The 138,376-nt window shown below is 42.9% G+C and overlaps 2 protein-coding genes and 1 pseudogene across 19 annotated transcripts; 2 read left to right on the top strand and 1 right to left on the bottom strand.

The window, feature by feature from the left end:
* Nucleotides 1-16,797: 16,797 nt before the first annotated feature.
* Nucleotides 16,798-48,465, top strand: TFRC (transferrin receptor). 3 transcript variants are annotated; one of them, XM_079100340.1, is made up of 19 exons: nucleotides 16,798-16,930; nucleotides 22,680-22,730; nucleotides 24,264-24,465; nucleotides 24,935-25,136; nucleotides 26,191-26,340; nucleotides 26,547-26,652; nucleotides 28,565-28,678; nucleotides 31,124-31,222; nucleotides 31,865-32,004; nucleotides 33,825-33,982; nucleotides 35,606-35,725; nucleotides 37,497-37,582; nucleotides 37,831-37,894; nucleotides 38,892-38,959; nucleotides 40,077-40,135; nucleotides 40,354-40,435; nucleotides 41,942-42,163; nucleotides 43,761-43,901; nucleotides 45,268-48,465. In XM_079100340.1, the coding sequence occupies exons 2-19, from the start codon at nucleotides 22,695-22,697 to the stop codon at nucleotides 45,508-45,510; spliced, it is 2,292 nt and encodes a 763-aa protein (XP_078956466.1). In that variant the 5' UTR covers nucleotides 16,798-16,930; nucleotides 22,680-22,694; the 3' UTR covers nucleotides 45,511-48,465. The 3 variants fall into 3 exon arrangements, with proteins under 3 accessions (XP_078956466.1, XP_078956467.1, XP_078956468.1); XM_079100341.1 differs by lacking the exon at nucleotides 16,798-16,930 and adding an exon at nucleotides 16,960-17,076; XM_079100342.1 differs by lacking the exon at nucleotides 16,798-16,930 and adding an exon at nucleotides 18,048-19,586.
* An 11,696-nt stretch (nucleotides 48,466-60,161) lies between these two features.
* On the top strand, nucleotides 60,162-107,489 carry TNK2 (tyrosine kinase non receptor 2; the record flags this gene model as incomplete). Of its 15 annotated transcripts, none has more annotated exons than XM_079156131.1 (17): nucleotides 60,162-60,962; nucleotides 82,067-82,186; nucleotides 85,419-85,599; nucleotides 87,308-87,378; nucleotides 89,436-89,657; nucleotides 91,024-91,176; nucleotides 92,098-92,375; nucleotides 93,811-93,937; nucleotides 94,333-94,479; nucleotides 94,586-94,680; nucleotides 99,789-99,983; nucleotides 102,068-102,159; nucleotides 102,759-102,803; nucleotides 103,529-104,877; nucleotides 104,971-105,066; nucleotides 105,191-105,318; nucleotides 106,654-107,489. In XM_079156131.1, the coding sequence occupies exons 2-17, from the start codon at nucleotides 82,109-82,111 to the stop codon at nucleotides 106,658-106,660; spliced, it is 3,264 nt and encodes a 1,087-aa protein (XP_079012257.1). In that variant the 5' UTR covers nucleotides 60,162-60,962; nucleotides 82,067-82,108. The 15 variants fall into 15 exon arrangements, with proteins under 15 accessions (XP_079012257.1, XP_079012256.1, XP_079012249.1 ...); XM_079156130.1 differs by having other exon boundaries at nucleotides 102,759-102,881; nucleotides 104,977-105,066; XM_079156123.1 differs by having other exon boundaries at nucleotides 102,759-102,881.
* Nucleotides 107,490-131,638: 24,149 nt separating this feature from the next.
* On the bottom strand, nucleotides 131,639-134,032 carry LOC306670355 (NADH dehydrogenase [ubiquinone] 1 alpha subcomplex subunit 5-like; annotated as a pseudogene). The gene has a single exon. The product of its transcript is annotated as an NADH dehydrogenase [ubiquinone] 1 alpha subcomplex subunit 5-like (transcript).
* Between the last annotated feature and the right edge of the window lie 4,344 nt (nucleotides 134,033-138,376).

Genomic DNA, 138,376 nt, shown 5'->3' with positions numbered 1-138,376 from the left:
ATAAAATGAGATGGGAAGTGTTCTACTGCCTGTTTTTCTTTGTTCATTTTTCTTTTTTTTTGTTGTTTTTGCAGTTCTGGGAATTGAACCCATCAGTGCTTTACCTTTGAGCTACATCTCCAGCCCTTTTTGAGACAGGGTCTCACTAAGTTGCTGAGACTGTCTTCCAACCTGCAAGCTTCCTGTCTCAGCCCCTGAGTCGCTGGTATTGCAGGCATGTGACACCATACTCAACTCCACCACTTTCTGGAAAGCATCTGTAAAGAATTTTTATTGATTCTTCTTTAAATATTTGTTAGAAGTCACCAATGAATCTCTCTGTACCACAGTTTTTCTTCATGAGAAGTTTCAAAATTATGATTCCATATCTTTAATTGCTATTAAGTCTATTCAAATTTTCTCTTTCTTGCATCAGTTTTAGTAATTTATGCCTATCTAGGAATTTTAAAATTTTCATCTAAATTATCTAATTTGTTTACAGATAGTTGTAGTATTCCTTTATCATCTTTTTTATTTATGTAAGGTTGATAGTGATGTTTTTTATTTCTGATTTTCATATATTGAATTTTTTTCTCTTTTTAAATTTGATCCATTTACTTAAAGGTTCATCAGTTTTATTTTTTCAAAAAACCAATTTCAGGGGCTGGGGAGATAGCTCAGTTGGTAGAGTGGTTGCCTCGTAAGCACAAGGCCCTGGGCTCGATCCCTACCACCCCCCCTCCCCCAAAAAAAACAATTTCAGTTTTTTTACTTTCTCTACCATTTTATACATATATTTTAACCTGTGTACACACCCATATTCTTGACTATATATAAGTATAGATAATAGATAAATAGTGTGCCTTGCTGAAGCTGGCCTAGAACTTGAAATCCTCCTGTCCCCAGCCTCCCAAGTCACTGGTATCACAGGCATGAGCCACCATGCCCAGCTAAATACAATATTTATATTAAACTACTCATGAGTTTATACTGATGTCTCCAACTCTGGACATGATTCATTCCAGCTGTCCTCCTTATTTATCTGTAACTTTACACTCCAATAATGAAAAATCTGGCTTCCATAATTTACCAGCCATCTACTTATTTGTTCGATCCCAGTATATATATGTAGAGTGATTCAGAGTTTTTAACCCATATTCTCATGGGAAATGACTTTACCAATTACAGTAAAGTGTTTAATGTACAGTTCCTTTTGTCTTTAGTCTTAGTGTTCACTCACTTCCAGTCACTTAGGTGAGCACTCATACTCTCTTAGGTGAGATTACGTCATATGTTTGTAACATAGATTTTGTCAAACCTGCATTCCATTCTGGGACTCCCTGACCTCCTAATTAATTTTTAAATTAGTATATATTAAGGTTGAACGTGCTATAAAGTACAACTTCCGTTTCTCTGGTTGTATACAAAGTAGAGTCATACTGTTTGCATAATCATACGTGAACATAGGGGAATGATGATTGTCTTATTCTATTATCTTTCCTTCCCCCCACTCCTCAGTTTCCTCTATACAATCCATCCTTCCTCCATTTTTGCCTCCCCCCCAGTATGTAGCCTTTTAAGAAGACTATCTTTTTTCATTTAGCATTTTGCCTATTTTTTTTTTTTGTCCCAGGGATTGAACCCAGGGGCACTTAATCACTGAGCCACATCCACAACCCTATTTTGTATTTTATTTAGAGACAGGGTCTCACTGAGTTGCTTATAGCCTCGCTTTTGCTGAGGCTGGCTTTAAACTCCCGATCCTCCTGTCTCAGCCTTCCAAGTCACTGGGATTATAGGCATGCACCACTGCAAAGGCTCCTAGCATTGTGCCTTTTTATACATTTTTATTAGCAATGCTTCCCATGAGTAGTTCATCCCTTTTTACTGATGAATTCCATTGCATGACTAACTGAAGTTTGTTTATCCTTTCACCTCTTGAAAATGATCTTGGTTGCTTCCAGTTTGGGGAGATTATGAATAAAGCTACTTTAAAATTTGCATTTTTGTATGGAATAAGTTTTCAAATCAGGTGGGTAAATGCCTAGGTACTGATTGCTGGATTGTATGGTAAGATCGACTGTGTTTAGCTTTATATTAAGACACTGCCAACCTCTCTTCCAGAGTGGCTCTACCATTTTGCATTTCCACCAGCAATGAATGAGAATTCCTTACGTTATAACAGATGACTTACCAGCTAAAATTACCAGAGTCTAAATTTAGGGCTCTTTGCTAACTTACTTTTTCCTGAGTTAATGGATCTAAGATCATGGGAAACTGTGGGAAAGCAAGGGTGTGCCTGGAAGGGAGATATGAACCCTTTGATTAATTTTATCAGTCTCCTGGCCAATGGAAAACTGTATAAACACCAGTATTGAAATAAAGTCCAAGAATATCTTATCCTGCCAATGGTTAAGGGTGGCTGTCATAGGAGGAAGTAGTCTCTCCTCACTAAACTCATAATCTCAACTTCCATTTGAGGTTTTCCCCAGGCTATGTATATTTTGCACACCTCCGCAATAATCCAGATGGTACCATGCTATGAACACTGCAGATATTATTTTTCTCAGAAAATGTTTTGGCTGCTGGGTATGGTGGTGCATGTCTATAATCCTAGCGGCTTGGGAAGTTGAAGTAGGAGGATCATGAGTTCAAGCCCAGCCTCAGAAATTAGCAAGGCTCTAAGCAAATTAGTGAGACCCTGTCTCTAAATAGAATACAAAAAAGGACTGGGAATGTGACTCAGCACAAAAAAGAAAGAAAGAAAAGAAAGAAAGAAAGAAAGAAAGAAAGAAAGAAAGAAAGAAAGAAAGAAAGAAAGAAAGAAAGAAAGAAAGAAAGAAAGAAAGAGGAAGGAAGGAAGGAAGGAAGGAAATGCAGCAACTATCTTTTCTGATTTTGTTGTTTATAGTAGGTAAAGTATATATTTAGGTTGAAATGGAAAAGCACACCATGATACCTTTCTTACTAATTCTGAATTCCCATTGGAGATGAATCTCAGATACGCTGGTGACAGGAACAAATATGGCCCTGAGGTTTCTGACTTTAAGGAGACTCAGAGGTGCTGAAAGGTGTTCAGACAAGTATGAGGAAAGGTGATCAGAGAGAATGGAAAGTGAAGGAGAGAGACTGAAAGAAGAACCTATCTAGAGAAGAGAAAAGGAACAGATGGCAAGGAGGGGCGATCCTCATGGTGGAGCTCCCCCATGGGCCTGGATGGAAGAGGTAGAAAAGAGGAAAGATGCAGAGAGATAGGTTAGGAAGCCAGGAGAGGAGGGCACACACAGTCTGATGACAGTTGGGGGTGACAAACTTGGGAGGAAAAAATTGGGGTCCAGGCACAGTGGTGTGTGCCTATAATCTCAGCGACCCAGGAGACTGTGGCAGGAGGATGGTAAATTCAAGACCAGCCACAGCAACTTAGTGAGGCCCTAAGCAATTTTGGAAGACCCTGTCTCAATATAAAAAATACAAAGGGCCGGGGCTTAGCTTAGTGGTAAAATGCCCCTGGGTTCAATTCTCAGCATCAAAAAAAAAAAAAAAAAAAAAAAAAAAAGTCATTCTAAGATGCTGAGCACCATGCATTATCTGACTTTACATGTATTATCTGATTTAATGGCCTTGTTCAAGCCTCAGAGGTAAGCATAGTATTTCAATTTTACAGATAAGAGATAATCAAGTCTTAGCTGAAGACACTTAGAGATCAGTATCTCTAAGGTACTTCACCTTCAACTCATCACAGACTTTCCCTCAGATAACACATGGCAGTTGCACTTCTGATGTCTAGTTTATTTTCACAAAAATTCTTAGAAGTGTAATGATAGGTCCATTTCAGTGGTCTTTCTGTATTGGCCATTTGTCTTTGATATCTAAATATGAAACAAGGATGCTTCTCTTAATATTTCAAAAGTTTTTGATGTTGGACAAATGAAATGACAGGCTTCTAGAAGATCCCTCCCTTGTGGGGCACTTGATGGATAAATCATCAGAGAACCCAAGGGATATCCTGGGACAGCTCTTTATCCACCAGGGCTCAACAAGGTCTGACACACAGTAGACACCTGGTAAATGTTTGTCAGGAACAAGAGAAGAATGGGAACATGAGCTCATTAAGGCTCACTCACAGGTTCAGAGTCTATTCTCTGAACAATGAAAATCAGAGGCTTTCCTCAGACAGGAAGAAGGGGCTTAATGGATGGTCCCAACGGATGATCCCAATGTAAGCTCAGCTTAGAAACAGGATGAGTCAACAGACTTCTCTGGTAGAAGGAGCTAGCGCAGTGCACACAGGATAAGCACTGGACAGGTGCCCTCTGCCACTGTGGTTCAGGTGCAGGTTTTGGGCCATGTGTGACCCAGCCCAGTGACAGGGCTAAGTGGCCAGAGAGAAACAAGTGAAGGCCAAGGGCTGGCCTTCTAAGAGCTGACTATCCAAGAGATGCCAAAAAAGTTTGGAGTAGTGTTTGAAGGCTTTGTCTTTAAGGAGAACCTGGTGTACTGGGGAAGACTCAGGTCAGGGCCACCCATGAAACAATCATCTTGAGAAACCATTCCCAGGTCAGGGATGACAATATCACCTGCACTGTATGAGCACCTACCCCATCAAGTATAAGTGTCATTGCCTGGAACCCACAGCTTCTGCCAACCTAGAGAGGTAAAGAAGAAAGAGCAGGTCAAAAATGGTACTCCATTCATGTAGACCTCAAACCACACTCCAAATTTAGGTTCCCAAATGCACACTCTGTGATCTGTTTGTTTTGTATGTTGTGAATGTATGAGTGGTTGTGAGGAGGGAGGAAAGTAGTGATTTAGTATTTGTTTCCCTTTAGTTTCCCAATAAGAATTTTTGTTGCCATTTGTTTGGGGTGGTGCAGGTTGTCATTTGATTGTTTAGAAAAATCCTACTCTTTTTCCAGTCCATGCCCCTTCTGCAGGAGAGGTTCCAGAGCAGAATGTGTGGGGACTAGTTATTCAGCTGGCTTTCCCAAGGCATTCAGTAAAGTTCACAACAGGTCTGGGCTGTTCCTCTAGTTTATAGCTTCTTTAGAACCTCAGTTTTATCAGTTCACCCAAGGTCATCAGGTAATCTGCTACCCAAGGGCAGAGAACACAGATTGTAATGGCCAATTTATTACTTTGCACGGAGCAAGAGCTGCTGTGTAGGTCAAAACTTCAGTATCTTCTTAGGAAAATCCTCTCAAGAACCAGGATGAGTGGATTGTTTGGCAATTGTGGAGTCCCAACAAAAGCACTAAATGGTCTCAAGGGCTGTTTTACTTAAGCTGTGATAGCCCCAGGAATTGACCTTGTCCACTGAAAAGCTTAGTAGAATAATAGGCCACCATAGCTACACAAAAACAGCTGCCAAGTAGAAACCACTTTCATGCAAGCTGGCTGCACAGTGTGCCCTCTCTGTGGGAAGGGCTGGAGAGACAGTTAATGAAACCTCTCCCTCCTCTAAAATCTATTCAAGTGTACTTTGAAAACCAGCAACCTTGTTATCCACAGGAGCATGTTAGAAATGCAGAACTGTGCCCCACCCACCTGACTTTCTGAATCAGAATCTTCATTTTAACAGGCACCCAGGTGAGTCAGATGTACATTAAAATTTAAGAAGCACTGGGTTAGGAGCTCCAGTGGCTCAATCGGTTAGGACAAGAAGGACTGGGTTAGAATGTATGCTCCCTATGATCTCAAAGCCAATTTCAGTTTAACTCATCCCAACACCTGCAGGGAAACCTACCTGTCCCTTAATGAAGCCAAAGTAGGAACTTGGATCTCTCCCACTGACAAGAATGGCTCCCTGAAATAGAGAGGACAACAGGCTCAGCAGGATCAGCTTCTGTTCCCAGAATTCTTGAGCCCTTTGAGTTCTTTGCTGCCTTTGCCCACGTGTGTGTGTGTGTGTACACTAGGGCTTGAACCCAGAGGCGCTTTAAGACTGAGCTATATATATCCCCAGTCCTTTTATTTTTTACTTTTGAGGCAGGGTCTTGTTTAGTTGCAGAGGGGCTTGCTAAGTTGCTGAGGCTGGCCTTGAACTTATGATTGTCCCGCTTCAACCTCTCAGGTGACTGAGATTACAGGCAGCCTTTGCCCACCTTATGTCCTGGGTTTCGCCTTACTTCAGAAGCTAGTGGTTCTCCTTAGATGCTCCCTATCCTCACTGGAACTCAGTTTCAGAAGCAGTAATCTCATACAAGTTTGAAGACAGTTTATCATGCTTATGTTTTAGGTTGCCTGCTTTCCCATCACCTGGTTGGCAGCTGTTTACAGCCATCTCATTATTTAAGCCAGTTCTAAATCCCATGGTACCGTAGGTTATTTCTAGGAAGCATCTGGGAGAGTTATTCCAGGCACACTGTACTTGTGACCCTGTCATTTTATTTTGGAGTCTTTTAAGTCCCTGGCATAAAATTCAGCACAAATGAACTCAAACCTTCCTAAGATGGGTGTAGTTATAAGGCCCAGTTTGGAGGCTGATACTAAGTCATTCTACCCTGGGCACAGAGATTCAACCCTCTGCTTTATAGGCAGCAGTTCAATATTTCAATATCTGAGAAGTATGAAAAGTGGTTTTTAAGACAGAAGATCTCAAAGACCTGAGATTAGTTTCTGCAACTGAAAAAAGTTGTACCACTTCTAGTCAATTAGTTTGTATCCTTTGCATTTCTACTTTGTCATCTATAAAATAGGTGAGATATCTGTTTCACAGAATTGCCAGGGGTCAAATAAGATGACACAAATATAAGCACCCAGTCTAGTCTCTGGACAAGCTGGGGATTCAGTTTATGTTACTTGACTCTGAGGCCTGGGAACCCCAGCGCTGGGTTAGGACTCTTTCCACATTTGGAAGCCCGTGTGATATGAACCAGGGGAAGTCGGGCCAACTCTTACAGATGTAACCAACCACCATACAGTTGCCTCCTTGACCACATTTCCATGTATGAGAAATAAAAGTTTTGGCAGTATTATTTTCCAAACTGGGGGAAACTGTCTACCATGCATATTAAGCCAAAGAAACCAACAAGTTTTTGACAATTTGGTATTTTTCCTGCACACTGAATTTGCTGACTTGGGAGTTAGGTTTAATCATCTGTTTTCAAGTGTTTTCTTTACACATATGTTCATTTTACATCAGTACAATGTTCCTTTCAAAGTCCTCTTTATTAGTCTTTTTAAAAGTTCTCAACTTAGGCAGTGTTTGGCCATATGGCACATAGTTTATCAAAATTATTAGATGCCAGATTTCAACACTAGAGGAAGGGAAACTCATGTAAGCAGGAGCTGCAAGCTCAGATATCCAAAGAAGGAAGAGAAAATTTTTTTGTAAAACCAAATTGACTCACAAATAGTTTGGAAACAAAGTTAAAATAATTTGTTTGATTTAATAATGTCCTTATTAAAAACAGGTATACATTTTAAAAGATCAACTGTCTTGCAAGGACAATAAGAATGCACTGTACCCAGGCATAGTAGCACATACGTGAAATCCCAGGGACTTGGGAGGCTGAGGCAGGAAGATTGCAAGTTCAAGACTAGTCTCAGCAATTTAGCAAGCCTTTCAGAACTTGTCTCAAAATAAAGAATTTACAAAGGGGATTAGGGCTGGGGATGTGTCTCAGTGGTTGAGCACCCCTGGGTTCAATTTTGAGTATCAAAAAATAAAATAAAATAATAAAAAAAAGAATGCACTGTAATTCTTTCATACGTGTACCTAGATTTCTGGAGAATCAGTAATACTACAAAGTCTGATTTTATCTGGGATTTCCCTCAACACAAAAATAAATCCAAATTTTGAAGTGAAATTAAGTCTGAAGTGAAAAATTAATGAATTCTCCACGTACTGATTTTTTTTCCAAATTGTTCTACATGGATGCCCTGGACCTCTTTAATAGAAATTCTGCCTCGAGCAGGGCATGGTGATACATGCCTATAATTCCAGCTACTCAAGAAGCAGAGGCAGGAGAATTGCAAATTTAAGGCCAGACTATTCATGATTGCATTTGTAAGAAGGCAGTATGTATCATGGAATTGTTTAGGGCCAGGGCCAGGAGCTAGATTACCTAAGTCTGACTTCTAGTATAATACCAATTTCCATGCCTGGAAAATAGGGATAATAATAATTTTCATTTTTAAGGATTGTATGAGGGCTACATGAACTTGCAGGTTTAAAGGTCTTAGAATGGTACCCACACACAGTATATGCTCAGTAAACCTTAGTTATTACTATTCAGCTCTAATGATAAGAAGGTTTTCATTCAAATAGGTTAGATTCTTTTTTCTTTTGGTACCAGGAACTGAACCCAGGGGCACTTAACCACTGAGCCATATCTCCCGTCCTTTTTTTTTTCCTTCTTCTTCTTTTAAGACAGGGTCTCACTAGGTTGCTTACAGCCTCACTTAAGTTGCTGAGGCTGACTTTGAACCTATGATCCTCCTGCCTCAGCCTCCCAAGGCACTGAGATTATTAGATTATTTCTATCTTTAGCTGAAGTAAACTGGTGATAAACTAAGGCGAATATTCTACGTACCAGTATATTAGACTACAACAATATCTGGATATCACATTATCCATGGAAAAGAGGAAACATGAAATACTAATATGCCTAATTGCTAAATGGCAAAACTAGATTTTGAACCCAGGTATCACTGCTTCAAGAACAATCTCTTCCCATGAACCCTGTTGAAAACACCATGAGTTGAGAATGTGCAGTGAATGTGGTGTCAGACACGTGTGGAAGGCCTTCATAAAGTCTGCAGTATCTACAAAGAAATGCCAGCCCTGCTTCTTCTGGAAAGGTTAGTCATACCATGCTTCTAAAAGGGACTAGTGAGTGGGGAGATGTCAAATCATGTCCTGTGGTGGCTCTTAGATTTGGGTATTTAGCCTAAAAAGAAAAGACAGTTGTGGATAGGTGATTAAATTGATTAAACAATAATCAATTTATAGGATTAAAGGCAGAGAGGGTTCAGCTCAGTATGGGTAAAAACCTTCTGACAGTTCAAAATGCCCAAGGTTCTCTGCTTTGGGAAATTATAGATTTCCTTTTATTGGAGAGGAAAAGGAGAAACTAAACAACAGCCACTTGATGGGGTGAAGTAGAGGGATTTTGTTTAATTAACTCAACATACTTTCATTGAATGCTACCTTTACTATAGGCCAGGGTCAGAACTGAGTTAAAGTTCCCTCCAATTTTGAAATTCTATTATGAGGTCAAACCTCATAACCTGTATCCTCATATCACTAGACTAGTTGGCATAACTACCCTTGTAATTAATTAAAAATTAATTACTCTCTTCTCCCTGCCCTAAGTAACCTTTGCCATTTGCTATAAAGTGGGGGCAAAGTCCTCCATATTAACCTTGTGTGAGATTTTTAAGCCCTGGGGAAACAAAAAAACAAATCTAGTGAGCAATTAGGAAAGGATAGGAAACTGAAGGTTTCCATGTATACATTTAAGGTGGGGGTGGGAAGAAATGCAAAATAAAATGGAAAATAATACCAATCTCAAATCTGTAAGTTGACAGTCCAACAGCCATTCTTCTCTAGAATGTATTGCGTCCCAAGGTAGCAGAGTTCCAAATTTTAATTTTATGATTCTGGTCCTGAAGTGATTGCCCTAGGCTTAGGATTCCAAGGTAAAGAAAACTGATATATAGATGGACGTGGTGCTGTAATCTCAGCAGGTGGGGAGGTTGAGGCAGGAGGATCGCCAATTCAAGGCCAGTCTCAGCAACTCAGTGAGGCCATAAGCAACTCAGTGAGACTGTCTCTAACTTAAATTCACAAAAAGGGCTGAGGATGTGGCTCAGTGGTTAAGCGCCCCCGGGTTCAATCCCTGGTACCAAAAAAAAAAAAAAAAAAGAAAAAAAAAAAGAAAATTGATATAGCATGTTCATAGGAGCTCTAGTTAGAGATGAATGTAGTTAGAGTGGTTTCTATTGAGGTTTCTACAGAGACCTGTTGTGTGACTAGTCTGTCTTCACCGGTCAAAATGTGTGACACTATTTAAAAGCATCTTTCCTTACTTGGTCTCTCCACTCATAAAACCTTTATCAATATTTGCTGAAGTGTAGGGTGGTAGAAAGTTTAAAGTCAGTAAAGAAACAGGGAGAAACCTTGAGTTGACTAAACAGATATGTGCCTTGAAAAAGTAGATGATCCCGGGCTACCTTACAAGGTTTTCAAAAACGGTTACACACCCCACTGGGAAATCAATGGAGTGGGTTAAAATCAGCGTTTTTACAATTAAATAAAACAGAAAATTCCAGAGTGCTTTGCACACAGCAAGATTATTATTTCATGAAACTTACTTCAGTTTCATGTGAACAGAGAGACACACACATAAAATGGATGTTCTTCTATGGAGTGTAGTAAAAAACTCTTTGAGAAATGCTGATCCAAAAGACCCCATATACCATTTGGGCCAAAAGTATAGCCCCAGAAAGAGCACATTGGTTTTAGATGATCTATTAATAAAGTGACAGATTAATTAATTATTATTTTTTTATACTAGGGATTGAACCCAGGGGTGTTTTACCACGAGCTACATACCCAGTCCCCCTTTTTTAAAAAATATTTTTTAGTTGCAGATGGACACAATACCTTATTTATTTTTATGTGGTGCTGAGGATGGAACCCAGTGCCTCACACGTGCCAGGTAAGTGCTTTACCACTGAGTCACAACTCCAGCGCCCCCAGTCCCTTTTTAAGCTTTATTTTAAGATAGGGTCTCTCTAAGTTGCTCAGGCTGGCCTTGAATTTGTAATCTTCCTGCCTCAGTCTCAAGTTGCTGCGATCATAGGTGTGTACCACAGTGCCTGGCCAGTGGTATTTTTCTTCCCCCACTTGGGGCAGTTAATTGAGGTGTAAGTATCAGGGTAGGGAGGTCGGCTAGTGGTATTTTTTAAAGTGTGATTAAAATATATACAACATAAGAAGATTAATGTTTTCAAATGTAAAAGACAAAATACTAAATATCTTTGTCTAAAAACTAAAATCCTCTTTCCCTCATCTTAAAAATTTGGTTTTCCAAAGCCTTCCCTATACTGATTATTCCTCCTCAGTTCCTGGTAAGTATCTCAGCTAAGAGGTTTATGTTTGACTTTGCTTCCAGGAGGCAAGTGGCAAGATCCCCTCTTGTATCTGGGACCCAAGAAGAGAATGCATTTCATTCAATTGTATTTTTACATTAAAAAAAAAAAAAAACAAACAACAGATAAACATTAAGATTAACTAGAATCTAGGTAGGCACAACATTTGGCACATAATTTGGAATAAGATTTAAAGAACTGCCATACTTGGTGGTGCACGCCTGTAATCTCAGGGGCTCTGGAGGCTAAGGCAGGAGGATCACAAGTTCAAGGCCAGCATCAACAATTTAGTGATACCCTCAGCAACTTAGGGAGACCCTGTCTCAAAATAAAAAGTAAAAGAGCTGGGGCTGGGGATGTGGCTCAGTGGTTAAGCACCCCTAGATTCAATTCTGGTACAAAAACAAATATATACACACACACACACACACACAAAACATGCAATACACACGCACATAGATGTAGTGTATCTATCTATATAGACATAGATGTATATATATGTATATATATATTCAATGGATTAAATAGATTAAGTTTAAATCAACTTAAATATACCTATCTTCAAACATTTACCATGTCCTTATAAGGAAACATTCAGAATCCTTTCTTCTAACTTTTTGAAACATATCATTATCGATAGTCACCCTACATTGCAATAGCCCACCAGAACTTCTTGGTCCTATCTAATCGTAACTCAGTACTCATTGATCAATCTTTCCCCATCCTACCTGCACCCCAATTTGCTCCAGCCTCTGGTACCCACCATTCTACTCTACGTCCATGAGATCAATTTTTTTAAATTCTGCATTTGAATGAGATTATGTGGTATTTGTCTTTTTGTGCTTACTTATTTCACTTGGAATAATGTCTCCCAGGTTCATCCACATTGTTGCAAATGACACGATTTCATTTTTTAAAGGCTGAATAGCATTCCATTGTGTATATATATCTGCATTCTTGCTATTTATTTTACATATGAATAGTTTCTCCAGTTGTTTGCCTTTTTAGAGGTATTTGTCTGAATATTTCTTTACATGTCTGCCCAGTACACAACTCTACTCAATAAACAACTTAATAAACAACCCTAGTCAATAAGGGATTACCTTTTCATCTTGGCCATTATCAATGACTTAAGTCATTTTTTTTCTGGAATCAAAGCATTCAAAAGTTCTTGAAGATAACTTTCATTTTTCCTTTTCTTTCTTAAGCAATAGCCTTGGGCTAGGGATGTAACTCAATGGTAGCACACTTGCCTAGCATGTGTGAGACCCTGAGTTCAATCCTCTGTACCAAAAAAGAAAAGAAAATTTCTTAAGCAATAGCCTCATTGCTAGAAGCTTAGAATTTTTCAGTTTCCAGGCTTCTGCCCACCACTGTACATGTTCTTACTTACACTGGGCTCTGAATGAGTTAACACTTCACATTTGTTTAACCATATAGTTTAAGAAGCTTTCCCACTTTTAAATTCACGGATGAAGGAACTAAAGGAATGCTATTTCCATGTGGCTAACAAAAAAACTGAGGCACAGAGCCATTAATCACAAGGTTCTGCAGCAGCACAGTTGGTGACAGATCTGGGACTAGATGCTGACTTCTAGGCTGGGGCACTATATAAGTGGCTTCTCTGGTTTGCTTTTCCTGCCATTCTTCCCCCACCAGCTAGCAAGACTCTTCAGGAGTCTTCTTCACTCTCCAAGTGAAGAAAAAGAGGGAGAATTTTGTAGTGGATGATGCTTATACCCTCTTTTTCATCAGTAATCACCCTTCAGTAGCTATTCAGTATGTCCTTAGAGAAAAAATTTTTTGCGGGGAAAGTGGGTTTTGGGGATTGAACCCCAGGGCACTTTTAGCATTGAGCTACCTCCCCAGCCCTTTTTATATTTTTACTTTGAGACAGGGTCTTACTAAGTTGCCCAGGCTGGCCTTGAACTTGGAATCTTCCTGTCTTAGTCTTTGAGTAGCTGGGATCAAGGTCGAGCAGCACCACACCTGGCTAGGGTAGGTTTTTTAACAAACCCTATGCTCATTCTCACTCCAGACCTTTCGCACGAATGGGGCCATTCTGCACTGAAATGTCTTTTCTCTTCCTCTTCATGAACCTAAATTCTATCCCAGTCTGTAGACATCTTCCACATCAAGGTCCTACCGGACCCCAATCCTCCCCACCCAGACTCTGACTAAACCAATGCGGACCAAGAGTCTACTCTGAGCCAGTCATTGTTTTTAGGAATTCCTCACTGCCTTACCTCATTTAAACATAGAAAGGAAAGGCTGAGGAGGCAGGTGTATATATATATATATATTTTTTTTTTTTAATGTTGAATTTTATGGCTTATGAATTTCATCTCAATTATAAAAATTTTAAGTGAGTTCTTATGAAGGAAAGTTAACATTTCCACTTAAACATTTTCCCATATAGTTACATTCCATTCCCAGACGTGTGATTGAATGGCATCTGCTATAAGATCACACCTAAGTGATGACATTTTGCCCCATAGCTCAGAACTCATTATAGTTTTTTTTTTTTTTTTGCATTGTATCTTTCAGGAAAATTACTAGTAAAAGTTGGGAGGCAGGTATTTAAACTTTATTTAAAGTTGATACAACCCAGCACCTTGACTCTCCAGCCTTTGTGCTCTTTTCCCCATAACTCAAGGTGTTATTTTTTTTTCTTTACCACATTTTTTTTTAACCTTGTACATTTCTTGCCAGCCTCCACAAATTTTATGAAAATTCTAGCACCCATGATTTGATTTTTCTGCACTTTTTGGAAGAACTGCAAGAATTTTATTTCCAGAAAGATAAACCTTTTGTTACAGTTTGTGGAAGGTTGGATATTGAAAAATATCCACATTAGCTATACTGGATAGTTTAGATAAAAGTTATTAACACCCATTTAAGCATCCAAGTTACTGGATCTCCACAAGTGGAAGATAATGCTGTGTAATAATGGCAACAACAACAAAAAAAGACAATCAGATTTTAAAAAAGGAAAATATCTGAATGTTTGGAGTTAGAGGCAAAAAAAAAATTGTTTCTCAGTACATATAGTTTTCACAACAAAGTAAGACACATTTATATTAATTTACTTGAAATAGTAGGGGGGGAGATCCTGCAAAGCTTCCAGGGGGAAAGGGTTAGTAAAGGGAATTTGATTACATAGTGTCTGTTATCATTAATAAAAGCACAAAAATAAAGACAATTGACATCCTCTTCAGTGTCTTTTTTTTTTTTTTTTTTTTTTTTTTTTTTTTTTTGTGGTGCTTGGAATCAAACCCAGGGCCTTGTACTTGCAAGGCAAGCACTCTACCGACTGAGCTACCTCTCCAGCCCAGTGTCATCTTTTTTAAAAAATTATTTTTAGTTGTAGATGGATACAATAACTTTATTTTATTTACTTTTTTCATGTGGTGCGGAGGATTGAACCCAGGGCCCAAGTGCACTACCACTGAGCCACAACCCCAGCCCTCCAGTGTCATCTTGTTTCATTTAGTGAATATAAAATTTTATTTGAAATTTCATATCAATGGATGATCCTGACTTTGGTTTTCTAAACCCATTTTCTCCAAGAGGGTAAGAGATTTTTTTACCTGGAAATATTAGCATTGTTAAATATCTTTAACTTCCATTCACTATCTGATAGAGGACCAGGACTTGAGGTCACTCCCCCAACTTTGCCCCTTCTCAGCAACAAATAGCCAGACTAGATGATGCCCAACCACCTTAAAAGCTGTGAGACAGAATGGGTCCTCTCAGAGAGAAGGATGGTGCACCCCTCCTGCCCTCCAGTTTTCTTGGGGATCCCAGGGAAGTTTCAGAGAGTCTTGTCCAGGACTACCTCTTGACTATTGAATCGATTTAAGTCCTTAAGGGATTTGGGGGGTGTGAGTGATGTGAAGTAGCTAGTCAGTCATGAAAGGGTGAGCAGGGAAAGACAATGAAGGGCAACTGAAAACCACAGGGAGCCTTATCTGACGATAAATACCTGGAAGATGCGGGCCTAGTATGTTAATTACATCCCCTTAAGGGAAAAAAAAAATTGTTTCACGATCAGGTCATCCTACCAGGTGGCCTGGACCCTCCCTTATCACCAAAACATAAAGAACCTCCAATCACTGTGGCAACTAAAACATGAAGACCCTCCCAATGGAAGCTTGCTGAAGGCTACTTACAGGGTAATTAACAGATTAAGGGGGCAGTAAATTGAGGCAAAAAGAGGGAAATTCAATTTCCTTAAAATTACCAACTCTGCCAGGACCACACCATCCTCTTTGGGAGGCAGCCCATGCAGTTCCCATTCTGCCATTCAAAAGTCAAGAGGTAGTCCTGGACAAGACTCTCTGAAACTTCCCTGGGATCCCCAAGAAAACTGGAGGGCAGGAGGGGTGCACCATCCTTCTCTCTGAGAGGACCCATTCCATCTCACAGCTAAGGAAAAGCAGTCTACTGTTTAAATTTCAAGGTCACTCCAGTATGATTAATTCTTTACTCCTCTACTAATACAGTGCTCTGGCTTATAAGATTTTTAAATACATATTTTAGGGATGGAGATAGATTTTATACAGGGGTGGGGTGTAAATGGAATGGTCACAAGGCTCTTGGGTGGCACATGCCTGTAATCCCAGCTATTGGGAGGCTGACACAGGAGGATCTGCAAGTTTGACCCCAGCCTGGGTTATATTTATTTATCTAAAAATAAAATTAAGAAAGGGTGGAGATGTAGCGCAGTAGTAGAGCTCTTACTTAGCATGCATCAAGTCCAGGGTTCAATCACCAGGACTGAAGAAACAAGCAAACAAAAAAGGGCTGGGGCAAATCCCAAGTATTTGTCCTTATTTCAGGCGGAATTAGGGGAAAGGCTAGAGCCTGCAGTCCCAGAATAGATTTGCATTTTAAGGACTGTTCCAGGTCCCAAAGGGCTCCACCTGGAAAGTGTGTTGTTGTTGTTGTTGTTATCTGCAGCTCGCTGTTGGTCCAAGTCTAACTGGACCAAATAGCCTTGAAGCTATTTGAAAACTCTCTTTGGTTTTGGTCTGTAAATTACAGGCGGGAGGCAAAATGTGAATGTTTGCAAAGTGTTTAAAAAGTGACAGGTAACCTGTCGTATTTTTTATGCATTGGACTATCCTGTAACAATAATGTTAATGAACGTGAAATTTAATCTACAATTTAACTGCTTTAGTAAATCACTTGTTTCTTCCTTTCTATTCTCTTGTGCATTAAACGTTATGCAAATTCTTTTGTTAGTCTAGGTTCAAGTGCTGCTTGTACACATCCCGAAAACAATTTTGCATTTTGCTTTTATTGTTTCCCCCTTTTTGCTTATATCTGAGGCTGTAAATATATATATTCACAATATGCTTTAGTGGCTACCTACTATTCCATCCTGGTCATACACTCTAAGAAACTACTTCACCGTAAATATTTTGGAGTCAACGCTAACACTTTGACCTTGCACTGCAGGGCCCGAAGGTCGGTCAAGGTTAGGCGGAAGGCTCTGGGCGACAAGGACTGAGTCGGGTGGCTAAAGCCGCGGAGGAGCGCGCCCAGTAGAAAGCCGGTGCGCCAATCGCGCGGCTTCTCCCGGCACCTGCTGTTTTGGCGCCTTTTCTCTAAGACCTCGCCCCACCCGTGCACCCAGAGCAGAGAGCTGGGGTCGGGTGCGCGCGCACACAGCCCCAGGCGATTTCTTTAGAATACCTCGTTAGGTGTACGTGAGGCAGGAAGTGACGCAAGTCTCGGGGGTCGGGGGGCGGGCCCAGCTATAAGCCGCCGGTTGAGGGTGGCCAACCCCTCAAAGGGCGTCGGGATCGCGGGTGGCTGCTGGGCGGCAGCGGACGGAGGAGGCGCCTGAGTAAGTGACGCGCTGCTGTTAGAACTCCTCGGACCCTCTTGTTTCCTCAGGCTGCGGGTCGGGTCGGGTCGGAGCGGTCTCCGGGCCGACCCCACCTTGGTGCTGTCCAGCAGCTGCGGGGAGGTGCGGAGGCTGCGTGGGCTCTGGTGGGACCGGTGGGATGCAGCGGGACCCAGGAGCTGGTGGGCCAAGAGCTGCGGGGGCGCCGAGAGCCGGCTGCAGTGCAGGTGCTTCGGGGTGGGGCCTCTGTGGAGAGAGGAGCGTCCTATTTCTTCTCTGCGGTTTTGCGCCCACCTCGGTCGCGGAGCGGCGAATGGTTTCTCTTGTCAGGGCTGAGGGCAAGATGAAGGATACCCACTGTCGCTCTGCGCCTCTCCATTCTGCTTCCGGCTCCTCAGGCCGGGTGGATCCCAGCTCTTCACTAGCTGGCCCTTCACAGCTGCATGGCCTTTGCAGCTGGCTTTAGGCCGTGTGTTCTCAGGCTCGGGCAGCCACGCTGCGGCATAACTGCTGGGCTTGGAGCACGTGGCTGCTCCAGGAAGTCGCCCCAGCGATGGCTGTCGGGGTTTTTGGGTGACCTTGGGCTTATAACCCTTCTCTGTAGGGCCTGGTCTTCCCGCTAAAAGGGACAACGCTGACCCCGATTCGGTTAGGGAGTGTCAGGGGTATTTAGTTGGCAGTTACTGAGAACCGTACATTTGAGCTCCGGTACCACCTGATCTTTTGCCAGGCTCTGCCTGTTGGCCTTGTGTGTGGACTCTTAAATTTTCCCAAGGCGGAATCCAACAGAACGTCCCAGGTGTTCACATTAAGAATACTGCCAGCAGTCCTTAAAAGATGGGAGACCGTAGGCAGAAGACCTAAATGTGTAAAGGCTATTTGGGAATTAGCAGTGTGATCAAAGGGCTGTAGAGACCCATTGTGTTCATTGTTTCTGTCGGACAGCTCTCCTGAGTGTGTGTGTGGAGAGAGGGTGTGTAAGAATATTAGTGACCCCTCTTTTCAGTTAACCATTTCTCCCTGTCCACTGGTTGTAGTGACCTTGGGGTACATGATTTATGGAGAGGACCTGCATTGTTGCATATCTTCTTCTTCTTTTTTTTTTTTTTTTAATAAGAGGATTGAAATAGGAAATAAATGTCCAGTTACCCAAGTATTTGGGGACTTAACTACGAGTCTGTAATAGTAGATGCTGACTCATTTGTCTCTGGACTGGGAAATTTGACCCATTGAAATTTAAGCTGATTTCCAGAGTTTATCTACTGCGAAAATTAAGTTTAGGCTTTCTAAGGTACTTATGGGTCCTGCAGTGTTTTTCAGTTTTGGATTATAATAAATAATGTGCTTCACAGGAAAAACCCACAGTTGAAAATTTTTATCACTGATATGAAATACTTTCCACGGGGTTATATATAATATAGCGCCCAACAGCCCCCTTTGGGATGCTCTTGTCAAGTAATGGTGGCTGTAAACCTAGCTAGTGTTGAAGATTGTTGGATAGGAGATCAGTTTGGCTAACTCCACCCTAAGGCAGTTATTTGCTTCTGATAATGTGCTTCTCTCTTATAGAGTAAGTTTCCTAGCTAAACCTGAGGCAAACAATGAAACCTAGTTAAAAATGCCCTTGTGGAACTCTTCTGTGTAAGTGCCTTCTTTCTGCCCTCCCAGATGAGCACTACACGCACCGCAATGACTTCAAGTAGTTCTGTAATTCTGACCTTCATGTTGGGTAGTCTCTTTGCAGAAAGCTGTATGGGAAGGAAGCTGCTGCTTATTTTCTGATTCCTCCACTGCCCTTTCATTTCAGGCCCATAAAATTAGACTTTTAAAACCAGAAAGACCTTGACCATCTCTTGTGAATTCATACTAGGTATATAAAGTACATGAGTTCTGAGCATTCTGCACAAGTTTGGCAAATTCATGTAATCATTTCCTGTTAACCTGGCAAATGCATAGTTGTCTAGGAAAATGTTTGCATTGTCTACAACCAGGTGCATTTTACAGTTTTTCTACTTCTATTTATTTAGGTACCTGGGATTATTATTAGATATCTAGGGTTACATAACCACTGAGCCATATTCCCAGCCTTTTTTATTTTTTATTTTTTATTTTAAGACAGGGTCTTGCTAAGTTACAAAAGGTCTCAGTAAGTTAATGAGACTGGCTTGAACTTGGCAATCCTCCTGCTTCAGCTTCCTGACTCTGGGAATAGAGGCAATGTCCCACTGGACCTGGCAGTTTTTCTGCTTTTAAAGAAACTCTTAATACTACCCAAAATTTGCCCAGTGATTTCAGGATAACCAGAATAGTAAAGGATGGGAAAAGATTTTGGTTCCAAGGTTTTCAGTATGTTCTTTTTCATGTCATTTGGAACCTCATGTGCTTGAAGCATGCACCAATACTATTCAAGAAATAAAATCTTTACACCTTATTAATTAACACACAGTCCATCATGAAGTGTTTCAGGATAGGGAAATATGTCAGAAAAGAGTTCATAAAGATGGCCCTTGAGCTGAGTCTGGAAGAAATAAGTAGGACCTCAAGGAACAGGGGAAAAATGTTAGTGGGTAAATGGATTCTGTCTCATTTTGGAGAAAATGGAGGGCGATGAACTTACTAGGCAGTGAAGATCTCTGGAACAGATCCTCAAAAGCAGCAGGTATAAGAATTTCCTTTTACGTGAACTCCAAGGACTTTAAACAGTGGCTGATTTTCTAAATTGAAGTAGGCTTGTTGGCAATAACAAATGGCTTATTCATCACAAAAGAGAGTAGTGGCTTTGGCTGTTATACATAGGTGAGACTATATCTGACCTCATCCACCCCCTCTAGCTCTGTGAAATGTTTACAGATCCTTGGTTTTGAGGCACTCCAGTTAGCTTATGACTTCAAGATAACTAGTGTGTTTTTTAAAACATGGGACAATGTTTTGCTTATCATAATTTTTTTTTTTTTTTTGGTACCAGCGATTGAATTCAGGGGTACTCAACCACTGAGCCACTTCCCCAGCCCTATTTTGTATTTTATTTAGAGACAGGGTCTCACTGAGTTGCTTAGCGCCTCAAGGTTGCTGACACAGGCTTCAAACTGGAGGTCCTCCTGCCTCAGCCTCCTGAGCTGCTGGGATTACAGGCGTGCACCACCTTAGATAGGGCTTTTTAACAGAACTGTTTATAGACAGAATGGTGTTATAACTGGTAGGAAAAGTTTCTCTCCCATGCCTTTTGAGCACATAAATTAGATTTCGCTTGGGTTTTTAATTTTGTTTGGTACCAGGTATTGAACCTAATGGTGCTTAATCATAGAGCCACAACCCCAGTCCTTTTTTTTTTTTTTTTTTTTAATTTTGAGACCGTTTTGCTAGGTTGCTGAGGCTGTCTTTGAACTTATGATCCTCCTGCCTCAGTCTCCCGAGTCACAGGTGTGGGCTGCCATGCTCAGCTCACTTGATTTCTTTTACATTATTAATTTTATGTCTATGGATTGAAATAAAAATAGCATGTTTTATCAGTAACACATGTACTGTTTTAATTATATAAATAATAAATTGTGATAATATCTACCTGTTCTATTAAATTACTCAATCTCATTTATTTATACCATTTATTTAAATATGTTATCACTGTAATTTAAAATTAATTTAGCGACCAAGGGCCAGCAGTAGAGTGCTTGCATAGCATGTGGTGTTTCATCCTGGGTTCCATTGCCAATACTGCAAAATATGTAAATAAACAAAATGAATTTAAAGCTAGAAAAATTAAGGAATGGTTGGTTCAGGCAAGTCTTAGACTTATTTTCTTTGAGGAGGGGTAACTGGGGAGTGAACTCAGGGGTACTCAACCACTGAGTCACCACCCCAACCCTATTATATATTTAGAGACAGGGTCTCATTGAGTTGGTTAGCACCTCCTGGTTGCTGAGGCTGGTTTTTGTTTTAAGATGTTGATATACCCAGTGCCTCACCCTTGGTAGGCAAGTGTTTTACCACTGAGCCACAAGCCCAGCCCCTGAGGTTGGCTTTGGATTTGCTAATCCTCCTGCCTCGGCCTCCCAAGCAAGCAACATCACGCCCAGCTTTAAATTTGTAAGCTGTTTTCTCCTAGAAAAGGAATGATCAAAACTGGCTTAGGGTGGGGCCTTCTAGTTCTGGCCCAAGCGATTGGGGTTATACACTTTTGGTGCAGTGGTACTGATAAACTTTGTACCAGAAGGGGCAAGAGATTGTGCTTCTAAGAATATGATAGATTGCATATAAATTTGCTCTTTAAACTTGGGGATTTAAAAAATTTTTTTGTTTTAGATGGATACAGTACCTTTTATTTATTTATTATGTGGCGCTGAGGATAGAACCCAGTGCCTCACACATGTGTGGCAAGCACTCTTCCACTGGACTACAGCTCCAGCCCTAAAACTTGGGGATTAAAAAAAATTTGTCTAATACTTTTTAGAAAGAAGATTTCTTAGTGGTGGTGTATGCCTGTAATCCCTGGAGGCTGAGGCAAGAGGATCACAAGTTCAAAGCAAGCCTCAGATTTAGTGAGACAGTGTCTCTATAAAACAAAGAAGCAGGTGAAAATACTGGATTAAACAAAAGTACCCGCCCCAAAACAAAACATGCCATAAAAGCACTGGGGATGTGACTGGGTTAATCCCTGGTTTACTCCATGTACAGAGAATCAAAATGTATCCCATTTGTTTACAATAAAAAAAAAAAAAAGGAAAGAAAATCAGCTTGCAGCCTTATGCAAATCACTTAGCTTCTTAGATATTTGATCTCTTCATTTGTAAAATAGCATACATGTGTTTGTTTTGTCTGTTTTTTGTGTCAAAGATCTAACAGATTATTAATACCAACTGTTCCTTTTCTTTTTTTTCATGGTGCTGGCAATTGAACCCAGGGCCTTGTGCATGCAAGGCAAGCACTCTACCAACTGAGCTATATCCCCAGCCATGCCAACTGTTTTAAATGAAGGATTAGGATTCTCATGTGTATTGGAGATGCTTTGTGATCTTGACTTAATTCTACTTCAGTCTCTCCCTCCCCCAGGTGATATAGTCTTTTGTCTTTTTGTTCTTTTTTTTTTTTTTTTTTTTTTTTTTTTTTTCCTTTTACTGAGAATTGAACCCAGGGTCTTGAGCATGCTAGGCAAATGCTCTACCACTGAGCCACATCCCCAGCCCCTTCCCTTTTCTTTCACTACTAAATTTGGTAATTTAAACCTGCTTAGCAGGGATGACATTCTAACTAGTTTTCCCATGTTTTAATTTTCAAATATATCAAGCCTGCAGGACAAGTTAAAAATGATAGTACAGTGATATGCTCTATGTACTCTTTAACTAGATTTACTGTTAGCAGTTTGCCACGTTGGTGTGTGTGTGTGCGTGCGCGTGTGTGTATGTATATGTAATGTTTTACTGAACTATTTGAAAGTAAGTTACAGATACCATGATACTTCATCCTTTAAATTACTTGGCATTAATCTAAAAACAAAAATATAACATCATTATCACACTCCCAAAATCTGACATTGATACAGTAACATCATCCAGTAGGTAGTCCCTATTCAAGTTTCTTATTTGTTCCTGTAGTCTTTCTAACTAACCCCACTGCTACCCTTCTTTAAATCAGGAATTTGGTGTATAATAATCTAGCTTGATGATAAAAAGTCCTCACTAATTTATCTCATTATATTCTTATATTCATTAGCCCTCACTAATCTGTCTCATTATATTCTTTATTCTAATATTAGGTGTGGCAACTCAGAATGATGGATCAAGCCAGATCAGCACTCTCTAACTTGGTAAGATATTTTCAGTTTTATTTCTGTCTGCAATACATGAAGTATACAAACCTGGCTTTCACCCAGCATGCATGAAATAATACCCCAAACTGTCCTTATGTAATCTTTTACATTGAACTAGTAGTCTTGAGGTATAACAGGTCCCATGAAGGAAGGACATGTTCAGTTTTTTTGTTTTGTGTGTATGTGATAATGAGAATTGAATCCAGGAGCAGTCTACTACTGAGCTATAGCCCTAACCCTTTTTTTATTTTTTATTTTGAGATAGTGTCTCACTAAATTGCCTAGGCTGGACTCTTACCTTGAAATTCTCCTCCCTCGGTCTCCTGAGTAGCTGGAATTACAGGCATATGCCACCCCATATGGCTATAGATTCAGTTTTGGTTAAGGTTAATTATAGAAAATATTAGGGGCTGGGGAGATAGCTCAGTCGGTAGAGTGCTTGCCTTACAAGCACAAGGCCCTGGGTTTGACCCCCAGCACCCCAAAAAAAAATATTGCAAGAAGCTTCAGGGTGGTTTGGGTATGTGGTTAATCTCTACTTGATAAGATGAGCTAAAGAATAAGATGAACTAAAGAAAGCACTGATCAAGATGTATCATAGGAAGCCAGGCACATTGGTGTGCATGTATAGTCCCAGTTACTTGGGAGGCTGAGGCATGAGGACCTTTGGGGCCAGCGTAGGCAGCACCACAAGACCTGAGCTCTTAAAAAAGAATTCTCTTTTAAAAATGTGTAGAGAAGACATACAAACAGAAACCCTGTATGAAAAGGCTAATGAAATGAAGACAACCAGTGTGTGATCTAGACCTCATCTACCATTAACAGAATTGGGCATAGGGAAGGTAAATTTGAAAGAGCTACTTCTTTTCCCTTAATAATGTATATCAGGTGGCCTGGGTATGATGGCACACACGTGTAATCCCAGCTTGGGAGGCTGAGGCAGGAGGATCACAAGTTCAAAGATAGCCTTATCAACTTAGCGAGACCCTGTCTCAAAATTAAAAAAAAGAAAAAAAGCCAGGGCGGGGGGGGGGAGGGGGGGCGTGACTGGAGTTGTAGGTTTCAATCCCTGTTACAAAACAACAACAATGAAAACTATATCAGGTGACAATAATGGCCCAAGTGTAGTACTTGTGTATGTCCATGGTGGCATACACCTATAATCTCAGCTTCTCAGGAGGCTGAAGCAGGAGGGTTTGAAGTTGAAGGCTAGCCTAGGCAACCTAGTGAGATCCTGTCTCAAAAACAGGCTATAGGGCTGGGGACATAACTCAGTTGGTAGAGTGCTTGCCTCAGAAGCACAAGTCCCTGGGTTCAATCCCCAGCACTGAAGAAGAAAGGGAAAAAAAAAGGCTGTGGAATATAGCTCAATGGTATAGTGCCTACCATGTTCTAGGATCTATTCCAGTACAACACCCTCCCTCCCCCCCAAAAAAAAAAAAAACAAAAAACATGTATAGTACCTGACCAAGCTTTTGTAAATGTTCCTAATTCCTTTTTATCTCTGTAATGCTTTCTTTCAAATCTCAGTTTGGTGGAGAACCATTGTCATATACCCGGTTTAGTCTGGCACGGCAAGTAGATGGAGATAACAGTCATGTGGAGATGAAACTAGCTGTAGATGAAGAAGAAAATACTGACAATAATATGAGAGCCAATGTCACAAAACCAAAAAGGTTTAATGGAAGTATCTGCTATGGGACTATTGCTGTCATCATCTTTTTCTTGATTGGTAAGTATTTCTTCTAACCAATTTTGAAAAGTCTGTTATTTCAGCTCAGCGGATAGTTATTTTGTACCTTTTATGTGCCACTATGCTAGGCACTAGCAATACAATGATGACTAAGATTCTATACCTGCCATTGAATTTAATATGGTAAAAGAGATACAAGTCTTTTTCAATATTGTGGAACAAAAGTTAATGTTAGAAACATACACAGGTTATCTGGAGCAAAGAAATTCAGCCTGAGGTTTTAAGGAAGTCTTCTGATGGGAAAATGTACTTACCTATATTTTGAACAAATAACTCTTTAAATATTTACTATATAATAGATAGACTAGTTTAAAACCTATGGGCTGAAATGCATTATATACTTTCAAATACTTAGAATTTAACTAAAATCAATATTTTCAAGGCTTAGCTAAAAATATTAAGTTATAAATCAATTCTGCAAGTTCACCTAAAACCTTTTTATCTTCAGGATTTATGATTGGCTATCTGGGCTACTGTAAACGTGTAGAACCAAAAACTGATTGTGGAAAATCAGCTGGAACAGAGATGGAGGAATCAGAGATGGCAGCAGAAGAGGACATCCTTGAACTACCTTCTCGCTTATATTGGGCAGACCTTAAAACAATGTTGTCAGAGAAACTGAATACCATAGATTTCACTGGCACTATCAAGTAAGAATGAATTACTTCACAACTTCATCTTCAATGTGTAAACAAATATTTACTGATTATTACTGACAATGAAAGAAAATAAGAGTGAGTCTTGAGGAAAGGCTTTTTAGGATAGGGGAGATTTTCCATGTGTATTCCCATGTATAGCTACAGAGAAAAGGCGTCAGCAAAGAATTGAAACTCAGCAGTAGGGGGAAAAGTTAGAACTTTGCTGGGAGTTCCTAAAAATTTTCACAACTTTGCTCTTTTTTGCCATTTGTTTTTTTGTACTTTATTGCTTACTATCAAGATTTATTTGCTTTGATGTTCCATCATAGCCTTTTTGTCATAACATGCTGAGCTCTGCTACTGTCCATAAGAACATAGTTTTCTTCATCTTCTACATCATGTCTTACTTGACTGCCTAGTTTGATGTGTCCTGTAGTATTTTTGATTTCTGCTGTTTCTTAACTCATTAATCCATAACTCAGGAAGTATCCTTAAAGTTTCTGTCTTATCTTCCTCAGACACGTCTCTGTGTAAAAAACAAATTCATCTTTTTATCTTTTGCTAGCTTCCTATGTTTTCAGTGGTACTGTAATTCTTTCAGTCTTAAATTAGAAATTTTGGTATTTTTACTTTATTTAGGGAATACTTTTTGTGTATGCTGTATAGCATGCATTATGGATGGAGTAAGTGTGGTCCATGGGGGGAGGAGCAAAAAATTATTAATGTGCTGAGTATATTTAGTAAGAACCATGGGACATATGACAATTTTGCTTCTAGGGGATTCAGAATTGAAACTATACTTTTTTTTTTTTTTTTCTTCTTAATTTTTCTCTATCTGGTCTGTTGAGAAGTTTGGGGTCATTGTTCATTTAATGTGCGGGATGATTCTGAGCTATGCTTTTAAAACAATTTACTTGGTCATTGGGATAAAATTTTTTATTTTTTGGTGGTGCTGGGGATTGAACCCAGGGCCTTGTGCTTGCAAGGCAGGCACTCTACCAACTGAGCTATATTCCCAGCCTGTTTGTTTTAAATAAATGTTTTAACAGACATTTTTTTCCTCCAGGCAACTGAATCAAAATACATACGTCCCTCGTGAGGCTGGGTCTCAGAAAGATGAAAATCTTGCCAATTTTGTTGAAAATCAATTCCGTGAATTTAAACTCAGCAAAGTCTGGCGTGATGAACATTATGTTAAGATTCAGGTCAAAGGCAGGTATGTCAAAAGATAGTAAACTTATTTTATAGAAGTAATGACTTTGAGGCATGCTAACCATAGCAGTGACTTTCAAAGTAAAAATCAAATTTAGTGTTCAGAGCAAAATTTCCAGGTAATTGAACTCTGATGCTAAATGTACTTAAGCTATTTAATATTTTCTCCCAAGGTTGACCTTAGCTTCATTTTAACTTAATCTTTTTTAGCAATGCTCAAAACTCGGTGGCAGTAATGAATATGAATAATACCCTGGTAGAGCCAGTGGAGAGTCCAGAGGGTTATGTGGCATACAGCAAAGCTACAACAGTTACTGTAAGTAAGGCAAAACAGTGCATGAGACTCTTCCCTAATGAATGGCTTGAACACTCATTATTTTTATTGTTCTTAGACATTATACTATACATTTACTTGTAAAATGTTACTGATCATGAGATTTTTCTCAACCTTCCATTGCCTCAGTCAAAATAAATTACATGGTAGTGATCTTTGTCTCAAAGCCTTAAATAATCTTACTGCTCTCCTCTTCACTCACTCTGCTCTGATCACTTTGACCTCCTTGTTGTTCACCGTTTAAACTCAGCATGCTCCCACCTCAAACTTTTAAAACACTTGCCTTCCATTGAGTGCAGTGTTGCACCCCCATCTGTAACTCAGCAACTTGGGAGACTGAAGCAGGAGGATCACAAGTTCAATTCTAGCCTTAGAAGCTTAGGGAGATCCTAAGCAACTTAGCTAGGCCTATATCACAATAAAAAGTGTTGGGAATGCAAAACACCCTGGGTTCAATTCCTAGTACTAACAAACAAAACTTTCCTTCTTCGTCCAAGTCTTTTTTCCAATATCACCTTATTGGGATGACTTCCGGTTTGTTTTTTTTTTTTTTTTTTTTTTTTTTTAACATCCCTCTGTTGCCTTCCTTTTGTACTGGTTTTTGTTTTTCCCTTTCATATACTTTTGTAGCACCTGACATCATCTATTCATTTATTTCCACTGAATGTAAACTAGAGATTAGTTTCATTTATGACATGACTCACGGCCTTGGAGAGTACGTGACATGTGGTAGTATTTGCTAATGAATGCACATATCAAATTCCCCCTTGATACAGATCTACGTATCCATCGTGGGCTAGGGGTGTGACTCAGTGGTGCTAGCATGCTTGCCTACAATGTACAAAGCCCTGGGTTTGATCCCTAGTACCACAAAAGTACACAAATATATAAAATATAAAATTAAAAATAAAAGTTTTTTAGTGTAAAAACGTGTATCTATCTTGACTGGGGTATTGTCTTAGTTGGATTTTTTTCGTTTCGTTCGTTTGTGTGTTATTTTCACAATCCCAGAGTGTTGGGGCCTCAAACCCGGGCCTCCAGCATGAGAGGCAGGCACTCTACGAGATGGGTTAGTTGGATTTTTTTAATGCTTAGTCTTTTTAAATTTAGGCAAATACAGCCAGACTAATATAAAAATAGACAATGGGCAGATAGACTAGATTATTTGTCAGTTAAAAATCACATATTTGTGCACCCACATATTCATGGGTGCCTTCTGAGCCAGATGAAGTTTTATGGTTGTTTTCTGCATTCCTGGTTACTTGTATCATTTTTCTTTGCTATCTACAAAGCCAGGAATTTGGAGATGAGTAGATTTTACATAACATTGAGGTTTTAGTTCATCTGCAGGTTCTCTATATCCAGATACAGAGTTTAGAAACATGATGGCAACTTATGCAAACGTGTAAAAGTTGGCTTATGCAAGTCCTGTTATTTAATACATGGCATTTAACAATTTTTTGGAAAGATTTATTATCAGACTCTTCATTTAAAACTTAGGCATGTCCTTCATTGTCTGAGATTCAGGTGTGGAAACCTCATGTCATTTCTGCTTCTTTAATAGCCTATGTATACCTCTGTGTTGAGTATATCCTGTTATCACTTCTTTTCCCCAGAAATATCTGAAGCAATGTAAAAGTACTTTTTAAATTAAAGGCATGGGATAAGCAAAGGCACAAATAAAGGAAGCTGGAAATCTTGGTTTTACTCCTGATAACTGACCAGTTTTGACTTTTTGAACTTTCCTATATCATTTTTTGCCTTTGATTCCCACACTTGTTTTTTCTCCTTTCTTGGTTTCCTCTCTTAGATTTGATCTGTAAAACTCTGAAGATTCTATAGCTATTCTGATACAGCTCATTAATCCTCATTAAACCTACTGTCTTTGTTCTAGGGCAAATTGGTTCATGCTAATTTTGGCACTAAAAAAGACTTTGAGGATTTAAATGCTTCTGTTAATGGATCTTTAGTGATTGTTAGAGCTGGGAAAATCACTTTTGCAGAAAAGGTGAGTGTGGGTTGTTAAATTCATTGGTATCTTTAGTTAAATGGTATTTCTTGTTAATTTTCTTAAATTTCAGTTATCTAAAATCACAGTATACTTCAAAACTATGACATATTCACTTAGGAGTATTTTGTAGCCAACCATCGTCTTTCAGTGAAAATGAAGTAATCAAAAATGCTTTAATGAGCAGGGCATAAGCACACTCCTGTAATCTCAGCAACTCTGAAGGCTGAGACAAGTTCAAGGCCAGGCTCAGCAACTTGAGATCCTGTCTCAAAAAACAAAAAGAAAGAAAAGAAAAAGAATATAAAGGTTCTAGGGTATGACTTTGTAGTTGAGTGCCCCTGGGTTCAATCCCCAGTAATAAAAGATTTAAAAAAAAAAAAAAGCTTAAGTGAAAGCAGTTTAAATTATGTCTATATAACCTGGTTTTATGTATATAGAGAATTGTTATGTTTTATAAAAGGGGAAATTAAATGCCAAACCTACAGAAGGGACAAGATTGGAAAATATTTTTTCTGTGTATTTTTTTGTATAAATATATTCTTTTAATTTAAATTTTTATTTTTACAGACTGCATTTTGAGTCATTGTACCCAAATGGGGTACAACTTTTCATTTCTGTGGTTGTACACAATGTAGATTGACACCATTCATGTAATCATAAATATACATAGGCTAATACTATCTGTCTCATTCTACTATTTTTCCTTCCCCCACCCCCTCCTGCCCCATTTTCCTCTACACCATCCAAAGTTCCTTCATTCTTCTCTCCCCCGCCATTACCCCACCTTGTTACATATTGTCATGCACTTATCAGAGAAAACATTTGGCCTATTTCACTTAGCATGATATTCTCCAACTCCATCCATTTACCAGCAAATGCCATAATTTCTTTCTTTATGACTTAGTAATATTCCCTTGTGCATATATACCACAGTTTCTTTACCCATTTGTAAATTGAAGGGCATCTTCGTTGGTTCCACAGTCTAGCTATTGTGAATTGAGCAGCTGTGAACATTGATGTGGCTGTGTCACTGTAGTATGCTGATTTTAAGTCCTTTGGGTATAAATCAAGGAGTGGGATAGCTGGGTCAAATGGTGGGTCCATTCCAAGTTTTTTGAGGAATCTCCATACTGCTTTCCAGAGTGGCTGCACCAATTCCATATATTTTTATTGGTGCATTATAGTTGTACATAAAAGTGAGATTTGTTGTTACATATTCATACATGCATACATTATAATAATATGATCTGGTCAATATCATTCCCTAATATTTCCATTTTCCCTCCCCTTGTCCCTCTGCCTGGTCCCTTTTCCCTACTGATCTCCCTTTGATTTTCATGAAGAACCTCCTCCCTATTTAATTTCCTTTTTCCTTTCTAGCTTCCACATATCAGAGAAATTTGTGATCCATGACCTTCTGAGTTTGGCTTATTTCACTTGACATGTTCTCAAGTGCCATCCATTTTCCTGAAGATGACATTTCATTTTTCTTTATGGCTGAATAAAACTCCATTGTGTATATATACCACGTTTTCCTTATCCATTCATCCACTGATGGACACGTAGACTGGTTCCATAGTTTGGCATTGTACTGCTAGTTTGAATTATACTGCTATAAACGTGGGTATACATGTTTCACTGTAGTATGATGACTTTAATTGTTTAGGATAAATACTGAGGAGTGGGATAGCTGGGTCTATGGTGGTTTTATATCTAATCTTTTGAGGAACCTCCATATTAATTTCCATAATGGTTGTACTAATTTATAGGCCCACCAACAGTGTAAGATTGTTGTTTTTTTCTCCACATCCTTTCCAGCATTTATTATTGTTCATATTCTTGATGACTGCCATTTTGATTGGTGTGAGATAAAAATCTCAATGTAGTTATGTTTCGCATTTCCCTAGTTGCTAATGATGTTGAACATGTTTTACCATATGTTTTTGGCCATTTGTAGTTCTTGTCTGTTTAGTTCATTTGCCCATAGGGTTAGTTGGATTTTCTTTGTTGTTAAACTTGTTCTTTATATATTCTGAATATTAATCCTCTCAAAAATTTCTCCTATTCTGTAGGTTCTCTCTACCCATTCTTAAGTGTTCCCTATGCTGTGCAGAAGCTTCTTAATTTAATGCCATTTCATTTATTAACTATTGGAATTATTTCCTGAGCTAGGGGTCCTATTGAGAAAGGGTCCGGAAAATATTAAAAGACAGTGGTTATCTTGGATGAATTTTCGTTGTTTATTTTCAAGATTCTCCTTAATTAATGAGTTAAGTTTTAAGGAATTTTTTTTTTTCTAAATGTGTAAGATATTTGAAACCTTTGGGAATATCAGTTTAGTCCTCTATAATAATTTGTCCTTAAGCTTAAAGTCCAGTACATATTATTCTTACCTTACATGATTAAATCTTCATTTTCTGAGCTTTTTGTGTTTTTCTGTAGGTTGCAAATGCTGAAAGCGCCAATGCAATTGGTGTCTTAATATACATGGACCAGGCTACATTTCCCATTGTTAGGGCAGACATTCCAGTCTTTGGACATGTGAGTTTTTATTTCTTGAATCAGTGAGTTTTTGAGTTCTCCTAATCATTACTGGGTTCCACCTTCCTTAGTAGAATTAGAACTGTGCACTGGGCCTGGTGGTGCACGCCTGTAATCCCAGTGATTAGGGAGGCTGAGGCAGGAGGATCACAAGTTCAAAGCCAGCCTTAGCAACTTAGGCCCCCTAGCTACTTAGTGAGAGGCTGGGGATATAGCTCAGATGTTAAGTGCCCTTGGGTTTAATCCCTGGAACCAAAAAAAGAGAAAAATAAATAGAACAGTGCCTTCTTTAATACTCTTTCTCTGGCAGAGTTTTAGTAGGAAGCAGGAAGATAGATTAGACCTAATTGCTTAAAGTACTTTATCAGTAGTGTCTTGAGCTGCCTGGGTGGGTACATGCCTGTGCTTCCAGCTACTTGAGAGGATGAGACCCGAGAATTTTAAGTTCAAGCCCTCGCTGGGTAACCAAAAGGTGTTGGGGGGTGCGAGTGGATCTGGGACATATCATAGGGACACTTAGACTCCGAGACTACTGGTTGTTGAACTAAGCTTGGGTTGTAGCCTCATACCAAATCTGAATCTTCTAGGGAACGTCTTAAGTGCCAGAGAAAGCTAATTAACTCTTTTGTTTTTATTTACTAGGCTCATCTGGGAACAGGTGACCCTTACACACCTGGATTCCCATCTTTCAATCATACTCAGTTTCCTCCATCTCAGTCATCAGGATTGCCTAATATTCCTGTCCAAACAATTTCCAGAAAGGGTGCAGAAAAACTGTTTGTGTAAGTTTTTATTTGAAAGCTGTCTTGTAGGGTGAGGTTTTATAAGGGAAGACTGAATAATAAGCTTAAGTTGATCTAAAATATTAAAACAATTGGACAATTCCACATTTGGAAATTTGGGGATTGCTTAACTAATAAACTTGGTATGGATAGAAATGAAAAATTCCTCTGTCAAGTGATTTTGATAATAGATATTATAAATATAAACTCTGGAGATCTTGCCTAGTAAGCTCAGTGAATTCATTGTGTGGTACTCTGGCATAGCGTCTGCTTGAGTCCTTCTTATGGTGAAGGACTTTGTTACCTATGGTAGCCTATTCAGTTATAGGAGAAAATATATTAGAATTCATGTTGAGCTGCAGTTTTATTCCTTGTAGCACCTACTAGTTTTGGATGATTTTCTTTGATAGCACAGAATTATTCTGGTTTCCTGGTCTATTGAATGTCCTCAGTTCTCTTGATAGATTTCAAATGTTTTACGGTCGTAATTAATTCTTTTGAATAATCCTCCCTAGCATACTAGTATCTCTTTAAAATAGAATGTAGCCAGACATGGTAGCACTTGACTATAGTCCCAATACTCAGGAGGGTGAGACTGAGGCAGGAGGATCACTTGAGCCCACAATTTAAGATCAGTCTGGGCAACAAAATGAGACACCCCTCCCCTCTCCCCCACCATCTTAAACAAAATAAAACAAAAAATACTTCAGTCTGATGAGGGTGCATATCATTAATTTTTATCTCTCCCACCTGATGTTGTCATACAATGGATATCTAATTTTAGACCTTTATTTATACTTTTTAAAAATCATGTGCCATTGAACAAGTTACTCTAAACCCTCTGAACCTGTTATTTCAACTTTATTGAATATTGAAAATACTATCTTACTTAATAGAGTGGTTGGTTGGTTTCAAATAAAGAGCATCAACATGAAATGTCAATATAAAGTCCTATGTGGCTATTAATAATGTAAATGGACATTAGTGATAGGTGATTCATTTTGACATGTTCTACTCACCATCTACAAGTCTTTCCTAACCTGTGAAGCCAGCCCCCATTTTTCTCCTTATATAATAAGGGGTAATTTTTCTTTGGTCAGGGGAGTGGGTACCAGGGATTAAACTCAGGGGCACTCAATCATTGAGCCACATCCCCAGCTCTTTCTGTATTTCATTTATAGTTCCTTAGCGCCTCACTGTTGCTGATGCTGTCTTTGAATTTGCAATCCTCCTGCCTCAGCTCCCAATTTGCTGGGATTACAGATGTGTGCCACCACACCTGGCATAATGATTTGTCTTTTATTTTTTATTTTTGTGTGTGTGTATTTTGTCTTTTAAATATATATAAGTAAGACCTTCTAGGGCAGTTTTTTTTTTTTTTTTTTGACAACACATTAGGGGAAAATAATTAACTGCCAGCAACATGGGAATATTCCTTTGTAATTGATAAGAATATACATTACCCTAGTTGGTGGAGCAATCTGGGAAATATGAATTGTGTTAATGGACTTTTATATGATACCTTCATTCTGAGTCTTATCTTGGCATGTATTTCAAATGTAAACTATCTTTGTCTCAGGCAGATGAGAGTAGGGAGACATTTTAAAAACATGGTTAACCTAGGAAAAACTCACGGTTTTCAAATAACTGCCTACTGAATAGAGTAAGAGGGAAATGGTTGACCACTGGGGAGTAAGTTATGTATGTTTTCTTTTTATGTCCTTTTAACATAGAACCTCACTGGACAGACAGTAGGACTAATTTTCTAAGCCTTACAGAAATAACAATAACCCGAATCCCTGCCTGTTTTCTACTTCTAGATATATGGTAGGAGACTGTCCAACTAGTTGGAAAACAGACTCTTCGTGTAGGATGCAATTGGCAGAGGATAGGAATGTGAAGCTTACTGTGAACAATGTGCTGAAAGAGATAAGAATTCTTAATATCTTTGGAGTTATTAAAGGCTTTGAAGAACCAGGTAAAGATCTTTGTTTTGTACTTTTTTCCTTGATATTCTTTACTTAGGGATGTGGCCACATAAGGAGGGAGTGCAGAAATGCTAGCATGGGTTGGTTTTGTGAAGTGCTAAGTCTTGTCTGTCCTCAGCTGGACTGTTCTAAGTATTAGCCTTATTTGGAGGTAACAAGGCCCTCGTTTAAAATCTGACCCATCATTACTAGAAAATCTATCTTGAATTTTTTAGTAGACCAGAGATAAGCACATTTTTTCTAAGGGGAGAGGCAAACATTTTGCCAGCTATACAATGTTAACTGTTCAACTCTGTCCATGTAGCACAAACATCATCATAGCCAATACATAATGAATGAGTGTGCATGCTACAGTTTGCCAGTCCCTGAAATCAGGTCTGTTTAAATGCAATCATATAGTCACGTAATTTACTAAGGAGAGCCCTTGGACTTATTAAACAATTAGTGAGGTTTCTTATTAAACAATTAGTGAGGGGCTGGGGAGATAGCTCAGTCGGTAGAGTGCTTGCCTTGTAAGCACACGGCCCTGAGTTTGATCCCCAGCACCCCAAAAAAAAAACAATTAGTGAGCACAAATAAGTAATCAGTGAATAGCTTAGCTGGTAATATAGAAAAAGTAGTAATTCTGATAAAGAAATAGCATTGTCATGTAACTTTTTAATCCCTGGTGTTCTAGATCATATCTGTAGTTAGGCTCTTTTTATTTATTTATTTTTTGTAGTGCTAGGGATTGAACGCAGGGCCTTATGTTTGTGAAGCAAGCACTACCACCTGAGCTATATCCCCACCCCCATATTAGGCTCTTTTATCCTTAATACATACTCTATACTTTACTGGCATGCTTATTCTAGACTTAATTATTAGAAAACAGTTTTAAAGCTCATTATAGCTGGATGCTGTGGCACACCCCTGTAATCCTAGTGACTGGGGAGGCTAAGGCAGGAGGATCGAAAATTCAAAGGATCTTAGCAAGATCCTGTCTCAGACTTAAAAATAAAAAGGGGACTTGGGTTGTGGCTCAGTGGTAGAGTGCTTGCCTCACAAGTATGAGGCACTGGGTTTGATCCTCAGCACCACATATAAATAAATAAATAAGCTAAAAGGTATTGTGTCTATCAACAACTAAAAAAAAAAATTTTTTTTAATTAAAAAATGAAAAGGACTGGGGATGTGGTTCCATAATTAAGCACCCTAGGTGCAGTCCTTGGAACCAAAAAGAGAAGCTCATTATAGGTCAGGTACAGTGGTACATGCCTGTGATCCCAGTTTCTCAGAAGACTGAGGCAGGAGAAACGTAAGTTCAAGGCTAACCTCAGCACTTAGTGAGACCTTGTTTCCAAATAAAAATGGGGCAGGGTATAGCACCCCAGGTGCTGTTTTTTTGTTGTTATTGTTTTGTTTTTTAATAATTTTTTTTAGTTGTAGATGGACACAATACATTAATTAATTTATTTTTGTGTGGTGCTGAGGATTGAACCCAGTGCCTCACATGTTCTAGGCAAACACTGTACCCCTGAGCTGCAACTCCAGCCCCCTGAGTGCTATTAAAAAAAGAAAGAAAACTCATTGTGTAAAGTTATATTTTTCCTTTTTCTTTTTTTCTCCCCCCTAAGATCGCTATATTGTAGTAGGGGCCCAGAGGGATGCCTGGACTGATGGAGCTGCAAAGTCCGGTGTAGGAACAGCTCTTCTCTTGGAACTTGCCCGGACATTCTCAGATATGGTCTTAAAAGGTAGAGTACCAAAGTTTGAGACCTTTGAACATTTATGTACTATGTGTAGTTATAGATGTTATCCTATGCTTTCTTCATTTTGGCTATCTTCTTGGGATTCTCTTTAGCTAGACCTTTACTACTTAAAACATATGGTAGATTTCCTTTTGTTTTTGCTGCCTTTTGACTTTGAAATGACTAATAAAGTGTCTTTTGTATTGGGAATCATCAGTTTTAACAATGGAAAAGTACTATATTGAGCCTTGATCTTTATTTATTTATTTTTTATATTCTTTTTAGTTGTAGATGGACACAATACCTTTCATTTGTTCATTTTTTTATGTGATGTAAGGATTGAACCCAGTGCCTCATATGTGCTAGGCAAGTGCTCTACCAATTGAACTGCAACCCCAGCCCAAGCCTTAATCTTTAATTTGACATATCTAGAATTATATGCCAGATCTAATATGGTCCTTAAGGAATGTACCTCAACTAGTGGCATATATGAATGTACTAAAGGCAAACAATGATACTTTTATTTTCAAGCTTTTCTCTCATGGTACTTACCACTCTTCCACACCCATCCACACACTTAATGCAAATCCACATTACACTTTAATCATTCATTGTACAGTAAATTGTAGTGGTTAGCTTTTATACAAAGTACATTGATATAGAAAAATAATTATCTGGGATAATGAGTGGGATGGAGGGCAGTATCAATATATAGTTCCAAAAGAAGCTGCCATAAATGTAATTTCTCTGGAAACTTCTCACAGCTTAAATTTGTGAGTTTTTATTTCTATTTCATAAAAATATTCACATGCCCACATGGGTGTGGTGATGCATGCCTGTGTTCCCAGGTGTTTGGAAGACTGAGGTGGGAGGACTGCTTGAGCCTACAAGTCTGAAGTCAGCCTGGGTGACATAGTAAGACCCTGTCTCAAAAAAATAAATAAATAAAAATAAAAACAAAATATCATGTTTTAAATGATTTGCTGCCAAGCAATTTATTCTCAAAGAAGATAGATATCACAGGGCATGGTGGCCCATGCCCATAATCCAAGCACTTGGAGACTGGTGCTGGAGGATTATTGGATAAAGGCCAACTGAGGCCCTATCTCAAATTTTTTATTTTGCAGACTGGGGTGTAGCTCAGTGGTAGAGTGCCCCTGGATTCAATCCAAAATCCCCCCACCTACCCCCCCAAAAAAGAAGATTCACATCATACTTGCCGATAATTGCAAATATTTCTTGATCCAGGTGTTAAAGTACTCAAAGAGCCAGGTCAGTAACGAACTGCTGTAATCCCAGGGATTTGGGAAGCTGAGGCAGGAGGATTGCAAATTTAAGGCTCAGCAACTTAATAAGATCCTTTCTCTAAATAAAAGGGATTGCTCAGTGGTAATCCCTGAGTTCAATTCCCAGTACCAAAAACAAAAAACCAAAGGACTCAAAAAAAAGAGTGTTGTGTACTTGAAATCTTATTGGTAGAAGATCTGGTATTCTATTCTTTATAGATCACTTTAAGAATTTATTCCTGGGGCTGGGGAGATAGCTCAGCTGGTAGAGTGCTTGCCTTGCCTCGCAAGCACAAGGCCCTGAGTTTGATCCCCAGTACCGCAAAAAAAAAAAAAAAAAAAGAATTTATTCCTTTAGCACTCTTTCACTTGGGGTTTCAAAAAGAAAAGCAATATTTTTAATCTGCTATCTTGAATTAAAAGCTTTATTAAGTTGATTACCTGCCTGCAACCTTTTCCCAATGTTAACCTAGTTTTTTGTTCTCTTACAGGTGGGTTTAAACCCAGCAGGAGCATTATTTTTGCCAGTTGGAGTGCTGGAGACTTTGGAGCTGTTGGTGCCACTGAATGGCTTGAGGTATTATTTATGTATCATTTGTACTCAGAATAGCCACCTAAACTTGAATTGGCTTAAGCTATCATATAGAAGTTGCGATTTTAGGTTTTATTTATACCATTTGTGCTTTTGTATAACAGGTTTCAATAGAATCCAAATTTCAGAATGAATCCCTAATAAGAGCTATTCTGTAATGAATAGATAGATGAATGCTATTATTAACTAATAAATACATATTATTACATACTCATTAATATTTTCTCTTTCAGGGATACCTTTCCTCTTTGCATTTAAAGGCTTTTACTTACATTAATCTGGATAAAGTTGTTCTTGGTAAGTATTTTTTCAGGAATAATTTTATGAATTCAGGTAACTATGGAACAGCACAAGAAAACTTCATAAGGCATTACTTGTTTCCTATTATGTGTGTGTGTTTTCTTTTTTACACTGGACATAACCAGACCTAATAATCCATTAGGTTGCTGAATGGACACAGACTGACTTGTCTAGAGCAGTGATTCTCAAAGTGGTCCCCTGATCAATACCATCAGGACTGTTAGGAATGCAAACTTCAAGGCCGCTCACCCCAGATCTTGTTGAGTCAGACACTGGAACATATATCCAACAAACTGTTTTTTAGGTTTTAGAACTGCTAATCTAGACCATATTCTAGACCAAAAGGAGCAAAATCATACCATATAGAATAGAACTTTTAGAGACTAATTTTTATCCTGCTGGATTATGGTAGCACTGATAGAAATACTAGATAATCAGACTTATGAAAGAGTTTGCATGTTATTTAAACTTCATATGTAACCAGTGGATAGAAAAACTAATTATATTCGTTTAATATAATTAAAATAAAATCTTTCTTACATTAGTCATTATTTCCCTGTTTTACTTCTGTAGTAGAATGTATCGAGTATAGTAAACTTACTTTAACTAGCATGTGACTGCCACACCTAACCTGGGTGAATCAAAAAGATTTTTTAAAAAAAGTACAGATGATGGGGGAGATTACACATGTGTGGAGGCAGGATATGTATGGGCAATCATTGTACCTTCCTCTTAATTTTGCTGTGAACCTGAAATTACTCTAAAAAGTCTCCAAAAAATCACATTAAAGAGCCTAATTGAGTCAGTTCCCATAGTTGCTAAAGAACTTGAGGACTCAACTACTTTTTTTGTATACTTTGTTACTGTTTGTTGTATAGGGCCACAGATGATAGGTTACTCTTTTCCTGATTGTCAGGTACTTTTAGTTGTAGAAATCTCTGTGTGAAATGTACTTGACTGAAAAAGGGACAGTGTTAAAATAATGTCTTTGCAGGTACCAGCAACTTCAAGGTTTCCGCCAGCCCACTCTTATACAAGCTTATTGAGAAAACGATGCAAGACGTGAGTGTATAACTAATTACAAAAGTGTATAACTTCTTTGTCATATTTCTTTTTTTTTTTTTTTTTTTTTTTTGGGGGGGGGTGCTGGGGATCGAACCCAGGGCCTTGTGCTTGCAAGGCAAGCACCCTACCGACTGAGCTATCTCCCCAGCCCTGTCATATTTCTATAAGATGAGAAACATTTAGGCCATTATCAGTAACCAATAACAAGTATTTAGGATAGATCTTATAGGAGCATTATTTAAGTCAGGCTCTTGACTTGTTGAACCACGTGAGGTGAGGTAAGTGGCATATATATGGCTCCAATCTCAAAGAATACATAATCTTTGGAATAGGTAACAGAATGCCAAGAAACCTGAGTTGTATTGTAGATGCCCACGGGGCAGTGTGTATAATTCAGAATGTTAAGGAAGACTTCAATGCCTTAAGTAAGTCCAGGTGAAATATTCATTGAATAAAGACAAACATTAAAATGTCTGGTTTTTTACCTTTATTTATTTTTTATTCATTTATATGTGGTGCTGAGAATCAAGCCCAGTGCCCCATGCATGCTAAACAGATGCTCTACCGCTGAGCCACAACCCTAGCCCATGATTGTAGTTTTGAATAAGGGAGGAACACATGTGAAAGAGAGTATTTGCTTAAAGGGTTTAGAGGACATATACTGGAGTGTTTAAAGTTGGAGGGAAACAAAGGTTAGATACTGGATATTGGCCTTGATCCTGTTGGATTCTAGAAATTACTATAAGCCCTCAAGGCAGTAATGTGGTTAGGTTAGCAATATAAAATGTGATACAAGGAAGAAACCAGAAACAAGATAGGCATATCCTGTAGGCTAGATAGAACATTTTAAATTGTGGTCAGGCCATCTGTAAAATGTCAAAAAATAAGACTTTTTTTTTCTTACCATAAGTTATGGAACTGACATAGTAACATTACTTTAGGGATAGGTTAGGAAATTTGGACTTTTAACTGCTTTATTCCTTTTCAATATAAATATATAAATCATTATAATAATATAATTTATTATTTCAATATAGATATAGAGAAATGTGTTAGTGACTAGCCTGAATAAGTTCAAAAAAGTTAATTTTAATGATAATTTCTTATTTTACAGGTGAAACATCCACTTACTGGACTATCTTTGTATCGGGACAGCAACTGGGTCAACAAAGTGTAAGTTGAGAAAAGTGAATGAACAAGTGAAAAGAAAAGCAGAATCACCCAGTAGCACCTACAGTGTTAGGAAGAACTCCAAACTTCTTAACCTTGCATCGAGCTTAGCTATCATTAGGGATACTCAATATAAAAATTTATTTGGATGTTAGAGGGAATTGCTTAGCAGCAGTGTTCTTTAGGAAACTTTCTAAAGACATGTTCTCCTTTCCTTGCAGTGAGACACTTTCTCTTGATAATGCTGCTTTCCCTTTTCTTGCATATTCTGGAATCCCAGCAGTCTCTTTCTGTTTTTGTGAGGTAAGTCTGAAGAGTTCTAAAGCATTATTTGTAAGATCTTCTTACATTAACTTTGAAACCAATTTTCCTTTTCAGAAGTTATAATTACTGCATACTTCCTTATTATCCGTTTTAAAATAGACTTGTTATCTCAGCTTAATTAGCATTTGGGTTTATTACTAAAACTTTTTCAAAGTTTGTTGAGTTTTACTAACAAGACTTAGTTTTTTAAATGATTGAGTAGCCAGGGACTAAATATTGAATAATGCAGGTATGGAATATTTGCATCAAACAGACAGTACTGTCTAGATATATCGCACATGTTCTAGATCTGTGTCTAGAAATGCTAAGGTCTTAAGCAGAGATTGGTGGATAAAAGCAGAAAAACTAAACAGGTGTGATTATTAAGAGGCAGAATTTTGAATTGAACCATATTGTAGGGAAACATCATTGTTTTGGCACAAGAGCCAATTAGAAGGCACCGAAGGCCAGGCAGAGTAAATAATGATGATGACTTCTGTGCTGAAAAGCTGGAGTAGGATGAAGAGATCCTAGTATTAGCATTAGGGGGTCAGGTGGAAGCTGTTGATTTGGCATCAAATTGTTGATCCAATAGAAGCCAGGTCCTCAACTGAACTTACTGGATGTTTTAGCTAGGACTAGCAGGGGCAAAAATCTAAAGTGAGCGAGTGATGGAAGATCTGAATTTAGAGATAAGCATGACTGAAATTCTCTTGAATTCATGCTGTTGAATTCATGCAAGAGCAACAGCATGAATTCATTGAATAGCTGATCATAATGTCTACATTAGAAAGTACTGGGTATCAGGTCCAAGCTTGAAGGAATTTATGATTTCTGTTTACCTAAAGATCTTTTAAAACTTCAAATGTAGTTTTAGATGCCACTCTTAGCAGTTCTGGTTAACAGGCACAGTCGGAGAATTGTACAGTTTGAAGGTAATAAATTGAAGTCAAACCAAATGATTATCAGTAAGGTTTTCACTAAGGACAATGGCAGGGAGTAGAGTTGAAGCGTAAGAAATAACTACTAAAGTTGTTTAAGAAGCATCAAACATTTTGTTAGAAAGGTAATATGCATGTATGAATGGGCTGAGTGCTACATGATTAGGAAGAAGGTAAATTTTAATTAAAGATTAACGCTTTTTATTGAAAGTACAGTTCATGTATTATTTTTATCTTTTCCCATCAATATGGGCTAAACTTCCCAGAGAGAACAAAGGATATACCTTCAACAAATTTGGCCTGAAACTGTTTTAACATGTGATATGATAAAACGTGAATTCTGTAAGACCAGGATGGAAGATAGTAGTTATTCTAGGAGTAGGTTAGATTCAGAGGAAGTAGCAAGAATGGCATCTTCTTACAGAAGCAGATGTGAGATAAAAGTGGGTGGGAATATATTAAAAATGAAGAATTGCAGTAAGTGTTACCTCGATGGCAAAGCCAGAATATGAGGCTCCTACTCTTACAACCCCCATGAGTACAGTAGCCTCCCTTTGTTTTCCAGGATGGAAATTATCCTTATTTGAATACTAATTTGGATACCTATGATGTACTGATTGAAGAAATTCCTCAGTTGAACAAAATGATGCGTGCAGCAGCAGAAGTGGCTGGGCAGTTCATGATTAAACTTACCCATGATGTTGAGTTGAACCTGGACTATGAGATGTATAACAACAAACTGTTTTCATTTGTGAGAGATCTGAACCAGTACCGAGCAGACATAAAGGTAAATACTAATTGAAAATGTTTTTATTTAAAAATTTTTTTTTAAAATTTAAGTGAAATTAATTTTTTCACTGATATAAAAGCATAAAATTTATGTGTATTTATGGAGTTCTGTCTCGCATTTTGTTTGACATTATGATCTCTAGTTCTATCCATGTTGTCATAAACAACAGAATTTCATTCTTTATGACTGAATGATATTTTGTTGTGTATGTACCAGCCATTTTCTTTGTTCTTTCATTTGTTGATGGACACTTAGGTTATTTCCATTTCTTGGCTATTGTGAATAGTGCTGCAGTAAACATGGGAATACAGGTGTCTCTTTGACATCCTGATTTCATTTCCTTCAGATATATACTCAGGAGGGGGTTGCTGAACATATGCTAGCTTTATTTTTAATTTTTCGAGAAACCGCTATTGTTTTCCAATAATGGCTATATTAATTAACATTCCCATGAGACTAAGTTCTTATGGTAAAGTATCAAGCAGTTTGAAGTATGATATTCTTGGGGAGGGATATGATTGGTAGCCAAAGTATGTTTTAAAATAAACTGAGATATGAGGAGGAAGCTATGGGATACAAATTTAGGATAGACCCCCAACAAGTATTTCAGAATGTAGAACTGTGTGGTGTTCTGTTGGTCATGATGTAGTCAATCTATACATAGGTAGGACCTGGAGACTCTGAAAATCTCAATTGTGAATGTGGGCTGTATGCCATTTGGACAATGCTTGGATGGAAAGAACATAACCAGTAGTTACACAGTAGTTACACAGAGTTGATCCTGTGTGCCTAGAATTCAGACATTAAATTAAACTAATAAGTAGTTTCTAATTGGTTTTATGGAATGAGGACCTGATTTAATGGTCCCTTAATTGAATTAAATCACTAGCAACTGAATCAGAAAAGTAATTTACCAGACAGAAATAATTGCATGCTGAAATTCACTGAACCAACATTTTCCTCCATAGGGAAATTGAACTGGAAACAATATAATACATAGGATTATATACTTTTTCCTTAGTAAATTATGTTGAATTTCTTAATGAGGATGGTTTTCTTAGGAGGTTAAGAATGGATAATTGGGACTGGGGTTGTGGCTCAGTGGTAAAACACTTGCCTAGCATGCGGGAGGCACTGGGTTCTATTCTCAGCACCACATACAAATAAATGAATAAAATAAAGGTCTGTTAACATCTAAAAATATATTTTTTTAAAAAAAGAATGGATAATTATACTGCTGGGCCCAAAAATGAATGTGTTACTATGTTTATAGAATCTCTGGTACAAGGTGCTTCTAACTTTTCAAGTCCCAAATTTCCCTGTCAGTCACTCCTTTTATTAGAATCTGCCAGGAACAGTGGTGCACATCTGTAATCCCAGCAGTTTGAAAGACTATAAGCAGAAGGATTACAAGTTCAAAGCCAGCCTCGGGAATTTAGTGAGACCTAAGCAACTTAGTAAGACCATGACTCAAAAAACAAAATCAAAATAACCAACCACTTCTCAGTTGCCACATCTACATTAAAATTTTAAATAAAATAACATACCGAAAAATACAACTTCTAATAGTGAATTTATTATCTTTCTGTGTCAGGAAATGGGTCTGAATCTACAGTGGCTATATTCTGCTCGTGGAGACTTTTTCCGCGCTACTTCCAGACTAACAACAGATTTCCATAATGCTGAGAAAACAAACAGATTTGTCATGAGGGAAATCAATGACCGTATCATGAAAGTAAGTAAACTTCTTAGTGGTGTGCTCCTGTAACTGAGTATCACAATCCCCAAAAAATAGCTGGGGATGTAGCTCAGTGGTAGAGTACCTCCTGGGTTCAGTCGTAATATTGCCAAAAAAAATTTAAAAAGGAAGGAAGAAACTAGAAGTGTGATTTATTTTATTTTTTGGTGCTAGTGATCAAACCCAGGGGTGCTCAAACACTGAGGTATACCCCCCGCAGCCCTTTTTAAAATTTGTTTTGAGGGCTGGGGATATAGCTCAGTTGGTAGAGTGCTTGCCTCACAAGCACAAGGCCCTGGGTTCAATCCCCAGCACCGCAAAAAAAAAAAAAAAAAAAAAAAAAAAAATTTGTTTTGAGACATTGTCTTGCTTAGTTGCTGAGGCTGGCCTCAAACTTGGGAATCTTCTTGCCTCAGCACCCCAAGTCACTGGAATTACAGGCATATGCCACCATGCCCAGTGAAATGTGTTAAATTTTACTTATTAAGCTTGCATTTCTAAAAAGTGGAGTAAATCTGGAAACCTAGAATCCTTAGCTGCTTTAGAATTGAAGGCAGATTTTAACTTGTAGCAAAATCTGAAACCAACATATATAACCCAGAAATACAAGAATCATTTGATCTTGAGTTGTGGGTGTTTTTTGTTGTTGTTGATTTTAATTTTTTTTTTTAGACTTTTGATGTTTTGGGGCTTTTTTTGGTACCAGAGATTTAACCCAGGGGCACTTAAGCTCTGAGAGCCACATCCCCAGCCCTTTTTTCTCTTTTATTAGAGACAGAGTCTCACTGAGTTGCTTAGGGCCTTGCTAAGTTGCTGAGTCTGACTTTGAACTTGAAATCCTCCTGTCTCAGCCTCCCCAGCCTCTGGGATTACAGGCATGTTCCACTGTACCCAGCCTTTTTTTAAAGATTTTAAGAACACTTTAGGGGCTGCAGGTTTAGCTCAGTGGTAGAATTAGAATGCTTAGCATGCACCAGGCTGTGAGTTTAATCCCTAGCATCACAAAAAACAAATCAATCGTTTTTTTGAGTTTTAACTGTCATTTTCTATTTCTGTTGTATAAGTCAGCCTTTAACTGTTTAATCCTAGTTCGCTTGGAAGGAACAGACAATGTGTTATAATCCTTTCATATATCTGCTCCTATCCAAAAAAATCTCAACACAGTTATAAAGTTCACTTTAACAGAGGATTTGACAGTTTGCTTCAGAAGTTTAACCTTAGAATATTAGTGGCTTGGGTCTCAACATTCTCAAAATCAAGGGAATCTAACATTTTGAAGTGGGAAAACAACAGTTTTACTGTGTTGGGTCTTCTCTGCAGTCATAGCACTGTGTAAGTTGCCTTGTCTGTTTTATTTTCATAGGTGGAGTATCACTTCCTTTCACCCTATGTGTCTCCAAGAGATTCTCCTTTCCGGCACATCTTCTGGGGCTCAGGCTCTCATACTGTGTCAGCTTTACTGGAGAACTTGAAACTACGACAGAAAAATAACGGTGCTTTTAATGAAACTCTATTTAGAAACCAGCTGGCTCTAACTACTTGGACTATTCAAGGAGCAGCAAATGCTCTTTCTGGTGACATTTGGAATATTGACAATGAGTTTTAAACATGAAGTAAGAATTTCAGGGTAGTCTTGTTTCTAGACTTGTGCTGGTTGTGCTAAATTTTCAGTAGGACTACAAAACCTAATGTTAAAATTCTACCCAATCATCTTGATGCTACTAGATGTCTGTAGGTGGCAGCTTTTAATACAGGGTAGGTACCTGCATTTCAAGTTAAACCACCAAAAAACATTCATGACAGAATATTTTCTCTGATTATCTTTAGAATGTTAAGTGCTTTGTAAAGCTAACTGCCTCTCGTATCGTAGTTAGGAAAATGTCAGAACCAGTTACATGAACTGTTGCTCTAAATCCCAAGGACAGGAGCTGACATGAGCTGGTTTCTTTTTTCTTTTTTCTCTCTCTCTCTCTTTCTCTTTCCCAGTACTGGGGATTGAATCCAGGGGTGCTCTACTGCCGAGCTACATCCCCAGCTCTTTTTTTATTTTGAGACAGGATCTCACAAAATTGCTGAGGCTGGCCTCAAATTTGCCATCCTCCTGCCTCAGCTTCCCAAGTTGCTGGGAGTATAGGTTGTGTCATTGTACCCAGCTGAGCTGGTATCTTTTGAGGTAGAAGGAAGAAGGTGATATCTAGTGAAGGTTAAATGGTATCTTGGTGTGATCCTTCACATTCATTTAATGCTAAGAGATACCAGATTGTAAGACCCTATTCTCCAAATGAGATACATGCCCTTCTATGAGGATTTAGCTGGTTTCTGCATACCTGAATGAAACAGTTAACTTTCAGAAGAGATAGGATTTGTTTTCTTACCGATGAAATCTGAACTGGAGATCCTTCAGTTGGATAAAATGAGGTTCAACTGTTTATTTCAGGAGTAAGGCCTTAATGTGTTAATATTATTCATGAAAAGAGGAGACCAGAAGCCAAAGACTTAGTACATTTTCTTTTCCTCTGATCTCTGCCCCCGGGCCCCATAACCTTTGTTTCATTCTTTGTCGTTTTTGTTTCTTCCAAAGTATTCTGAAAGAGAATCAGTTTTAGGCATTTAATTTCAGACTCAGTTTGTCAGACTTTAAAAGAACACACTGCCAATTTTTGGTCAAAGTGTTCATCTTTTGGGAAAGCTTTCTATCGTTTTGGCACTGAGATATTTATTGTTTATTTATCAGTGACAGAGTTCACTATAAATGGTGTTTTTTTTTTATAGAAGATAATTATCGGAAGCAGTGCCTTCCATAATTATGACAGTTATACTGTCGTTTTTTTTGAATAAAAGCAGCATCTGCTAATAAAACCCAACAGATACTGGAAGTTTTGCACTCATGGCCAACACTTGAGGGTTTTAGAAAATAGCCGCAAGCCAAATAAAATTATAATGCTAAGTATTGGGAAAGGATTAAATTTAATTAGGGGTTGCTAATCAAGTTAGACTTCTATTTAACTGACCAGATAAAAACGATATTTCTGCTAAATGCAGTGAATTGTGACCAATTTATAAATACATGTCACTTAAAGGCTGTGGTAGTATTCCTATATGCAAAATTTTACAGCTCAATTTTGTCCAGGGTGTAACTTAAATTCCAATTTTGCAAAATTTCCAGTACCTTTGTCGCAAACCTAACTCACATTATCGGGAGCAGTGTCTTCCATAATGTATAAAGAACAAGGTAGTTTTTGCCTACCACAGTGTCTATATCGGAGACAGTGATCTCCATATGTTACACTAAGGGTGTACGTAATTATCGGGAACAGTGTTTCCCATAATTTTCTTCATGCAATGACATCTTCAAAGCTTGAAGATAGTTAGTATCTAACATATATTCCCAACTCCCTATAACTCTCTTAGTTTTAGTTGCAGAAACATTTTGTGGTCAATTAAGCATTTGGTGGTAAATTCAACTGCTGTAAAATAAAATTGTTACTTCAAAAACTTTTTTTTTTAATTTAATATGGGTGTTTTGTTTTCTTTGTGGTTCCTCTAGGTCTTCTGTTTAGTGGAATAGTAGCATACATTTATAATGTTTGCTGTTGACAAATGAATATAACTTTAGCCCCTGATTTGCATGTTATAGCATATAAACTTAATTCAGGCAAGTTTGAGTTCAGAATTGGTCATATGGCTTAAAGCAAGGGGAACTTGCAGAGATTTGGGGTGGGGAGGAGTCGAATGTGGGGAGGCAAAGCTTGCAAAGAGGATCTTTGATCATGTCTACATACCCATTAGTATGGGTTGAATAAGTAAGTTTGAGGCTATATGAGTAAAAAGTCTATTTTCTACTTAGCCATCATTATAATCCTGAAAATCAAATGTGTCATAAGGTAGTTCAAAATTGCCACCTGAGAAAAAAGTCCATAGGGTCTCTTAAGGTTCTTGAACTTAGTGTCACTTACCTAAATTATGGTAGACCTAGTTTATTTTGCAGTCTCATTAAACTGTTCGCTACTCATGGTCTCTTTAATCTTCACAGTGTTTAGTCTGTGTAGCTAAATGAAAGGTCATAGCTGGGATTCATAGTTTGGGTATCATGCATTCATAGTTTAATGAAAGCTCAGTGACTTTAAGGCATGATGTGGATAAAGGGTATACATTTTATCAGTAAGTCTCTTCAAATAGACTGACCCTTTTCTATGATTAGGGTTAAGTTATTTCCAATCAAACAAACCAGTAAATGGTAAGAGGCTAAATATCCCTGATTGAATTGTGTGTCTAACAAGTGACAGCGACAGCCTGCTGGTCTTAGATTTTTTTCTGCTTAAAGATATGTGCGTTTGAAAGGTAAAGGGTAAATTGAGTGAGCTCTGTCATGATTCACTATTCTAGAACTTGCATGACCTTTTCTGTGTTTGCTCTTTGAATGTTTTTGAAATTTTAGACTTGCCAGTGTACTGCTCAGCTGTATCTTGTAAACAAATGACATGCTCTTATGTTATATACAAGTTGGTATGTACAACAATGTGGAGATTTATCTGATTTAATAAAATGCTTGAACACTGAACTGTCATTTTTTAAAAGTCTAGTTTCACAATAATATTGGGCAGAAAGTACAGAGTTCCCATATACCCCCTTGTCTCTGCTAGTGGCACATCCTCCCCCACTATTAACATCCCATACCAGAGTGGTACATTTCTTAGAATTGATGAACCTACATAAGCAAATCATTATCACCCCAAGTCCAGTTTATATTAGGTTGTCTTGGTATTGGACACTATAATTTTCCTCCTTGGACTTAGAGTATCTTAGATCTCACAGCTTTTCCAGGCATTCATAGTTACTGACAAACGGTATTCTTATTTTATAGTTGTTTTTCATCCTCTGTGGTACTGGGGATCCAACCCAGGGTCTTGGGCATGCTAGGCAATTGCTCTACTGCTTATGTTCCTAACCCTTTATTTGAATTCCCCCCCCCCCCCCCCCCTTTTGTACTGGGGATTGAACTCTGGGGCAGACCACTGGGCCACATCCCCAGCCCTATTTTGTATTTTATTTTGAGGTAGGGTCTCACTAAGTTTCCTAGGCTGGACTTGAACTCGAGATCCTTCTGCCTCAGCCTTCTGAGTACCTGGAATTAATAGGTGTGTTGTCCCCAAGCTCAGTTTATTTTATAGGGTTTTTGTTGTTGTTGTTGTTTTTTTTATTTTTTTGGTACTAAGGGATTGAACCCAGGGATTCTTAAACACTGAGCCACATCCCTAGGCCTTTTCTGTATTTTATTTAGAGACAGGTTCTTGCTGAGTTGCTCAGGGCCCTGCTAATTTGCTGGGCCTGACTTTGAACTTGGTATCCTCCTACCTCAACCTCCTGAGCCACTAGGATTACGGGTGTGGATTGCTGTGCTTGGCCTGTTTTATAGTTTTAAAATCTTGCAATAATCAAATTTGAGTCTTTTGCCCATGATGTTACTGGTTTCTTGTTAACTCTTTTGTAATCCACTTAGCTCACTCTTGCTTCATCAGAAATGTAGAGAAGGAAAAAAGGGCAAAAAGCTCTTGCCTTGGGGTGTGGCTCTGGTTGCCTAACATTATGCCCTTGATTTAATTCCCAGCACCACAAAAGCAAACAAAAACCTCTTAACTGGTGCAGGGCTGTGTGATTATGTATGGGTATGAGATGTCCAAATGCCAGTGGTCTTTCATAGGGGGTATTTGCATGTTCTTCAGAGATCTTCCTGCTGGAGGCCTCTGACTATGGTGCCCTCATGCAGGCATGTCTTGCATAGGCGCTATCTAAGACAACTAAACAAAGACTTGACTCCTTTTGAAAGGTTCCCCCTGAGGCCATTTCCTTGGTTAGCAGATTTGCTTCAGCTAGGTGTGAATCAGATCAAAGTCCCTGTATCACCCAAGTCTAGAGAGGCTAAATATACTCAAAGTAATAAATATTAAAACCTAAATAGACTTAAGAATTTATTAAAATAATTCCAACCCCAATTGTTAGAGACCATAGTTTTCAACTCTTAGCAGTTTTCTTTTGGCATTTACCTATTTATTTCAAAGTCATGTACTTATAATGACTACTTCTTTATTTTTAAACTTTTAAATATAATCTTCCTACTATTGAAAATGTGGCTTTAGCTATTATACCAATTCAACTTTTCATTCTTCAGTATAGTTACTGAATAAACCAAGTGTTTATTCACAAGCCATAAAATGATCTATTGTTAAATTTCCTTTCTTATTCAATTCTTTATCTGGAGATAATTACCTAGTTTTTTTCCACTCAGTTTTGTTTTCTATTTGCTTTTCTTTATCTTATCTCACAATCCTTTGACAGAACCAGAAATCTCTCCCTAACACATCTAAATCCATAGGCTAATTAATGAGTCTCATATTTATTCCTACAGTCATCTCTTCAGGAGTTTTTATCCTCCCATTTCCCGCTTCCACCCTCAGTTCTAGGGATTGTATTCAGGGGTATTTTACCACTGAGCTACAGCCCAGAGCCCCCTCCCCTTCTTTAAAAAGATTTTAAGTCGGGATCTTGCTAAATTGCTTAAGGCTTCACAAAGTTGTTGAGGCTGGCTTTGAACTCAATCCTACCTCAGTTTCCTGGGTCACTGGGATTGCAGGTGTGTGTTGTCATGCCTAGCTGGGGTCTGTTAATAAGAGTGTTTATGTATTACAGTAAAGCTGTGTATGTAGGGTAGCATTTGTCACCTGAAGGGCCTTTCAGTATAGTGATTAGTCGGGACCCTGAAATTGCACTGTTGAATTAGTATCTGTAGGTCTGTTCTTTGGGGAGGAATTTGTGGGGGACAATTTTATCTAAGGAGTTAGAAGCCTGTTTCCTAGCATTCTAACTCCCAGGAGAGAGGCTGCTGAGCATGACCATTCAGTCTGCAGACTAATTCAATGCTTTAGATTGGGTACCTCCCTCCCAACAAGGAAACTGCAGACTGAATTTTTTTTTTTTTTTTTTGATGGTGGTGCTGGGGACTGAACCCAGGGCTCAGTCCCCTGAACTCGTGCTTGCGAGATAAGCACTCTACCAACTGAGCTATCTCCCCAGCCCCGGAAAACTGCAGATCTAAAAGTCACCGATAAGACTTTCCGCTGATCCACATATCCTGAATTCAGTCTTCTCTTCCATTTGAGTTAACCCCCCTTTGTTCTCTAACACTATATGAACTTCAGTGTGGCTTCTGTTTTATGGCAATCATGGTGTAATCTCCCTTTTGTATTGGCTAAAAGTGTTCTGAGAGTTTCTAACCCTAAAACAGCAGAGCTGATAAATTGTCATGTGGAAAAATAAAATTGTTCTCCTACTTCAACTTCCACATAAAATAAAGATTCAAAATGTTAAAATGAAATCAAACCTTCTAAAAGAAAATACAGCAGAATACTTAAATAATCTTGGAAGAGGGAAGGGCTTTCAAAGCATGACAAAACAACAAAAATCTACCAAAAAACAGGTGCCATCTGAGAAAATGTTGATCAATTTCAGGCAAATTGCGGCTACATGGAAAAAAAAACCATAAGCCAAATCAGAAGGAAATTGACAAACTGCAATATTCTGTAGGGGCTGGCTGGGGGTATGACTCAATGATGGAATGCTTGCGTAGCATGCACAAGGCCTAGGTTTGATCCCTAGCACTATGAAAAAAAAATCAAATCTCTACACATAAGTGACTAATTCTCTTTATACCTAAAGAGATTTTTATGGTACATTTTGGATGCAGCATTATTTCCATGACCCTTTTCTTTTTCTAGATCTTTATCTTATATTCAAATGTAAAAGTCTTGTTTCTGGTGGCTTGACCTGTTTCCTACTCTTCTCCATGCTATAATCTATTCCATGTAAGTACTAACATCAGGATCAGGGACAGCTCAGCAAGTGTTTGACACCCACATGTGCTTCTAGAATTAAAAAAAAAAAAAAAAAAATTGTGTGTATGCTTGTCTCTATGTGTTAGAAAGTAACAAGAGGCCTACTGGTCTTCCCCATCCTCGGGCCACCACTTAGTTCCAGCCTTACTTCAGATCCAGCTGGTCCCCTAACTAACCTCTTAAGGTACTTACTGTTTCATCACCTTTCACCAAGCAAATTAGAGATGGGGCCATATATGCTTGCTTTCTATATATAAACCTTCAGGATTCACCAAAATATTTTGTTTATGCTGATTAGCATTGGCATGCTGTGTGTGTTTGTATTAGAGGGGTTAGGGAATTGAGTAAGAAAGTGAGAGTAGGAGCCCTGGATTTGTATCTTGGACCATGGGGATTCAATGCAAGTTCAGCGACAGTTCTTAAATTGCTGGGTGTCCCTGAATATCTCACTATAGCTCTAAGAACCTTAATTTCTTCACTACTACATTAAGGCCTGATGTTCACCAAGATCTTCTAACTATAATATAGAATCCCTCTCCCACTGAGAATGTATGTTTCCTCCTTCCAACCCAAATTCAGTCTGTCCTTTTAGGGTACATTTATGATCCTTTCTCTGTGTTCCAGTAACACGTGCTACTGGTGAGACTGCACACACACACACACACACACACACACACACACTCACGCTTTGTTTTGGTATCAGGGATTAATCCCAGGGGCACTCAACCACTGAGCCACATCCCCAGCCCTATTTTACATTTTATTAGAGACAGGGTCTCACTGAGTTGTGTAGGGCCTCAATAAGTTGCTGAGGCTGGATTTGAACTTGGATCCTCCTGCCTCAGCCTCCTGAATTGCTGGGATTATAGGCACCGGTTTAGTGAGACCTTACTGATCCATGTTTACTTTGCAGGCATTCTTCAGGCACTTGTGCAGGTGTCCCATTTTTCCCAGTCAGTGTTCCTCTTGGTCTAATCACCTGATTACCCTTTTTGAGGCTGTTGATACTGAGACATTTAGACAGCTAAAATTAATGTTCTAGGAACTTACCTTTTATTCGGGACAAGCCCATTGCAGAAGTTAGATGGTCACGTCTTTTCTGATGGTATACATGTCTTTGCTAATACATGTCCTTGTATCTGCTCTTCCACCTACTTCCCTGATTTCTGATTGCCTTGTCTTCTGGAGACAAGATTTCCTTCTAACCTGCAGACCTATCTTGACCTCTACTTTTGGCTTGGCCCTTCTGGACCCAATTTCCCCCTCTATTCCCATGATGAATCAACCCCATGGGACTGCTGTGATTTTCAGAACACCTGAGGGCAACTAGGGAGCAATTATAATTCTGGAGTAAGGGAGTGACACGATGAAATTCATGTTTTAGGAAGTTAAATGGAGAATTAACGAATAGGCACAGAGACCAAAGTCAGCAAGTTCATCTAAAGAACACTTACGGTAATAACACCACTCGAGGGTAAATACTATAGCATTATCCTAATCCTCACAATCTCCTAGTGAGGGAATCACATTTTAGAAATAGGCTGCTGATGAAAGGATCTGTTTCATCTTATATGTAAGTCTTCGTGGTTAGATTTCTGGCATTTCAAGGGTGCTTGATTACCTTTTGAATGAGAACTTGAATGTGGTGATGCAGGACTTGGATGAAGTGTGGTAGCTGAGAGGAGGCGAGGCTTGAGTGTTTGGGGCCTGTGTCCAGTGCTGAGAGAGGAGATGGATGAAATAGGCTGCCAAGAACCTGAGCGTGATTTCAGGGCAAATGAGAGAGCCAGGGAAATAGGGGAGAAGTGGCTGGATTCAAGTTGGGTTCCGTTGCTATGTCCTTGGATTTGTGTGAGCACATGGAAATGTCTGGCATGCAGGAGGGCAGCCACAAGGGCAGGGAGCTCTATACTTGTGGCCTAACTAACTCAGCTATGTGGGGTAGCAGGAAGTGGAAATGAACTCACCAGGCTGGCCAAAAATTAGCATGTCTGGACTTGCCTGTGATGAGCATCATGAGGAAGGAACAGTCAGGTAAGGGTTGTGCACTATCTACTAGGAGAGCTGAGTTAAGAAGAGGAGAGGAGCAGAAGAAAGGTATAAAGTGAAACAAAACAAAACAAAACTTCACCATTTAAAGGCAAGTCCTGACTGCCAATCATTTTGAGATCCAGAAAAATAGATTGCAGAAGCTGAATATCAGGGAGTTAAGGAGTGGGTAGATGAAAAATAAAGAATCCAGTCCTTCATATGATTAGTATTAACTTCTTCAACAGAAGTTTTTTGATTTTGTGTATTGGGTCTTGTCTTGTATGATTGTGCCCAACACTACAGGAACACATGACAAATGCTGAATCTACCCATCAGGTCTGTTTTTTGGTTACCAACCTTAACTCTAGGTGTCCACCAGAGGGCATCAGAATCCAGGACTCTATGGTGCTTCATTTGGGAATAGACCATGGTGACCTCAAGGTTTTGTAATCTCTTGGTATATTTGGCTCTTACTCTAGCTGGATTGTCGTGTGGGAGTGGCTGGCAGCAAGCAACTCCTCCCGATGCCCTAGTAAGGTTTTGGAAACTGAATTGCTTGGGGGCATGTGAGCCTGGTCTCTGGCAGCTCCAGAGAGCTCTGACCTGGGCAGCAGGGTAAAGCCACAGTTTGCTCTTGGTCCTAGGAGGACCTGGCCACAGTTAGCAGATACCCTACACCTAAGGATTCTTTCAGAAATCCCTCCTTTCACCTCCACTAAGAGGTTAATGGCCCCTTCTTGACTCCAAAATCCTTTGCCTTTGTCAAATCAGATGTTGGCTCAGATACCACAATTTACTTCCTGATCCCACAGTTTATTTTCCTTAACCTCAACTCGGGTATCTTCTAGGAACTAAGGGTGTATTAGGGAACAGAGACCAACATATCTGGGCTTTCCCCCCTCCGTGCCCAAGTTTACATTTTAGCAAAGCACTATCCATTTCTGGTTGCACCTTGGAATCACTTGGGAAGCTTTTAAAAGTCATAGGCACTGCTCAGCACAGTGGTGCATACCTGTAATACCAGCGGCTGGGGAAGCTGAGGCAGAAAGATCACAAGTCCCAAGCCAGCCTCAGCAACTTAGCAAGGCACTAAGCAACTCAGTGAGACCCTGCCTCTAAATAAAACACAAAAAAGGTCTGGGATTGAGTGCCCCTGAGTTCAATCCCCAGAACAAGGGGAAAAAAAAAAAAAAAAAAAAAAAAGCCATAGACACCAAGCCCCATCCCAGAGATTCCAATTTAATTGTGCTAGGGTGGAACCTGGGCATCAGTAGAGAATTTTTAAAAAAGTTTTCCATGTGATTATGTGCAACACTATTGAGAATCTCTGAGAAGAACTTGCTACTCAAGTGTGACCGTGGACCAGCACCTGAGCTGAAAGCTTGATAAGAAATGCCAGACTTCAGCATCCCCCTCCCAACTTGGTGAATCAGAATCTGCATTTTGACAATATCTTCAACTGATTTAGAAACACTGACCTAGTTAGTATACTCTTCACTCATGTTCGTCTCCTTGGTCTGATTCTCAGCTTGTACGACTTTTTTAAGCTGTAGGAGTGCCTTTCTGAAATTTTTCACTATGACCTACAGAAATAAATGAATTTTACATCAAAATGTAGAGCATATGTACATATGTAATGAAATAAAAATGTTACCAAAAAATACCTTTATGACCTGTGATGCAGTCCTACTTATTTCACATATATTCTTGGCACCTACTTTGTGCTGGGCATTGTACCAGTTGGGCCTAGAAGAACAACAACAACAACAAAAATCCGTGTGTGTGTGTGTGTGTGTGTGTGTGTATTGTGGAGGAGAATTAGAAAGTTAAAAATAAACTAGGGGCTGGGGAGATAGCTCAGTTGGTAGAGTGCTTGCCTTGCAAGCACAAGGCCCTGGGTTCGATTCCCCAGCACCAAAAAAAAAAAAAAAAAAAAAAACATGAATATGAACGGCATACTAGAAGATTAATATGATAGAATTCTTTACTTTTTTCTTCTTTGCACTGCTGGGGATTAAACCCAGGGCCTCAGGCATGCTAGGCAAGTGCCCTACCAATAAACCATATTCCCAGCCCTGAAGTTTCTTGTAAAAGTTACAGTTTGAGGGAGGGATTTCTGGGGTGCTGGATATGTTCTGAATCTTAAATTGAGTGCTGGGTATATTCATTTGGTAAAAATCCAAGTTTTTGTAATTCTCAGATGTATGTTGCATGTCAATAAAAAGTCGAAAAATTATATTCTGGTATTTTCTTCTTGTGCTCTTTCATTTAAAAAAAGCCAGTCAAAATCCACTAGATTCAATTCACTTCCCACTAATAGGTTGTAACGGTAGTTTAAAAAAAATTGCTGTATATAAAAATGTAAACCAGAAAGAAAAAACCTTCAGAAACTTCAGCCCAATCAACTCAGCAGCAGGATGAAGTCTTGGTTAAGCATCTGCTGCAGGTGAGCCAGCTGCCCATCACCCCAGCAGTGCCTGCCTTGCCTTCTTGCTTACCCCGCAGGGCAGCCACCTCCTTGGTTGAGTTTCTTCAGGGAATCACCAACAGCCTCCCTCTGGCAGCTTGGGCCCCCTCTGTTTAGAACTAGACCTGACAAGCCCTTCTCCATGCAGTCACTCTGCTATGGGCAGCCCGCCTAAAGTTCCAAATCTGGAAAGAGACTGGCTCCGGTACCTTAGAGGCTAGGGGTTTCCCACACAGCCACCTCCTGAATCTTCAGAGGCTTCTGTTCTTTTTTGTTGTTGTTGTTTTGTTTTGTTTTTCCCTCAGAGGCTCTTTTCTTCATTATACTGCCAGCTTCATGGTGGCAGAGCCGTCTCCCATGATGTTTTTCTGGCCACTTGTACTTAAGTCACAGAATGATGTGGAGATGAAGACAACCTCAGAGACATCTCCCAGGACAGCCCCTGGGTTCAGGGCTATGATGAGGTTAGTTCAGGAGTTGATGAAGAACAGGAAAAGATGAAGGAAGGAGGCAGGAGACTTTCCTCTGTCTTGAGTCTGAAGCTACAGGTAACCCTGCACTAGGTATTTGTAGACGTTTGGATTGGGCTCTTGAGAGAAACTGGAGGAGAAATGGGGGAATGAAGAGAATCACTGAGAAGGACCAACAAGGAACTGTTTTGACCCCTTGCTTTGTTTGATTTGGAGCTTGATTTGCTTGCAGGAAAATTTGCTCCAAATCAGTTGTTTGCATCTATTGACCACTGAAATCTAGTTAGTCCTAATGCTTGTTATAACAAGGCTTCTGGGTTAGTGTTGCTTTATTGTGTCTTAGTGGTTCAGCAAAGAGACTACAGAGTAAGAAAATTGGATTTGATTTCTGGCTTTTCTACTGCCAGTTTTGTGACCAAACAAGTCACAAAACTGGGTGGAGTCACTTAACTGGGTGGAGCCTAACATCTGTGAAATGGGGTGTGATAATATGCATCTTACTGGTTTGCTGTGGTGGTTGGATGAGAATAAATGCAAAGTGCAGGACCCTATCCACAATTGGGCTCCTTAAACCTTAATGATTGTCATTACTGAGGTACATAGCAAGAGGGATTCTGTTTCTACCAAATCTAGTGAACTTCTGACTTTTTTCCCTGAGGCCAGGCAACAGGGGAAAGACTCTGAGGCGTATTCACTTTCCTGGCTCCATAGGGAAGGGACTCTACCATGCATAGTATTATCAAATAATTAAGTAGAAAGTTGCCTTGTTTGCCTCACAGGGCAAGGCACAACCCAAATTCAACTAGACTAGATCCTGTGTAGGTATCTGGAACTCACTCCCTTTCTGATTGTCTTATTGTCCTTTGGCCATGGTCTTTGGGCCTAATGCTGGACAATGTGTTTGTTACTGGATCCAAGTCCATCTGATCACCACTCAAAAGTCAATACTCTGAAGCCAAGAGTTGATGAAAAGAAATCAGGTTTATTCAAGAGCTGGTATCCTGAGACGGGGTGGGGGAAGCTATCATCCCTCCCAAAAGAATTTCTTGGGCAACTCAGGGAGGGGAAAGGTCTTTCATATGGAGGAAAAGAAAGAAGGAACAGAGGGATAATATGCAGACAGTTTATGTGCTGAGCAGGGTCTTCTGCCTTCTAGGGTGTGTCTCTCTTTTTTTTTTTCCCTCTAGCTAGAATACTGCCATCACCTTTATCTCCTGGGGCTAGTTCCAGTAATTCTTTAGACAAGTTAAACCTCACAGCAATTTACTTGCTTTGGTTTAATTGATTGGACTAGAATAACATTGTACATTCTAATGTTATCTGAAGATCAGATATTTTGGGTTTTATAAATCTAAAGAAAAATTTAGCAGTTAATAATTAGGTGTGGCTTTTCTTCAGAATTTAGAATTTGTGCAAAGGGAGCGGATATCAGAGGTCAACTCAGCAAAGGGGTAACTTCTGTTACTCCTATATATTCCCTGATGTTTGATCCTTTATTCATTCTTTAGTTGCTTTATTATACCCATTTTATAGATGAGGAAGAGACAGTAACAGGGCTTATTAGCACAAAAAGACCAGGCTGGACGCAAACTTCACAGATCAGTTGTTTATTCAGAAATGAAGTTTCATGCAGGAACAGGGTAGGCAGGAACAGGGTGACGTTGGACCCACTTTCCTGGTGGGAAATGAGCCACTGAACAAAGGAGGAGACTGGGCTTATGTAGGTTATACTGAGAGGTGACTTAATTAATGAGCATGTCAGGTTGGGCACTCAGGAATTTGGGGTCTGTTTTACTGGGTGAAATGGGAGGGGGTCTGGGGTCAGCAGTCAGTTTGGGGATTCAGGAAACAGGTTTGTGAGAATTTGAAAATTTGTTTTTACTGGGCAGTAATTGTACTCCGGGAAGAATGGAGGGTCTGGGATCAGTGTTCAGTGCTTGTCTCTTTCCCTTCAGGGTCCCATTGTTCTGTCACTGGGAAAGGATTTATTTGGGAAGGATCAGTGCTTTGACTTCCTTTCTATGGGATTGTTCTGTTATTGGGAAAGAATGCACTGGGAAGGATCAATGCTTTAATGTGTGGCTTTCTTTTTCACTCTTTTCCCAGGACTACTTTGGGTTTTTCATTTTCCATATCTAACAGGGCTGAGTGGCCCTGAGCCTGCGAGTTCTAAGTTCCACTGCCTAGGGCTGCCTCCATTATGGGTTGGATCTAGGTTTGCAGGCTGCAATATTACTAAGAATCAGAATTTTGAGTTCTCTCCTTGTGTGTGTGTGTGTGAGAGAGAGAGAGAGAGCAGTGAGGAGAGGACTCAAGAGAGAGCAATGCAGGACTTGCGACTGTTTCTGCCTGAGGTCCCAGTGAGAAATGTCACAGGCTTGAGACAAATTCTCCCTTGTCCCCAGGGAAAGAGTGCAGATGGCCCAGTTTCCTAGACCTCCAGGCAGCTGCAGAGATTAGGATTAGAGTCCTACCCTCACTGGTTGTGACCTTGGAAATCTTCCAAACCGCCCTCCTTATTTACAGCCAAGCAACCGAGGTAGGGTGGAAGTGACTTTTTACACTCACAGTGTAAAAAAGCAGCTGCTGAACTGCTGTTTGGATAGCAGACTCTCATTCAATTGCTCCCCATTGAGCCCCCTTAATTCAGTAGAACCTCCCAACTTTTTGCTTCATCTTTCCTGCCTTTGGTACAGTAGGAAGGCCAGAGCCAGGCAGTGGCAGGTGGGGAGAATAGCCGGTTGATGCGAGAGGCGGAGAGTAGGGGGCTGCGGAAAGTAGTGGGGTTGGGCCCTTTAAGGGGGCGGGCCGACCCAGCCGAGCCCCGCCCCCCTGGGGCGGCGCAGGCGCGCGCGGGCCCCGGGAAACCGGGCGGGCGCTAGCGCGTTGACGGCCGGCGCGCGGGGCCGCAGCACCTGCGGGGGCCGGCGCGGGGCGCGGCGCCCGGCGGCCGACGTCAACGCCCGGAGGCGAGGGTCGGGAGGCCGGCTCGCAACGCAGGGGCGGCAGCGAAGTGGTTGGGGCGGGGACCCCTCAGCCCCCTCCCCTGGGGGCCGAGGCGGAAGGAGCCGGGTGGGGGGCGGTGTGAGCGGGCGCCGAGGGCAGCACCATCTGGAGGGGCGGGAGCGCGCGGCCTCTCGGGGGCAGGCGAGTGCGTTGGGCTGTGGGGGCGGGGGGTCCCCGGCGGGGAGCCCAGGAGGAGCGGGGCGGGCTTAGCCCAGCGCTGCCGGAACAGCAGCCGCAGCGCGTCGGGGTTCTCAGCTGGGGCCCGCAGCAGCTCCGCGGGTTGAAGCTCGGCGTGGAGGAGCAGGGCGGGGTGGGTCCGGCGGTGCAGGAGGAGGGCGGGGTGGGTCTGGGGGTCCAGGAGCGGGGCGGTCGCGGCCACGAGCCTAACCTGGGGGTGGTGTGGGGGCCGCCAGACGGCGCGGACTGGAGGCACTCGCCGCGGTGGAAGGGCTCAGCTGGCTGGCCTGTGGCGCAGGAGGAGGGGCTGGGGCCCCGCAAGCAACACCAGGAGAAGGGGGGTGGCAGCCCCGCAGTGCAGGAGCGGGGCGAGGCCCGCGCCGGGGTGCAGGAACGGGGGGAGGGGAGCCCACGCAGGCTGCTGCAGCAGCCCGAGCAACTGCCGGGGTTCGGGGACGGCTCCTTCGAGCGCGGGGAGGCGCTCGAAAGTTCCGGCGAGCCGGGTGGGCGGAATTGGGAGAGCTGTGGGCACCTCAGATCCGAGGCGGTGGTCCTGGGAGCGGCCCCCCGGCGCCGAGACACACTTGAGCTGGTGGGGAGGGCCCGGCCTGTGGGCCCCCAGGGGCCTGAGGGGGAAGGGCGACTGGGGGTGCAGGAAGCAAATTGGCTGCCAGGGGTGCAGGAGGGACAGGTGGTTCGGGCTGTCCAGGAAACCTATCTGAACGGGAAGGGATCCCAGGAGGGAGAGGGACCCCGCGAAGGGCACAGGACCCGCAGGCGCAGGCGTAGGAGGAGGTGGTAACTCTCAGGTCACCACCTTGGCATTGGGATCCCTCTAGGGCTGAGGGGACTACGGGATGTAGGAGGTTGGGGATTGGGGCACTGAAGAGCACTGTGAATCTGAGAGCTTCTGAAGCCATTGCCCGAGGGCAGGAAGTAGCCTGCGGGATCCTCTTCTGCTTCCTCATTCTGGGCATCATCGAAGCATTTTCTGCCGGGAGTCAGCTGAAAGTGGCAGGTAAGGAAGCCCAGTTTTGTTCTCACCTGGAGTTGATGTGTTTGGAACCACAAGGAGAGTATGCTTTCCAAACTGCTTTTGAGCTTTCTTGATTTGATGCTTCCTTCCAGTTCTGTATGTGCTGGGTGGAGTGATTGAGCATCCATCTCCTAGCCTAGACTGGACATGCGATCCTCTGAGTCGTTGCCAGGTCTGGGCAGAGGGAAAACAGGGGTAGTACCAGGTCTTCAGTTGCAGGGTAAGTAGTCACCCCCTCCACCTGTCTGTTGGTGGAGATTGGGGTGCCTCCACAGAATAGCTTACATGGTGCAATCAACCCAAGATGCCTCCAGCCATCCAGAGAAATGAAGAAGGCGTTGGACCCTTGTAACTCTGTTGGCCACATGAGCTGCTCCTGCCCGGAGGTCCTATCATGGTTCATTTATACTGATGACCCAAAGCCAAGTTGTATAGTGGGCAGAAGAGCAGAGAGCAACTGGTGAGGTCTTTTGTCTGAGTGGGACCTTGGGACTTCAATGTGACAGAGGTGGGAGAGGAAGGTGTACCTGCACTGCTGCATCTGGACTGTCTCTGTGGTGCAGGCCTTAACCCCACCCAGTGGAGATTGACAGATGGGCAGCTGTGGTATTGTGGACTCTGCATGGAATAGGGCCTGCTCCGGGCCCAGCTTAGAGGTGGGGCTTACAGAGGCCAGGGCCAGGGACTAGATTTGGCTTCTTACTGACTCTCAGCCTGAATGCCAGTCCTGCTTATTCCCGCGTGGGTTGGGGGCTTGGTTAGCAGCTTATGGGCTTTATCCTCCTAGGGCTCTTCATCCCTTTCCTGGCACTGTCAGCATTGTTGCTTCTCTAGTCCTCAGGTGGGGATGGATGCAGAATTGCTGCCTGCTTCAGGGCCTTAACTGACCCATCTTTGCCTCAACTCATGAGTGGCTGAGTCAGATAGCCCCCAGACTCCAGTCCTGAACTACACTGGGTGGAGATAATGCTTTCTTGTGGGGGCAGAGGGAGTGGTGGTGGCTGGGACTGCTGGGACTGGTGGAGAAGCCGGTTAGTCTGCTCCTCAGGCAAACCCAAACTCGTCTGTCAGCTTCATCCCGTGCCTGTCACACTGCTTCCCAAACACTCACATACCGGAAGTTCAGTTGCAGTGTCCACGATACCTGGCTCTTCTGGAATGGCAAGAGGGGTTCTGGCTCTCTGGCTTCAGTGGAAAGAATTGTCTGTTCTAAGCACATACATATAAGCATACGGGTACCTTCACCTACTTGTTTTAGGTCTACTTTTTGAATTTGTGGTAGATGAAGAGCAGGAGAAAGGCTTTAGTATCAGGCTTATCTGTTTTGATCTGGTGATACTACTTATTACTAACTCTGTAACCTTGAGTAAGATAACATCTCTGGGTTTGTTTCCTTGTCCGTTCAGTGGGCCATGACTTTCCGAATTCTGAGTGCAGTGGTACCTGCCGATTTCCCACCTCCTAGGACCTCTGATCAGCAGATGTTGGGGAGACAGGATCGTATGTCTTAAGTTTGAGATTACCACCCTGCTCTGTGCTTATTCTGGAAGATGTTTTTTGTTTTTAACAAGCTTTATTGAGGTATAATGACATGGTAAACTGAACATACTTAAAACATACAAAAAACAATTTAGTTAGTTTAAAGCATGTGTTCCCTTTGAAGCCATCATCATGATCAAGATACTGAACATGCCTAAGGTTTTTTTTTTGCCCCTTAGGAATGCCTCCCACCTCTCTTCTGTTTCCTCCTCAGGTAACACACTGATCTGCTTTCTGTCACTCTTGTGTTTGCAGTACCTAACATTTTGTGTAAGTGGAAATCAAATGGCATGTGCCTTTTTATGAATCTGGCTTTCTTTCACCCTTTAACTTTTGAAATTCATCCTCATTGTTGCGTATATCAGTAGTTCATCCTCTTATTGCTGAGTAGTCTGTTGCATACATAAAGCCACAGTCTTTATCCATTTACCCATTGGATTGTTTTCCGTTTTTGGTATTACAAATAAAGCTGCTATGAACATTTATCTTAGTCTTTGTATAGATATATGCTTTTTTTTTCTCTTGGGTCTACAATCTCTTTCTACAATCTCTAGGATTTCTAATTAAATCTCTAGGATTTCTCTTTCTACAATCTCTAGGATTGTAATGGTTAAATCATTATAGTAGGCGAACATTTAGCTTTCAAGAAACTGCCATATTGATCACATTTCTCCATTAATTTGTACAATTGTTTTATGAACCAGTTAAATTTTTTTGTTATGTATTTATTTCTTTATTCAGTCTTATAAATTTAATTTTTTCAAATCGTAAAATAAATGAGAAAACATCTAGTATTTAAAAACAAAAACAAAACCTGGACATGGTGGCACATGCTTGTAGTCTAGTCTGAGGCAGGAGGATGACTTGAGCCCAGTAGCTCAAAGCCTGCCTGAACAACCCAGTAAAAGCCCAGCTCAAACACAAAACTGCCAGACTGTTTTCCAAAGTGGTTGAACAGTTCAGTATACAACTAACACTTCATATGGTTAGTCTCTTTAATTTTAGACATTCTGATGTGTCTGTGGTGGTATCTGATTATAGTTTCAGTTGGCATTTCCTTAATGACTAATGCTGAGCTTCTTTTCATGTGCTGATTTGCCAACAGTATGTCTTTGGTGATGTGTCTCTTCAGATTGTTTACCCATTTCTAATTGTGTGTTTTTTATAATGTTGAGTTTTGAAAAGTTTTTTATATTCTGGATATAAGCCCTTTATCAGGTATATGATTTGTAAATCTTTTAAGTTTGTAGTTTGTATTTTAATTCTCTTAACTTTGTATATTTGAAGAGAAGTTTTTTGTTTTTGCTTTTGGTGATACTGGGGATTGAACCCAGAATCACTCTTTCACTGAGCTACATCCCCAACCCTTTTTATTTTTTTATTTTGAGACAGAGTCTCCCTAAGTTACTTAGGTTTCACTAAGTTGTCAAGACTGGCCTTAAACTTGCAATCCTCCTACATCAGTCTTCCAAGTCATTGAAATGACAGGCATGTACTACCACACTTGGCTTAATATTGTTTTGTTTTTTTTTTAATTATTATTTTTATGGCTTTTTTTTAATCTTTAAAATCTGTTGGGCTGGGGAGATAGCTCAGTTGGTAGAGTGCTTGCCTGTCAAGCACGAGGCCAGCACTGCAAAAAAAAAAAAAAAAAAAATCTGTTTTGTTGTTGTTTGTTTTGTGGTACTAGGGATTGAACCTGGGGCACTCTACATCCCCAGATTTTTAAATTTTTTTATTCTGAGATAGGGTCTCACTAAGTTGCCCAAACTGGTTTTGAACCTGTGATCCTCCAGCCTCAGCCTCTGGAGTAGCTGGGATTATACGGGTGCCACCAAGCCCAGCTTAAAAACTATTTTAGTTGTGGTAAATATATGTAACAAACTTACCATTTTAATCTTTATTTAAAAATGTGCAGTTCAGTGGTATTAAAATGTTTATAATATTTCATCTTATAGAATTGAAATTCTGTATCTAGTCCCTGGCAACCATAGTTCTACTTCCTCTCTGTCTTTATAAGTTTGCCTATTCTAGGTGTCTCATAGTAGTAGAATCATATGGTATTTGTCTTTTGTGACTGGCTTGTTTTACTTAGTATAAGTTCATCTATGTTGTAGCATGTCAGAAATTTTTTTTTTTTTTTGGGGTGCTGGGGATCGAACCCAGGGCCTTGTGCTTGCAAGGCAAGCCCTCTACCAACTGAGCTATCTTCCCAGCCCGAAATTTTTTTTTTTTTTTTTTTTTAAAGGCAGAATAACTCTATCAATAGTCCACGGTTTGGTCATCTATTCATCCTTTTATGTACATTTGGGTTGCATCCACCTTTTAGCTATTGTCAGTAATACTGCAATAATATGGTATTGTTTCCATTTCAATATCTAGTTGTTTGTTCCTAATATATATAAGTATTATTCCCCACCTCCCTGCTCCTTCCACCCCGCTTCTCCTTTTCCTGGTACTAGGGATTGAACTCAGGGGCACTCTGCCATTGAGCTACATCCCCTAGCCTTTTATTTTTTATTTTGAGACAGGATCTCACTGGGTTGCAGAGGCTGGTCTTGAACTTAATAGCCTCCTGCCTTAGCCTCCCAGGTTGCTGGGATTACAGGTTTGTGCCACTGAACCTGACTTATAAATACGATTGATATTTTAACATGGAATGTGAATCCTACAACCTCGCTAAACTGACTTATTCTCATAGATTTTTTTGGTAGCTTCTGTTGGATTTACTACATAAATTATGCCATCTTCTGATAAAGACAATTTTACTTCTCTCTGATCTTTATTACCTGTTACTTCTTTTTCTTATTTGATTGCACTGATTAGATCTTTTGGTACAGTATTTTTTGTTGTTGTTGTTTTGTTTTGTTTTTTGTTTTAATAATTTTTTTAGTTGTAGATGAACACAATACCTTTATTTATTTATATATTTATTTATTTTTATGTGGTGCTGAGGATCAAACCCAGTGCCTCACATATGCTAGGTGAGCACTCTACCACTGAGCCACAATCCCAGCCCTGTTTTTTTTTTTTTCATACAGAGGATTGAACCCAGGGGCACTTTATCACTGAGCCCACATCCCCAGCCTTTTTTGTTTTTTCTTTTTATTTTGAGACAGTGTCTCCTTAAGTTGCTTAGGGCCTAAGTTCCTAAGGCTGGCTTTGAATTTGCAATCCTCCTGCCTAAGCCTCCTGAGCCATTGGGATTACAGGTGTTTATCACCGTGCCCTTGCTAAGGAATTTGTTGAGTATTTTTTTTTTTTTTTGGGTGCTGGGGATCGAACTCAGGGCCTTGTGCTTACAAGGCAAGCACTCTACCAACTGAGCTATCTCCCCAGCCCCGAGTATTTTTATATCTGTGCTTATGGGTCATTTTCTTGTAATGTCTATGGGGATTCATAGTATACGTCTTTAACTTATAACACCTTCAAGTGATATTAGTATAAGAACTTAAAATAGTGTTTTTATTTCTCCTCCTTGTTTTGCTATTGTCAAAAGTATGTTATAAACTGGGTGGCAAATACCTGTAATCTCAGTGATTTAGGAGGCTAAGGCAGGAGGATAACAAATTTTGAGGCCAACTTCAGCAACTTAACAAGACCCTGTCTCAAAATAAAAAGGGCTGGGAATGTAACTCTGTGGTAAAGCACCCCTGGGTTCAATCTCCAGTACAAAAGAAGTATATGTTATAAACTCATATTACATTCATCTATTAAAGTGATTTGAATAATAAGAAAAAGATCTAAATGTTTACCCATGTAGATACTATTGTACAGTTTCCAGTGCTGTTCATTTCTTTGCATATATCTGTATTTCCAGTGATATTTTGCTTCTATTGGAGGACTTCCTTTAACATTTATTGTTAACATTGTTAAATAAATGTTAGTGTGGGTCTACTGGTAATGAATTCTTTCAGCTTTTGTATGTCTAAAAGGCTATTTTCCATTATATTTGGAAGATATTTCTTTTGAAATAGAATTCTAGGTTGTCACGTTTCTTTCATTTCTTGTTTTTGTGGTGCTGGGTAACAAACCCAGGGCCTTGGGCCTTGGGTGTGCTAGGTGAGCACTCTGCCACTGAGCTAAACCCCAGCTCCTTCTTTCAGTACTTTAGTTGTGTTATGCCATTGTTTCCACACTTCCTGTTGTTTCTGCAAGAAGTTGGCCATCATCTTTGTTCCTCTGTACATTACATGCCTTCTCTCTCTCCCATTTAAAATTATTATAATTAACACATTAATTACACAAGTTAATGGGTTTCACTGACATTTCCACACATGCAGATATTGTGCTTTGATTATGTTCACTGTGTTCTCTCTTGGTACTGTAAAAATTTTTCTCTTTATCACTGATTTTGAGCGATTTTATTATGATGTGCCTTGATGTAGTTTTCATCATATTTCTTATACTGGTGTTCATTGAACTTCTTGAATCTGTGTGCTTATAGTTTTAACCAAATTTAGAAAACTTCAGCCATTATTTCTTCAAATATTCCTTTTATTTTCAACTATCTGTCGTCTTCTTAGGAACTCATTATACATGTATTATATTTAAAGTTGGCCTACTACTCCTTGATGCTTTGTTCTTTTTTTTTTCCCCCTATACTGGGGATCAAACACAGAAGGTACCAGGCATGCTGTGCCACTGAACTACATCCCCAGTCCTTTTATTTTATTTTCAGACAAGTTCTTGCTAAGTTGCCCAAGCTGGCCTCAAACTTGAATATTCCTGCCTACACCTTCCAGTGGCTGGAATGATAGGTGTGTGCCACCAGGTTCATCTGCTGCTTTGTTTATTTTTTAACTTCTTTTTCCTTTGTGTATGTGTTCTGGATAGTCTTATTGTTTGTTTGTTTATTTATTTATTGCAGTGTCTTCAAATTTACCAGATTTTTCTTCCACAGTGTTTAATCTGCTAAGTCCACTTGTATATTACTATCATGCATTGTCATTTTTATTTTAGAAATTTTCGTGGAGGGCGGTCGCTGGGGATTGAACCTAGGAGTGCTTTACCTCTGAGCTACATCTCCAGCTCTTTTAAGAAAATATTTATTTTGATACATGGTCTTACTAAGTTGCTTGGCGCCTTGCTTTAAAGTTGTTGAGGCTGTCCTTGACCTCAAGATCTTCCCACTTGAGTCTCCTGAGTTGCTGGGGTTATAGGTATACACCATCATGCCTGGCTATTTTAGAAATTTGATTTGGATCTTTTTAAAAAAATAATTATCTCAACTTCTGAACATGTGGAATGTAGTTATAAAACTGTTTCATAAGCCCAGGAGCTGGCATGTACTAGGCAAGTACTCTAATGTTAAATTACACCCTCATTCCACGTTTACTAATTCTTATGTCTTGTCAATTCTGGGTTGTTTGGAATTGGTTACTTCATCTCCTTGTTATAAGTCAGTTTCTGGCTTTTTTCACGCCTGATAAATTTCAATTGGCTGTTACACAATGTGAATTTCACCTAATTGTTTGCTGAATATTTTTGAATTCCTATAAGAATCCTTGAGCTTTGTTCTGGAATGCAGTTAAGTGGCTTGGAAATGGTTTGATCTTTTTGGGTCTTGTTTTTAAGTTTTGCTAGGTGGGACCAGAACTGTACTCAGTCTAGGGCTAGTTATTCCCCACTGCTGAGGCAAGACCTTCTGGTGCATTCTATCCAGGGCTTACCTTTTCCAATCTCGCTGGTGAGAACAAGCACTTTCCCAGACTTGTGAGTGCCAGACACTGTTATTTCTATGAACAGGGTGGTTCATATCCCTGGCCTTGGATAGTTTCTTCACATTCCTGTGATAACCAGTGCTGTGCTGATCCTCAAGGGGGACCTTTTCCAGATCGGTGGTACTTTGTCCTCTCTGATTCTGTTCTGCAAACACTAACCACCTAAATCTTCCTGGATTCTTAGCTCCATCTTCTCAATTCAGGGAGTTTCCTGGGTTCAGCTAGGTTCTTTTCCCCATGGCATATCCTATAAACTCTCAGTCATAAGGATTCACTCTGTTATTTTCTGATATCTTGTGTCTTAAAGTATTTTTTGTGTTTTGTCTGTTTGCTTGTAACATGGAATTAAGCAGTCGAGTTCTTTGTCTAGCAAATTCAAGGAATGAAGTTCATGGATACAAGAGTGAGAGAAAAGCCTTGGGATTTATTAAAGTAGCAGAAAGCAGAGCTCCCAAAGGGGAGGAACCCCAAGAGAGGGCCAATGGGTGTCTTTTTGTTTTGGGTTTTTAAAGGCATATCTGATGTTGATTGATGGGGTGAGGGATGTCAACATGGACCAATCAAACTCTTCAAGCTCTGAGCTTTCTAAGCCAATCAGAACTGCATCATTTCATCTCTTATTTACATAATTAAGAGATTGGGGCCATCCTTGTGGTTTGACACCTGTGTTGGGGAGAGGAAGCATTTTGGGTAGGGGTCTGCTTATGGTTGGCCTTTGGTAAAGGCACGGGCCTCTAAGGAAGGGCTTCTGTGATTGAAGCTGTGAGGAACAGAAACGGGTTCTAACTAAGATGGAGTTCCTGTGGTAGAAGCTGTAAGGGAGTCACAGGATGTTCTGGACCTGATGTCTTCTTTCAGGTTGGCATGATGCCCCCCTCCTCCCCTTTCCTTCTCCAAGGCCCTTATCCTGCCTGCCTGTGGGAGATCTATATTCCTGCCTAGTTTGTTTGTTTGTGTCTCAGCAAGGAGGTTAAACCTGATCCCTGTTATTCTATGTTGGTCAGTAAGATGAGGATTTGACTTTCATTCACCCATTCTCACCCTTCCACTCTTCCCATCTTCTGTACATCCACTCTAGAAGTATTGTATTGTTTTCTTTTAAGTGATTGTTTTGTTATTATGATATCATAAACTGTGGTGACTTTTCCTTTCCCGAACAAGTTTTGGTTCTCTCTGAAGTTGTTTTTGTTTGCTTGGTTTTCTTTTTACTTAATTAATTTTTTTTCTAAGTTGGAGGTTGAATCCAGGATCTTTTGTATACTAGGCAAGCTCTCTACTACTGAGCTATATACTCTAGCCCTGCCAAATGTTCTTTGTTCCTTTTGATTAGTCACATTCTCCAGTAACTGTCTACACTTCCCAAGATGTCAATTCCATTAGGTATTCTGTCAAATTCTTTTTTCTGAAGAAGACTCTTTAACATCCTTCTTCCCTGCAGTGGCATGAACTGGGCAACCTTCAAAATCCTGGGCATTTCCTTCACTGCCCTTCTTTATTAGATCTCCTATCTCTTGTATCCATTGTCTTTCCCTTGGTTCCTTTACTTTTTAGTAGAGTATACCCTCTGTAGTTTCTGGAGAGAGCAGTGTATAGGGGTGGTAAGCTTGAGAGTGTGCCAGTCTGACACTGAATAACTCTGTAGATAGTTAGATGAATATAGAAATCTAGGTTGGAAATTGTTTTTCTTCAGCATCTTTGGGACATTACTCCATTGCTTTTTAGGTTTCAGAATTTACATTGCAGTCTAAAATAATTCTATATCCTTTGTGAGGATGAGTTGTTAATACTATTTTATTCTATGAGGTAGTTCACATCTCATTTTAAAAAAATCTTTCAAAGAAAGCTTGATTAACAAATCGAGTTTAGAGGTCTCCATTAAAAAAAAAATCAAGGGTGAAAATCTAATAAGGAAAAAATTCTTAGAACAATTTTTTGGGATTTATTTATCCACTGACATTAACGAGACTTGTCCTTGAGAATTATCTTCTGAATAATGAGTAGACCCATAAACTGATGTTCATAATTATGGTGTGAAGGGCATTCTAAAAAAGTGGTCCAGGTCAACAGTAGAGATAATATCTGAGAACAGACTGTTCTGGCAAGGACAAATGATTGGCACAATTATGGGCTCTCATTGGAGTTATGGTTCTCAGCCCCAGTTTAGATCTGTTTGAAGAAACTTCAAGATATGATGTCTGAGACTCACTTAGACTGATGTGATCAGAATCTCAAGGGATACCCAAACATTGACAGTTTCCAAGCTTGCAGGTGACTTTAATCATACAAGGGCAAAAAAATCTCTAGAGCTTAGAAGACCTTTACTTTTCGGTTTGTGCTTTATGGATCAGCACAACAGCATCACTTGGGAACTTGTTAGAATATAGACTCTTGGGCTCTACTCCAATTCTGTGGGATCAGGATCTATATTGTTATTTGTATAATTATTAAAGTTTGAAAGAAGTGAATTATACCTCATTTATCCATACAACAAATATTTACAAGCACCCACTGTACTTTAGACTCTACTAGAATGGGATTGCATCTGTTGAGTTTTTTCTCTGCTCTCATTTGCAATTTTTTGTTCCCCCAATTAAAAGAAAATCCTGTTATTTTTGTGGCTATACCTTGTATCACTCTTGTCTGAAATTTTCTTCTGGGCTTCTGGTAATTTTTTGTTGTCTGCTCTTAAGGACTACAGTGCTGGGAGAACTTTGAACTTTGTGTGTTGACCTGGCTGGCCCAGAGAACAAACTTTTTGTCTTTTAAGGGGTTGGAGGCTTCTGTTCTCAGGTAGAAAAAGGAACTGGAATTGTGGCACTTACATTGTGAGCTTCCCTTGTTTGGGATGTGCACTCTCTGTTGTCCACCAAGCCCCTGGGGCACTGTAGAGAGAGCTTCAGCTTATCTCTCTGGGGAAATTTTTGGGTCTGTCAGGGTTTGGAGGGGCAGTCACTTGTTGGCTTATATTGGGAAGGGAGATGAGAAGTTTTACTGTTTTTGTATTTTTTTTTCTTCAGAACTGAGGATCAGATCTATGGCCTCACACATGCTAGGCAAGTAGTTGACTCCTGAGCCACATCACCAGCTTTTTATATTTTGACACAGGGTCTTGCTAAGTTGCCAAAGTCAGCCTTGAACTTGTGATCATCCTGCCTCATCCTTTTGAGTTGATCGGTTTATAGGTATGCACCACTATACATAACTTACTATTTCTTATATAGCTTCTAAGTATCAGTACTCCTGTATTTTTAGCATTTCCCATTGGACACATCACCTCTTCTTTCACAGGTGCTTGGGGCTGCCAGTTCTAGACTTTTGAAGGATTTGTGAGGTCATTGAGTTCCTCTCACCTTGTAACCTGGGATTCTCTCAGGTCTGCTTTCAGTTGTCACTGGCCCATCTTTTCAACTTCCAAAGATATGTTTGTCCATTCTTCCAGTTTCCCCAGCCTTAGGGAACTATGCCATTCACAACAAAACAAAACAAAACAAAACCTTTTTTAATTATAATTTTGGTAGAGTTTAAGGATAAAAGAGTGAAATTATCTACATGGGTGAATCTGATGTCTTCTCCTGGAATCTCAAGCTCTTCTTTAAACTGTCTTATAGAATCCATAAATTCATTTAGTCCCAGAAAATGGTGTAGTATATATTTGACCTGTCATATACAGTGGAGTAGTAGACTTCTGCTCTGTCTTCCGGGAACTTGAGTCCTTGAGCCAAGCAGTTTTGTGTATGGTTATGTATGGCCCAAATCCTGGCTTCCTCTTTTACTCTCTGGGTGACCCTGGTTATTTCAGAGGGTCACTTTCTTCAGCTGTAAAATTTGAGGATAGAGTCCCTAGGAGGGTTTTAAATCAGTCAGTGCATATGAAGCATGGAGTTAAGAGCTTGTACGTATTGTACATAATTTCATCTTTTTTTTTGATACCAGGGATTGAACCCAGGGGTGCTTTACCTCTGAGCTACATCTCCAGCCCTTTTAAGAAAATATTTATTTTGATACATGGTCTTACTAAGTTGCTTGGCGCCTTGCTTTAAAGTTGTTGAGGCTGTCCTTGACCTCGAGATCTTCCCACTTGAGTCTCCTGAGTTGCTGGGATTATAGGTATACACCATCATGCCTGGCTATTTTAGAAATTTGATTTGGATCTTTTTAAAAAAATAGTTATCTCAACTTCTGAACATGTGGAATGTAGTTATAAAACTGTTTCATAAGCCCAGAAGCTGGCATGTACTAGGCAAGTACTCTAATGTTAAATTACACCCTCATCCCACGTTTACTAATTCTTATATCTTGTCAATTCTGGGTTGTTTGGAATTGGTTACTTCATCTCCTTGTTATAAGCCAGCCCTTTTTTAGTTTTTTAAAATTTTGAGACACAATTTCACTTAAGTTGCTTTGGGCCTTGCTAAATTGCTAAGACTGGCTTTGAACTGCAGTCCTCTAGCCTCAGTCTCCCAAGCTGCTAATATTACAGACGTGTGCCACAGTACCATCTTCTTGAGGACCCAGACTGTTGACTTGTGCTCCTTCAAATTTCCCCAGAATCCCTAACTTAGGGTGAACAGATATTATGTACATGGAGAATGACTGAAGAGAGGGAGGGGGCATGAGGTTTAGCCTGGTTCCTCCCTTTAGCAGCTCTTTCCTTCCCCAACCCCTACTGCCCCCAAGATAGGTGGGCAACACTGACTTTTTCCTGTCTTCTGTATGCTGTATCACTAAATGAGGTGGGGTCCCCTCTCCAGGCCCCTGAACTTCACCAGTTCCTGACCTTGGTAGGGCTTTCCCCCCATGGCCAAAAAACTAGCACTCTGAACATTTGCTTCCCCTAACTACTGAGGATCCATCCCTTATGACAGCTTCTTAATGCCTTGGACTAGGCAAACCCTTTCCCCTTTTAGGATCTGAGTTTCTTCATTGGTCAAATGGATGGGAAGAGTGTGGAGAGTGGTGATACATGTGTATCTTGAAGTTCCTGGCATTTCTCTCATTCTCATGCTCTTCTAAGCCCTGCAGCCTGCATGGGTTGCATGTTCCCAGCTCCTAGGGTTTTGGTGTGGACATAGTCTGAAGGGGATGAGCAGTTTTCTTGCAGAGTAACTGTTCTGTTCTGGCATCTCCTCACCACTGTTTCTTTTCCCACCCCACCTCCAGGGCCCAACAATAGGTCCCTTCAGCTTTGGATTCTTGCTGTGGGGGTGGGGGTGGGGTGAGGCTTGAGCCAGCAGTGGACAGGGTGACCAGCTGGGCAGCCTCTGTGCAGCCCTGGAAGAACTCTGGGAGTGGCAGACTGCAGGGAGTTGGACTGCATCCTTCTTCCCACCTACCATCCTCTCTTCCCTGGGTCCTGCTGGGCCCTGGTACTGCGTTGGTACCTCAACAGGGTGATGGGCAAGAGGCAGCTCTCTGAACTTGCATCCAAGCCCTAGCACTGAACATGCATGGCGTGCATGGCCATGAGACCCAGAGAACCACAGGAATTTGTCTTCTGTCACACACTGTAGGTATTTGTGTATGTATGTGCAGGAATTGGGGGCATATTCCAGGAGCACTTTAGGGTTTTCAGTATCATATCTGATAGGCAGGGTTGGCATACTGCTGTTTAGCTTCTGCAGCATGAAATAACTTCATAATACTTTCAAGACCAACTTGGGACAGGTGATGAGTTTAGCACGGTGTGTCATGTTCCAGAGGACCTTTCCCTTCCTCTCTAATAGTTACACCTTCTCCATTAGAGAAGGAGGAGATAAGTCATAGGAGGGTTCCTGTGTCTGGTGTTTCTCTGCCCACCCTGGCACTCCCTGGATCCCCTCCTTCCTCTTGGTGAGACTGGGATGCCTGATAAGCCCAGACTTTCCTTCTTGCATCCGATGGCCCAACTCTTCTCTGTAGTCTGATGATAAGGCTCCTAGTAAGGCTGGTTCAGGACTGGCTAAGTTGACTGTGGGTCGGAAACAGCTTTGTGGGAACAAAGTAGCTTAGTGGGTCTGGGTTAGGAGTAGCTATTATGAGATTGACAAGCTTCTTTTCTCATGAAGGTGCTAGCTTCTCTGGATTAGAAATAATGGGGAGGAGCAAAGCTGGGGCAGGGGGAGGCAACCAGCCTTGGATTGTGGTATCCACTGGGGCAGTCAGGTGGCAGTAGCACACAAGAAAAGGGGCAGCACCTTTCTCCACCGTCACTAAGGCTGAAGTCTTTTCATCAAACTCTCAACCAGGTTTCTTGCACTTTACAATGTGTAAACCACAATAGAAGTGTGTACTATTACATACTTCTATTATACAATAGAATTATGTACTATTACAGAGGGTTACAGAGAGTGACCTTTTAAGAATTGGAGCATGGTGGATAATTTAACCTTTGAAATACTACTGGCATGCTTATACTACTCCTGTTTAAAAGCATTTTTTTTTTTTTTTCATAGTGCTAGGTGAACCTAGGGTCTCCCATATGCTAGTCAAGCACTCTACCACTGAGCTACATCCCCATCCCTCTAATACTCTTGCTTATAAATGTTTTTTTTTTTTTTTAATTGTTGTCAATGGACCTTTATTTAATTAATTTATTTATATGCGGTGCTGAGAATCGAACCCAGGGCCTCACACATGCTAGGCAAGCCCTCTACCACTGAGCCACAACCCCAGCCCTTATAAATGTTCTTTATCAAAAACAACATGGGCACATTTGCAAATAATCATTTGGAAATAGGAAATGGGATTTTACAAAAGAGATGGCATTTGCTAGGGATCTTGAAGGGTATGTAGGAGTTCATCTTGTAGATAAAAAGAGTAAGTGTGACAAAGAATAGCTCAGAGGCATTAAAATTAAGGAATAGGGTATGTCTGGGGAAGAGCAAGTATTTGAATTGACCAGGACAGGAGACATTTAAAATGAATGGTAAGATGGAGGTGAAGAAATAGAAGAATGGCTTCTGAAGGGCCTTGTGTGCCAACAGGGGGTTTGACTCACAAATACTGAAAGATGCAAGGGGGATGACCTGGCTCTTCATACTGTCCTAGGAGAAGAGGTGTCTGCAAAGACCCCAAGGAGCTCCCAGAGAGAAGGGGGAACCTGACTCAGGACCAGTGGGGTTCTTGGCATACGTGACAGAAAAGAATTTCACATTGTCAGCCAGGCACAGATGAAGGTTTATTTAGGAAGGAGATACACATTCAAGGGAAAATGAGGGTGATCTTGAAAGAGATGCCTTTGGAGGTAAAGCAAGGAATATTCATTTGAGGGAGAGAGTGGGACATCCCAAGAGTGAGAGATGTGGTTTTGGGGTTCCCAGGTCTGCTTTTAAAGGAAACTTGTTGAGGGGTGGGTATGGGAAGGTATGTAGGAATTATATAATCATTCTGGTGACCTCTATATTGGTCTGGATCCTTAGGATGATGTGGTCTTCATTATTTGATTGACAGCACTGGAAAGTCTCCTGATTTATAGATTCCTCAAGATATCCTGCCTCTTTGCTCAGTCTTTACTGGGAGGTTTAATTAATAGTGCTCAGGTAGATTTACAGATTTTCCAGGAATAATAGACCTGCAAGGAAGATAGCGTTAGAGAGTAACAGACCTGGAAAAGTATGTGGAACTTCTGGATTAAAATCATTTTTTTGCCAGGTGTGGTGGCACAGGCTTGTAATCCCAGTGGCGGTGGAGGCTGAGGCAGGAGGATCATGAGTTCACAGTCAGCCTTGATAATTTATTCATGTCCTAAGCAACAGAGTGAGACCCTGTCTCTAAACAGAATATTTTAAAAAGGGCTGGGGATGTGGCTCAGTAGTTGAGTCCCTAGTACCAAGAAAAAAATAAAAATAAAAACCAACATTTTCTTGTCCTTCCTTTGTGTTCTCCTTTCTACCTATTATTTCTTCTACCTCAAGATGACAATAATAACAACAGGCAACCATGTGTCAAGTGCTGTGCTAGTCATTCTCTCATTGACTCTTTTTTTGGTACCAGGGATTGAACTCTGGGACGCTTAGCCACTGAGCCACATCTTTAGCCATTTTTATATCTTATTTTAAGACAGGGTCTTTTCGAGTTGCTTGGGGCATCACTAAGTAGCTGAGGCTGACTATGAACTCCCAATCCTCCTGCTTCAGCCTCCAGAGCTACTGAGATTAATAGGCAGGCTCCACCACGCCCAGTTTAAGTCATGGACTCTTTAACAGCTCTGTGAGGGAGATTTTGTTTATCTTCACTTTACAGATAAAGAAATTAAAACTAAGAGGTTAAGCGATTTGCCCAAATGTCCATCTAGAACATGATGAAGCTAAGATTTTGGCTCAGACCTCTGTGATTCCTAATTCCAGTGGTATTGTTGAGTGTAGGGAATACTGAGTAGGTCGAGGCAACATGATTTTGTGGTAGCCTGGTAAAGGAAGGAGTTGGGTAGTGTGGCTTCTGGCTTGAGTTGGCTCATGATGTTTTTAGTCACGGTACAGGAGCAGAATTAGCAGGGTTCAAGGGGATGGTGATGAGCTCAGTTTGGACTGTAGGTTTTGGCACTTGTGCAGCCTCCTGATGGAGCTGTCCTGTAAATGTCTGGAAATGTGAGTCGAGAGCTGCAGGAGCTTAGGAATGGACATAGGCAGCACAGGGTGGCAGTAGGATCCTTGGAAGGAGAGGAGTTGACCCCCAGGAAGTAGAGCATCCTTTGACAAGAGAATAAAAGGTAAAGTCAGAAATCTTAGGAAATAGTAACTGTTTAGCAAGGTGAAGAGGCTTCAAGGCCCAGCATTGCCAGCAAACACATGTCAGCCTTGCCTGCTCTCAGGACCTCAGTGGCTAAGCTCCCCATGTACTGGACATGAAGAGGGTGTGGACAGTTAAGTTGTGTGTCTGAATCATTCCCTTCTCGTCCTTGGCCCCTGACCAGCCACCTCCTCAGATCAGTATGATGTAAGACCAGGCTGACCTGAAGGTGCAAGGTTGCCTGGTACACTTCCCTTTGGGATGAGGTCCAGAGGGAAACCTTCCTGACCTTGGTCCAGAAGCTTGTGCCCTACATAGAGAGGTGAGTTGAGGCTAACTGAACTTGGTGGGCTCACACGGGGAGGCAAACCTCTGGCAATGGATTGGTGAGGGGTACTGAAAGCCCTCCTCTCTTCTCTAATATGTTGTTATTCCTCTGGGACTTGGCGAAGAGGGAAACAAAGGTATGAGAGGGCCAATTTGGAAGTACAGTTGGCATATATTCTCAAGGATATGGTAGCTTGTTTTGGAAAAATCCTCTTGGACGGAAATTGCATGTCATGTCTGCTCCTCAGTGTGGATTTGTCACTTCACTGATGGTGTTGGAGAGAATCTGGAGAGGGGAATGGACAGCAGAGTTAGGCTGTCCCCAGCTACTCCTGACTCCCTTTAGTTACATGGTGTAGAGAGATAAAGGGGCAAATGAAGGCCAAAGGGGTATAGATGTGGGTGTTCCCTGATTCCCAGAGGTGGTTTAGATCCTGTAGTGTCACAAGATGGTTCTAGGAGATAGGGTTTCTGGAGGAATGAGACAGACAGAAAGCAAGGAGGAGGAATGGATTGGATCAGAACTTTTATCCAAGTAGGACAAGAAGGGGTAGATGTGACATTTTCAGCTTTCCTTATTTCATAGCCTGGTGGCTTTGGGTTCTGCAGAGCTGTAGCTGTTGCCAGGACTAGTTTCTGCCATGGCTGTGATAAGATACCAAGGAGCTTCTGTACAGAATAAAACCATGTGTTCTGGACCCCCTGCCTGGCAGAGTATTGTCCCTACCCATCAAGCTTTAAGATGTGGAAGGGAGGGCTGGGGAGATAGCTCAGTCGGTAGAGTGCTTGCCTTGTAAGCATAAAGGCCCTGGGTTCGATCCCCAGCACCCAAAAAAAAAAGAAAAAAGATGTGGAAGGGACTGTATGAGGAGTGAGCCTGATGGGAACTTACCCAGTGCCCTCCTTGATATCTCTTTCCTCAGCCTTGAAACTGAGTGGAGAAGAGGGTGTTCCAAGCATCTCTTCTTCCTCTGCCCCAACCCAGGGAGGAGTGAAGGTAGCCTGAGCTCAGCCCTAAATATCTGGTAGGAAAGAGTCTGGATGCTTCAGATGCCATTAGGATGACAGGTGTGTGTGTAGCACCTTGGGACCCTGGGGCTAGAGGGAGAGAAGGAGCCTCTACAGTGGGATTTCCTGTGTGGCTGGCCATGGCCTCACCCCAGGGATGGGTGAGGCATCCCTGCGTAGGCATGTGTTGAAGCAGTTTTTCACTCCGAAGTCAGAGAAGAGCCCCAGTATGAAGGCCTACCCTGTACTTCCAGGTACAGAGGGGAGGGTGAGGTCAGGACCAGTAGAGACGAGGCAGGCCAGGGCAGGTAGGCTGCTGTCTTCCTCCAGTGTGGGGGGCATAGCTTGTGTGATTGAGTGAGGAGTGGGTTGGTGAGGTGTCTGAAGGGAGCTATACAAGTTAAGCATTGGGCTCCTGGCATTCTTAGAGCAGAGTAGAAGCAGGTGGAGGTATAGATTTCAGGCCCCAGGATGTCTAGAAAGAGGGGTCTCCAGTCTAATTGCAGTGGAGGCTTTTCTTTTGTGGCTTCTTAGATTTGGACCCCCCTTATCATGGAATATGGAGGGGCTTGTATCCCTAAGGACCTAATTGGTTCTGAATCCCTGGAGGTGGGTCAGGGACTGAGAAGAGCTGTGGTTCTGTGATCAGTATGGGTGGGGCCTCTGCCCTGACTCTCTTGAGGGTCATGGCTGACAAAGCTAGCTTGCAGTTTTATTGGCTGGGGTAGGGCAGTGCTGCAGAGACAAATGGAGGCTGGGGACAGGATTGGGGGAGGGGACAGAGGCAGGCCCTGCAGGAGGGGCATCAGCCACCCTTCTCGGACCTGAAGCTGTAAGGTATGGGGGGCGTGGACTGGAGCCATTTCCCAGCTGAGGCACTTAAGCAATCCCTGCCCTCCTGGAGGATGCTCGAGGCCCATCCCCCCTGGACGCAGGGCAGTGACGCTGCTGGTGCTGCTGGAGGGGGGGCGGCTGCAGGCGACTGCTGATTCCCTCCCTGGTCTAACGCTGGGAATTTGGGCTTCATGGGGGAGAGATCTGCTTACCAGCGCCTGGCTGGGAGTGAAGAGGGACAGCAGGTAACGGGAACAGCTAGGTAATAGCCAGGTACCTGAGGCCCAGGCCCCATCATAAGCCTTGAGCAGAGGCCCAACCCTGCACTCTGCAGCAGCCTTCCAGGAGTAAAGAGTTTCTGTGCTCCTGGGCCTGGGACAGATCCTGGGGGCCAGGAGACTGGGTAAAGCATGGTGTGTGTGTGTGTGTGTGTCTGTGTGTGTGTGTAGGGGACAGTGGTTGAAATGGGTGGTGTTGGTAGTGAATTTTCGGATGCTAGCATTTGCTGTGGTGTGCATCAGTCCCCTGGGACTCCAGCTGCCTTTTGGACTTTCTGCAATGCCCCCTAGGAGCCTAGGAAGCACTGCTGGGATTCAAGTTCAGTCTTCACATCCTTATGGGAACTATATGTGTCCTGGACATTCCTGTTTACAGCCTGTTAAGTATGAGTATCAAGCTAAATGTCCCTCTAGCTTTGGAAAATGTGATCACTGTGTTTATGGGGCTTTTCCCCTTCCCTTTGAAATTCAAGCACTTTTTCTTTTAGCCAGTAGGGGGCAGTAGCTGACAGGAGAAAGGGAATATGTTGGGGAGTTTTGAGGCAGAAAGGTTGGGGCTATTTCCCATGGCTAGGAATAAGGTGTTCAGGAATGCACCTGGTTCTGACCCCCAATATACATTGCTTCTCTTCACAGCCTCCCACAGCTGTACTTTTGGGGAAGTTGCTAGAACTTGTTCTTACTATACACCCAAGGGAAGAGTCAGACCAGGTGCGGTGACCCACGCCTGTAATCCCAGCTACGGTGGAGGCTGAGGCAGGAGGATCACATGTTAGAGGCCAGCCTCAGCAGTTTAGCAAGACTGTGTCCTAAAATAGATAGGCAGTCAGGCAGACAGACTAGGGATGTCGTTCCCCTGGGTTCAATCCCTAGTATCAGTAAAATAAAATCAGGGAAGGATCAGGCATAGGGTTCTGGTGGATTTGGTGCACATCTCTCTGGGATGACTGTAGTTTTTAATCTGACTGGTCTGATCCAATAGCCCCATCTTGCAGTACAGGGAATCTGTTTAGGTTGTCTCCAAACCCCAGTGTACTTCAAGGTGGTGCCTGATGGATGGTAGGCTAGTAGGCTTCTCCAGTCTGAGGGTGTGATTTGCCAGCTTGTGGGGAAAAGTAATTGTCCATGTAACTTCACCCTGACCTTTCTTGTTCCTTAGCTCTGACCTAGCTCTCTGACTAGATATTCACTTGGACTGAGGAGGGGAGCCTGTACCTGGCTGACCATAGCTTTGTGTGGTAGATGATAGGGAGAGAGGAAGGAGGACTGCTTACTGCCCACCCCCAGCAGAATAGGAAATGACTGTTCTGCAGACACCCCTAGGAATGTCTAGCACTGTAAAAAGCCTTTGAAAGAAAGCCTGGGATGCTGAATCCCCAAAACTCTCTTAACCCCAGCTGCTTACCCTGAGAGCCAGCTGGGGTTTCCTGAGCTGATGATCAGCTGAATAAGGACAAGCCATCAGTGTGCAAGAAACAGGGGCTCCTCAGGCATAGCCAGTGGGGCTGGAGAGCAGGAAGGGACTTCTTGCAGCTGTCAGGTGTGTCTAGGGGCCGTAGCGAGGGGGATGTAAGAGCAGCTGGTGCCCTTTGAGAAGGGGTAGAGGGACCATTTGTCAGCTCTAGGACATGGGGGGCCCATGGGGACTTGATAGAGTGTCTCCAGTCCTCTTAAGCTGTGTCTGTTGTCTGTGTGGGGTGCTATACAGGAGGCATCCTGTAGCCTGGGATCCTATAGCTTTGGTACAGGCATCCCAGCAGAGGTCTTGGAACATATTTATTTGAGACGTTTGCCAACTGGTCTGGGGAGAAGGCACCCAGCATTTTGTAGGCAGACACGGCAATCCTAGGGCTGGGGGTGGAGATCCTTACACTCCCCCCACCCTTGCTCTTGGCTGGACTGCCCCACTCTGGCAAGCTGTCGGCCTCCTATTTCCGTCGGGCACCAGGGTAACAGGGCGACATTAGGTTCTGAGCCAGGAGACGCCCAGCCAAGACTGGGACTTGGGGATGGGGGAAGGTCTCTGAAGGATCTTTTTTCAGGGTCCAGGAAAGAGTCTGGGGTCTGTGCCCCCAATTCAGGTTATATTCTAGTCCCCACAGCCCTCGATAAGCCCATATGGGGACCTGCAACCCCTTGACCCTAAATGCTGTTTTGAGTCACATCTCCCCCACTGTGAAATCCCAGGAGTTGTCTGCAACTGTGAGGGCAGCAGTGGAAGCCAGAAACAGGGGGCCTTGTGTATGGGGAGGCAGGGAGGCCAGAGCGGGTAGCTGGGAGGAAGAGTTCCCCCTATTCCTGCCGTCCTCTTGGCAGTGATTCAGAAAGGTCCTTTTTCAGCCAGTGTCAGAGCTGCTCAGCTGCAGAGGGAGGGAGGAGGGAAGGCGGGCAGACAGGCAGAAGTCGGGTGGGGGAGCCAGGGAGTAGGGCTGGAGCTGTGACCACTGCACTGGAGAGAAGACAGAAACAGGACGGAGGATCCAGGCTGCAGCCAGTTGTAGAAATCCCAGCGGAGCTTGCAGCAAAGCAGAGGGAGCTACCCTATTCTTCTGCCCCATTTCCTACTCCTGTCCCCCATGTGAGATTTGGGGGACTCGGAACAGATCTCTGGCCAACTTCCCTCTGGGCAGAGCATAAAACGAGCTGAGGCCCTTGTTCGCCCACTTCCCAGGCCACAGCCCCATTGACCTGATCAGAGTTCAGTTCTGTGGAGATGCCGGCAGCTCGTCGTTTTCCTGGCCTAGAGCTCTCCTTTCCTCTCCTGGCCAGACTGCGGCGACGACTGTACACAGTGAGTGGGGGCTAGGGTTGGACTGGCTGGGACAGGGTCAGCTCCTTAGCAGTGGCACTTAACTGAGGGGCATAGTAGGACTGGGGATGGCTGTAGAACACCTCCTATGAGGCTCGACTCTGGGGGTCTGGGCTGAGTGGCCTTTCCTTTCCAGCTGCTACATTCATTCTGATTGGTGTACGTTAGAAAAGTACATGCAGGAGCCCGCTCAAGTGTGTGCCTGCGTGTCAGCCATGGAGCTACACGTTGTCAGACAGGTACGCAGAATCTGCACTACACGGGGGTCAGGCACATGCAGAATTGGACTGTTTGAGCCGGGGGAAACTGCAGCAGTACTCTGCTTCAACAGACAAAGAACTGGGTCGGAGGTAGAGATAGGAGAGGGGAGGTGAGAGGGTCACCCTGTGCTCAGTAGTAGAGACAGGACTGGGACCCTGAACCCTTTCTCCTCACTGGGATCCCAGTGTTCTTCCCAGTCTTCCCACATACCCCCCTACGCAACCATCCTGTTCCTTGGACTGGGGAGATGGGTGGGGAGATGGGTCCAGCAGAGGAGAGAAATTTTTTAGCTGGTGTTCCAGGGAAGGGTACAGACCAGGCTGTGCTTTCTAAGTAACTTCAGAATAGAGGCCTCTGGGTTTTCCCCAACCCTGACCACCCAGGACATGACTTTGATTTGCTTTCCAGAACCCAGATGATTTAGCAGGGAGGACCCAGGAGCCCTGGAACTTGGTTGGGGGGAAAGAACAGGGAACCTACAGACTGCATGCCCTAGTAGGGCAAACATCTTGAGGCTGAGCTGTGTAGCCAGTGGGATTACTTTGGTCCAGGGGCAAGGCAGTGATTGGGGAAATGCTGGCTGGCTCTGCCTGACCTGGCTACAGGGAGACCTGCCTAGGCCAGTGATTTTCACAGTACACCTTTGGGCTTTATTCTGGGAAGCACTGATGCCCATCCACTTAAGTTTCAAACCCCCATTTTTGCAAGTGGTTGTTTTTATGGAAGTTAACAAGTTAATACAGCTAAACATTTAGAACTGGCATATAGTAAGTATAGTTTTGAAGTGTTGGATTCTTAAAAAATTATTACTCTTCTAAATACAATTATAGAAATGTAACCAGTTCACTGTGTATAGAGTCAGATAATCATAATGTCAACTGTAATATTTAGGAGAAATAAAGTTGACGGTATTTTATGTATTCTTATTATGTCTGTACACTGAACAGCATAAGAAGTCAGATTCTAAGACCTCAGATATAAGCACCGTGAAGGCTGTATCTACAAGTGCTGACAGAGAGGGAAATTTTGAAATAAGGGCGGATTGCCTTCACTGACATTTTTCCAAATAGTGAAATTTTACTATGTTCTGCATAAAGCAAAGTTCAGTTTTTCTTTAGTTTGTATAATAGTTTCATTCAAGGAAACTCAGTACATATTGAAACTGTGAAAGTATTTTCTTACACATATGTAAAATGGAATTAGTCTAGGTATGTAGGATTATGAATGTTTTCCACCTGCATGAATTAAGTTATGTGGGATTTGGGACATTGTTTATGACCATCTTGTGCACTGTAGGATAACTCGTGTTTTTATCCTCCAGGCACCCACTAAATGTCACAGTGCCCCCCACCCAACATTGTAACAACCAAAAATGTCCCCTAGAGGGATGTGCTTCCCTATGACAACCATCCAAATAAAGGGTTACAGCTTTAAGTTTGGAAACCACCAGACTGGCCCAGCTGCCTGGCTCATTCGCCTTGGTGGAAGAGCCAGAGTTTGAACTGAGGGCTTCTCATTCTCATTTGTCACTCTTTGTATTGCTCTAAGCTGCCTGGGAAAGTCTGAGCTCTTGGCACTGAGTTGGCAGGACCACTGGGAACTGTGGGGGCAGGAGGCTCATGCTGGGCCTGGGCTGTGAGTGCCTGTTTCTCTTGGTGCATCTTATTGTGCTGAGAGCTGGGGATGAGGCCACCTCTAGGTTGTGGAGGGAGGATTGTTTGGCCCCCAGCCGGACAGCTGGCCTTTTCCCTTCTGCCTATATTCCTCATTGGAAATGCAGCAGTGATCAGGGGCTGGCGGGCTGAGCTCTCTTACTTGGACAGGGATGGGCTTGGTGTCTGGTAGGTCAGCCTGCTTAGTTTTGAAGGTGCCACTGTCCTTTGTCTCTGGGTTTGAGAGTATAGGTCAGAGGTCACTTACTGGTACTCATTGGCTGATAGTGGCCTGCAGATGTTTTGTTTTGCCAGCACTGTGTATGTGTGTGTGTGTGTGTGTGTGTTTCAGACTTGAACTAGTTGACATCGTTTAAAAGTCAGTAGAAAGATAAAGTATGACAAGAAATTGAGAAACAGAACAGTATGGATAACGTTTGAATATTTGTGTGAGGGAAAACCAGTCTCAAAGAGCACGTAAAAGGCACCATTGGCACTTGGCCTTGAGAATGAGGAGATAGGTGGCTATGCAGTAGGGGAGGGAATAATAAGACTCCCGTGTTTACTTTACCGTGTGTACGTATTACCTTTTCAAAAAAAATGGCAAGATTTTATATAAATTTAGGTGTCAGATACTGGAAAACTGTGACAATACTGGGCCTCAGTCTCTTGTGAAAACCATTGATAGGAGCTGAGCTGGAGTATCTGAAGGCCACTCAGATCCCCACCCTTCCCACTTGTCTTACATTTGTGACCCTGCAGGCACCTGAGTGGTGGCCTATGAATTGGCCTTAGGATTGAAGGGAAAGGCTCTAGTGATGTCAGGCTTTGGGAGGAACTTCATTTAGATCTTTCTGTGAGGTAAATCTGAACTAAGGAGCCCCTAGATGGGTATCAGGACATTGCCACCCACAAAAAATTTTAATTAAAATTTTAGGACCAAGAGTAGATACTGTTTCCTGGAGAGAGGATATATAGTTTTTAATCAGATTTTCAAAGAACTTATGACCTCTGGAAACATAAAAGCTGGTAAGGAAATTAAGCACAGAGAGTTGATTTTGGGTCATGCAGCCATAGATCACATATTTTGTGATTAAGACTCGGTGACTCCTAACTGCTCCAGGAACAGGGCTGTATCTCAGCTGCCCCACTTCTACTCTTGTTGCTGGCAGGAATAGGGACATGTGGATGTAGCTGTTTTGGGGAGCAAGCAAGTGGTCTTAGTCCTAGGCAGCTGTATAGTAATGGATGCTACCTTGCTGCATCCATTGGTCCCTGAGCCATTTTTCCCTTCTCCACAGAGGCTGGGGAGCAGCAGCATGCAGCCAGAGGAGGGCACAGGTTGGTTGCTGGAGCTGCTGTCTGAGGTGCAGCTACAGCAGTACTTCCTACGGCTCCGGGATGACCTCAATGTTACCCGCCTGTCCCACTTTGAATATGTTAAGAATGAGGACCTGGAGAAGATTGGCATGGGCCGGCCCGGTAGGTGGGACATTTGCCTTCCTTCCTTTTCCCTTCTGACCATTAATCTCCTCTATCTCTTTTGGTGGTACTAGAGATTGAACCCAGGGGCACTCTACCACTAAGTTTTCTCCCCAGACCTTTTTCTTTTTTCTTTTGAGACAGGGTCTTGCTAAGGTGCAGAGACTGGCCTCAAGCTTCTTCTTTCTCATCCTCCCAAGTAGTACCTCCTCTGTCCTTAGGATCACTGAGCACATGTTAAAACCCCTTTCTAAGGATTCCACGGGGTAACAATTGAGAACTCTTGTCTGTCCCAGAGACCCTGAGGTGGAGCGGGAGGGGCATCAATAGATGCTACACACAGGATTCACTGAGAACAGTTTGCAATTGTAAAGGTGAATCTGTTTGAGGAGAATAGAGTCTTACCTGAAGCTCTGCTACTCAAGAGTAAATAAATACCCCTTTTTGTTTGATCAAACATTTGTAGGATGTATTTCCTCATCTTACCCATGTGTTTATTTATTTATTTATGTATATGGACACAATACCTTTATTTTTATGTGGTGCTGAGGATTGAACTCAGTGCTTCACACATGCTAGGCAAGCACTCTATCACTGAGCCACAATCTCAGCTCCTCACCCTTTTATAACCTTAGATTTGAGACTTCTGTTTACCATTCTGAACACTAGTAGGGTCAGTGCTCAGGGATCTAAAGAGAGACAGGAAGACAAACCAGATGGTTTGCTGTATCTCTTTCCCTCTAATTTGAACTCATTTCTCTGTATCTGTCCTAAAAGGAATGGTTGTAGCATCTAGAAGTCATGGTGTTTTTCAAAGAACATTAGAAACCTATCAGTGCATTCAGCTTAAAGTAGCTAGGGTAATAATGTGCTAAATTAGATACAAATTTACATTACTTTGGCCTGGATAGTTGGTTTCTTGTGGGGAGCCATCCATATCTAGCAGAATCAGACTTGGTTGAACCATGGAACACAGAGGCCTGACTCCCAGGAAGTGGCAGCCATAAGAGACTTCCAGATTGTCAGGGAGTAGGTGACCCTGTGTGGGAGTCTGGGAATATGCTAATTTTCCTGAGCAAATGACTCCCCTGACTCCACCTCATCTTGTTTACCACAGAAGTCGTCCCTCCTGGTCTAGGCCCCCTTTACCTGTGTGACTTAAAATAAAGGAGGGGTAAGCTACTCCATCTTGTTAGAGGCCAGATCTGGTATGGCCCGATCCGTCATGCCTCCTCCCATTTAAAGATTATTGATTCGTGTGTTCATTGATTAGATAAGTTTATGGGTGATTAATTGATCTATTGCTGGCATACCGTCCTCCGGCAGTTAACTCTTCCCTCATCCATGCAGGACATGGCTGAAACCCCTGCAGTTTCTGATACCAGTAACATAAAATTATGAGAAGAAAACTAAAAATCGAGAAAATGTAATCCATTGTCTTGATTGATTTTTCTTGAGTTGAAAAGACTGCTGTTACTAAATTTTGGTGGTTAAACACCTCCATCTAGTTTGAGAACCACTGCCTCGAAGTGGAATGCATTGACCGTCTGTCCTGGTTGGCTGAGATTGATTTAGTTAGTGTCATCATGGTGGGCATTGTCTAGAGTGGGCCTACCCCAGGAGCACTGAGGAGCCTGTGAGGTGGGCAGTGGCCTCTCCGGGGAGTGAGAGCTATCTAATAGAACCTAATCCCATTCCTTCCTTGCAGGCCAACGACGGCTATGGGAAGCTGTTAAGAGGAGGAAAGCCATGTGCAAACGCAAGTCTTGGATGAGTAAGGTGGGTGAGTGAAGAGTGGGGTCTGGGGCAGTCTCAAGATCCTCACTCTGCCGCCAGTCCTAGAAACCTTCCCCCATTCCCCACGCGAGTGTAATCTCATTCTTTTCCCCTGTACTTTGTACAGACCTCCCTCCTCCAGGGTCTTATCAGGAAGGGCACTTGTGGAGCTGCCCAGCTAAGTGTCTGTCTCTGGCGGAGATAGACATGTGAGCAGCCTGTGTGCAGCAAGGTCTTCACAGCCCCTCTTGGCGTGTGGGAATAGGAGCGTGTTGACAGCGCATCTCCACTTGAGCCTCGTTCTGACTGAGTGTTGGGGCCAGTGGCCTGTCTTGGTGTGTGGGGTGGTAGGGACTGTCTGGACATCTTGCCTGGTTTCCTCCTGCCCGCCCTCTATGGTGTCTCAGTGTCTGTGGTCATCTGGCCCTGCTGATAGCTTCCTTCCCCATGGCCTCCCCCACTACCTTGTCCTAATTTGGGTCTGTGGTGTAGTCAGTCGTGGTCTGACTCAGTGGAGCTTTACCCATTGTCTGGAAGACAATGAGAGAGGAAATGAACCAGTTGGGACCTCCCTCCCCACTCCTGGCCTCAGGGCTGGCATGGAATGGGGGATGGGCAAGGCAGAACAGCTGGACTGGGCTTGGGCAGTAGAGATTTCCTAACTGCAGCCTGGCAAAAGGACTGTCTTTGGGGATTCTGTGGCCTTTTCTGGGGACACAGTTTTGGGCCCTGGCCCAGGTTTTAGGGAAGGATGAGTGTGTTGGGTCTGGCAAAGGCAGGAGAGAGAAGCTGTGTGTGTACCAGGATTCAGGGATTTGGGGTCTCCCACCAGCTCACAGTAGGTGTCTGGGAGGTCAGTGCCCTCTCCACTAGCCCCATTGCCCAGCTCACCTGCAGGACTCTGGGGAGCCTAGGCTCCTCCTGGAGTTAATGATCATGAAGGTCCTTGTAAGATGAACATTGCTTGCAAACATAAGGAAGTTCAGTTACTGGGAGGAAGGATGGAGTGAGGCCAAAAGACACCCTCAGATTTGAGATATCTCCTAGCACACATAGATAAGACTTCATCAACTCTTAAGTGGGGTGAAAAGAATCCACAGCCTGAAGCCAGACTCTGATACCCCACTGAATGTGGCCAAGTCAGACTGACATGGCCAACTCTGCTGCTTACAGCCTTTTTCCTCTTGTCCCCTGACCTTTGACTCCTCCCCTCTCCAAACTAGACCTCAGTGTCCCCTCCAGTCTTCATTCTTTCTCAGCTCTTAGTTCTAGGCACTTCTCCAGAAACCCAGCTGTCTTCCCAGGTTCTTCCCAGTAACACACACACTCTCATATATCCCCCCCCCCCCCCCCCCTCTCCCCCTCTCCCCCTCTCCCCCTCTCTCCCTCTCCCTTCCTCTCCCTCTCCCCCCTCCCTCTCCCTGCCCCCCTTTCCCCCCTCCCTCCCTTTCTTCCTCCCTCTTCTTTATTTCCCTCCCTCCCCACTTCAACCTCGGACTAAAATTATCTAAAATTATCCTCTCCCCTGGGCAGTATGAAGGGCAGCCGACTCCCTAGGGAGGGTGGAGACAGACAGCGCCAAATGGTCAACCCAGAGTAGGGGCCAGGGCTAAAAATGGACAGAGAGGTGTTTGTGGAGGGCCCCTCAGGCTTCTGCCTCATCTTTGAGGGTTAAGGGCTGGAGTCTGTGCCTGGTAGGGAATGTAGGAAGGGAGGGGTGGAGCAGGAGGAGGGCAGGGAGGAGACTTAGACTGGGAGGCAAAGTGTCCCTGACTTTGGGCTCTCTCAATACCCTCATCTGGGTGTGGGGCCACCATAGCCACAGGCTGCATGCCTGTCAGTCTGTTTCAGACGTTTTCACCGGGAGGCTACCCTGCTGTGGGTTCCCTGTTATGGGCGTGATATGGAGGGAGGATGGGCTTCCAGCCAGTCTGTCCTCTGGCAATGTGGCTCAGCCTCGAGGTTGAGCCAAGGGCTAGCAGGGAGGCCTAGAGGGGTGGAACTAAGTGACTGGCTCTGAGGTCCTGGGTTCCATCTGGCCCCTGGCTGCCTTCAAACAGGTATTCAGTGGAAAGCGACTGGAGGCTGAGTTTCCCCCTCATCACTCTCAGAGCACCTTCCGGAAGCCCTCACCCACCCCTGGAGGCCCAGTGGGTGAGGGGCCTCTGCAAAGCCTCACCTGCCTCATTGGTGAAAAAGACCTGCGCCTCCTTGAGAAGCTGGGAGATGGCTCCTTTGGCGTGGTGCGCAGGGGCGAGTGGGATGCCCCTGCAGGGAAGACGGTGAGCTCCGTGTCCGTGGGTGGCGCCAGAAGGGTGGGGCCCCTGACATTCGTTGAGGTTCCTTTGCCCCTCTGCTGGGATATGAATGCAGCTGGGGACAGGTCATAAGTGGCTTATCCTGGAGTCCGTGCTCAGGGTTAAATAATCACATTTGTTTCATTTTTTAATTATAAAAATAATTTACTTACTGTAAAAGTTTGGCAACAATTCAAAAGTTTTTTTAAAAAATTGCCTATAATCCCACTACTCAGGGGAAGCAGAGTTAGTATTTCTGCCTTTTATTCTCCCTCAGGTATTTTGTTGAATTTAGTTGATTTTTACTTTTTCTTTTTTTCCCTTTTTCCAGTATTAGGTATTGAACTCGGGGGGGTTCTACCACTGAGTTACATCCCCAGCCCTTTATATTTTGAGACAGGTTCTTGCTAAGTTGCCCAGGCTGGCCTCAAACTTGGGATCCTCTTGCCTCAGAGTCCAGAGTCACTAGGATTATAGGCATGTGCCACCACACTGGGCACTAGTTAAATTTAATTATTTATTTATTTATTTATTTATGCATACATACATACCAGGGATTGAACCCAGGGGCACTTAACCACTGAGTCATATCCCTAGCCCTTTTTTATATTTTATTTTGAGACAGGGTCTCACTGAGTTACTTAGGGCCTCACTAAGGTGCTGAGACTGGCTTTGAAATTGGCAGTCCTCCTGCCTTAGCCTCCTGAGTCACTGGGATTACAGGCTTGCACCACCATGCTCAGCCTCTAGTTAAATTTTAGATACAAACTTTGGATATAATTTTTTAGATCTTATCCTTTTTCCTTGGTGTTTTTCCCCTGGGGGATAACATGCACTAAGGCATACAATTAAGTGAGTTTTTAACCTATGAATAGAATCTTGTGAGCACTGACCAGTTGGTGTGTGAGCAATTGCCAGCACCCCAGAAGACTCTGAGGTCCCTGCCACTTAGTATCACCTAAGTTCCCACTTCCATCACCATAGGTTAGTCTTTGGAATTGTATTGAAAGCATTTTCCTTTCATACCAAAGATATTTTTAATAGACTGTGTTATTATAACATGTTAGTATTCTGTCATCATACTGATCATCTCTTACCTTAACGTTGCTGTTTAACTTGGGAATTTCCCAGAAGGGGAATCCCATCTAATGGCCCCCGGGGGTCAGACAGTAGTCTTTCCCTTTCTAGGATACTGACAGAATATATAAGTTCGGCACTGGTGTCGTGCTCTTCCATACAGACAGGTAGATCTGAGGCAGAGGTCTTTGAGCCAAATTGGAGGGAAGAATAGGTTATCTCAGTATTGGGGGCCAGGCAAGTCCTGACTCCCTGCAAATTCTGTTTTGGCCAGGTGAGTGTGGCTGTAAAGTGCCTGAAGCCAGATGTGCTGAGCCAGCCAGAGGCCATGGATGACTTCATCCGGGAGGTCAATGCCATGCATTCACTTGACCACCGAAACCTCATTCGCCTCTATGGTGTGGTGCTTACACCGCCCATGAAGATGGTGAGTGTTGGGCAGTTGGGGGTGAGTACAGGAAGCTGCCTGTAGGTTCTGGTCCTCCAGGTGTGCCACACTTCCTGCCTGTGCTGACAAAGGACAGAGGCTCCCCAGATCCACCTGATGTGACAAAGGGGCTCATAGGGGCCCAACCCAGTGCTGGCTATATCATCTCTGGATTTTGCTATTGCTCATTGGCAAAGAGTTATATCCATGGGGAGGGCTGACCTTGAGTTAATTTTTGTAATTTCTATCCTGAACCTCTTTGGGCTGCTTTTTTCTCTCTGAGCCTGAATTTCTCACATTGCTTGGAAGGAGAGGCCTGAGAAACTATAGGACTTGTGGAGGTTCCTAGCTTTAGTTAGCTTTTTTGCTGCTGTGACCAAAAGAACTGAAAAGAACAATTAGAGGAGGCAGTTTATTTAGGGACTCACAGTTTCAGAGGTCTCTGTCCATAGACAGCTGGCTCCATTCCTCTGGGCTTGAGATGAGGTTGAACATCAGGGCAGAAGGGTGTGGTGGAGGGAAGTGGCTCAAGACATCACACCAGAAAGCAGAGAGAGGGGGAGAGAAAGCTTTGATCAACAAGGACAAAATATGTACCTCAAAGACACACCCCCTACTAACCCACCTTATCCAGCCACACCCTACTTGTTTCCAGTCACTACTTAGTTAATCCCATCAGGGGATTAATTCACTGATTGGGTTAATAAGGCTCTCATGACCCAGTCATTTCACCTATAAACCTTCCTGCATTTTCTTACACATGAACTTTTGGGGGACACATATCTAAACCGTAATTATAGGTTAAGAAGAAACATTGAGTAGTCTGTGACAGGCCTTCAGGAAAGAGACTGGGAGTTGGCATAGGCTGTTCAGAGAGGGGTGGAACTCATCCAGATTTATTCCTCTTCTCTGTGGCCTCAGGTGACAGAGCTGGCACCTCTGGGATCCCTGTTGGACAGACTACGTAAGCATCAGGGTCACTTCCTCCTGGGGACTCTGAGCCGCTATGCTGTGCAGGTGGCTGAAGGCATGGGCTACCTGGAGTCCAAGCGCTTTATTCACCGTGACCTGGCTGCCCGAAATCTGCTATTGGCTACCCGTGACTTGGTCAAGATTGGGGACTTTGGACTGATGCGAGCACTACCCCAGAATGATGACCACTATGTCATGCAGGAACATCGCAAGGTGCCCTTTGCCTGGTGAGGGGCAGGTGCTGCTGGCTCAGAGGGCGTGGACCCACCCTGGTCCCAACAGACCCAAGCCTAAAGCTTTTGCAGCCCTTGGCTCTGCCTGGGCCTGTCCTTATCTGTTCTGGGCCTGGAGCATCCTTGTGCGCCCATCCTTTCCTACTTCTGTCCATGAATTCTCAAGGCGAATACTGGAAGGCACAGGGATAAATGCTGTGGGCCCAAGGCTGTGCTACTTAGTAGAGTATTAAAAGACTTCCTAGAGACTTAGGTCCTAAGACATTAGAAGGGTAACCAGGCAAGACAGGTTGGTAATTGTGTTTTAGGTAGAGCTACTGGCTGGCAGGGCCAGGCTGAACTGGGCCTCATAGGCTGCTCACCTGTGTACTATGGTGGTACTAGGTGGTCCTGACCTCTATGTGGGCTTACCCTGTGATGAGATCATTGTGGTCCCCTGGTGCCAGAGGCACCCGAAGAATAGTCTTTGGGGATAGGAGGAATTTAGAGCTGTAGGTGTGGGCAACTTTTTTATTCAGGACATATGCTCACCCTAGTTGATAACTGATTCTGTAACCATCAGTGACCATGTATCCTAGATTATGCCTGGAGTGATTAATAACATACTCTCTTGTATGCAGACATCCTGATTTGGGTGATAAATTGTGAGGTCACCTTTTTTTGTTTGTTTGTTTTTTTAACCACCCCTTTAAACAACCCTGTGGAGTACACAGGTTATTATTCCCATTTCACAGAATAGGAAAATGAGGTTTAGGGATCTTGAGTAGCTCTCCTGGAGTTCCATCCTGAGAGCGTCCCATGAGAGATCTTTTTATTGCATTTGAGGTGCATGTTCCTCATTCTGTACTTCAGCACACCCTGGGAAACCCCTTTGGAACTTCACCATAGTGCTGTCTCTCTCCCATACCCAGGAGGGAGTCCAGGGCAAGTGTGGGTATATTTGGGTAAAGCCAGTGTAACTTTTTGCGCCTATTTTGTTTCTTCCCCAGGCTTTATCTGAATTTTCCATCCACACCTTTATGCTGAAATGGTTTCAGATCTCTTGCTCTTCCACAGAGCTAGAAATTGTCATCCTCCTACTAGATAGAAAATAGTCTGAGACCTTATGAGCCCTTCCTGTCCTGGAGCTTTCTGACCTCCTCCTTTTCCCTGCTTCCCTGACAGGGAAACCCCTCTCTCCTTCCACCATCCCAGGCTTTATGTGAGTAAGAGACCTGAGCATAGGTGATTTTCTCCAAGGCTGTGCACCATATATGGTTAAGAAGTCCTGCCCTTCCCTGTGCACTTCATACCATGTCCCTGGTACCCACTGTTGAGCCTGGCACACAGGGCAACAGTAAATGCTTATCAAATCAGTATTTTATGTCCCTTTGGGCTGATGCAGGTAGGGGTGCTCAAAAACCCTTCTCTTTGACCTGTCCTCTGCCAGGTGTGCCCCTGAAAGCCTGAAGACACGTACCTTCTCCCATGCCAGTGACACCTGGATGTTTGGGGTCACACTGTGGGAGATGTTCACCTATGGCCAAGAGCCCTGGATTGGCCTCAATGGCAGTCAGGTGAGGGCAGGAGATGTATTCCTGTAGGATGGGTAGGGGGGTAATTCTATCCCTGGTTCCTAGCCTGGCCTTGTTGGAACTGGCTGTCATCTGATGGACTCCCTCTTCCTCCATGCCCCATGTTTGTACCATCCATGGAGAACTGAGCGTAGAGAGGGACCACTCCAGTGGATCAGGGGAGGGGAGAACTAGAGTTGGCTCTCATTCTTTAGCCTTTGCTACAGTGTCTGACTGATCTGAGGCTCTGGGGAGGGGACCTTCCCTGGCAGTTTCCTCCTTTGGAGGATAGATAGGGCAGTCAGCAGTTCCAGTTCTAGGATGGTCTGGAGGAAGATGGGAGATGAAGAACTGAGAGTTCTTGTCTATCCTCAAACTCTGTACCACCCTACCATCAGATCCTGCATAAGATTGACAAGGAGGGGGAGCGACTGCCCCGGCCTGAGGACTGCCCCCAGGACATCTATAATGTCATGGTCCAGTGCTGGGCCCATAAGCCAGAAGACAGACCCACATTTGTGGCCCTGCGGGACTTCCTACTGGAGGTAAGGAACATGTCTGGTCTACCCACAGGAGCTGGGGTATCTAAGCAAGGAGCTGCCTGAGAGTTAGTCCCAGGGTGGTCAGTGAGTGACCTGTCTTTGTCCCCAGGCCCAGCCCACTGATATGCGGGCCCTTCAGGACTTTGAGGAACCTGACAAGCTGCACATCCAGATGAATGATGTCATCACTGTCATTGAGGGAAGGTAGGGCTGAGCCCTGGACTGGAATTCCTTAAAGGGCACAGTTTGGAGGGACATTCCTTTAAGGTTCCCATGGCAGCACTTGGATTGGTGGCAGGCCTGGGTGTCAGTGTGCAATGGCAACAGGTCTGGGTCAGTCTCCTGAGGGAAGGAGTCAAGACACAGATTCTGTAATTCAGATGAAATTTTCCCTAACTCTACCTCTGTTACCTTTTTCCTACTGGGACCAGCCCTGACTGTGTGGATCAGGGCCAAGTTGCATTACGTTGAGGCTGTGACCCAGCCTAGTGTTAGGGCCACAGCAGAGCACTTGACTCCTGGATATTCCTCCTCTCATTCCTGTACTCATCATCCTTCTTCAGCATAGACCCTTTTTTTTTTTTTTTTTTTGTTTTGTTTTACTTTGGTACTGGGGATTGAACCCAGTGGCATTCTACCACAGAGCTATATCCCTACTTCCTTTTATTTTTTATCTTGAAACAGGGTCTTGCTAAGTCCCTTAGGGCCTCACTAAATTGACAGCATAAGACTCTTTATTACCTACCCAGGTATCTCTTAGGATCCCAAAGCAGCCTGCCCTTGCCTAGGTCCACTTTTGTCAGCTGTCCATCCTTGCTGCTGAGCCTCATGGTGTGGGGTTGTCCAGTCCTACAACTTTCTTTTTTGTCTATTTTATCTTTTCCTCATGGCTGTCTCCTAGGGCTTCACAGTCTTGGGTTTCCCTCTATCCTCAGCTTGGGCCTTCCACCTTCTTCCCATTCTTCCAAGTCACCCTTTGCAAGACTCTCTGTTCTTCAACCCACCCCCACCCCCTACCCCCTACTGGCTAAGTGACTCAAATATTAGACTCATACCTGCAGCCCCCTGTAAATAGTTCTAGGGCCTGCCTTGGAGGCCTCACCCTCTCCTGGCCCCACCTTTTGTTATCTGATCCCCAAGGTGTCTGAGGAACTGGTTAGGGCAGGCTGGAGATGCCTTTGGGGCAGGGGGTGAGTGTTGGAAGACTGGGAAGAGTGAAGAAGAGGGAATTCCCTGTTCTCCCCTCCTCTGACACAGAATCAGGCAAGGATGTGGGCAGGAGGTGTATGTGTCTAACACAGCTCTTTCTGCCTAGACTTTGGGTTGAGGGGTCTGTGGGGCAGTGGTCAGATCTTGTGCCTCATGAGGACTGGTGGGTAGGATGAGTCTGAGTTTGAGTGTTGGAATAGGCCTTGTATTCCCTATTCCTCTGTCCCAGGCCAAGGTTTTCTCACCTTTGGGCCTAGTACCTGAGAATAAGAATGATATTCCAGCAGGTTGCAGGGGTATGTATTGTTGGGGAGTTAGTTGTGGTAGAAGAAAACTGAAATTGCTAGGAGAGACCTGGGGGACAGGAAGAAATAGTGCCAGTTTGCAGCTGAGGTGGCAAGGAAAGGGGTTGTAGGCTTTGCACTTTGGGGAGCAATCTGGAAATAGGAAGATTGAGGGTGGACCCTTTCTGGAAGTACCTGGCTGAGCCTTAAACCAGAAGTTTGGACCTTAAACCAGCAGGTGGGAAGGGCTAGCAGACAGCCTTGGACCTGACCACCCCTTCTGTGCTCCTATAACCCCAGATTTTTATCACCCCTGTCTCTCCTCACCACCCCCATCTCCTCTCAGGGAGCCTGGGGGTGACTCAGGAGTTTCCTGTGTTTCCTGGGTGTGTGTCTCTGGAGCTGGCGCCCTGGGTCATTGTGAGCAAGGCAGTCTGCGGGAGGGGCTGGAGGAGCGGCTTCTCCTGGAAGGCTGTCTTGGGTGCACCCTGTCCCTCCCTTCCGTCACAGACTCTTGCTGTATCCAGCAGCTGGTTCTGCCACCGGCTGCTGCTGTCACCAATGGTTTAGTACACGGGACTCCTCCTCCTGGGCCACCAGCCTTGACTAGGACCACAGTGCCTGCCCTGGGTCCCTGGAGCTGCTCAGGAGGTGGGAGGTGAGGGGCAGGAGGCCACAACAGCCGGTGAGGCTTTGGGAGTGGGCCTGTGTGTTGGTGGTACCAGTGCTTTAACTCTGCCCCCTTGTTTTCTCACTCTCCGAATATCTCTTGTTTGTTTGGCTTAGTCTATCTCCATGTCCCCAGGTGCATGGGCTGTTTGTGTCTCTTTGGGTGATGGTTTGTGTATGTGGGTCTCTGTTTCTCTGGCTCTTAACTCTCTCCTTATCTGGGCTCTTCTCTTGGTGTTGAATTCCTCCTCGCTAAAGCTATCTCCATTGTGTTTCCTAGTTCAGAGCCTGGGAAGCCACTTGTATGTCTCCAGCTCTGACTGATTCTGTAGGCTCAGTGCTTCTCAGAATGCCAGGCAGTGGGCAGAGAAGACACCTTGGAGGTTTGTGAGTTGAACTTAGACTTTGTCTAGATTTGGAGGAACAAATGATGACTGCTCTTTCTCAAAGGGTCTTATTTGGAGGGTAGGATGTCTAGTAATCATTTTGCATTCTATTTTTACAGAAGTGGTGAAGGGGGCCCTAGATTTGAAGTCCATTTACAGGTCCTTGGCCTGGGCTTCCTCTGCTTCCAGTGGAGGTGTGTCGTGGGGGGCAGGCACTAAGTATGTGGGTTATCCCTTGAGGCCAAAGGTACTTGAGACCCCCTAAGACAAGGGGCGGGCATAGGGGTGTGTGTGTGTTTTCTGAGAGAATGTTTAGGCAACGTTTGTTGTTAAGCCATTTCTTGATCAGGATAAGATCAAGGTGCTGAGATTTCTAGAGCTGGGGCAGCCTTAGACAATTCTCAGCCCAGGCCACAGTTTTCTGTCTTCTCTGCCCCAGGGGATCTGCCAGGAAGCCTGAAGGCAGCAGGAAGTAGAAAGTTTATGGTGAGGGTGCTGAGCCCCCTTTTCACTCACCCCAGGCTTTCCCATATGCTTCATTCATTTTGGATGGCTGGCCTGGCTCTCCAATCGCTGTGGAGATTCTGATGGGTGTACTACAGGGAAAGAGGGTATGTTTGGAGCAGGCTGGTGGGAAGGGCTGGCCCTAGCCTTGTGGGCTTCTGGCACCTTGGCTCCACTGAGCCCCAAAGGGCATATGTGGGCTGTGAGATGAAGCATTGACCAACTTGGAATGTTAATTTGAGACTTTCCCGGGGAGAGTGCTGCCTCTCAGTGTGCCTAGGTGCAATCCCAAAAGACTTCCCTTCCTCTGGTAGCAAGCATAATTTTGAAAAATGATTTTGGGATTTCCAGTGGCCGTGGAATTCTGGCCTGGGCTGCACCTATAATAAGGGCAGGTGGCTTTGGTGTCTCCTTTCACTCTTAGAAGTGTGTTCAGAAGGAGGCATCTGTGGGAGGAGATGGGCTGTGTTGGTAAAAGGAAAGGCATAGAGGGAATGACCTCCTGGCAGACCTGGCCTTGGACATGAGTCCACTCTACTGTGAACAACGTCTCCTCCTTAGCTGTGCTTCCCACCTAAGTTAATGAGCACCTCTAAGGGGGTGTGGAGAACAGAGTCCCAACAGCCAGCCCCGGGGTGGTGAGGGGCTGCCCTATGGAGGGTGCCATCAGGGAGCCTGTGGTGTTGCTGGGAGCAGCACTAGGCCTGTCGTACTAGGCTGGTGCTGCTCTACCAGCTTCCATGGGTGGCTCTGTGTGCAGTGGGAAGTGTTTTCTCCTCCTTGGAATGGGCTTGCTATTTTCAGATGGGTCTTGTCCCTTTTTAGGGTGTTGTCTTCTCTTCTTCCTTCCTTTCCTGCCCTTCCCACCCTGAAGGCAGGGTGTAATCACAGGGTTGCTGTGTCTGGTGGTGGGCTAAGCAGGCAACCTTGTTTAAAAGGAGGCTGGCTGTGGGAGCCTGGCACCTCCTCTGCTGGCTCTACTTCTTACCTCCCTAAGGACTGCTGTGCTCATGGGGGGTGACTGTCGGTCTCCAGGACAGGCTGTTTTGGAGATCATGCCATCATCCCAGCTGGACTGTATCACCTCAGGAAGCAGTGGGTCCAGGTGCTCAGGCATCACCCCTTCCTGCATCCTCTTCAGCGTCTCTGATCTCCTGTATTTTGGAGGAGACCTTTTGTGTGCTTCTGGCTCTGGGACAGGTGACACGAGGGTGAGGGAGTGACAGGACACATGTGTCATAGCAGCAAAGGACTTTCACCACTTGTGCCTTAGACCAGATTCTGCCTGTGTCACCAGGTATGAGAAATTCCAGCAGCAGGTATAGTAGTAGTATATAGTAGTATAGTCTCACAGTCTGTCAAAGCTTTTGGGTGTTGGAGTGTCCAGGGGAGACCTCTGTTCTTTTCCACCTGTCTGCCTGCCATCCTAGCACAGGCCTGGCTTAGGCTGCATTAACACACGCTTTGTGTCTGTAGTCAGAGAGAATGAGACTAAAGGCCCCATAGTCTGCCTACACTGCAAGTTCTTAGTTCCCTTCTGGACCCTCATTTTAATGTAAGAATAGAACTCCTGAAGAGATGGGCAGGGTGACAAGGGCCACGGTCTCACAGCCCTGTCTCTTGGATTTGAGGAGCACTGGCAGAAAGAAGTCTTGGCTTGCTCCGGGTGCTTGCAAACACTTGAAGGTCTGCACGCAGGAGATGGATTGCAGTTGGAGGGCTCTAAGCTCAGTGCCAAGGCCCATAGTGCTCCCTTGGGCCCCTGCATCTCTTAAAACTCCTGGAAACTGACTAAAGAGTAAAATGTGATGCCAGAAGAGGACTGGGGCCAGGCCTTGCCAGGGGAGTTAGGGAGGCAAAATAGTATTTTGAGAGGAGTGCTGGCTTTGCAAACTTAATGACTGGATTTGAATCCTGGGTCTGCTGCAATCGTTCTGGTAACCATAGGCAAGTTATGTCGCTTGTTACAACCTGTTGCCTTATTTGTAAACTATAGGAATAGCTGCCTGACCTACCTTGGAATCTTAGGGTAAGACTGTGAACAAACAGCCAGGCCCTGTTCAGGGAGTGGCAGGTCATGGGAGTGCTACTGGGGGAGGTGGGCTGATGCAGACTGTCTAGTTCTAAGGCTTCTTAAGCTGCTCTTCTGTCAAGATAGCAGTTTCTGTGGGCAAAGAGCTTGGTTTGAGAAGAGTCCCACTGCCTGGGCAGTTCCCCTACCCCTGTGCCAGGTATCTACCTTGTCATCTCTGTTGGACAGGGCTGAGAACTACTGGTGGCGTGGACAGAACACACGGACACTGTGCGTGGGACCCTTTCCTCGCAATGTGGTGACCTCCGTGGCTGGCCTGTCAGCCCAGGACATTAGCCAGCCCCTGCAGAATAGCTTCATCCACACAGGGCATGGCGACAGTGACCCTCGCCACTGCTGGGGCTTCCCTGACAGGATTGATGAGTAAGTACCTGGACAGGGCCACTGGTCCTCTCTGGCCCAGGGATCCCAGGGTCAACAACCCCTTACCATACCACACATAAGCTCTCATGGGCTCCTTACCCTTTGTGTTTGTCTCCAGCCCCAAATCCCTGCCACCTTTCCCTCCTGATTCTTGCTTTGCTTTGGGGAAGCTGTGGAACCCTAGAAAACCCTAACCTGAGAGTCAGGATTCCTTCTCCTCTCTTGGTGAGTTTGTGAGCTTACTTACTCTGTAAAATGGGCACATTTAACCGATGGGGTTGTGTGTCCACTTATGAGGTAAGGGTTGTAAATATATTCTGATTGGTTGGTTGGTTGATTGATTGTAACTGGGGATTAAACCTAGGAGCACTTAAGAATGAGCCACATCCCCAGCCCTTTTTTATATTTTATTTAGAGACAGGGTCTTACTGAGTTGCTTAGGGCCTTGCTAAGTTGCTGAGTCTGACTTTGAACTTGAAATCCTTCTTCCTCAGCCTCTGGGATTACAGGTATGTGCCACTGTGCTGGCTTTAAGTATACTGTGAATTAGAAAGTATTGCTGAGTGTAGTGGCGCACACCTGTAATCCTCACACCTTGAGAGGCTGAGGCAGGTGGATCTCAAGTTTGAGGCCAGTCTCAGCAACTTTGCAAGATCCTGTCTCAAAAAAAATACTAAGGTCTGGGGAGATAGCTCAGTCGGTAGAGTGCTTGCCTTGCAAGCACAAGGCCCTGGGTTCAATCCCTGGCACCGCAAAAAAAAAAAAAATAAATAAAATACTAAAAGGGCTGGTGATGTGGCTCAGTGGTAAAGCATAAAGCACCCCTGGGTTCAATTCTTGGTATCAAAAAAAACAAAACAAAATAAAAACCAAAACCAAAAAACACTGGGGTTGGGAATTCTGAGGTCGGACTCACAATCTGGTTTGGTGTGAAGGTTACCAGAGCCATGGCCTTAATGCTGTCTGGCACATTGACTTTGGGAAGTTAGACCGTGGAAGCAGTTTAGTTTGAAAGCTCTCACAACTTCTGTATTTGAGCAGTTTTCCTTTTGCTGGTGGTACTAGAGTCCCGGACAGATCCAGGTGGGAGTGCCCTGGAGGGAGCTTCCTGCAGGGTAACTTCAGAGGGAACAGCAGTGGCAGCTATCTCCCCCACACCCCACTGTTTTCTGGATTTCTCTGCAAAGCTTACTGTGTCTGGTAGGGGGTCGTAGTCTCCTTTAAGTAAAGAGTAAGGTCACTGGGAGGCATCTGGGAAAACACAGAAGAATTAGGCACTTCCTGGATGCCTCCCCCCAGAGAACCCCCTGGCAGTTCCTCCTGCCAGCCTCCATGCCTCTTGGCAGCTCTTTGTCTTGATAACTTCTCCTGAAGGGTATGGTAAAGCAGCCCTTCACCCTGCATGCCTGGCACACTGGAACACGAGGCTCTGAGAGGGCTCAGTCAGGGTCTCTCTCCTCATAAGAATCAGGCAAGGGCCTGTGAAAGCTGGGGCAACCTCCAGGAGGAGACCAATGCCCTCTGCCTCACTCCTGGCATGCTGTGGCCAGCCCAGCCTCATTCCTCTGGGCTTTAATCAGCCCCAGTGACTAAGTCCCAGATACTAACAGTTGGCACAGGGGCTAAGGATGAATCTGAAGTAGGGCTGGTGGCCCAACTTCTCCCCCAACTCCTGCTAGTTGAGCAGAAGGATACCTCTGCCACCCTGACCAGGTGTACTGGAGCCCAGAATACTTCTGCCCCAGGCCCTCCCAACAGGGCCTGCAGGACAGAGGAGCACGCACCAACAGATAGCTGCCTAGAGTGGCTTGGGTGCTGTGGTGGGAATTGAGGACTTTTTCTGCCCTTTCTCCTTAACTTATGAAGCTACAGCTTATATCCATAGAAGGGATCAGGATCTATGGATTGGGAGTTGGGAGTCCTGCCCATCTGTCTCTTAAAATGAAGTGGCTTTGATGTTGTTTTCCCCTGGACACATTCAGAATTTTATTTTCTGCCCATACCCAGGGTTTAGGCTCAGAATTTCTTCCAGAGGTTTCCTCACTGCCACCACATCACACACTGACCTGGCTCTCTCCCCACAGACTCTATCTGGGAAACCCCATGGATCCTCCCGACCTGCTGAGTGTGGAACTGAGCACCTCCCGACCCACCCAGCACCTAGGAAGGGTGAAAAGTAAGAGCCTGCTCACACCTTGGTTCCCTTGTTCACTGGCTACCCGGGAAGGGCAACTGTCTTCTCAGACCACCCTGAGCCTGCTGTTCTGCTCTGGGGACAGCTGGGTCAGGGCAGCAGGCGGGACAGCTGTGACCCTGGCTCTGACTGGGCGTGGGGTGGAAGAAGGGAGCAGCTGTATCCGCCGAGGTGGGCATCCTCGGGTTGGTCCTGCATCAGCCCTGCCCGCCTCAGCTTCCTCCTCCCTCCTTCCTCAGTGGCCTGCTCAGATCCTAGCTTTCCTCTCTTCCCCCTAATCCTGCTCTCCTCTCCTGAGCCAAAACCACCCCACGGGTTCCATCTCAGCCAGGAGCCTCATCTATCTCCTGGTTCCTGTCCTGTCATTCTGAAACACGGTTGTCCCCATCCTGCCGCCCATTTCCTCCCATATGCAGTTGGGTTTGTATATTCACTCACTCCTATTCACTTCTCTCTCTCCCCCTTCCCCCTCACTGCAAACCCCCCCCCCCCCCCCAAACACTCTCTGGCTCTGTCTTGCTCTCTTGTCTTCTGTCTTGCTTGATCACTCTCCTCTCCTGTCCGCATGGCCTGTCTTGCAGGGGAGCCTCCACCTCGCCCACCTCAGCCTGCCATCTTCACTCAGAGTAAGTGGGGCTGCTCAGGATGCCTTGGCCCCTGCCCTCGCCCCCTTTCTTCTCTCACTTCTCCTCTCTTCCTGGAAGGTACAGATTCCTGGTGGCTGACTGGGTGGGAGGGGAAAGCAGGTGTGTGCTGTGAGCTTTTGCTGACCTGGCCCAGCATGCCTGCCTCCCTGCTCCACACCCCCCCAAGACCTGGGTTTCATAAGCAGGTGTGTGGTCTGGCACTCACCTTTCCTTGCTCTGCTGTGGCTTAGCCCTGCCTCACTCCCTTTCAGATTTGCAGAGGCTATATCTGGGCTTCTGAGGTGGTGGTTCAGGAGCTCTGTCCTCCCCAAGGATGGCTTCTGTTGCCTGTGCCTGCACTAATGGTGTGCTGTAATGGAGGTGGGGATAAAGGATTACTAACAGGGCCCAGAACAAGGGTATTAGGGGTCTTGTGTTGTTGGGGGAGCATCAGAGACAGACACAAGTGGCAAGTGGCCTGTTCTAAATTAGGTAGAGGCAGGAGGCTCACCAGCCCCCATAGAGGGCTGAGAGATAGCAAGCTCCATCCTCCCGTTGTGTGGGGTCAAGTGTACACTGAGAATTTTGGCAGCTGAGAGCCATCCTTTTTGAGAATTGGAGGGTTGGAGGGGGATACTTGGCTTTCTTTCTCATATCCTACCTTCCCTTGTCCCCTGTCCCTGCCTAATGCTGCCTCCCTGTTGGGGTCTCCCTTTCCATCACAGAACCAACCTATGACCCTGTGAGTGAGGACCAAGACCTACTGTCTGGTGACTTCAAGAGGCTGGGCCTGCGGAAGCCAGGTCTGCCCCGAGGGCTGTGGCTGTCAAAGCCCTCAGCCCGGGTGCCAGGCACCAAGGCAGGCCGAAGCAGTGGTGGCGAGGTCACACTCATTGACTTTGGCGAGGAGCCTGTGATTCCAGCCTCTCGGCCCTGTGCACCCTCCCTGGCACAGCTGGCCATGGATGCTTGCTCCTTGCTGGACAAGACCCCTCCACAGAGTCCTACACGGGCACTTCCACGACCCCTGCATCCCACGCCTGTGGTGGATTGGGATGCACGCCCTCTTCCTCCGCCCCCTACCTATGATGATGTGGCCCAAGACGAAGATGACTTTGAGGTCTGCTCCATCAACAGCACCCTGGTGGGTGCAGGGCTTTCAGCTGGGCCCAGCCAGGGAGAGACCAATTACGCCTTTGTGCCAGAGCAGGCGCGGCTCCCCCCTGCCCTGGAGGACAACCTGTTCCTCCCACCTCAGGGTGGGGGCAAGCCTCCCAGCTTGGCCCAGACCTCAGAGATCTTCCAGGCACTGCAGCAGGAGTGTATGCGGCAGCTGCAGGTCCCAACCGGCTCACTGGCCCCTTCACCCAGCCCAGGGGCTGATGATAAGCCCCAGGTGCCTCCACGGGTACCCATCCCCCCTCGGCCCACACGCCCACGTGTTGAGCTATCTCCAGCCCCCTCAGGTGAGGAAGAGATAGGTCGTTGGCCTGGACCTGCCTCTCCTCCCCGCATACCTCCCCGAGAACCTCTGTCCCCTCAAGGCTCGAGGACCCCCAGCCCCCTGGTACCACCTGGCAGTTCCCCATTGCCACTCCGGCTCTCAAGCTCACCTGGGAAGACCATGCCCACCACCCAGAGCTTTGCCTCAGACCCCAAGTATGCTACACCCCAGGTGATCCAGGCTCCTGGCCCACGCGCAGGTCCCTGCATCTTGCCCATTGTCCGGGATGGCAAGAAGGTCAGCAACACCCACTATTACTTGTTGCCTGAGCGCCCACCCTACTTGGAGCGCTACCAGCGTTACCTGCGTGAGGCCCAGAGCCCTGAAGATCCGACCCCTCTGCCTGTACCCCTGCTGTTGCCCCCACCCAGCACCCCAGCCCCTGCTGCCCCCACTGCCACTGTTCGACCAATGCCCCAGGCTGCCCCAGACCCCAAGGCCAACTTCTCCACCAACAACAGCAATCTAGGTGCCCGGCCACCAGCCCTGAGGGCCACTGCTCGGCTGCCACAGAGGGGCTGCCCTGGGGATGGGCCAGAGGCTGGACGGCCAGCAGACAAGATCCAGATGGTGAGTGCCAGGCTGGCTTTGTGGCGAGTGGGTAGGGGCCCAAGGGATCCAGAGGAATGAGCCTGAGTGGTGCTGATGGGTGGGTGTGCCCAGCTGCAGGCCATGGTGCATGGGGTGACCACAGAGGAGTGCCAGGCGGCCCTGCAGAGCCACGGCTGGAGCGTGCAGAGGGCTGCCCAGTATCTGAAGGTACTACCACCTCCTGCCTGCTCTCTGGCATGCAGGGACCCTGAAGAGTGGTTCTACTGCTCCTAGCCCCTACCTCCTGGCTCTGACGCAAGGGAATCTCATGATACCACTCTCTGCCCCTCAGGTGGAGCAGCTCTTTGGGCTGGGTCTGCGGCCACGAGTGGAGTGCCACAAAGTGCTAGAGATGTTCGACTGGAACTTAGAGCAAGCTGGCTGTCACCTTCTGGGCTCCTGTGGCCCTGCCCACCACAAGTGAGTGAGCCCTACACTCTGCTGTACCTCCCTGTCCTGTGAGGGGTCCCTAGATCATGCTGCAGGAAGAAAAACCCAACACCTGAAAGGCCATGCATAGCCAGGTGCAGACAGGGCTTTCCACCTGGGAGGGAGGCGCAAGACCCAGGAAGCAGGCAGTTTGGGTTGAAAACGATTCCTTCTAAGTGAATGTATTTGGACCTTCAGCCACTTGGTTTTCACTGGAGATGATGAGTAAAAGAGGAACTTGCAGCCTCTGGGTGAAGAAGACTGGCTTCCCCTGCTCCTCAGGGTAGCTTGTGTTCCAGGTGGCAGGGCTTTAGGCCCAATAATTTGAACAAATGGTTCTCACCTCTTTTTTTGTTTGTGTTTTAACATTTCAAATGTTAATGCCTTTTTTTGGAGGTGGGGATTGGGGATTGAACCCAGGGGCGCTTTTACCACTAAGCTTACATCCCCAGCCCTTTTTATTTTTATTTTTTTAAATTTTGAGACAGGGTCTCACTAAGTTGCTTAAGCCCTCGCTAAGTTGCTGAGGCTGGCTTTGAACTTGTGATCATCCTGCTTCACAGACAGTTGCTGGGATTACAGGTGTGAACCATCGTGCCTTGCTGAATTTCATTCAAATGCCAAAGCCTTTTAAATGCCACCTCCCCGCCCCCAAAGTTCCCTTCTTTCCTGTAAAAAAAACTTATGTTTGTATATAACAAAATATATAGCATATAAATAACATAATGATATACAAATATATATATGAAACTTTTATTAAGTCCAACATAGTGAAACACAGGTAAGTGAGTGAAGTATAGGTATCATTTCAGGAAGCTGGTGGGATGTGGGACTCAACCTGCTGAGCTTTCGAGGTGGACAGCCCAGGTGAACCAGTCTTTGCTGCTCACTGATGGTGTGAGCTTATGCACATTTCTGAGTCCTTGACTTCCTCATCTGTAGTTTCTAGTCAGAAGCAATTAGAAAGATAGGCGAAGTAGATCTGTCATATGCAGGATAGTCCCTAAGTGTTGAATATTATCTTGGGATTATTCTTCCTAATCTGCATTCAGATAAATTTAGAATTTGTTGTCTGTTGTCCTTGGATATGCCAATACATAATAATGTTGTTCTCTTAATTTATTCATAGTTTATTAAATAAAAAACATTCCAGGATTATAAATTCCAGAATTATTGCCTGAACTACCAGTTTTCAAGACATTTGCCTGGTGCCTAGAGGCAGTGATTTCCTGTGACTCTTCAGTGCTCAGCCACACATGAGTTTCCATAATCTGTTTATCTAGCCCATGTTGATGGAGGGACTTTTGATTCTTTCCCATTCTTTAGGCGCTGAGGGGCGTCTGGAGATCGAGGGTCTGCTCTGAAGGAATCACTTGAGCCTATCCATGTGACAAGGGTAGGGAGACACTCCCACCCAGGCCTGGAGAACCTGCTGCTATCTGCTGCTCCCAGTGGACAGAGTAAAGCCAAGGCAGCAGGAGGCTGGGAATCCTGCCTTGCCCATCTCTCCCTCGCCACGCACTGTCCCTGCACATTTTTGTTCAGACCTCAGTGCCCCAGTTAAGAGGTGGGAAGGAGCCCTATAATAGGCTGGGGGCTGCTTTAGCAGGCCCTGTGTGTGACCTGACTCTGGCTTCAGTCTTTGACACGGCCTGTGACTGGAGTGTGTTCTCAGGCCCTGCCCAGGGGAACAAGACTGAGAGGAAACCAGGCATGCTCCTGGGCAGGGAGGATGTGTCGGCCCCATGGAAAGGTTGGTCAGCACCTGGAAAACCCTAAGGGCTGGGCCCTTTTCCAGAGAGCCCCTGGCAGGCTGTTGAGAGTGCCACACAGAATGTGACTTGTGGCCTCACCATGAACATGTTATGAGATTTGTTTGGTCTTAGACTCTTATGCCTGGATATAACTCGAGGCTGTTTAGGAAGCAGAGAAGGGGTGCCAGACCATCTTCTGGCAGGGACCAGGGCCAAGGGCCCCAGGATTGGAAGGAGACCAAGGGGGCATCTGCCCTTGGGGGGATACCAATGCTTCCTATTTGACCAACCCTAATTCCCCCCTGTACCATCCATGTTTTCCCACCAACCTCTGTGGCCAAAGTTGCTGCCCTAGCTATCGATATCTGCTTCTTCCAGAGAAATAAAGTTAGTTTCTATTTTATGTTATTTACTTGTGCCTGCCTGTTTTTGTGCTTGTTGGTCAGCAGCTTGAAGCCCCAAGACTCCCCAAGTCACTGTCAGGGCTTGGAGCTTGTAGCACCACCTGTAGGCCGAGGGAGGAAGTGCAAACCAGGAAACCCCCCTCAAGCCTAACAACCGCTAGCAGGGCTGTCCCAGAAGACAGTCTGCTTGGTTTCTTTTGGTTTTTGGTTTTTTTTTTTTTTTTTTTTGTAGTTGTAGATGGACAGCATGCCTTTATTTATTTTTTTATACAGTGTTAAGAATTGAACCCAGTGCCTCACATGTGTTAGGTAAGTGTTCTGCCACTGAGCCTGTTTTTTGGGTGTGTGTGTGTGTTTTTGTTTTTTTTTTTTTGGTTTTGGTTTTTTTTTTTTTTTTTTGTTCTGGGGATTGAATTCAGGGGCACTCGACCACTGAATCGCATCCTCAGCCCTATTCTGTATTTTATTTAGAGACAGAGTCTCACTGAGTTGCTTAGCACCTGGCTTTTTTTGAGGCTGGCTTTGAACTTGTGATTCTCCTGCCTCAGCCTCCCGAGCTGCTGGGATTACAGGCATGTGCCACCACACCCAGCTTGATCCTGTGTTTTTACTCCTTGGATTTCTTTAATGCAGCATATGCTCCAGGAGTGGCGGCAGCCACTCAGTTAACTAGAGCTAAGCCAGAAGACTTAGTAACAAGGAAGTCTTCAGAATGTAGAAGTGTTCTGTTTTTCTGAATTAAGTATTCACATGGTTAAAAATTCAGAAGCTATTGAAGAATATACAGTGGTGTCCCACTACAGATGCTCACTCCCCCCCGCAGGATGCCTTTATAATCCATTTCTTGTGTATTCTTTGTTTCTTTTAAACTTACAGTAGTTTGAGGAGCTTCACAGCAATATTTAGAGAGCTTCCCCATATGGATATCTGGGTTACTATATTTTTTAACCATCCTCTTCTTTTGTGGGGGGTACTGGATATTGAACTCAGGGGCACTCGACCACTGAATCGCATTCTCAGCCCTATTTTGTATTTTATTTAGAGACAGGGTTTCACTGAATTTCTCAGCGCCTTGCTTTTCGCTGAGATTGGCTTTGAACTTGTGATCCTTCTGCTTCAGCCTCCTGAGCGGCTGGGATTATAGATGTGCCTCTGTGCCCTGCTTCTTCTTCTTTTTAATTGTTGCATTATAGTTGTACATAATGGTGGGATTTATTGTTACATATCGTACATGTACATAGTATAACAATACAGTTTGACCAGTATCATTCCCCTGTATTTCCCCTTGACCTTCCCTCCTCCCCCGCCTGGTCCCTTTTCTCTATGATCTCCCTTTGATTTTCATGACATCCCATCACCACCTTTCTTTTCTCTTTCCTCTCTAGCTTCTACATATGAAAGAAAACATACTACCCTTGACCTTCTGAGTTTGACTTATTTCACTTAACATTCTCATTTCTATCCATTTCCTATAAAATACATAATTTCATATTTATGGCTGAATAAAACTCCCATTTTGTATATATTCCACATTTTCATTATCCATTCATGTGTTGATGGACACCTAGTCTGGTGCCATAATTGGGCTATTGTGAATTGTGCTGTTATAAACACAGATATGCATGAATCACTTATGAAGACTTAATTTTTCAGGATAAATACCAAGGAGTGGTAGAGCTGGGTCATATGGTGGTTCCATGCCAAGTCTTTAGAACCTCCATGCTGATTCCATAGTGGTTGTACTACTTTTAGGTCTCACCAGTAGTTTCAAAGTGTTCCTTTTCTCCACATCCTCTCCAGCATTTATTATTGTTTGTATTCTTGATGACTGGATTGAAGTGATGAGATCTCAGGGTAGTTTTGATTTGCATTTATTAATTGGGTTATTCTTTTTTTAGTGTTAAGTTTCTTTTTTTCTTTATGTATTCAAGATATTAATCCTCTGTCAGAAAAGCAGCTAACAAAGATTTTCTCCTATTCTGTAGGTTCTCTCTTCATATTCCTAATTATTTCCATTGCCGTACAGAAGCTTTTTAATTTGATGCCATCTTATTTATTAACTCCTGGCATTATTTCCTGAGCTTTAGGTGTCCTATTGAGAAAGTCATTTCCTGTGCCTGTGTGCTGGAGTGTTGACCCTATGTTTTCTTCTAGGAGTTGAATAGTTTCTGGTCTAATTCCTAGGTCGTTGATTCATTTTGAGTTGGTTTTTGTGCAGGGTGATATAAGGGTCTAGTCTCAGTCTTTTATGTATGGATAGCCACCCAGCACCATTTGTTAAAAGGCTGCCTCTTCTCCAGTACATGTTTTCAGCACCTTTGTCAAGGATCAGATGACTGTAGATTTGTATGACATAAATAAGTTACTGATTGGCAGAAACAGTGTGGGTTTGTCTCTGTGGCTTCTATTCTGTGTATCTGTTTTTAATGCCAATATCATGCAGCTTTTGTTACTATAGCTCTGTAGTATAATTTGAAGTCAGGTATTGTGATGACTCCACTTGGCTTTGAACTGCTTTAGCTATTCTGGGTCTTTTATTCTCCCAATTGAATTTTAGGCTTGTTTTTCCTAGTTCTGTGAAGAATGTCATTGGTATTTTGATTGAGATTGCATTGAATCTATATAGTACTTTTGGTAGCATGGCCATCTTAACAGTATTACTTCTGCCTATTCATGAACGTGGGAGGTCTTTCCGTCTTCTTGTGTCTTCTTCAATTTCAGTTTGTTCAATGTTCCATAATCATGCTCTTTTTTTTAAAATATATATTTTTAGTTGTAGATGGGTACAATATATATATATTTTTTATGTAGTGCTGAGGATTGAACCCAGTGCTTCACATGTGTGAGGTAAGCGCTCTACCACTGAGCTACAACCCCAGCCTAATCATGCTCTTCTTAATGAAGAGATATTTTGGTTGTTTTCATTTCTTTGCAGTTATAGCCATTACTGCAGTAAGTCATATATGTGGGCTGTTTTCACTGGCAGGTCAATCTGTCTTCATTGTCTGTGGTTCTGTCTTCCAAGTGGTCTAGTCTTTTGGTGATGCTTTCCATTGAGTTTTTTATGTGGTTTTTTATTGTTTCCTTCATTTCAAGGATTTCCGTTTGGTTTTTTTTTTTTTTTTTTTTTTTTTTTTGAGAATCTCTATCTCTTTGTTGAAATGATCTTTTGCTTCCTACAGTTGCTCTTTCAACTGCTTATGGTATTATCAGTCATTGCCTGCATTTGCTCTCTTATCTCATCCTTTGCTTCGCGAATCATCTTAATGTATAATCTGAAGTCCTTTTCTGACATTTCTTCTAACATACTGTCATTGGATTCTATTAATATAGAATCTAGATTTGTTTGGATCATTTTCTTCCCTTGTTTTTTCATGTTGTATCTTCCCCTCTAGCAGTGCAGATCTGGGGTATTGCAGATTTCCCCCTATAGGCTTATAGTGGCCCTATAGGTTTCCTAAACCTTTTCTTTAAGGGGGAGATCAATATTAGCAGTGCCCAATTCAGACACTATGCAATCCTAGACCAAACAGCCCCTATGAGGACATTAACAATATTGTCATAATAAACAGAATGAGTTCAATTATCTTCAATATAACAAATAGATTTGCAATAAGGTCTGCAGTTTCTAATGGAGGACAAAGAGGATGCAAAGGGGTGTAGGCTGTAGCTGTTAATGGGGTAAGAAAAGAATATACAGAAGTTCTAGATAATAGAAAGGGTGAGAGTGTAATCAAAAGAAATTGGTTGTTAGCATGCAAAAAGGGAGAGAGACTGAGGAAACAGGTAAACAAAAGGAAAAGAGAGCAAGAAAAGTAAAGAAATAAAAACTTAAAATAGTTCAATAAGGAGAAAAAAGAAAATCTACACTATAACAATCATATAGTAATGAAACCTCCCAGTCTTCAGTAGCCTGATGCATGAGAGGTACCTGACTATGAGCTTCAAGTCTCCAGCAGGCGTCTCAGGATGGGATTTGCCCCACCTAAAGATGGGAGCTAGGGCTTCCAAACGTGTCTAAAGATCAGAGCTATGGCTTCCAAATGTATTGGCAAATGGGGAATTGCAGCTTAGGTGTGGGCATGGTTGGCTGGAGGTCCTGGAGGTGGGGTGTGGTTGGTGTGGTTGCGGGATCCTGGAGGCCGGTTGCAATTATTCGGTCTGGGGATCCTGGAGACGGGGCTCAGTCAGTCTGGCCAGGGGTCCTACGGGACCTGGCTGTTGTCTCAAAATGGCGGCAGCCACATGTAACCAAACCTGCAGGTACTGTGACAGTGAACTTCCAGGCAACAGCAGGCAGCTGGCGCTCCACTGGCGGTTGGTGATCAGTTTGCTGACTGCTGTCAGACGATCGATGGGGAGGTGAACCTCGGTCAGTAGGTGATGGATAGGTGTAAGGCAGGTGATGGACAGGCAGGAGGCAGGCAAATGGCAGATGATAGGCGCCTGACAGCAATCTGCACTCAAAAAAGGCATCGATATGCTGGCAGACTGCAGGTGATCACAGCAGACAAATGGAGTAAACAGCAGGGGATTGATAAGCAGCACAACTGCCTCACCAAGAAACAGATATCCTCTGCTTGAAACTCGAGTTACTGAGCGACAAGGAACGCATCCTCCCTCTAGTCCGCCATCTTGGATCCTCCTGGCAAGTCAATCTGAAGGATGAATTGTCGACAGTGAAATTCCTGGGTCAAAGAGCATGTGCAGTGATGATAGATGTTGCTGAATTGTCCTCAATAGAGGAAGCAGTTCCAGTTGCCATACCAGCAGTGTGTGAAAGCTGTCCACATGTTAGGGAACCTTCTGATCTTTGTCAGATTGATTGGCAGAAAATGGTGTTTTTAGAGTTTTGAAATGCATTTATTTTATGAATGAATACACTTAAAAAGTTGAGCCATCTGTATTTTTTCACCTGTGAGTTGTCTGTTAATATTCATGACCCATTGTTTTCCTCCTCCATCCCCTCCATGACCCATTTTTAGAAAAATGAGATTATTAATCAGTTCTTATTGTGTCTTGGAGAATTACTAGATTGAGGACATTAGTTTTTTGAACTTCACATATTATTATATGAACTTTAAGAAAAGAGGTAAATCAGAGAAAGTAAGTTACCCTTTCTGGACCTGTAAACTGAGAGAGAGCCATTCCTTCTTCAAAGAATGGTTGTGATGACTAAAGGTCACAGAGATAAACATTTTGCCCATTGCATAGGCTATAGTAATGCACCCACTAAACTGTAACCATTATAAATTTTATTTTTTTCATGTTTCTGCCAGTTAGTAATGTATATCATTTACCTACCACATGTGCATAGAATTGTGTTCTACTTTTCCCATTTTCCCTTAAAAACTTTAAATGGTTTATTCTTTTGCTACACAGTTATCTTAGGTCAAGGACATTGTTAACTCAAACATCAATTTTTTTTTTTTTTTGTAAGTGGTGGCAGACTTTGTACACTTTAGGAGGGTTTAAGAATCTATTAGAGGCTAAGGCAGGAGGATCAAAAGTTTGAGGCCATCCTGGCACCTTAGCAAAATTCTGTCTTAAAATAAAAGAGCTGGGAATGATATCTCTAATAAGTGGATGATGACACATAATGGGGGAGGGAAGGGTTAGTGTTAGGGTTAGAGTTAGGGAGGGGGGCAAGTATGGAGGAAGGAAGCACTGTGTAGAGGGAAAAGAGGGGCGGGAGGGTGGGGGGAAGGGAAAAAATAACAGAATGAATCAAAGAACATTACTCTTGTGAATTTATGATTACACAAATGGTATGCCTTTACGCCATGTACAAACAGAGAAACAACATGTATCCCATTTGTTTACAATAAAATTAAAAAAAAATAAATAAAAGAGCTGGGGGTGTATCTGAGTGGCAGAGCTCTTGCCTGGCATGTGTGAGGCCCTGGGTTTGATCCCTAGTCCTACCAAAAAAAGTCAAACAAACAAACAAACAGGTCTGTTACAGACAGAACACATTTCAAAAGAGTCCCGTCCCCCGCCCCCAGGGGGGACAGGGATTCCACAGCATCTGGAGGTTTTTTTGGGATCAGGAGATCATGTCATACTCAGTTTCCTAACCCCTAGGGTTTCCTGCTGGTTTTCTTACAATCGGCCTGTCAGCTCTTGCCAGCATCTCCTGGATTTACTGAGATCTTAAGGGAGCATGGTGAAAAAGTTGACTCAGCTTTGCCAACATGGGGAGTCAACTCAGGATTTGTTGGGCACTTTATGTAGTAGATCCTCGATGATGGGGCACAAGCAAAATAGACACAGTCTGTGCCCCTGGGGAGAGATTGACATTCTTTAGGGAACTGTGATATCATTACAGCAAGAAGAGAGCTGTACAATCATGTTCCTGAAGAGGTTGCTCTCCAGAAGGTGACCTTGTGCTGACTGATGGGTAAGAAAAAGCAGATCCCAGGAAGGTGAGGGTGTGACAGCATTGCAGTGGTCATCTGTAAAGGTTGGAGTCATGAACTGGCTTGTCCCAGAGCCTGTTGTTCTCTTGTTTGGGGGTGGGTTGGAGACAGCTCTCAAGATCCTGGTGAGTGAGGCAGGCCTGAATCATGAAGATGCTTGCATGAAATGGCTGAGTCTTTAGTTTGTTTTTTTAATTTGTGCATTGTAATACATAATGGGGGGAACTGTTGTTACATATCTATATATACTCACAGTGTAACAGTATAATTTGGTCAGTTTCATTTCCCAGTACCTTCCCTTTCTCTCCCCTCTTCCTCCCTGGTCCCCTTCCTCTGTTCTACTGATCTTCTATTTTCATGAGATCCTCCTTCCCTTTTTCCCCTTTTTTTCTTTGTAGCTTCCACATATGAGAGAAAACACATTCTTGACTTTCTGAATTTGGCTTATTTCACTTAGCATAATATTCTCTAGTTCCATCCATTTGCCAGAAAATGACACAGTTTCATTCTTTATGGCTGAATAGAACCCCATTGCTCATATATACCACATTTTCTTTATCCATTTATTCATTGATGGACACCTGGGCTGGTTCCTTAATTTGCTATTTAAGTTGTAATATTGTAAGTTGCTGTAAACGTGGGTATGTGTATATGCTGACTTCTTTAGGATAAGTACTGAGGATTGATACAGCTGGATCATATGGTGGTTCCATGACTAGTCTTTTGAGGCATCTCCATACTGATTCCATAGTGCTTGTACTAATTTACAATCCCACCAGCTGTGCAGAAGTGTTCCTTTTTCTCCTGTCTCCAGCATTTATTGTTATTTGTATTTATGGCTACCATACCATATAACAAGTGAGGTGAAATATCAGATGTAGAACATTTTTTCATACATTCTTGGCCATTTGTATTTCTTTTCTTGAGAAGTCTGTTTAGTTCACTTGTCCATTTATTGACTGGATTTTTTTTTTGGTATTAAGTTTTTTGAGTTCTTTATATATTCTAGGTATTAATTCTCTGTTAGAAAGGTAGCTAGCAAAGATTTTTCTCCCAGTCTGTATGTTCTTTCTTCACATTCTAAATTGTTTCCCTTGCTCTGCATCCCATTTGTTAATTTGATACCATCCCATTTATTATTTTTTAAAATTTTTTTTGTTGTAGATTGACACAATACCTTCATATTATTTATATTTTTAATGTAGTGCTGAGGATCAAATGCAGGGTCTCACATGTGCTAGGCAAGTGCTCTACCACTGAGCCATAACCCCAGCCCCCATTTATTATTATTATTATTATTTTTAATTATTATTTTTTTTTGCGGTGCTGGGGATCGAACCCAGGGCCTTGTGCTTGCAAGGCAAGCACTCTACCGACTAAGCTATCTCCCCAGCACCCCCCACTTATTATTTAAAAAAAAATTTTTTTGTTGTTGTAGATGGATAGCATGCCTTTATTTTGTTTATTTTTATGTGGTGCTAAGGATCAAACCCCCTCCCCACAACACCCCCCCCAAAAGGATCAAACCCACATCTCACACATCCTAGGAAAGTGCTCTGCCACTGAGCTACAGCCCCAGCCCAATCCCAGTTATTCTTGATATTATTTCCTGAGCTTTAGAAGGTCCATTGAGGAAGTTGTTGCCTGTGCGTACAGGTTAGGGTGTTGGCCTTGTTTTCTTTTAGCAGTTGCAAAGTTTCTGTTTGAATTTCTGGGTCTTTGGTTCATTTTGAATTGATTCTTGTGCAGGGTGAGAGATAGAGATCTAGTTTCATTCCACATATGGATATCTGGTTTTCCCAAGTGCTGACTTCTTTTGACTTTTTAGATGAAGGAAATCAGCAGAAGAGAATAAGCAGAGGGAGATGTCATATCTGAGTCTTTAAGCAAGATGAATCTACTTATAAGTGGCCCACTGCTCCAGCTGCAAGTAGAGGAAATACATAGCATGTCTCACTGTACCCTGGGAACAAAAAGTTTTTAGTTTCAAGCAAATTAATTTTTTATACAACTCTGAAGTTGGAGAATGGAGAAACTTCCAAGTCCTAGAATACTTGGTGAGAGCCGCAGTTCTCAAAGGGCCAATCCAGGGCCACTGCTGGTGTAGGGTCAAGTTTTCATTAGTCTGAGGTGAAATGATAGGAGTAAGAACCCTGCTACTGAGCTTTTCTTTAAACTAAGTGTGTATTTCATTTTAAGGACTGTCTTTACTGAGATTTTTGTGTTCCTTCACTTTTGGCATTGAAATGGCTATTCTTGTGTGGTGATAGTAGTACTAGTATTAGATGGTGACTTTGTCCTTCATGCCCTTAGGCAGTGATGCGGTGTCACAGTCTCCTCCAGAAGTTAATGTTAAATGATCCTTGAAATCAATCTTGAGAAGCCCTGGACAAGAACACTTTTGTGTTAGACAGTGCCACCTACTGGCAAAACCTGACATTTCGGTTCGCTCTGTCAGACTGGGAAGGAGGGAGGGATAAGATTATGCAAAAATCATTGCCCAGTAACTCAATTAAGTCCAACTGCTGCTGGCCCAGGGCCATGGGTGCTTAAAGGGATGCAGCCCAGGCATGGTGGCACATGCCTATAATCCCAGCAACTTGCGAGACTAAGGCAGAAGGATCACAAGTTTGAGGCCAGCCTCAGCAACTTGGTAAGACCCTGTCTCAAAAGTAAAAATCAGAAGGGCTCGGATGTAACTCTTAGTGATAAAAGCACTCCTGGGTTCAATCTCCAGTACAAAAAAAAAAAAAAAAAAAAAAAAAAAAAAAAAAGTGTGGGGTGAATGCAGCCCAGGGAATCTTAGAGGAGAGGGACATGTTTACCTGACATGGAGCCAAAACAGGACCAGCTAGGAGGATTTAGTACCAGGAAAGGGGACTGGATGTGGGCACTCTAAAGGAGGCCACACTTAAACCTGGGAAAGAAGCCAGCGGCCACAGGGCTCTGTGGTAGGATTCTGAGGGTTAAAGGAGAGCATGCAGTCACTCCCCATGGAAGTCCTGGCATGACACAGCTCCATTTGGGGTGCCTTGGATTCCAACTATATTTTTTAAAAATTTTTTATGATTGTTATAATGCTTATAGTTGAATTGGAACATTCAGAAAAACTCAGTGAAAAAATTTAAATTACCACAGCCATTGAAATCTTGATGTTTCCTTGCACTTTGTGTGTGTGTGTACATATATGTTGTATGTATTATGGTTTTATAAAAATAAGGTCCTTTGGGTGGGCTTGGTGGCACATACCTGTAATCCTAGCAGCTCAGAAGGCTGAGGCAAGATGATTGCAAGTTCCAAGGCCAGCCTCAGCAACTTAGCGAGGCCCTAAGCAACTTAGGGAGAACCTGTCTCAAAATAAAAAAGGGCTGGGGATGTGGCTTAGTAGTTAAGTACTCCTAGGTTCAATTCTGGTACCAAAATAAAAAAATTTTAAATAAAGTTCTCTGGTGCATATTTTTTTATAACCTGCTTTTAAAATTTTCATGTTATATTACAAACAGCTTCCATATCTTCAAAGTCATACTCTCAAAGGATGTTTAAACACTGCATAGTTCTCATTCTACAGATAAACTCTTAACACATTATTTTAACATTTTTATTTTGTAACATTATTTTAGCAAATATTGTTAAAAAGCTTGCCAGAAAGATGTTTCTAAAGAGAGGATTTGTATTCTGGAGATATGTTTAAAATATTTATGAAGTGATCCGTAGTGGGAATAGTCTGGATGGTCAAACAGCATCTCCGTTACTGAGGATCGTTGAAGCTGGTGGTGGGCTGTGGGGCTCATATTATTCTGCTCATGCGCAGATACAAACCTTTCCACAATCAGAGTTAAAACGTGCACTGTGCAGGTCGAGCTGTCTTCAGAACTCGTCCCTTTGGAGATTTCTCACTTTGTTTCTGTAGCCCCTATCAGAATGGCCTCCAGGGACACATGGCTTCCCCCTTGAAGCTGTTGGTATAAGGCAGACAGAACCTCCTTCTCTTGCTGAACTTTGTGAGGTAGACGGCACCAAGTTCTGAGGGGAATGTGGAAATCCCTCCAGTGCTTTCCTCACCAGCCCGGTCATGAGACCCAGCCCCAGTCCTTTTGCTTCTTCTCTCCTTCGCCTAAAGCCTGGCACATAAAGGGTGCAGTGGCATCAGCAGCACCTCGGAGCCTGTTGGAAATACAGACCTGGTCCCTGGACCTGCTGGACTGAAATCTGCATTCTCCTGAGATTGCCAGGGAGTCACAGACACTATCAAGTGTGAGAAGCATTGAACTCGGGCAGCTCCACTCTAATCCCAAAGAACTGGCAGGTCTTGGGTGGCCCTGCCTGGTTCCCACGATCCCCTTCTGGTTCTCTAAAAGAAGGATCTGTGCTCCCTGCCACCCACTGTAGGTGGCATCCTACCTCCCCTCTTGGAATAATAATACATTTTTAACAGTCTGCTTTAAATTTAGGTAACACACAACAAAATTTGCCATCGTAACCATTTTTAAGCGTACAGGTAAGTAGTGTTAAGTACGTTTACATTGTTGTGCAACCGTCGTCACCATCCATCACTAGAACTTATTCATTTTATAAAACTGGAATTCTCTATCCATTAAACAACTTCTCATTCCCCCCAGCCCCTTGTGATCACCATTTTACTTTGTCCCTATGGTTTGCAACTACCCTAAATACTTCATGTGGTGGACTCATACAGTATGTCCTGTGACTGACGAACTTCACTTAGTTTATCTTCAGGCTCATCCATGTTGTAGCAGGTATCAGATTTTCCTCCTTGGAAGACTGAATGAGCCACTGAATGTGCACCGCATGTATTTATCCATTTATCTATGGACATTTGGCTCACCTCTACCTTTTGGCTGTTGTGAACATGCTATAAAATATCAAGTCACTTCTTTCAATTCTATATGTATATCTAGAAGTAAGATTACTAGGCCAGATGATATTTCATTTTTAATTTTTTGAGAACCTCCATACTGTTTTCCATAGTAGCTGAGGCAGTTTACATTTTCACCTACTGCATAAAGCCTCTAATTTCTCTACATTCATGCCACACTTGTTATTTTCCAATGATGTGGCTTTGATTTGCATTTCCTAATGATTAGTAATGTTGAGCATGCTTTCATGTTCTTGTGGACCATTTGTATATCTTTGGAGAACATCTGCTTAACTGCTTTTCCTATTTTTCAATTCAGTTGTTTGTTGTCCTAATTGCCCCTTTTCTAGATCTTCTGAGCTGGAGTCTCATCCTTCACCAGCTGGTTTCGTTGACCAGGAGTCCTGGTTTCTGTCTCTAGCATGAGACAGGCTCTCCCTCCACATAAACCAGCACATTCTGTCCTGGCATTTCCTCTTCTCAGGGCATTCTAACATGTTCCTGGAGGAGTAAGTGACTTGCAAGTGCTTCTTGCCCTCCCCCAACAAGCCTGGCCTCCAATCTGCCTGGAATGACTTGCAATCCTAATGGCCTCCAGCCTTGGGAAACGCCACCTTCCCCACAGTCATTCTAACTCAGCCCAGGTGGCCTCTTCCACACACCCAGAGTCAATACCCTGAGGTTCACTTCACAGTGGTCCTGTCTACTTATGAGCTGCCCCCTGGAGCAGCAACTTGACTTTTGAAGGCTCATAGCAAATGGTGGAAGACGTCCACACACAGAAATCCTTACAACAGGCTGAGACAGAGCTCTGATTAGGCAGACAGGGACAAGGAGCCCCCTAACAGCATAATCTAAGAAACGAATGATCCCAGGGTGGTGCTATCAGGAGGTGCTGTGGATCTTTAAAAGGAGTGGCTGAGTGGGAGGTCTTACATCATTGGGGACATGCTTTTGAAAGGGATTGTGGGACCCCAGTCTCTTCCCCCACAACCCCCAGACTAGGGATGGAACTCACCGGCACTTTACTACTGAGCTACATCCCCACCCCCTTTTATTTTCTATTTTGATAGTGGTCTTGCAAAGTTGCTGAGGCTGGCCTTGAATTTGTAATCCTCTTGCCTCAATTTTCCAAGTTGCTGGGATTATAGGCATGCAACCTACACCCACCAGCCTTTGTGGGCTCTATTTGTGCATCCAGATACCTAGTGACTAAATCGTTTGCTCTCTATGCTCTCCAGCCCTGATGTGTCACCCTTACCAGAGGCCCAAAGCAATAGGGCCACTTGGACTGGAACCACCAAAATGAGCCAAAATAAATCTCTGTCTACTTCATAAGGAGTCTGTGTCAGGTATTTTGTTATAGTAACACAAAACTGATGTCCTTCCTTGGGCCTCCATATCACAGACTAACCCTGCCAGTGCTGATACTGTGCCCCAAAAAGAAGGCTGATTAGGGAGCTGATGTTTCCTTATCTCCCATCTTCCTCAGCTAAAGGGTTAGAGGCAGAAAACCTGGTTTGGTTCCCAGCTCTGCTCCTTGTGTGCAACCTTATTCTGGTCTTTTAATCTAGGAACAGTTTCCTCATCCTGAAAAGAAGGTGAGAAATTGTGAGGGAGTCTGTGTGGCAGAGCTACCATTATAATTAAGAATGCATTACCTGCTAACTTCTGCTCCCCCACAACCCAACCTGGAGGTGAATCTTTAGTGCAATAGTACAGGGGGGTTCCAGGACCAAGACTATTTGGTTTGGTTTTGACCTTAGTGTCCCCCATCCCAGTTTTCCAAACCTGTGGAGTCCTGGGAACTATCTGGGTCCATTCTGATACTATCCCTATTCAGCAAATTTTTTATTTTGGTTATTATATTTTTAGCTCTGGAATTTCCATTTGCTTCTTTTTACTATTTTACTTCTCAGCTGAGAATCCCTTTCTATTCACTTCAAGAGTGTTCTTCTTGGAGCATAGTAATCATAGCTCTTAGTCTCCGACCAATAATTCCTTTGCTTCATCTGGGTTTGGTGTCTATTGATTAGCTTTTTCCTTGTGAGATGTTAGATTTCTCTTGACTAAGATTGAGTAGTTTTTTTTTTTTTAATTGCATCCTAGACATTGTGACTATTATGAAATTGCATTTTTTAAAACATATTAGGTAGCATGCTTTATTAGATATTTTTGTCAGTGGAAAATTTTCCAACATTTTGGAAACTTCCTTCAGACACATGCCTGGAAGGCTTGAGCGATTAGATGGGCCACAAATTCAAACTTCTATCAGGTCTTTCGTGTTTTTCTCAACAAGGGCTAAACTAGACTTCTCACTTCTAGCTTCCCAGGAGGGCATTCCCTTTTTATGGATAGAGCTAACTCCAATGCAACTGAAAACAACCATGCAAATGGTAAGGGGAACCCTGAGGAGCCTCAAGAGAGATGGTCCTACTCATTCTGGTGGCCAGTGATAAGACTCCAGGTATTTGGTTCCACCATGATGTTGCCTGCCAGGTCTCCATTGGTCAGGGGCTGGCTCTGGACATGCTTCAACATTTCCAGGCCTTGGGACTTATAGTAAGAATTCTGGCTCCCCACACTTCAAATCATGGCCAGCAACCACTGCCTTGCTCTCTGTGCTCCAACGACAATAACTCAAGTCTGGCCTGTTGAAATTGCACTTTTGTTTAAAGTCTCTGGAGAATGTTTTTGTTTGTTTTTTTTCTGCAGGTAACTGACATAGATTCAGGCCGCAGGTTTCGATCTGCCTTCCTTGATGAGCTGTGATTCCATTCTCAAGTCTCTCTAGTGCTCTGTGGGTCTCTCACACGTGTGCGCCACCCAGTGGCCAGTGTGGGGCCTTCGTGATAGTGACTGCCTGGTTCAGTTCTCACAGCCTCCAGTACACAGTTGAGGGTCTGATCCATCCCTGTGCAGCACAGGAATGACCCCACACTTTCTAGGACCCACCACTTGAACAACCTCCTCTTCTTCACAATGTCTTGGATGTCTTGACTCAGGTTTCTCTGCTCTATTACTCACTTCCTGTGACTGCAACTGCCTCTGGCACCAAGTGAAAGGAAGACAAAAAAAAAAAAAAAAAAAAAGCCAGTGGGGATTTCCCCCATAACTTAGGGACAACAGACCCTCTGGTAAGAGATGGGTTCCCCCCTCCAGGAGCTGTAGGTTCCAGTCCAGATATTTCAGTGAGTTTACTGTGCCTAGACACCCGCACCTAATGCCAGTGGTCCAATGCATTGTGGGTCACTTAGGGGGCAGGTGAAACCAAAAACTTACCACAGACTGAATCCCCTGCCACCTGCAAGAATATAAGCTCCACGAGGCTAGGGACCTTTGTTGCATCTTCAAGTGCCTGGCACATAGTAGGCATGCAATAAACATTAGTTGAGTTTGGTGAACTACTATTCCTGTTAAGGAAAACCTCCACCATTCTCTGTAGAGAGGTGCTAAACCATTAGACCCAATGTTCCCTCCCTCCCTCACCATTAGACCCAATGTTCCCTCCCTCCCTCACTCCCTCTCTCTCTCTCTTTTTTTCTTTGCTTTATTTTGATTCATTGTACACAAATGGAGTACAACTTGTTTCTCTAGTTGTATATGAAAGTAGAGTCATACCATTTGTGTAATCATACATGTACGTAGGTTAATGATGTTTGTCTCATTTTGTTATTTTTCCTTCCCCCCACCCCTCCCCACCCCTCTTTTTCCTCCATACAATCCATTCTTCTTCCATTCTTGCCTCTCTCCCACCCCTCATTATGTATCATCATACACTTATCAGAGAGATCATTCGGCCTTTGGTTTTTTCGGATTGGCTTATCTCACTTAGCATGATGTTCTCCAACTGCATCCACTTACCTGCAAATGCCATTTTATCCTTCTTTATGATTGAGTAACATTCCATTGTATATATACCACAATTTCTTTATTCATCAATTGAAGGGCATCTAGGTTGGTTCCACAATCTAGCTATTATGAATTAAGCAGCTATGAACATTGATGTGGCTGCATCACTGTAGTATGCTGATTTTAAGTCCTTTGGGTATAGGCCAAGGAGTGGGATAGCTGGGTCAAATGGTGGGTCCATTCCAAGTTTTCTAAGGAATCTCCATACTGCTTTCCAGAGTGGTTGCACTAATTTGCAACCCCACCAGCAATGTATGAGTGTACCTTTTTCCCCACATCCTCGCCAACACCTGTTGTTGCTTGTATTCTTGATAATCACCATTCTAATTGGGGTGAGATGAAATCTTAGGGTAGTTTTGATTTGCATTTCTCTTATTACTAGAGATGTTGAACATTTTTTTCATATATCTGTTAATTGCTTGTAGTGAAGTGTCTGCTCATTTCCTTAGCCCATTTATTGATTGGGTTATTTGTATTCTTGGTGTAAAGTTTTTTGAGTTCTTTATAGATTCTGGAGATTAGTGCTCTATCTGAAGTATATGAGGTAAAGATTTTCTCCCACTCTGTAGGCTCTCTCTTCGCATTCCTGATAGTTTCCTTTGCTGAGAGAAAGCTTTTTAGTTTGAATCTATCCCAGTTATTGATTCTTGGTTTTATTTCTTGTGCTCTGGGAGTCATGTGAAGGAAGTCTGATCCTAAGCAGACTTCATTGCTTTGGAACTACTTTTTCTTCTATAAGGTTCAGGGTCTCTGGTCTGATTCCAAGGTCCTTGATCCATTTTGAGTTGAGTTTTGTGCAGGGTGAGAGACAGGGGTTTAGTTTCATTCTGTTGCATATGGATTTCCAGTTTTCCCAGCACTATTTGTTGAAGAGGCTATCTTTTCTCCATTGTAAGTTTTCGGCACCTTTGTCTAATATGAGAAAACTGTATTTATGTGGGTTTGTCTCTGTGTCCTCTATTCTGTACCATTGATCTACCTGTGTATTTTCGTGCCAATACCATGCTGCTTTTGTTACAGTTGCTCTGTAGTATAGTTGAAGTTCTGGTATTGTGATACCCCCTGTTTCACTTTTCCTGCTAAGGATTGCTTTAGCTATTCTGGGTCTCTTATTCTTCCAAATGAATTTCATGATTGCTTACTCTATTTCTATGAGGTACGTCTTTGGGATTTTAATTAGAATTGCATTGAATCTATATAGCACTTTTGGTAGTATGGCCATTTTGACACTATTAATTCTGCCTATCCAAGAACATGGGAGATCTTTCCATCTTCTAAAGTTTTCTTTGATTTCTCTCTTTAGTGTTCTGTAGTTCTCATTTTTGAGGTCTTTCACCTCTTTCGTTAGATTGATTCCCAAGTATTTTATTTTGAGGTTATTGTGAATGGGGTAGTTCCGATGTTCCTTTTTGATGCCAAATATTTTGCCATGTCCTCGCTATAATGGAATTTCATAGATGGTACCCATGTACTATTTTATTTTATTTTTAAAAATTTTTTAAAGGAACAAGACAAATATTTTTTTAATGTAAGAAAAGTTTGTTAGTAAATTACCTTAAGAGAGATGAAGAGTTCTGGAGATAACATCTGGATTTAGGTCCAATCAGGCCAACATTGGACATTAAGGAGAGAAGATTAAGATCCTGATGTTATGGGGTGTTAAAAACAAAACAATAGGGAGATCCAAGATGGCGGACTAGAAGGAGGCTGCGTTCCTTGTTGCTCTGTAACTCCGGTTTCAAGCAGAGGATATCTGTTTCTTGGTGAGGCAGTTTTTGCTGCTTATCGATCCCCTGCTGTTTACCCCATTTGTCTGCTGTGATCACCTGCAGTCTGCCAGCATATCGATGCCTTTTTTGAGTGCAGATTGCTCACTGTCAGGCACCTATCATCTGTCATTTGCCTGCCTCTCGCCTGTCCATCACCTGCATTACGCCTATCCATCACCCAATGCATGAGGTTCACCTCCCGATCGTCCAACAACAGTCAGCAAACTGATCACCGACCGCCAGTGGAGCGCCAGCTGCCTGCTGTTACCTGGAATTTCACTGTTATAGTACCTGCAGGTTTGGTTACATGTGGCTGCTGCCATTTTGAGACAACAGCCAGGCCCCATAGGACCCCTGGCTGGACTGACTGAGCCCCGTCTCCAGGATCCCTCACTCTGACTGATCACTCCCTGCTTCTGGGGGCCCTCACATCGACTGACTGCTCCCTGCCGCCAAGACCCCCAGACCGACTGATTGCACTGGGCCTCCAGAATCCTGCAACCATACCAAACACACCTGACCTCCAGGACCCCTGCCTGACCAACTGCACCCCGCTGCCAGGACTTCCATTTGACCACGTCCACACCCTGAGCTGCAGTTCCCCATTTACCAACACATTTCAAAGCCACAGCGGCCATCTTGGATAATCCTGGAAGTTGTAGCTCTGATCTTTAGGTGGGCCAAATCTCATCCTGAGATGCCTGCTGGAGACCTGAAGCTCATTATCAGATACCTCTCATGCATCAGGCTACTGAAGACTGGGAGGTTTCATTACTATATGACTGTTATAGTGCAGATTTTCTTTTTTCTCCTTATTGAACAATTTTAAGTTTTTATTTCTTTACTTTTCTCACTCTCTTTTCCTTTTGTTTACCTGTTTCCTCAGACTCTCTTTCTCCCTTTTTTGCATGCTAACATTAGTTTCTTTTGATTACACTCCCACCCTTTCTATTATCTAGAACTTCTGTATATTCTTTTCTTATCCCACTAACAGTTACATTCTATATCCCTCTGTATCCTCTTTGTCCTCCATTAGAAACTGCAGACCTTATTGCAAATCTGTTTATTTTACTGAAGATAATATTTGAACTCATTTTGTTTATTATGACAATATTGTTATTGTCCTCATAGGGGCTATTTGGTCTAGGATTGCATAGTGTCTGAATTGGGCACTGCTAATATTGATCTCCCCTTAAAGAAAAGGTTTAGGAAACCTATAGGGCCACTATAAGCCTATAGGGGGAAATCTGCAATACCCCAGATCTGCACTGCTAGAGGGGAAGATACATGAACAACATGAAAAAACAAGGGAAGAAAATGATCCAAACAGATCTATACATGATTAAGATGATTCATGAAGCAAAGGATGAGATAAGAGAACAAATGCAGGCAATGAATTATCATTCTAATAAGCAGTTGAAAGAGCACCTGCAGGAAGCAAAAGATCATTTCAACAAAGACATAGAGATTCTCAAAAAAAAACCAAATGGAAATCCTTGAAATGAAGGAAACAATAAACCAAATAAAAAACTCAGTGGAAAGCATCACCAAAAGACTAGACCACTTGGAAGACAGAACCTCAGACAAGGAAGACAAAATATTTAATCTTGAAAATAAAGTTGCCCAGAGGAGATGGTAAGAAATCATAACAGAATCTCCAAGAACTATGGAACATCATGAAAAGACCAAATTTAAGAATTATTGGGATTGAGGAAGGCACAGAGATACAAACCAAAGGAATGAACAACCTGTTCAATGAAATAATATCAGAAAATTTCCCAAACCTGAAGAATGAAATGGAAAATCAAATAAAGAGGCTTACAGAACACCAAATGCACAAAATCACAACAGATCCACACCAAGGCACATTATAATGAAAATGCCTGACATTCAAAATAAAGATAGGATTTTGAAGGCCACAAGAGAAAAGCATCAGATTACATGTAGGGGGAAACCAATATGGATAGTGGCAGACTTCTCAGCCCAGACTGTAAAAGCTAGAAGGGCCTGGAACAACATATTTCAAGCTCTGAAAGAACATGGTTGCCAACCAAGAATCCTATACCTAGCAAAACTAATCTTCAAATTTGAAGATGAAATAAAATCCTTCCATGATAAACAAAAGTTAAAAGAATTTACAAATAGAAAGCCTGTGCTACAGAATGTTCTCAACAAAGTATTCCATGAGGAGGAAATGAAAAACAACAATGGAGGTCAGCAAAGGGAGGAACTACCTTAGAGAAAAACCACTCAAGGGAGAAACCAAGCCAAATTAAAAATGAAAAATAAGCCCAAATGACTGGGAATACAAATCATTTCTCAATAATAACCCTGAATGTTAATGGCCTAAACTCATCAATCAAAAGACATAGACTGGCAGAATGGATTAAAAAGAAAAACCCAACAATATGCTGCCTGCAAGCGACTCATCTCATAGAAAAAGACATTCACAGACTAAAAGTGAAAGGATGGGAAAAAACTTACCACGCACATGGACTCAGTAAAAAAGCAGGGGTTTCCATCCTTATATCAGATAAAGTGGACGTCAAGCCAAAGTTAGTCAGAAGGGATAAAGAAGGACATTTCATATTGCTTAAAGGAACCATAAATCAGGAAGACATAATGATAGTAAATATTTATGCCCCAAACAATGGTGCATCCCTGTACATCATATAAATCCTTCTCAATTTCAAGAATCACATAGACCACAACACAATAATTCTGGGTGACTTCAACATACTGATGTCACCACTAGATAGATCGTCCAAACAAAAACCAACCAAAGAAACCATAGAATTCGATAACACAATCAATAACCTAGACTTACCAGACATATATAGAATATTCCATCCATCAACAAGTAGATTCACTTTCTTCTCAGCAGCACATGGAACCTTCTCGAAAATAGACCATATGTTATGCCACCAAGCAGCCCTTAGGAAATGCAAAAAAATTGAGATACTGCCTTGGGTTCTATAAGATCATAATGGAATAAGAGTAGAAATCAATCACAAAATAAAAAACAGAAATTACTCCAACACCTGGAGACTAAATAATATGCTATTGAATGAAACATGGATAATAGAAAACATCAGGGAGGAGATAAAAAAATTCTTAGAGGTCAATGAGAACGACCATACAACATATCAAAATTTCTGGGACACTATGAAAGCTATACTAAGAGGAAAATTCATTGCATGGAGCACATTCCAGGAAAGAATGAAAAGTCAACAACTAAATGACCTAACATTACAGCTCAAAGCCCTAGAAAAAGAAGAACAGAATAACAGCAAAAGTATTAGAAGATACAAATGGAATGCCTTTACGCCATGTACAAACAGAGAAACAACATGTGTCCCATTGTTTACAATAAAAAAAAGGTAAAAAAAAAAAAAAGAATAAATAAAGGTCCATCAACAACTAAAAAATAAAAAAAAGTAGTAGAAGACAGGAAATAATTAAAATCAGAGCTGAAATCAATGAAATTGAAACAGAAGAAATAATTCAAAAAATTGAGAAAACAAACAGTTGGTTCTTTGAGAAAGTAAACAAAATAGACAAACCCTTAGCCACACTAACAAAGAGAAGGAGAGAGAAAACTCAAATTACTAAAATTTGGATTAAAAAGGAAATATCACGACAGACACCACTGAGATACATAACATAATGAGAAACTACTTTGAAAATCTGTATTCCAATAAGGTAGAAACTACCAAAGATATTGACAGATTTCTAGAGACATATGCTCCTCCCAAACTGAACCAGGAGGACATACACGATTTAAACAGATCAATATCAAGCAATGAAATAGAAGAAACCATTAAAAATCTACCATCCAAGAAAAGCCCAGGACCAGAAGGATTCTCAGCCAAGTTCTACAAGACCTTCAAAGAAGAACTCATTCCAATACTTCTCAAAGTATTCCAGGAAATAGAAAAGGAGGGTACCCTACCAAACTCATTCTATGAAGCTAATATCACCCTCATACCCAAACCAGGAAAAGACACATCAAGGAAAGAAAATTTTAGACCAATATCCTTGATGAATATAGATGCAAAAATCCTTAACAAAATATTGGCAAACCATATCCAAAAACAAATTAAGAAAATCGTGCTCCACGATCAAGTGGGGTTCATCCCTGGAATGCAAGGATGGTTTAACATCCGTAAATCAGTAAACGTAATCCATCATGTCAAAAGACTTAAGGATAAGAATCATATGGTTATTTCAATTGACGCAGAAAAAGCATTTGATAAAATACAACACCCCTTCATGCTCAAAACACTAGAAAAAATAGGGATAGTAGGAACATACCTGAACATTGTAAAGGCTATTTATGCTAAGCCCATGGCCAACATCATTCTTAATGGAGAAAAACTGAAACCATTCCCTTTAAAAATGGGAACAAGACAGGGATGTCCTCTTTCACCACTTGTATTCAACATTGTCCTCGAATCTCTAGCCAGAGCAATTAGGCAGACCAAAGAAATTAAAGGGATATGAATAGGAAAAGAGGAACTTAAGCTGTCACTATTTGTGGATGACATGATTCTCTATTTAGAGGATCCAAAAAACTCCTCCAGAAAACTTCTAGACCTCATCAATGAATTCAGCAAAATATCAGGCTATAAAATCAATATGCATAAATCTAAAGCATTTTTATACGCAAGTGATGAAACAGCTGAAAGGGAAATGAGGAAAACAACTCCATTTGCAATAGCCTCAAAAAAAAAAAAAAAAAAAAACTTGGGAATCAATCTAACCAAAGAGGTAAAAGATCTCTACAATGAAAACTACAAAACATTGAAGAAAGAAATTGAGGAAGACCTTAGAAGATGGAAAGATCTCCCATGTTCTTGGATAGGCAGAATTAATATTGTCAAAATGGCCATACTACCAAAAGTGCTATACAGATTCAATGCAATTCCAATTAAAATCCCAATGACGTACCTCATAGAAATAGAGCAAGCGATTGTGAAATTCATCTGGAAGAATAAGAAACCCAGAATAGCTAAAGCAATCCTTAGCAGGAAGAATGAAACAGGGGGTATTGCAATACCAGAACTTCAACTATACTACAAAGCAATAGTAACAAAAACGGCATGGTATTGGCACCAAAATAGACAGGTAGATCAATGGTACAGAATAGAGGACACGGACACAAACCCAAATAAATACAATTTTCTCATACTAGACAAAGGTGCCAAAAATATGCAATGGAGAAAAGATAGCCTCTTCAACAAATGGTGCTGGGAAAACTGGACATCCATATGCAACAGAATGAAATTAAACCCCTATCTCTCACCCTGCACAAAAATCAACTCACAATGGATTAAGGACCTTGAAATCAGACCAGAGACCCTGCATCTTATAGAAGAAAAAGTAGGTCCAAATCTTCACCTTGTTGGCTTAGGATCAGACTTCCTTAACAGGACTCCCATAGCTCAAGAAATAAAAGCAAGAATCAATAACTGGGATAGATTCAAACTAAATAGCTTTCTCTCAGCAAAGCAAACTATCAGCACTGTGAAGAGAGAGCCTACAGAGTGGGAGAATATCTTTGCCACTTATACTTCAGATAGAGCACGAATTTCCAGAATATATAAAGAACTCAAAACTCTACATGAAGAATATAAATAACCCAATCAACAAATGGGCTAAGGATATGAACAGACGCTTCATAGAAGAAGATCTACAAGCAATCAACAAACATATGAAAAAATGTTCACCATCTTTAGTAATAAGAGAAATGCAAATCAAAACTACACTAAGATTCCATCTCACCCCAATTAGAATGGCGATTATCAAGAAAGAATACAAGCAACAATAGGTGTTGGCGAGGATGTGGGGAAAAGATACACTCATACATTGCTGGTGGGGCTGCAAATTAGTGCAGCCACTCTGGAAAGCAGTGAGGCTATTCCTTAGAATACTTGGAATGGACCCACCATTTGACCCAGATATCCCACTCCTTGGCCTATACCCAAAGGACTTAAAATCAGCATACTACAGAGATACAGCCACATCAATGTTCATAGTTGCTCAATTCACAATAGCCAGACTGTGGAACCAACCTAGATACCCTTCAATTGATGAATGGATAAAGAAACTGTGGTATATATATACAATGGAATATTACTCAGCTATAAAGAATAATAAAATTATGGCATTTGCAGGCAAATGGATGAAATTGGAGAATATCATGCTAAGTGAGATAAGCCAATCTCAAAAAACCAAAGGACGAATGATATCACTGATAAGCGGATGATGACACATAATGGAGGGTGGGAGGGGGGCAAGAATGGAGGAAGGAGGGACTGTATAGAGGGAAAGAGGGGTGGGAGGGGTGGGGGGAAGGAAAAAATAACGGAATGAATCAAACATCATTACTCTATGTAAATTTATGAATATGCAAATGGTATGCTGTTACTCCATGTACAAACAAACAACATGTATCCCATTTGTTTACAATAAAAATAAATTTAAAAAAAGAAGGAAATTATCTTAAAAGCATCCATGCACACATGCTTTAGGGTCATATATTTTGAACTTAGCAAATATACTATATATTTAGGTAAATGTTAGAACTGAAAAAGGAAGTCATAAATCATCAGTGCTGTTTCTCTTGCAGAGGAGAAAATAGGCCCTCTGAGAGGCCAACAACTTCCCTAACTTCAGTCACTGAATCACAACGGTGCTGGAACTGCAGGAATGAGAGCCCTGGGCTTGATGCTCCCTCTTTTTTTATTCTGATTTATTTTTATTGTAAACAAATGAGATTCATGTTGTTTCTGTTTGTACATGGAGTAACAGCATACCATTTGTGCAATCATACATCTGCATAGGGTAATGTTTGATTCATTCTGTTATTTTTTCCTTCCCCCCACCCCTCCCACCCCTCTTTCCCTCTATACAGTCCCTCCTTCCTCCATTCTTGCCTCCCTCCCACCCCCCATTATGTGTCCTCATCCGCTTATCAGCGATATCATTCGTCCTTTGGTTTTTTGAGATTGGCTTATCTCACTTAGCATGATATTCTCCAATTTCATCCATTTGCCTGCAAATGCCATAATTAAAAATATGGAACGCTTCACGAATTTACGTGTCTCCTTGCGCAGGGGCCATGCTGATCTTCTCTGTATCGTTCCAATTTTAGTATATGTGCTGCCAAAGCGAGCACTTGACGCTCCCTCTTGACACTTCTGCTTCCCCTCTACAGGCTCTCCCTTGCCATCTGACGGCTAAGAAGGAGCCCAATCCACCTACTATTTAATATTAATCTAGCATATAGGTTATAGCTTTATGAGGGAGAAATATATTAGGAAAAAGGAAAAATACTATTTTTTTTTTTTTTCTCTTTTTGAACAACTCAGTTTGGCCAGAAGAGACAACACATACAAACACCCCCACAATGAGAAAGAAGTATTATCCATCTACGAAGAAAAAAAATAAATCGAACTGGGTATTTGGAAATAATGGGGAGCTAGGAAGAAAAAGTGAATGATAACTTGATTTTTGTCAAACCATGAGCTTGCCAACTTCTTTCCTTGAACAGCATTTGTCTTCTACTTGATACCTAGCTGCATCTATATTAGAAACAGTGAAAGCTACTTAGTGATTCCACTCTGAAATTATACGCATAAGACTAAGATGTTTTGAATATAAACCCATGTGTGTCAGGTAAAGTTCAGGAACTCCTCTCTTTTTTAAAAGAAATTCTACCTCTATCCTGAGGTAGTTGGGTTGATCAATAAAATTAAACGCTAAGGGCCAGAAAGCTAACTTCCTTAAATGAAACAAAAGGAAAGGGTTTTTCCAACCACCTCTGTAACAATAAGAAAATTTTCAAGTATTAAAAATTAATCACTTCAGCTGTACAATGATTTCTAATCAGATGGTTTTCAAGGCTAATAAAGTAACAACAAAATGTGACAAAATGAAGAAAATATAGAAGTAGTGAAAATAAAGTAGATAATTCAAAAGCAGCCTAAAATAAAATGACATTTATAATAGATTTGAAAGTCATTATAGAATTATATATTTAAATTTTACTTTACACATAAGATCATAGCCAAGGAGGTCCATAATTTAAAATTTTATCACAAACTATTTTTGCCATTATTCTCATAACTGAACATTTTCATGCTGACTACTTCATCACAAACGGTGACCAGTAAAGTTGTTTAGACAATAATAATAAAGTACTTTTTCTCTTTTTTTTTCAGGATAATGAAATGAAATTAAGTAACATGCTAAAGATACTACTAAAGAGACTTAAGCCTCTGATTTTGGCCTCTGAAATGAAGACCTGTAGGAATTTTTCTAATTAACTTTCAACTCTTTCCACAAGCTTTCTGTTTAAAGAAGTACCATCTTTTAAATAATTGGACAAATACTCTACAAATAAAAAACTGATTCATAAGCCCCTACTCCCATAAACACTAGTCACTTCAATATGTCCTGGGTCAGTTTTCTTGATTATGTCAAGAACATGGAGACATTTTACAATAACAGAACATTGAATCACATCAGTTTCCCATCAGCCCCTGGAAGACACTGAGTGATCATATTGGCCATTTCCACTGGTTGGCAGGTGGCTCTTCCTCTAACGGCTCCCCTGGTTTCCACGGCAGCATTTTTATTGCCAGACTTAGTTCATTTTCGGCCTGAAGAATAACCTCTTCTATTTGGCCAAGTTGAAGTTGGTCTTCTAATTTTTTAACATCTGATTCTGCTTTATCCGTCCCCAGTTTTCTCATTTGTAATCTGCTCTGTATATTTTCTCTATGCTGCATTTTTAGAGATTTACTCAAGAACATCAAGAATCTCTGCGTGCAATGTTCTCAGCCTCTCGTGTGGATTCTCACATACAGCAACCCCACAAGGCCACTGGTCTTCTCTGGCACACCCGCCATGACAGCGCCCCCCGGGGACTACTTTAAAAATCAGTACTCTGCCTTAGTGTATGACAGGTGTGCCCCCTGACCCTTCCCCCGGCTCGCGGATCCTCCTTTCTCCAGGTGCAGGTGTGTTGACAGCTAATGCCAATGAACCAAGTTGATGACTCCAGGGAAGGGGGTGTCCGCTTCCAGTGGTCACTTGATGCCCTGCCCCTTCTCTGAAGGGCCAACCCAGGGCTGAGCTCCCTGAGGAACCAGCTGAGGCCTCTGTAGTGGCTGACGTAGGCCCTGTATTTTTCCCAGGAGGAGCATTTTGGAGAGCATGGCCCGACTGGCCACCTGCACACAGATGGCCCTTTGTAGGGGCTATTTTCCTGGGAAAGTTCTACCTAAGTTAGTGCCCTGTCACACAGAGGAGAGATGAGAGAAACATTGTTTATCAAGGACACGTTCCCTACAGGTCCCTGCTCAGGCCTGACTACATGAGGGCCTCTCGGCACTGCCATCTTCTGGGGGATGTGAGAAATGCAGACTCTCAGGTCCCACCTCAGACTCCACATTGGAATCTGCACTTGGACAACATCCCCTGGGGACTTGTGACCATTACAGTTTGAGAAATGATGCACTAAGGGCTGTTCCAAGGGTGAGATGTATACATCTAAGTGACTACTGTTACAAATGTGGGCTGACATGCAGGTGTCACACGGCCACCTCTAGTCAAATGGAGCATTTGTCACACTGACAATGCTATCAGAGTTGAGATTTTCCAAATGGTGAACGACTCCTAGTGAAGTGCCAAACAAAACACATAATGAAACTCCCTCAATTTGCACAATAGTCAGGTTTCTGGAAAATTGGATTTGTCTTAAAATTGTACAAAAAGTTACTTTGTCATGTAGGATACAGGACATTTCCTCATTGTGCATTACTGCCCCGGGTGTTGTAGGAGGTCAGTGGGCACCTGGCCCTTTACACCAGTAGCCTCTGGTGTGGTGCTAAATCAGCCCAGGAGCTTCCCAAACTGTCCCCTGGGAGTCACTACTGTTCTCATTCAGGAAGATCAATCTCCCAGATAAAACCCCAAGCTTAGAACTTCACTTTTACATCTTGTTTATTTAATCTTCTCTACCAGCTAAAGAAGTGAGTGTTATATTCTCGGCCTTTAATGAAGAAAAGCAAGTTCTGGGAAGTGAAGCAATTTGTCCAAGGTCACACAGGTAGTAAGTAGGAAAGTAAGCCAGATTTGGACCAAGGTTGGCTTATCACCAAAACCCATGTTGGCCTCTTTGGGTTGCTTTGCAGGTATTTTTAGTTATCAAGAGTTACATAGTCACTAGGCCATGGCAAAGTTTTTGTTTGTTTTTTGGTACTGAGGATTGAACCTAGGGGCACTTTACCACTGAGCTCTACCCCAGACCTTTTTATTTTTTATTTTGGGACAGGGTCTCACTAAGTTGCTGAGTCTGGCCTCAAAAGTTCAATCCTCCTGACTCAGCCTCCCAAGTCGTTGGGATTATAGGCATGCCTGGCACCAGGTTTGTTTATAATAACAGAAAGGATAAATTGTGTTTAGAGCCCACCCTCCTGTGTGGATACAAGATAACAACAGGAACTTGAGGCTAAGAGTACCTGGGCCTCCTTAACTGCCCCCATGTCCTTAAAGCCTGGATTGACAGATGGAACGATAGCCCTAGGCCCCTTCCCTCAGGTGAACCCTCAAGTGACTGTTCACCCCACACTACACAGGCCCAGATCAGGAAGTGCCCACGAGGGTGTCTAGTCTATGTGGTCCTTCTACCCATCACACCTGGGCCACAGGGGCTGGACGTAACCCAGTATCTAGCTCAGTTGCCTTGCCCCCTCCCCCTGAAAATCAGCTTCCTTACCTCTCCACTGCCCTCGGGCCACCACTACTCTTCCCCTGTCCTTTTGTGGAATAAAGAGCATGTGCAAAGTGTCCTTTAAAACCCTGGATGCAGGCGCCCTGTTCTCACCTGGGTCTGACTCCTCACGTTCATGGGCTCCCAGGGCAGGGGGCTCTGCATCCCTCCACCCACACCTTCACTGCCACCGCCAGTGTCAGGATCAGCAGATTGTGGCAGCTTGAAAGAGGACAGGTGAGAACTGACCCCTGGCAAGTACCTGCTGCATGCTGGGGGGCCTTTTATGCTCCTGGTTCTTAGAACAACCCCAGGGAAGGCCATGGCCAGCGTTTTGTTGTTGTTGTTGTTGTTGTTTTTAATTTTAATTTTTATATTTTGGGACTTAACCACGGAACCACATCCCCAGTCCTCTTTTTAATTTTATTTCAAGACAGGGTCTCACTACGTTGTGGAGGCTGGCTTTGAACTTGTGATCCTCTTGCCTCAGCCTCCCGAGCTGCTGGGATCATTTCTCTTTTTGTTTTTAATGTGTTCTTTTTAGATATACATGACTATCGAGTGTATTCTGTCATACTATACATACATGGAGTGTGACGTACTCTAATTAGTACAGGTTCGTCTATGACAGAACAAATAAACTGCATTTAGGTCCCACCCTCTGTGTGGACAGGTACTGTTTGGGAAGTCCAGGTGTTGCTTTCAGTTCCCACCATCCCAGAAGCTACTGGTAAAGGGACACCGTTTCCCCTTTTGACAGATGGGGAAACGGGTTGAGAAAGATGGTAATTTCCTACATTAGTTAGTGGCACAGATGTGACCTTTGCCTATTTGACTCCAAAGGCGTCCCTACCCCAGTGGTTCTCAATCCTGGCTGCCCTTTGGATTCACTAGGGAGGTATAAGAACTCTGATGCCTGCACCTCACACCCCAGAAACTGATTTAACTGGTGAGAGGCAGTTGGACTTTTTTTTTTTTTTTGGTACCAGGGACTAAACCCAGGTGTGCTTTACCACTGAGCCACATCTCCAGCCATTTTTATTTATTTGTTTAATTTAGAGACAGAGTCTCACTAAGTTGCTTAGGGCCTCATTACATTGCTGAGGCTGTCTTTGAACCTACAGTCCTCCTGTCTCAGCCTCCTGAATCACTGGGATTACAGGCATGTGCCACTGTGCCCGGCTATAGACTTTTTAAAAAGCTGTCAAATGTAGTTCCAGATGAGTTGCCATGATTAAGAACCACTGTTCCATTTTGAATTCACTTGGCCTTGCATGAGGCTTTGAAAAGCACGTGTAAGTGCAAAAAGCAAACACATGGAGGTAGAGGCTGAGGTTGGGGAGGTTGGGGAGCCTTGAGTAGGAGGGCTGCGGGGACGCTGTGCGTCTGCACGGTGGGTAGACTCCTGCGCCACTTCCGTGCCTTGGGTGTGGCTGGGCTGAGGGTGTCTGGAGAAGAGATGCGCTTCATTGTTTGGGCCAGATCCTCCAAGAAGGATCCTCCAAGATGGGGTCACAGGCCCAGGATTTCACTAGTGGAAGTGACAGAGAGAAAACAAGGAGGGAACTGAGAAGCTGGAGAGGGGTCGGCCACCATGCAAGTGTGAGCCTGAGAGAAAAGGAGGAAGGGAAGCTGAGAGGAGCACCTGGGTGGCCGTGCAGCCCCAGTGGGCTGGGCCTGCCCCACGTCCTGCCTGTCAGTCGGGCTGGGAGCTGCCCCGGGAGGGCACCGCCTCGCCTTGGCGTGGGACTGCAGGGGGCCTGGTAGTAATCCCAGATTCATCCCGGTGGCTGCCTCAGCAGTGTCACGGCTGGGACTGGAGGGTGGGACCTTAAGAGGACCTGTGGCCAAACCTCACTGCTTCCCGAGTATGATTCCGATCAAGTCTCCATTTCTCGTGTGTGTCACGTCGCAGCCCCAGCTGCTGCCTCAGAACTGTGGTACCGGTAAGTGGAGCGCGTGGCGTGCGGTGGGGCCGGCGTTCCAGGCTGGGCTCCAGCTCCGAGGAGAGCACAAGACCTGGTTCCACCCCCACGGCATCAGCTGCTCTTCTTACATGACCTTCAACTGTTCTTCCACAACCTGTCATTTGGGTGTAAAGGTACAGACTCCCCAGAAGGAAACCTTCCTTGTAAAGCAATCGAGCATTTATGGACACCACGTTGGCTGTGGGTCCAGGGTCCCCTCCCCTGCCCACTGTAGGGGCATTGGGGAATGTGCCTGTCTTCCTCCCTCCCTCCCTCCCTCCTTTCCTTCCTTCCTTCCTTCCTTCCTTCCTTCCTTCCTTCCTTCCTTCCTTCCTTCCTTCCTTCCTTCCTTCCTTCCTTCCTTCCTTCTGTCCGTCCTTCCTTCCTCCCTCCCTCCCTCCCTCCCTCCCTCCCTTCCTTCCTTCCTTCCTTCCTTCCTTCCTTCCTTCCTTCCTTCCTTCCTTCCTTCCTTCCTCTTGTGCACTATTTCTGGAGGGACTGTAATATCAGGCTGATTCAGGGAGTGTTTGGGGCAAGCTTCTATGACACATTGGTTTGTGACAGACTGAGGAGGGAAATCTGTGCAGCCCTCAGTAACGAAGGCCATCAGTGGACCCCACACCTGCACCAGTCCCAGCCTGGTCCAGAACAGCTGCTGCTCCGTGCCGTCCTTCCTCACCAGGGCTCAGTCTCATCACACCGGAGTGTATTTTATACCTGCGGTACCTTCAGTCTGGCCTAGCCACATCTCAGGTGTCAACACAAAGGCTGCAAGACCTGGACTGGGTCTTTGCCCTGCAGTCCAGACTTCTTCGCTGTCCTCCTAGTGACCCCAACATCTCTGCCACCCCATGTCCCCTGAACTAGTGACTCAAACAGAAACCTCCCCAGCAAGAGCAGGGACTAGGCCAACCTGAAATGGAAACTAAACCCAAGGGTGTGGTTGACACATTGGGCAAAAGCTCCCCTGTGTGCCTGGGAGTAAGGAGAGGAAGGGGCAAGAGCAGTAAGGGGGCAGGCAGAGGGAAGGATGCGGAGAGGGGTCCCACTGGATTGGGAGCTCCCAGAAGGCAGGGACCAGGTGTGTCTCACATACCTAGGGCCTGGAAGGCAACTGGCACCTAGTAAGCACTCAAAACACATTTCTTTGATTGGCAGGATGATTTTG

Source organism: Sciurus vulgaris (assembly GCF_902686455.1).
Source record: "Sciurus vulgaris genome assembly, chromosome: 10".
Taxonomy (NCBI): Eukaryota; Metazoa; Chordata; class Mammalia; order Rodentia; family Sciuridae; genus Sciurus; species Sciurus vulgaris.
This window is presented reverse-complemented; position numbering and strand designations above follow the sequence as displayed.

Bases quoted from the DNA above. Each gene is read 5' to 3' on its own strand.
- TFRC (XM_079100340.1), top strand. From the start codon at position 22,695: ATGATGGATCAAGCCAGATCAGCACTCTCTAACTTG. The intron at 33,983-35,605 runs GTAAAGATCTTT...CTCCCCCCTAAG, and splicing joins TAAAGGCTTTGAAGAACCAG to ATCGCTATATTGTAGTAGGG. The intron at 38,960-40,076 runs GTGAGTGTATAA...CTTATTTTACAG, and splicing joins TTGAGAAAACGATGCAAGAC to GTGAAACATCCACTTACTGG.